This window comes from Myxocyprinus asiaticus, chromosome 21 (assembly GCF_019703515.2).
Source record: "Myxocyprinus asiaticus isolate MX2 ecotype Aquarium Trade chromosome 21, UBuf_Myxa_2, whole genome shotgun sequence".
In the NCBI taxonomy this organism is placed as follows: domain Eukaryota; kingdom Metazoa; phylum Chordata; class Actinopteri; order Cypriniformes; family Catostomidae; genus Myxocyprinus; species Myxocyprinus asiaticus.
The window spans coordinates 6,351,281-6,495,459 of record NC_059364.1 but is presented as its reverse complement, the minus strand read 5'-3'; the positions used below and the strand labels follow the sequence as shown (position 1 = coordinate 6,495,459).

At 38.8% G+C, this 144,179-nt stretch overlaps 4 protein-coding genes across 6 annotated transcripts in view; all 4 read right to left on the bottom strand.

Annotated features, from left to right (window-relative positions):
* The window catches only part of LOC127411924 (MAM domain-containing glycosylphosphatidylinositol anchor protein 1-like), a 288,415-nt gene extending 262,128 nt beyond the window's left edge, over window positions 1–26,287 (bottom strand). Inside the window, exons 1-2 of the mRNA XM_051647835.1 lie at window positions 25,555–26,287; window positions 22,663–22,752 (exon numbers count right to left, since the gene is read on the bottom strand). Of these exons, the coding sequence (XP_051503795.1) occupies window positions 22,663–22,729 (67 nt within the window). The 5' untranslated portion in view covers window positions 22,730–22,752; window positions 25,555–26,287. The remainder of the gene's footprint in view (window positions 1–22,662; window positions 22,753–25,554) is intronic.
* A 41,868-nt stretch (window positions 26,288–68,155) lies between these two features.
* Window positions 68,156–98,695, bottom strand: LOC127411988 (AN1-type zinc finger protein 3-like). 2 transcript variants are annotated; one of them, XM_051647993.1, is made up of 7 exons: window positions 98,342–98,695; window positions 88,710–89,000; window positions 77,470–77,510; window positions 76,974–77,153; window positions 76,368–76,433; window positions 72,723–72,890; window positions 68,156–69,647 (listed from the first exon to the last, which is right to left on the bottom strand). In XM_051647993.1, exons 3-7 carry the CDS (start codon window positions 77,495–77,497, stop codon window positions 69,493–69,495), a joined length of 597 nt encoding a protein of 198 aa, XP_051503953.1. In that variant the 5' UTR covers window positions 77,498–77,510; window positions 88,710–89,000; window positions 98,342–98,695; the 3' UTR covers window positions 68,156–69,492. The 2 variants fall into 2 exon arrangements, with proteins under 2 accessions (XP_051503953.1, XP_051503952.1); XM_051647992.1 differs by lacking the exon at window positions 88,710–89,000 and having other exon boundaries at window positions 68,157–69,647.
* Window positions 98,696–115,500: 16,805 nt separating this feature from the next.
* On the bottom strand, window positions 115,501–135,779 carry LOC127411937 (BTB/POZ domain-containing protein 9-like). Of its 2 annotated transcripts, none has more exons than XM_051647869.1 (11): window positions 135,334–135,384; window positions 134,375–134,586; window positions 131,378–131,741; window positions 130,194–130,461; window positions 129,594–129,816; window positions 129,024–129,143; window positions 128,068–128,177; window positions 123,527–123,716; window positions 121,704–121,811; window positions 118,107–118,185; window positions 115,501–116,065 (listed from the first exon to the last, which is right to left on the bottom strand). In XM_051647869.1, exons 2-11 carry the CDS (start codon window positions 134,557–134,559, stop codon window positions 115,892–115,894), a joined length of 1,821 nt encoding a protein of 606 aa, XP_051503829.1. In that variant the 5' UTR covers window positions 134,560–134,586; window positions 135,334–135,384; the 3' UTR covers window positions 115,501–115,891. The 2 variants fall into 2 exon arrangements, with proteins under 2 accessions (XP_051503829.1, XP_051503828.1); XM_051647868.1 differs by having other exon boundaries at window positions 115,502–116,065; window positions 135,117–135,779.
* A 2,381-nt stretch (window positions 135,780–138,160) lies between these two features.
* The window catches only part of LOC127411989 (lactoylglutathione lyase-like), a 6,142-nt gene continuing 123 nt past the window's right edge, over window positions 138,161–144,179 (bottom strand). The window contains exons 1-6 of the mRNA XM_051647995.1: window positions 143,953–144,179; window positions 143,207–143,289; window positions 141,264–141,404; window positions 140,992–141,059; window positions 140,780–140,869; window positions 138,161–138,529 (exon numbers count right to left, since the gene is read on the bottom strand). The exon at window positions 143,953–144,179 is cut by the window's right edge and continues 123 nt beyond it. Of these exons, the coding sequence (XP_051503955.1) occupies window positions 138,438–138,529; window positions 140,780–140,869; window positions 140,992–141,059; window positions 141,264–141,404; window positions 143,207–143,289; window positions 143,953–144,147 (669 nt within the window). The 5' untranslated portion in view covers window positions 144,148–144,179 and the 3' untranslated portion in view covers window positions 138,161–138,437. The remainder of the gene's footprint in view (window positions 138,530–140,779; window positions 140,870–140,991; window positions 141,060–141,263; window positions 141,405–143,206; window positions 143,290–143,952) is intronic.

The window sequence follows — 144,179 nt, the reverse complement described above, 5'->3', positions numbered from 1 at the left end:
GCAAATGCTGCCGATTGAGCTTTACTTGAGCATGTAACATTCCTTTAAGTAGGCTTAATAATCACGATCACAATCACAAACAAACAAAAACACACACAATCTGGCAACTAAAAATTCTCACAAACCTCTGACTAAATGAGACAATATACGTCTAACCTAGCTCTAATTTTCACAGAAAGATACAAGCCCTTTTACACACACACATGTGTGTGCTCTCAGCATTACCTCTCATAATACTGCTTTTAAACCCTTACAAGACACCCAACTGCATTTAAGCCTAATCTTTAGAGTAAGCGAGGCCACCTTAAAAAGGCTTTAAAGTGCATTCTGACTGCAGGGCATCAGCACGTAGGTTTGCATGCGAGAGCAGCGTTCAAATCCTTCGTTAATAAGAATTAGCTGAAACTCCTGAAAGTTTGTCAAAAGTACACTGGATGTCCTGCTCAAGGCAATTTCCTTCTTGTACAGAAGTACAGAACACTTTGTGAAATAGATGGATTAGCAGTTACAGCTGTAAAAATAAACTTTAGTCATCTGTCTGTTATGAACAGGGTTGGGAGGGTTACTTTTGAAATGTATTCTACTACAGATTACAGAGTACATGCTGTAAAATGTAATTTGTAATGTATTCCGTTAGATTACTCAAGGTCAGTAACGCATTCTAAATACTTTGGATTACTTCTTCAGCACTGGTAGATTTTTTCACTTGTTTTGACTATAAAAACTTTAGGATTTTTAGATATTTTTACATGAAAACAAAACAAAAATTATTAAGAATATGATTTTTGCCCTAATATCAAAGGTCTTACTAGAAAAAATAAATAATGATCCAACGTGAATTTTCTTGATAAAAAAAAATATGATCGTGCCTGGTAACATGTGCATGTAAAATGGCTAGAAATAGCATTTTAGCTTAGCGTAAAGCTGACAATTTACACAAGGTTTATTTATATTTCTTCTGCTCCAAACTTACTTCAAACTTACTTCTCTGTCTGCTCGTATGAATGTAACACATCATAAGAATGATGTGAAAATAAATGTTTTCCATCTGAAAGGACTAAATATTAAATGAAACAAATGACAATAAAATGTAAAGTACACTTCAGTAATCTAAATACTTTTTGAATGTAACTGTATTCTAATTACCAATGATTTAAATTGTAACTGTAGTGGAATACAGTTACTTATATTTTGTATTTTAATACGTAATCCCGTTACATGTATTCCGTTACTCCACAACCCTGGTTATGAATGTGTGATTTTGCAGTAAATGTGTTTGCTGAGAATAACAGGCCTTTCTGTCTCCAGTATTAACCACTGAAATGAGCAAATACAGTAAAATGTGTTGTATTTCTCATCACCAGATCCAGATGGATTCTACAGACTTCTTGCACATTTTCTGTGCTGATTTCTGGGGGAAATCTGCAGAATTATGTGGAATGGATTAAAATTGTATAAAATGTGTCAAACTGAGCTGAGAGAACAAAATTAGCAAGAAATAGGCATAATGTATCTGTTCACTAAGGGAAAGAGGTTGTAACGTGTATAAAGACAGACAAACAGGTTGTTCACCACATCAAAGTCATGTGGTGTAACCACATGGTTGCAATTTTGTTGTTTATGACCCTCAAGAGGTTTTGAAACAAAATATCTGATATTTTGAATTTTTTTTGAAAAGGCACATTTTGTTCAGGTCATGTGGTGTAACCCTGAAAAAAACGACTTGTTACCTTAAAAAAAAATTTTTTTTAAATGAATGAATAAGTTGCATACACTCACTTATTCAAGGTGCAAGGAAAGTACTTTAATTCCTTTTACTTGATGGTTACCTCACATGACAAATTAAAGTCATTATATATATATATATATATATATATATATATATATATATATTATTTATTTTTTTGCAGGAAATGCTATAAATGTTTTTCAAAATAGTATGAAACCACATAAATGTATGAAAGACAAAGACTACATTTCTACGACCTTGACACATGTGTTTTAAACTAGATTATTTTAAAGATTTCTCATTTGATCACCTTTAGGTTTATTAATAAGGTTTATAAACCTTATTTGTCAGTGACCAATAAATGTGCTTAAATGTCACAATGCAAAGAAAAAATCATATTGGTAGAAAAGTATGCTTCATTGTGATTCATTTCTAATCCCAACGGTCAATTATTGTAGTATCAACTATTTCAAATAAACTCGACCCTGCATGCCTCCTAAAAACAAAACAAACTGCGGTTGGTTGCTGTACATAGGCTGTCTCTCCCTGTCTAAGCAGGTGGTTCTTGGCCACATTAAGCTGCAAAGTGGACTTTCTGCTGTTTAGACAAAGGTCTGGCTACGTGAGACTTGGTAGAGCATGACTAGCGTTATTCACAGCAAAAATGATTTGTGCCATCCAGACATACTTTGTTCTCTTGTGTAATGGCATGAAGTGTTAATCTCTTACCGGTCTCTCTGCTTCAGAACAGTTTTTGCACTCTATGAGATAATAAGAGAGTTTACTGTGATTTACACTGCGGAGCTGTGGCTTTCTCAGAAGATTGCTCTGTGTTTTGTTGTATCTCTTGAGCATAAAGCAGGTGCAGGATCCTGTCTTATACACACACTTACACAGGCACAATCTTGGAACGCTGGCAGGCATTAATTTCCTCTTGTTCATCATGCACAAATCACAGCAAACAATGACTAATCAATGAGCAGACCTTATTGACAAAGGTCTGCAGGAAGACACGAGTGAACGAAGAGCTCTAAAAGAGGAGGTGAAACAAGCATTAAAGGAGTGAAATCGTGAACACCTGTGTACTTCTCTGAGGATAAACACATACACAACATACCCAGAGGTGGAAAGTAACGAATTACAACTACTCTCCTTACAGTACTTGATACATTTTTCATAAATAAATAAATCATAGTACTTTTACTTGAGTTGATTAAAAATGAAGTATTCAACTTCGCTACAGTTATTTTTCACCACAATTGCAAAGTACAAAAAAATACATAATATTTCAGAATTTTTGGGAAGAAGAAAGTTATAAGTGCTAAATCTGTTTATAAACTAAAACGTGCTGTGTGCGGCACGATGGAAGCCCGCAGGGCACAGCATCATGAGCACAGCAGCTTGCATAAACTGCCGCCGGTGTCCTCTCTTCTCTAGCTTCTCCAAGACTTTCTGCCCTGTCACTATACAGGAACTGTAATACTGTGATGTTCTGCATATTTAATTTTATTCTGGAAAGGAGCCATTCATTCAGGTACGAGGGAACCATCTGAACACATTTAACCATTGATCAAACTTCACTTGTTTTTAAGGTAGGCTTTAACTGTGTCAAACATCAACACAATGTAGTTTGACATATATGTGGGGATATCTATTCAAACTTTTTAAATACCTTAGAAAGATACAATGCCAATAGTGTCAGAAATTAACAGGGAATCGGGGCAAAAATGCCACCAAAATTAACAAAAATATCCCCGAAATTCAATATATGAAGGCAAAAAATGCCCACGCAACGAGTTCCCGTGTTTTATTAATAATATCAGATATCGTTATAATTACATACATTGTGATCTTCTTTTGACTTTTCACTGAAAACATTTTTTTTTCCCGCCGTCCGGTTCCTCGCACCATCACGTGCACAGACAGGCTCTCACTTCTATCAATCCGCATCAGTTCGGTATTGTACTCTCGCGTTAAATTTTGTAACCGCTCGCCACTTTTGTTCAAAATAAACTGTCCTAGCGGGTAACACTCTCACTCTCGGTGCTGTACTGTTCTTCCCTGCCTTGTGCTGCTGTTTATCTGCCTAAAAAGCCTCACCCGCTAGAGGCCAAAAGTGCGCAAGGGATGGATGTTACAGTTGAAGTCAGAAGTTTACATACACCTTAGCCAAATACATTTAAACTCAGCTTTTCACAATTCCTGACATTTAATCGTGGAAAACATTCCCTGTCTTAGGTCAGTTAGGATCACTATTTTAAGAATGTGAAATGTCAGAATAATAGTAGAGATAATTATTTATTTTAGCTTTTATTTCTTTCATCACATTCCCAGTGGGTCAGAAGTTTACCTACACTTTGTTAGTATTTGGTAGCATTGCCTTTAATTTGTTTAACTTGGGTCAAACATTTTGGGTAGCCTTCCACAAGCTTCTCACAATAAGTTGCTGGAATTTTGGCCCATTTCTCCAGACAGAACTAGTGTAACTGAGTCAGGTTTGTGGGCCTCCTTGCTCACACATGCTTTTTCAGTTCTGCCCACAAATCGAATTGAGGTCAAAGCTTTGTGATGACCACTCCAATACCTTGACTTTGTTGTCCTTAAGCCATTTTGCAACAACTTTTGAGGTATGCTTGGGGTCATTTGGAAGACCCATTTGCGACTGAGCTTTAACGTCTTGGCTGATGTCTTGAGATGTTGCCTTAATATATCCACATAAATTTCCTTCCTCATGATGCCAAATATTTTGTGAAGTGCACAGAATTATATTATAACTGTGTAGTAAAATGTAATCCTCACTGTAGGAATAATACTAATTATAATAATAATAATAAATAATGATTAATGAATAATGATTGTAATAATATTGGACTCAAGATGGCGCCGAGTATGGCTGCTGCGTTGCAAGCTCCGACAGACAAACACTTTTGGACATTGGTTCTGCAATTACACACCATAAACCGGACTTCAATTTCCTCAATGTTCACTCGCTGTTTACAAACATGCCAGCGGAGCCCTTTGTCTGCGCTGCACGGCCGCGGAAATGCAGAAGGAAAAGGGGAAACAGAGCCGGCGTTCTCATCAGAGTAAGACGTCGCACAAATCTACCCCCACTACCCAGTATTCTACTGGCAAATGTTCAGTCTCTGGACAACAAGCTCTGCGAGCTGAGAGCGCGGATCTGTTTCCAACGAGAGACGAGGGACTGCTGCATTATCTGCCTTACAGAAACTTGGATGTCTGTGGAGATTCCAGACTCACCCATCGAACCCACGGGGTTCTCCGTGTGCTGAGCGGACAGAGCGAAGGACCTCTCAGGTAAAAGCAGAGGTGGTGGTGTATGTTTTATGATCAACAAATCCTGGTGTAATCAGAGGAACGTACATTCTATCAAGTCTTTCTGCTTTCCTGATCTGGAATTTCTCATGCTTCTGTGTCGCCCATTCTGGCTGCTGAGGGAATTCACAGTGGTCATTATCACAGCTGTGTACATTCCCCCACAAGCCGACACAGACCGGGCACTCAAGGAACTGTATGGGATTATAAGCAAGCAGGAAACCGCGCACCCTGAGGCCGCGTTCATTGTGACCGGGGACTTTAACAAAGCCAATTTTAAATCAATTGCACCAAAATACCACCAACACATCAGTTTTAACACACGAGGGGACCAGGTTTTGGACCATTGCTACTCTCTCTTCCAGGATGGCTTCAAATCCCTCCCGCCCACCATTTGTCAAATCAGACCACTCTTCCATTCTGCTTCTGCCCACTTACAGGCAGAAACTGAAACAGGAAGCACCCACCCTCAGAATGATCCAGTGTTGGTCAGACCAATCAGACTCTATGCTACAAGACTGTTTTGATCACGCGGACTGGGAGATGTTCCGGTCTGCCCCTGATGACGACATCGAGGTTTACGTTGATAGCGTAACGTATTTCATCAGAAAGTGCATAGAGGATGTTGTTCTGTCCAAAACAATACGGATTTACCCGAACCAGAAACCTTGGATTAATAGCGATGTTCGCACGGCACTTAATGCGCGGACCTCCACTTTTAATTCCGGGAACGTGAAGGAGCATAAACAAGCCAGTTATGCCCTCCGAAAACTATCAGAGCAGCAAAACGGAGTACAGGAACAAGACTGAAGGACAGTTTAACACCACCAAATCTAGAAGCATGTGGCAGGGAATTAATATCATCACGGACTTTAAAGGAAATAAAAACTCCGCCGTGAACACTGCTGCCTCTCTCCCGGATGAGCTAAATACTTTTTATGCACGGTTCGAGGGAAATAACACAGCCCTCGCAGAGAGAGCTCTCGCGGCCGAAGCTACAGAGGTTAGTTCACTTTCCGTCTCTGTAGCGGATGTAACACGATCCTTCCAACGGTTGAATATCCGTAAAGCCACGGGTCCAGACAGCATTTCGGGCCGCGTCATCAGAGCGTGCATGAACCAACTGGCTGGTGAACCTTTCCCTCTCCTTGTCTGTAGTCCCCACATGCTTTAAAACGTCCACCATTGTGCCTGTTCCAAAGCAATCCAAAATCACTTGCTTAAATGACTGGCGTCCTGTTGCTCTGACCCCCATCATCAGCAAATGCTTTGAGAGACTAATCAGAGATTACATCTGCTCTGTGCTGCCTCCATCACTGGACCCATTGCAGTTTGCTTACCGCAACAACCGCTCCACTGATGATGCCATTGCATCTATAATACACACTGCTCTCTCCCACCTGGAAAAAAGGAACACTTATGTGAGAATGCTGTTTGTAGACTACAGCTCAGCATTCAACACCATAGTTCCCTCCAAGTTTGATGAGAAACTCCGGGCTCTGGGCTTAAACAGCTCGCTGTGCAGCTGGATCCTGGACTTCATGTCAAGCAGACGCCAGGTGGTTAGAATGGGCAGTAACATCTCCTCATCACTGACCCTCAACACTGGAGTCCCGCAGGGCTGTGTTCTTAGCCCACTCTTGTATTCCCTGCACACACATGACTGTGAAGCAACATATAGCTCCAATGCCATCATTAAGTTTGCTGATGATACGACGGTGGTAGGTCTGATCACTGACAATGATGAAACAGCCTACAGAGAGGAGGTGCACACTCTGACACGCTGGTGTCAAGAGCACAACCTCTCCCTCAACGTCAGTAAGACAAAGGAGCTTATGGTGGACTTCAGGAGAAGAGAAAGAGAACACAGTCCCATCACCATCAATGGAGCACCAGTGGAGAGAGTCAGCAGCTTCAAGTTCCTGGGTGTCCACATTACTGAGGAACTCACATGGTCTGCCATAATGAGGCCGTTGTGAAGAAGGCTCATCAGCGCATCTTCTTTCTGAGATGCCTGAGGAAGTTTGGAATGAACCGCCACATCCTCACATGGTTCTACACCAGCACTGTAGTGAGCATCCTGACTGGCTGCATCTCCACCTGGTACGGCAATAGCACCGCCCACAACTGCAAAGCCCTGCAAAGGGTGGTGCGAACTGCCAGACACATCAGCGGAGGTGAGCTTCCCTCCCTCCAGGACATATATACCAGGCGGTGTGTGAAAAAAGCTCGGAGGATCATCAGAGACTCCAGCCACCCGAGTCATGGGCTGCTCTCACTGCTACCATCAGGCAGGTGGTATCGCAGCATCAGGACATGCACCAGCCGACTTCATGACAGCTTCTTCCCCCGAGCAATCAGACTTCTGAACTCTTGATCTCTCACGATCAATATACATCAGCACTGCACTTTATTAATCTTATTATCTTACACTGGACTGTCATAAATTATATTCTCTCATAACAACACACTGGCAACTGACTATCAACCGCCAGCCTGAATGTCAGTACAGTACAATATAACCTACTGTACATTTTACTTGAACCCCCGACCTTCGGCTCTGGGTTACTGATCAGAAGGTCGGGGGTTCAAGCCCCAGCACCGCCAAGATGCCACTGTTGGGCCCTTGAGCAAGGCCCTTGACCCTATCTGCTCCAGGGGCGCCGTATCATGGCTGACCCTGCACTCTGACCCCAGCCTAGCTGGGATATGTGAAAAAGAAGAATTTCACTGTATATGTGCAAATGTATAATGTGTGATAAATAAAGAACATTATTATTATTAATTATTATTAAATTATTATTATAATTACTATATATACTATTTTTTTTTTATTGTATAATGTGTATTCTATATTGTGTGTATTGTATAATGTACATTGTATGTTATTATTTGTATACTGTGTTGTGTGTAATTATATGTATATTAGATTTTAAATTGTGTTGTGTAAATTTGTTTTTTATTATAGATTGGTATATGTCTCATCACTGTCACGACTGCTATGTTGTTCGGAACTGCACCCAAGAATTTCACACACTATTGCACTTGTGTATATGGTTGTGTGATAATAAAAGTGATTTGATTTGATTTGATTAATAAAAATTAAGCAATATATCACAAGCAAGAGTGCTTTTGTGCTGAATAAAAGTTTGTTAAAAAATGCAATGGTATGTTGATAAGAAATTGTTATATTTTTCTTGTTAAATTTTTTTAAAAGTTTAAGGAAAATTTTTGGATTAAACACCATTTTGATAATTCAATTAAATTAAACTTTAAAACATAGAATTCTGGAAAATTAATTAAAAAAAAGAAAAAAGAAAATAAAAAAGGTAAAAATAAAATTGATTTCATTAGGGCCCTGCTTAAAAACAAACAAGTGTTAGAAACACGAAGGAAACATGTATATCTTCTAATTTATTATTTACATTGAAACTTAACTTTAAATAGACTAAAGGAGTGTGTTCAATAGCATATTATCATATTAGCACATTTTTTCTGTGGTATCGAAATTGGAATAGAGAACAGTGACATTTTTACTGGTATCGGTACTGAATACTGAAATTGTGGTACCGTGACAACACTATGTGGAACATCAAATTATGTCCATGACTATCACTGTTGTAGCTGTTGTATGAATCAAATATTAATGATCTTTAGGTCATGGTTTATTATCATTATGTTTATATTTACAATTGTATTTATGATCTAATTTATATTGTTATTTTTCCACCTGTTGTTCTAGAGTGATTTGAATTTAGAAATATTTTTGGTTTCAATAAATGAATTACATTTTTCTGAATGAAAATCGACAGGTAGAAGTGAAGTGCGTTCTGATACATTCACTGTTAATACTAGTCATGATTTGTTTCAGTAGCTGAAAATGATTAATAATACTTACATTCTCTATTCTCTAATTGAACGGAGTGTAAATCCAGATCCTGACGAGAAACACATTTTCCATGCGTATAAAAGGAGTGTGTCACTGTCATAGAAATCTACCTGGCATTCATCAAGGATGCAACTAATGCACAAATGTACATAAGGCCATATTTCTATTCATTGCATACATTGCATACAATCCATTTTCACTAACAACTTCTTATGAATGTGCTGTCAACAGAAGAACCGACTTATGGCATAGTGCTGTGCTTAGCTCTAGCGCTCTTAAAATAGGCCCCTTTGTGTTCTTATGCCAGTTATGGCACAAACATAAAAGTCATGAACACAAAATGCTTGCGTTCTTGTATTTTGCATGTTTACACATTTTGTGCAGTGAAAATACATAAAAGTTTGTTTTTACATTTCACAAAACTTAGCTCCACATTATGCTCGTTGGTCGCCGCCATCTTGAAAATGATGTCAAATGATGCTTCTCACACAGAACAGGGTTAATCGATCTACCCCGACTTCACAAATTCAAGTAAGAGGTGAGAAAATTCAGTTACATTACACTCTTTCAAGAGTTAACAAATGTTGTCTGTCACATCGATGCCCTGATAACCCAGCTCCAGCATTTCTCAGATATCCTGACAAAAATAGATATATACCGATTTCATTTTTCATTTTCAATCCTAAGGATATGTGTGAGTCACACCATGGAGACCATAATCCTACTGCAATGACAGAAAACACTGAGCGAGTGTGATGTGGTCTGTCCTGCATTCCTGTTGTTCATGTTCTGATCAGATATGTATTAATCAGAAGAGGAGAATTAAAAATCAGACTGAGTCAGAGAAAAGTGAGGAATCACACACACTCACACACACACAACTAAAGCAGAGAGGGGGGTCGCACACAAAATAAACACAATACAAACTTGTCCAGAAAAAGCACAAACACCTCCAGTGATTTGGGCAGGTGGTGAATACTTGAGCAAAGAATGAAACTCTCTAAGTGTAGAACAGGAGAGTTATTTGTTAAGATTTTAAAATTTGGATTTCCGTACTCACATACATACACCCAGCCTGATCTCATGAAAATGCCGTGACTGTAGTGACATTTTTGCAAACTGATATTACGTGATTCCTTACACTTACACTTAAGTTCCGAGGTGAAATGTCCACTGTGTGGCGCTAAAAGCGAGTTAAATGTTTTCCCAAACAGATGAGGTTTTATATCAACAAAACCAACCTACCTACCCGAAACCTTATACCTAACCGATAGTGTCATCGAAAGCAAATTGTGAGATGAAAAACACAATTGCTAAAGCAACCATGTTTTTTGTTTTGTTTTTTGTGGTGCAATGACACTTTCAGCTCTCATGTCAAATCGCATTCCCTTCAGGACTCGTAACCCTGTCCTTTGCATTGCAAGTACAACACTTTATCAGTTGAGCTATCACACAATTTAATTGCACTTAAACAAGCTTTAATTTTAGTTGGTTATGTAATGCAAATGTTAAAATATATCGCCTTACAAGTCGTGCGCTTTTGTAAGTGTTTAGATGTCATAAGACTGCATTGTGTGAACAGGGTGAAAAGTACGTTTTTGAACTGATAATCTGCCATTTTACTTGTAATTTAAGAACACAAAAAACCTTAACGGTCCTAAAACATTTATTTTCATTATGCAAAATATAATTTCTTATTTTTCCTATTTATTTTGGAGTAAAATTTCTCATGGACATCTTTTTTGTGATATTTTAATTTTGCACAAACAGTCATTTTGACACCTTTTACAATATGGTCTCTAATCACAAACATACACGCCCCAGTTTTGCTATGTAGTGCTGCTAAAGCATTAATAATGCAAGGCTGTTTGGAGGAGGTTTGTGTTTATTCTGTGCAGAGAAGAGTAGGATGCAGAGAGAAGTTTGGATAGAGAATCACTGATCGGGGTGATGCACGAGTGAGCTGAAGGCAAGATCCGTGTGGGACAGAAGCACTGACAGATACTAGCAAGAACAAACAGATTATAGAAGAATGAAGCTCCTCTGAAGGATTGAAAGAGGAAACAGGGACACACAGACAGAAAGACAGGAAGAGGAGAAGGAGAAATCCATGTGTTCAAGTCGACATCTCTCTTTCTTTCCTAAACCAGGCAATGCACACAATTCCAGAAAGTTACTCTGCTTCCGTTTGGCAAAGCGAGCTATTCACATGAAAATCTCTGGGCAGGTTTACACCTTGTATTAAGATGTTTTATGGTGATCTGATCAAAAGAGGAAATGCATCTCAATATCATGTGTAAGCGGGGCTTCTGTCCCCTGTACATATGTTAGTCCTGTGGGCCGTCGTCATGTACTCATCATGGCCTCGATTGACTGTTTGATAACCGTCAGGTGACTGGCATTGCTAAAAGTATAAGACCATACAGTATCTCACACAGTCATGGAGCAGAAGATAATGGATGACAGAATAAACAGAAAGGCATTGACAGTTATAAATGACAGACTCCAGTCTCTCTGTCTGGAGTTTGTTGATAGACGAGGATTATAGTGGACAGTGTTTGACAGACAGAAAGCAGGTATCTTCAGAGACTCACATACATCATTAACTTCATCTCAAACTGGCTCTTCCTGTGAACCAACTGAAGGGTAAAGCTATGAAGTCTAGAAGGTGGAGATGTGTCCCCCTTCTATACAGACTGTTTTCCAATTAAAAACACATTTCAAATAGATTTAGTGCCACCGAGAGCCATTCGTTTCATACAAAAGATCTTTAAGTTACAGGTCATGCTACCAATTAACGTTCATAACCCATTCAAACTCATGTGTTTGTTGTTTACACAGGATCACATACTCACATCATTTTTATTGTATTTCCAGGAAAAGTTCACCCAAAAAATAAAATTCTGTCATCATTTGTTCACCCTCATGTTGTTCCAAACCCGTATGACTTTCTGTCTTATTACACAAAAGGAGATGTTCCATGAGTATCTCGGTCTGTCTTTTCAATTCAATGGCATACTGCCTCAAACTTTTAAACCTAATACACAAGTTTAAACAGAAGAATGAATGTAAGTGCTTTTATAAATGTATATGCTTTACATTTTTGCCTTTAAACCCTCCAAAAATGTGGCCCCATTCACTTGTATTTTAAGTGACTCACTGTAACCTCAGTTTTTGCTTTATTTATTTATTTTTTTAGAAAAGGAGAGATGAGTGGAAATTATTTTTGTGGTAATCAACATTATGCCACAAATGCTGTTGATTAAGCTTAGCGTGTGTTGAACCCAGAATATTCCTTTAAAAGGAACACAGAAGTATCATGAAATTAGTCCATGTGACTCCTGGGTCATATTCCAAGTTTTCTGAAGCCATATGATAGGTTTTAGTAAGAAAAAAAAAACAAAAGAAAACTTGAACTATAAACACGAGTCGCGTGGACTACTTTTATTATACTTTTGAGTCTTTTTTTAGATTTAAAGTGAGGTGCTATTCACTGCCATTGTACTGAAAAGATAGAAAGTCATACAGGTTTGGAACAACATGAGGGGGAGTAAATTATGACAGAATTTTCATTTTTGGGTAAAATATTCATTTATAGTCACAGTTAAAGGCCATCTAACAATTTAAGCCATGGCTGTGTTCACAATATAGCACAACATCAAGTAGTCTAAACGTGACTATCAAAGATTAAATCTATGTAAGGAAGACAAGACCAATCACATTTCGGTTTGCAAATATACGTATGTTAAAAAAATATATTCATATTATGATGCTGTTATCGCGGTCTGTAATATTTTCAATGATGAATATATGTCATTAGGAGATTTTCAAACTTTTTAGAAATTTAATATTAAAGTATTAAGTGCAATGCTGAAGTTTAATACTTACAGTATGGCTTTAGAGCAAACTTACCAAAATGTTTGAGAAATATCAATACAGTTGCCATGTAAGCACTTAAATGAAATAATTTCATTTAAGGTAGATGTGTTAACTGTGTTAAAAAATCATGAGGTTAAACATGTTTAATTAATCTCACTTTGACAGCCCTAATTTATATATAGGCTACATTATATCTGTGGCAAGGAAGGCTTTCACCAGCCTTCCACATACACCGTTTGTCAATGTTCCTGTCCCTCTCTATGACCTTGTCCTTTTCACTAAAACATTTCCTGACAAAAGCTTGCCAGATTCTCACAGCCTGCAACTGATTTTTTCCCTACAAAAAATACAACTGAACCAGACTGATCTCACAGTAAAAGCAGAAACAGTAGGTTGACTTTTCTTTAGCTAAAATCGGTCAAAGCTTACCAAAATGCAAAACACTGCCCCCAGTGGCCAAAGTGTTAAACGTTGTTGGGCGTATGGGCACGTATGAGCTCCATTTTCTGGGTGAAATGTCCACAGAGTGGCACCAAATGCGAGTTGGGAATAAGTTGTTTTCAGCTGTACAGGCTGTAATACAGTGAAGGAATGGATATGTATAAACTGTACCCCCAACCCAAACTCCAAATCTAAACCTAACAATCAGTGGAGTAAAAATGTAATGTTAGAGGAAAAAATTCAACCTCCTAATCGTGCTCGTAGCTGATTATGCAAATGCGATTAATTCTTGGTTTCAACGGAGGATCCGAACCCTGGTCTCCCATGCTGTCGACCAGGTACCAGAACTCCCGACTTCCCATGTGATCATGTTGACTTAAACCCCTCAAACATGTGTACAAGAGGAGTGAAGGGAGCTATGTTGAATCATTGAACACAAGAGCTGGCGTGAGAGAGAGAGAGAGAGAGAGAGAGATAGAGAGAGAGAGAGAGATGGGGGGAGGAAGGAATGAAGGAAGGAAGGCATTTCCTTACTTTTGGTGAACTATAAAAAGTCTGCACGATTCAGTTTGATTAAGTTACTGAATCAAATCTCTATTCAGTGTATCGAATTGAATTATACTTGAATTATTACTTCGCTATTGGATTTTGAACATTGTGAAATGCTATTATTGTGCTTTCACCAACCTGATCTCGAAACAGAATCACATTACTATACCAACATTTTTGGAAAATTATTTCTACGTTATTCGTATCTTTGCACTTTCCTGGTGAAATGAACACTAGAGGTCCTAAAACAAAGACTTTTATTAACTTTCACACAAATCATGAGCAAAAATGCAGATTATCATTTCATAAGCACTTTCTTTTCACCCTGCTCGTTACACAATGCTATCTTACAGTATAACATCTAAACACTTTTACTATAGTGCATGACTTGTAAGGGGATACATTTTGACCTTTGCATAAATAATTAACAACAATTACAAGCTTCTTCAAATGCAATCAAACGGCATTTCAGTGTACACCGATACTCTGATTATTGTAATTCGATTAAGATGTTTACATGATTTGAGCCAACCACTTCAATTCCGTTTACATGCTACTTGCCATTACTCTGATTATTTGCTGAGAAATGTGATGTTTTAATGCTTTTTTATAAATAAATATTTATTACAAAAAAGAACTTGTTGCAAATATGTCTCTTTAAATACAGCTTGGCATAAGAAAATTTAATCAGTCAGTTTGTGAGTCTTTTTGAACAGTTTATTAAAAGAACCACTTCATGAGAGTCATTTTCGACTACACTGGTTGCTCTGTCTCTTTTGATTCACTAAAAAAAAATCAGTTGATAAGAGTCATTTGTGTGTGAATCGAAATACACATGATGGATGTTGTTGTGTTTCGCCCGCAAGCACAAACTCATTTCAAAAACGTGTTTCCTTCCCATTATTTTGTGTCATATGATCTTTTTATCTCCCCAACATTCAATTCAGACTGCAAACAGACATTTACAACTCAGGAAAGTATGTTTTCTTTTGCCGTGGGGCTGTAGATGAGGGAGCACCACTGCTGGAAAATGGTGCATGGAACTGCCGTTTAACATGAAGTGAAAAGTAAGTGCAGCTTCTTCTTTGTCGCAATGTTTTTGAACCTGTGCTTGTGTGCAGTCTGGTGCAGTTACAGAGTTGAAGAAATGCGATTCAAGCGTTTACATACCAGAATAAAGCGATTAAAATAGGAGTACTCCACATAAGCTTAATCGCAATATCATAATCGCAATATTCTGTTTACATGAGCTACAGTTTAATCGCAGTATTGCCTTAATCTCATTATAATCGCATTATGAGGGTGCATGTAAATGTTTACAAAAATCACTTTAAAAGGAACCAAAGACTCGTGATGTGAATCAACTTGCTGTCAACCTCAAAGTTCACAACCACACTATCGCAGTTAATCACATGGTTTTATTTTGCAGCTAAGGCATTAATGCATTCAGTTTTTCCTCACGTACTGGATTTTGATTATTGTGAGATCTATCATCGCTGTCATTTCCAAGTACTCCAGTATTTGGGTACTTGTGCCCATCCCTAATTGTTTCACAATGTATAACTTTGGAATGACAAAAGTTATGGAGCAAGGCTTTATTACTAAGGGTTAAAGCGGTGCCGACTCAAAATTACATGGGCAAAATTTTGCTTAAAATTGGCAAGGGTTATGCATAGGATGAAAATCCCAACAACATATCTTTGTTTAATATAGTCTTCATTACCCAGATCCTCTCATGCATTCATCAAAGTGTGCCAACTGTTCATTCTCACTTCCTTGTCATCACCTGGTGTCCACTCACACTTCATACAGCCATTAACCCACGCCTCTGTGTGTCTAAGTCAACATTCACCACTGACATACATCCAGAGGTTAACCAAAAGAAAATCCACTCTGAGTTCTTTTCCGTGTAATAAAATTCTGCTTCAGGGAGGATCTCTGGCGATCCCCGAGAAAAACTTTAAGGACACACACACAGACAGTACGCCATGGGACACTAACACTAAAATAAAACTACACTCACCATAGGGCATACATGCTGACCTGCAGGTTAAAAGAATTTTAACAGAGTGACAAACACACACATGCATCAAAAACTAAACAGTGTCCATGAGTAAGCAGAATGAGAGACGGTGACAGAGGCAAAAAGCAGAGAAAAATATAGTGAGAAAGAAAAGAGGGAGATGAAAGGAGTGAGACGCATGGCAGACCTTGAGAAAAAAAGTATAGTAAATGAAATAGTAATGAGATCATTGAACTGTGTGGAGAAACATAGACTCTATTCAAAGTGAAGAAAGAGAGTTGGAAGGAGGGACACAAGAATATTTGGGCAGGATAGAGACAGTAAGACTGAAAATAAGGAAGTAATGAGAGAGAGCTACAGAAGAAGGGTGATTATTTTGAAGAGCAGAGGACAGTGGAACGGTGAATCTCACAAAACCTGTCAAGAACCAAATTTAGGGTGAAATAAATTCAAAAGAAAGTAATAAGAAATTATATTTTGCTTAAAGAAAGAGAAACCATGTGAAAGAGCAACCTCAGAGACAATTTCTGGTCCCATGGGAACCAGGAATCAATCACATTCATAAACAAAGCTGAGCGCTTTTCAGAGGATGCATTTTCTGTCTTAATTAAAATTTTTACTCCACTGACGGTTAGGTTTAGGGTTGGGGTTTGGGTTAGGGGTAGAGTTAATAAAATATTCATTCCTGTTGACTGAACTGCAGCTCGCTTTAGGCGCCACTATGTGTGAGACTTTTGCCCTAGTGGCCACCAGAGGTCGCTAGAAGTTTTAGAGACTCTTAGTTTGAAGTTTGGTGTATTTCTTGTCTTGTCATGTGATATCCTGTTTCCCTCATGTTCATGTGTCTTGTTCTCATTGGTTTATTGTCTTGTTAACTTGTTATCAGTTCTGTTCTGTTATTGGTTCCTGTTTAGTAGTCTTGTTATCTTGTTATTAGTTTAGTGTTGTCATTGGTTGTCTTTTTCATGTGTTTCCCTTGTCAGTGTATTTTAGCCCTCTTGTTTGCATTAGTTCCTTATTGAGTATTGTTGGTTGTAACTCTGTTTCCGTGTCCTGTCTCTCTAGTTCCTAGTTAAGTCTAGTCATTTATGTTTGTATTGTTCTGTTACCAGCACTGTAAATAAACTGCACTTGGGTTCACATTTCAGTTACTTTGTCTCTGTCTGTTCCTGTCTTCAGCCTGCCAGAATGTTACACTGGACAGTTCACCATAAACTGGAGTGCACGCTTGCCTATACGTTCAACAACACTTCCAGCTTCGGCCACTGGCACTCATTCAAATTTAAGTAAGCACAGACCAATATTAGCTGAAGAACTTTCAACTTACAGACCTTTTTCACACTCCGGGTTTTGGAATGCAGAAGTGAAGGTTTGTAGGGTAAACTGAATGGGAGTAATTGGGAGATCACAGCAAATATTTTCTCTTACACATTTGCTCCAAGACCAAAAGGAAAAAATCCACTATTACATTTGAATGACTTTCCAGAAGTGGATTAAGACAGTAAAACTGGAGGAGATGCCAAATTTACTGTCACTTTCTCAGCAGCTGTAATAGAAACCCCCTCGCAGCTGTGGTAATTCGTTTTTTAAAACTAATTCCAGGGTAATATAACACAAAGCATAATGTTATAAATTCACACACATTATTTTAGAACATTTATAATATAAAATTTTTTGCAAGATTTACGCTGCTTCAAAAGGTCTATAGAATCTGAATTCACAGTGAGATCAGTCTGAAAGAAAACCAATTTTAGTTCACTCTAATTTTAAATGAGAATCATTAAATCCTGGACATTTATTAAGAAGCTATAGGCCTATTCTCTCCCTTTATTCTTACTAAAATAGGAAGGTTAGGTAAGGTTAAATCACCACACACATTAAAAAGCAGTCCCTAAATTCACTTACGCACTCATTACGCAAGTTGATTATTTGCTGGTCCTTAAAATATGTTTAATTTTCTTCAAGCAAAATATAATTTTCTGAAATGTGACCTGGATATGTTTCATGAGATTCACCCAGTACATGTAAAACATCTTAACACTCAAAGTCACGATCACAGAGATTTAACAGCCCCTATAGCAGAGAAAGCAAGTGGGAAGAGGAGAGAAAGTGAAGTCTCTCTCACTCTGGGGTTTTGCTGCCCTTAATTAACTGAGCTGGCATTCTCTCTCGCACCATGAAGGTGGGTTTTTACTCTGCTGCCAGCGATGAGGGCCTCACAACAATATTAAACTCAATGCACCCGCATGACTTAAAGTAATAAAGACTTAAAAGGTCAGTCAACATTGTCTAACAGAGACTGCAGTGGAAACGTGTGGCATGACATTAATTTTCAAAGTCAGACATGTCCGTGATGAGATAAAAAGAGGGACAGAGAGGAAGATGTAGAGTATGCTTTAGGGCAGTGGTGGCTCAGCGGTTAAGGCTCTGGGTTACTGATCAGAAGGTTGGGAGTTCAAGCCCCAGCACTGCCAAGATGCCACTGTTGGGCCCTTGAGCAAGGCCCTTGACCCTATCTGCTCCAGGGGCACTGTATCATGGCTGACCCTGCACTCTGACCCCAGCTTAGCTGGGATATGTGAAAAAAAAAAAGAATTTCACTGTATATGAGCAAATGTATAACATGTGATAAATAAATACAATTATTATTATAATGGACATAAAGAAATGTTCCAGGTGAATTAGTGTTCACACTTAATTCACATGTATTAAACAACAATCTGAGAATTAACAGACTAACATTTTAGAAAAGAGCAAAATGGGGGGCCTGGGTAGCTCAGCAAGTGAAGACGCTGACTACCACCCCAGGAGTTGCGAGTTCAAATCCAGGGCATGCTGAGTGACTCCAGTCAGGCTTCCTAAGCAACCAAATTGGCCCGGTTACTAGGGAGGGTAGAGTCACATGGGGTAACCTCCTCGTGGTCACTATAATGTGGCTCTCGCTCTCGGTGGGGCACCTGGTGAGTTGTGCATGGATGCCGCGGAGAATAGCGTGAATGTAACGCGCTCAACGAGCCACGTGATAAGATGCGCAGGTTGATGGTCTCAGACATGGACTGAGGTGAGTCACTATACCACCACAAGGACTTAGAGCACATTGGGAATTGGCCATACCAAACTGGGGAGAAAAGGAAAAAAAAAAAAAAAGAAAAGCGCAAAATGTCCCAGTAGCTCAAAACTAATGAGTGCTAAATTGTGTCACTAGGAAATTGTTTCCTGTCATGCTTTAACCCTAATATTTTGACACATCAGCATCCCTGTTTGTGTCAATTTGCGCCTGTGTCTCGTGTTGTAATAACAGCCAGCGATCTTTCTTCTGTCTGTCGGTCACCTCACATATTTACATTTCTCTCCCTTAATGTCCTGAGACCCGGGCATGACTGCTGTGTGCATTTTCCATTTCCCTTTTTGATTTGTAACTAGTAGCACCTAATAAGCGTGAAAAAAGAAAAAAAAAACTAGATTGAATAGTTTTCCTAAAAATATTTGTCCTCAAATGTGAACAGCGGGACTAAGTTGTGAAATCTGTAATAATACCAAGCTATAGAAAGTTTTTTTATCAAATTGTTTATTATGCTTCCAGGAGTGTTGGTTATTCATGTTTTTGAGATGTTACAGACATTACAGCTGATGATACAGTCCAATCACTGCCAGCCATGTTAAAATAAAATAAAATGATACATTATAAATTCTGAATCTAAATACTGATTACCATTGTCCCATATTTGCCAAACATGTTGAGTGGTCCAAACATCATCTGCAGCCTGAAACTGAACTTTTGATCGAAAGTTTGGATTGAATGCACTTGGCATACAGTGGTGGCCAAAAATATTGGCACCCTTGGTAAATATGAGTAAAGAAGGCTGTGAAAAAAAATCTGCATTGTTTATCCTTTTGATCTTTCATTCAAAATATTTACAAAACCCTAACCTTTAATTGAAGTAAAACAATTGAAAGAGGGGAAATATCTCATTATTAAATAAATATTTTTCTCCAAAACACATTGGCCTCAATTATTGGCACCCCTAGAAATTCTTATGAGTAAAATATATCTGAAGTATATTCCCATTCATATTTAACTTTTTTTTAGTGTACCTGGGTGACTAGGAACATGAAATTGTTCAGCCATGACTTCCTGTTTCACAGGGGTATAAATATGAGGTAACACACAGGCCAAATTCCCTTAATCATCTATCACAGTGGGTTAGACTAAAGAATATAGTTCTGATGTGTGGCAAAAGGTTGTTGAGCTTCACAAAATGGGAAGTGGCTATAAGAAAATAGCCATTTCCACCATCAGGGCAATAATTACAAGTTCCAATCAATTGGAGATCTTAAGAATCAGCCTTGAAAAGGACATGTGTCTATATTGTCTCTAAGCACAGTGAGGAGGATGGTTCAAGTAGCCAAAGATCTCCAAGGATCACAGCTGGAGAATTGCAGAAATTAGTTGAGTCTTGGGGTCAGAAAGTCTCAAAAATACATTGGCTACATCACCACAAGTTGTTTGGGAGGGCTTCAAGGAAAAAACGCCTCTGCTCTCATCCAACAACAAACTCAAGCGTCTTCAGTTTGCCAGACACTTCTGGAACTTCAAATGTGACTGGGTTCTATGGTCAGATGAAACAAAATTTGGCAGCAAACACCAGAGATGGGTTTGGCATGCACAGAGATGAAGTACCCAATGCCCACGGTTAAATGTGGTGCTGGATCTTTAATGTTGTGGGGCTGTTTTTATGCCAGAGGTCCTGGACATCTTGTTCGGATACATGGCATCACGGACTCTATCAAATACCAATAGATAAAAAAAATAAAAACCTGACTGCCTCTGCCAAAAAGCTTACAATGGGCCCTGGTTGGATCTTCCAGCAGGACAATGATCCAAAACAAACATCAAAATCAACACAAAAATGGTTCACTGACCACAAAATCAAGGTTCTGCCATGGCCATCCCAGACCCCTGACCTGAACCCCATAGAAAATTTGTGGGGTGAACTGAAGAGGAGAGTCCACCAACATGGACCTCTGAATTTGAAGGATCTGTAGAGATTCTGTATGGAGGAATGGTCTCAAATCCCTTGCCAGGTGTTCTCTAACCTCATTAGGAATTATAAGAGAAGACTCAGAGCTGTTATCTTGGGAGGGAGGTTGCAAAATTATTGAATAAAAGGGTGCCAATAATTATGGCAAATGTGTTTTGGAGAAAAATATTTATTTAATAATGAGATATTTCCCCTGTTTCAATTGTTAAAGGTTTTAATTAAAAAAAAAAAAAAAAAACTTCAATTAAAAGTTTTTTTTTTTTTTAATGAAAGATCAAAAGGATAAACAAAATAAACAATTTTTTTTCACAGACTTCTTTGCTCACATTTACCAAGGGTGCCAGTATTTTTGGCCTCCACTGTAGGAAAGCTATAGGATCCTCTCTTGATACTTATTTAGTGAATGACTTAACCTCCAGTGTGCTGTCTGTCTGCACTGGTCTCAGAACATGCAGCTTATTTTCATCCTAACTCCATATAAAGCCTTTGAAAGCAAAAAAATAAATAACAAATGTCTCAGTGTGAAAATGCACAGTAAATATAGTATTTTTAATAAAAACCTAGTGCTATTGTCCATTATAGTGTACATTGTGTTTAGCAGCATGGCTTTCATGATAAATCGCTCAAATAAGAAAATTAAAAAATGACATATCGGATGAAACTACAGACTCTGATCTTTTGACTCAAACAGGTTTCAATGTAAAAACTTATTTCAATCTTAAAAACTTGAGGTTATGAGATTTCTAACCAGATGTAGTTTTGTTGCCATTTCTCCCAAAGACAAACTCTGCTGGCATGATCAGTGGCATGTTGTTTTGTCACATGACTCCAGACGTCGAAAGTTTAACCCTTTACTGACAACACAGTGTGTTCTGAATTGAGATCAGTCGGTTTAAATGAAATGAAATGATGTGTTGTGTATAGCGCAGCCAAAATACACGTGGACACGTGGTCGCATGAGGTTAATGTTGTTGGCACATTACTAAGTTGCTAGGATGTTCTGGTTTGTATTAGCACAACTCTTCTAAACAAGATCTCTTCATAACTTGAGGCGGCATTATTGTCGTAGAACAAATGTGCAGGACAGATGACATGACAAAGTTTAATACTTTGGGTTAGGGACTCTGAAAAACACCTATCGCTATACATGTGAAATAGTGAATTAGGTGCTGCTTGCCTTAAAATAACTTGTCAAAAATCTGAAAAGCGAGAATCTTCAGAGTTAATCTCAACACAAACTTTGTATTCCCAGAAGCAACTGTTATCACTTTAAAATGCAAATAATACACCAGATCAAAAAGCAGGAATTCCTTTTTCCTGCTTTTTGCGTGTCATAATGTTCTAGAGGCTCAATATGTTCTCTCAGTGTGACAAACCGAGACAAACGTTTCTCCCTCACGTCACATTTAATTGAGCTCATAAGTCCTTTTCACAAACTGACAGTAAGTGCAGTAAATGTGGCTGATACAACGACATAAAAAGATCAATTATGCAAAGAAGAAATTATTTTGGCACACGCCGAGGTGACGTAATAAGAGTCAAACTAGAGAGAAATTACTGCACATTGATGCAAACACGACCTCACGGCAAATACTGTAAATGTAGAAAAATCAAGATAGACCAATTCAGCGTAAATAACACAAGCATGTGATGTAAGACTCCTTGATGAATGTTATTAGAGATTTTGTTTCTGGTAGCATTTATCCTGCTTGATATAATTTAATAGAGTGGTTGAATTTGTGTTCATTGCTTCCACCCATCTTGAAGTTCTTACCATAAACCCCTTGTGCTCGTGCGTACTGGTGGAGGACCGAAAATAATAAAATCCAGAAAAGCTCCATCTTCAGGTGCGATCCCTCATTACCTGTGGGAAAACCACAAAGTGCATAATGACAACCAGCTTTGAGACACCACAGCATGAGGTCAGCATTGAAATGAGTGCCCCTAGCAGGAAATCATGCCATTATCATCATGAAAATCATCATAATAAGAGATTAAAGTAGCATAACAAAATTGTGTTCACCGATTCAAGCATTTTTATCCCTGCATTGTTTAAGCGCATGCATTTATGAGGGTTATAAAAACAATTCATTTCCAAAACCATGGATTATCTGCAGATTACAGGAGCTGTGTTGTTGTTTGATGGGATTGAATGCAGAGGTTATTTCTGAAATTGCTGGGCAGTTAAGGACGATCAGATACATGATTTATTAAACCTGGCCCGAGTTGGTCATGAAAACAGAAATGCACAAGTATTCAACCAACCAGGCTAGCACTTTTATAGCTATTTACACTCATTTGTCCAACAAATATCGCTGAATTAATTCGCTTTTTAATAACTTCGTGCACCGACTGGTTTTGATATGCTGGATTTCCCGATAAACATAGTAGAACCCCATACAGAAATCTGATATGGCCATATATGAATATCTTCACAAATGTAAAGTTCATATATTTAAACATATTATTCCAATAGTATTTCAGTTTTGTAGTATTTTGAAATATGTGTTCCATATACGTTCACTGAGCAATTTATTAGGTACACTATGGTCCTAATTAAGTGCCCCGACATGGTCTTCTGCTGTTGTAGCCCATTCACCTCAAGGTTCAACGTGTTGTGCATTCTGAGATGCTATTCTGCTCACTACAATTGTACAAAGTGGTAACTGGATTACTGTAGCCTTTCTGTCATCTCAAACCAGTCTGGCAATTCACTGTTGAACTCTCTCATCAACAAGACCTTTCCATCTGCAGAACTGCCGTTCACTGGATGTTTTTGTTTTTGGCACCATTCTGAGTAAATTCTAGAGACTGTTGTGTGTGAAAATCCCAGGAGATCAGCAGTTACAGAAATACTCAAACCAGCCTGTCTGGCACCAACAATCATGCTATGGTCGAAATTACTGAGATCACATTTTTTCCCCATTCTGACGGTTGATGTGATCATTAACTGAAGCTCCTGACCTGTATCTGCATGATTGTATGCATTGCAATGCTGCCACACCATTGGCTGATAAGATAATCGCATGAATAAGTAGGTGTACAGGTGTTCCTAATAAAGTGCTCAGTGAGTGTATGTACAAGTAGTATGTTTAAATCAGTGAAAAACAAATATAAATATGAACATACTATATTTCATGTATGTGTTTTATAGCTAAATATGAGATTTCAATGTAAATTGTGCATAAGCATTTTCCTAAGAGCCTGGGATTACTCGTAAATTCATGAAATGCAACTTCAACAGACTGTTTTGGTCCCCATTGATCAGAAACAAAGAGACACAAAAATCATGGATATTGATGCATTTTTATTATTTCAAAGCCACCTCACATTATATCCAAAGTAAAAAAGAAGTGTTAAGGTAAAACTTCAACAATATTCCTCAGGCTTTGCATAGCCTATATTCTTAATTACCATATTAATTTCACAAGATATGCATGACCTGCAATAGTTTTCATGCTTAAATAAAAAAACAAACAAAGGATTGCATTGGCAAGTTTAAAGCTGCTCCAATAGTCTGTATTGCATGTAATAATTGCTGTAACTGCACAGTCCCCTATAATGATCCACATTGCGTGTATTCACTTAACCTATGTTTATCTTGGGACACTTTTGTTTATAACTATGTAGTTAAGCATTAGCATGTGTTATCAAAGCCTTAATAAATTATTTTACTGAACAATATAACATGCAACATTTCTATGCTTGGCAGTTCGCACATATTTTTATGCTAGGGAGACCATGTTTTGGGAGGTTTAAGCCCTAATGCAGCACCTTTGAACGTGACAGCACCTGTAATGATACATACTCTTCAGTTCTACTTGACAACGAGCGATTAACATGCTGGTTTGGGAAAAAGGCGTTGTTACTCCATCGTAAAATAACGCACGACGCAAGTTTAGACGATCGTAAGAGCGAGATTTGCAACGTTATCAGCACACTCGGGCTGGATTTGTTTCATTTGTACTGTTTATTAACTAATAGGCTACACTAATACTACGACATGCGTTGCAGAAGTATTAACGAAAACACTTTTGCGCGCAATCCCAAATATTGCATTTGTTAACATGCCATTAGTGTTAGTGTAACTGGAGTTGGAGAAGGGGGTTTGCATTGCTCTATACCCTGATATCACACAATTGCTTAAATTTGTGGGTGGTGTAGCGTAGTGGTTCAAGATCTGTGCTGGTTACCAAAAGGTTCAAACTCTGCACTGGACAATGAATTACCACTATTGCCTTCTTGATTAAAACACTTAATCTCAGAATACTCCAGGACTGAACCTGTCATCGTAAATGCACTGGAAATTGTTTTGGATGAAGGCATCAGCAGAATAGCACATTGGTGAAATAATGTAAGTTATAACACTCGCACAAGATTTGAGAAAACTGTTGGGGGGAAACAGCTTTTACGCAAAGTTTAAACTCATGAATAGACGCTCTTGGCTCATTTGGAATGTTTACCTATGAATGTGTTTGGATTAAAAGCACACACATTTGAACTCATTTGATCACGAGAGAAAAAGTTCTTTCCCGCGTCTATGTAGCCTAAATGGATCTTTGGGTGTGGACATTTTGCGGATCCTTCGAGTAAAAGAGCGTTCAGATTTACGCACTTTCCAACTCAAAACCTCTATCATAAATAGCAGATATAAAGTACAGCCTACCTTTATCTATGCGAGCTCAGTCTCCCCGCAGTTAGTTCGACGAAACGCTGGACAAAATCCTTTATTCCCTTTCAAAAGAACGTCCAGATTTGACTTTCACAAGAGGGACGAAGTTCCTGGTGTTTAGTTTGTTCCTATGCGCGTTTAGCAGGAGCGCACTGGTGTCTCTCCATCCAGAAAATAAACAAGATATTCCAACACATTCCTCCAGGTAACATTAACTGATGTTAAACTCTTGCGAAAGCCAGCACACATCCACGCAAAGGCGTATTTGTGGAAAACCAACAGTCCGCGATTGGATATGATATCTAAGGTCAGTGTGACTGATTTAAACTCTTCTCCTCTGATGTTCTCCGATCAGATGCGCGTTCATCGAGAGCGCTCTCCAGAGTGACAGACGGATGGAGAGGTTGCGCGTCTTTGTGCGCATCAGTGTGGAGATGCGCGCAGCGATGTTCCTGCCCTTCTAGTGATGGTCGGATATCTAGAGTCTAGAGTCCGTACCAAGGGGCGAATGGAAGGCAGATATACGCGTCTGATCTCTGGACAGCTTTTTGGAGAGTAATAGCGTAATAGCTTCACCAGGTCTGGTCTCAGTAATGAGTGGTTTATAAAAGGGACCGGGCGTAAACTGTCTCAACTCTCCGCATTTTCCAACATTATTTTGGTGGACTCTCTAGCCAATTAAAGCTCTGCTGCTGAAAACGGAGGACTCGCCCAGGATCCCGGTGGACCAATTAAATAAGTAAGAAAAAAAAATCACAATGACTCTGCCACCCCTCCTCTCTATTCCTCTATCTCTCCTCCTCCTCTCTCTTTCTACTTCATCTCCCCTTCCATCAGTTTCTCACACTGTCTGTCGTCACTGATGGTGCGGACGCTTTTGCGAACTTAAGTGCGCTGCTCCTGGTGGCCGATAAGCGGCGTGTTTGAGCTTATTATAATTCTAGAGAGCGCTCACTACCACCCTTGCCCTTATTGACAAATCTTGCATGAGGTCATAAATCCAAGGGATGAGTAATAGATAAATATACTATTTCAAAACATCAACTATCCAATATCAAGTGGGGATATTTGTGTTATGTCAAGTTTACATGTTTCACTACATGTTCAGGTCACATTTAATCCCAAATAAATAAATAAATAAAATACTGCATAGAGAAAACGAAGCCTATTTTAGGTCCAAAAAGTGTTTGTTCATTATGACATAATTTCCATGACAATTACCCCACCCCCTAAATTTCCATTTACTGTAAAGAATTCTTAAATTTTACTTTTACGTTTTCTTGTAATTTCAGTAATTATAAATGGTGATTTTCAGTACAGTAATGTGTATTTTTTTTTAATTTTTTTTTTTACTGTATATAAAATACTATAGTATAATGACTTTTATTTAAATAAGCATAAAGGCAGTGCATGATGCATAAATATTCTCATTATAGCAATAAAATATATATGGGGAAAATGTACTGAAAGATATATTCAATACAAGTTAAGTTCAATCGTCAGCATTTGTGGCATAATGTTGATTACCATAAATATTAATTTTGACAGCAAAAATCTGAGTTCCAGTGAGGCACTTACAATGGATGCGAATGGGGCCAATTTGTAGATGTTAAAATACTCACTATTTCAAAAGTATAGTCACTATACATAAACCATATGCGTGTTAACATAATTTTAGTGTGATCAAATTGCTTACCATCCTTTTCTGTGTAAAGTTATAGCCAATTGTACAACTTCGTTGCCATGACAATGTAATTTCAACAAACCATAAACCCCTAAAATGACTGTAAAAATGACGATTTAAACAACTTAACAGCTCAAATAATACATGAGGTTTAACATAAGAATTAATTTAAGTGCTTTTATAAAACTATAACCTTCACATTTCTGCTTCTGAAACTTCCAGAAATTGGCCTCATTCCCTTTCATTGTAAGTGCCTCACTGTAACCTCGATTTCTGGCTTTTTTTTAAAGAAAAGGACGAACAAGGCAAAATAATTGTTGTGGCAATCAACATTATGCCACAAATGCTGTCGATTGAGCTTAACTTGTATGGAACCCGGAATATTCCTTTAATTGTCCTGAAAATAATGTCACAAATTCAAAAATATTTAACCCTCCTATTACGTTCAGAATTTGCATACATCTTATGCATTTGCTGGTCAATTTTGTCCCGGTGGAATTCAAGCTTATAAATCATTCATAACCCAATGTTCATACATGTAAAAAGATTTATATTTTTGGCATGTTAACTGACAAATTTAAAAGTTATTAATTAATATGCATTTTTTTCTTTTTTTTTTTTTTAAATAATAAAATAGAAATTCTTTCATTTCAAAATATACATTAACTACAGCAAAACAGGTGTGTTACATGTGAAGACAAATTTTATCTGAATATAACATAACATACTATTTATATTAACATCTAATGTGAGAATTATTTGTAAATTGAATTAATTTCCTATTACTCATAACTGCTCAATACAACTTGGTGGTCAAAAGTTATGAAACCAACGTAATATTTTTCAACTAAACTTCATCAAAACAACTGTACAACTCAAGTATACAACATTAATACTTCTTTATTATGTTTTTAAGCTAAATCTATTCTATTAACTTGCATGAACTGTTGAATGTTGGTGAGTATGCTGTAAGCTGGTTCTGCATCAGATGGCTGCAGAGTAAAATGTGGACAACTTCCTCTTTCAAGCCCAGTTTAGACTGACATGTGCATGAACTTTTGCTGTCGTCATACCCCCTTTAGACAGGAGTACCTTTGGTTTAGTTTATTTGTTATGTTTTTTACATCTGTAATGTCTATTTTATACAGGAATATGTGTGTGCCTGTGACTGTATGTGTATGTGCATGTTTTTAAACAAGATGCAGTCCCAGTGAGAGACAAAGTGTGTGAGAGAATATGGAAAAGAGGATAAATTGAAGTGAAATGTTTATAAGTAAAAATCTAATCCATAGATGTACAAAAAAAATCTTCATAATATCATGTGTAAAGCCAAAATTTATGCCCCAGTCAAAATTGACCTGCGAACGCTTAAGATGTAATTTTTTTTTTTAAATGGTTATATCTCATAAACTATTTTATTAAAGAATCTGAACAAAAAACTACCACCCCTGGAGTCACAAGGTCGAATCCAGGGTGTGCTGAGTGATTCCAACCAGGTCTTCCAAGCAACCAAATTGGCCCGGTTGCTAGGGAGGGTAGAGTCACATGGGATAACCTCCTCGTGGTCGCTATAATATGGTTCTCGCTCTCGGTGGGGCACGTGGTGAGTTGTGCGTGGATGCGGAGAATAGCGTGAAGCCTCCACATGCGCTATGTCTCTGCGGTAACGCACTCAACAAGCCATGTGATAAGATGCGCGGATTGACGGTATCAGATGCAGAGGCAATTAAGATTTGTCCTCCGGATTGAGGCGAGTCACTACGCCACCACGAGGACTTAGAGCACACTGGGAAATGGACATTCCAAATTGGGGAGAAAAGGGGAGAAAAAAATAAAGAATCTGAAAAAAAAAAATATGATGTGTGTATTTTGATATTGGTATTTCAATATTATTATCTACCTCTCCAGGGTTAAAAATGACCTGAACACAATATCAGGGATAAGCTATTTAAAAAAAATAATTGGAATAAACTACACAGTTGACACTGTTTAAAAAAAATAAAAACATAAGGTAAAATCTTAATTAATTTGTTTTAATCAAATGCCATTAGATAAGAATAAAACAACCTGACTACATTAAGTTACATCAACAAAAGGTTATTATCAAGTAGAAATTGTGCCTTAAAGAGATTTTTCACCCAAAAATGATAATTCTCTCATCATTTACCCACCCTCATTCCATGTCAAACTTGCATGAATTTCTTACTTTTGCAGAACACAAATGAAGATATTTTGTAGTATGACATGTTTTTGTCCATACAGTGTACGTCAAAGGGGTACATTTTAAAACTATCCCAAAAAAACGTAACCTGCCACTCCATTATTTTAATCCATGACTGCATTTTTAAAATAGCTCAACTGGTTGTAAAAACCACAAACCTGGCAACACTATGTCTGGTTTGTGTACAGTGCTCTACGTATGCGTCAAGAGCAAGAAAGTGTTTAAATGAGCTTCTCTCATGAACGTACCGAGGAGAATGCAGATGTCAAGATTTATACTGAATAAGGACTTGGCCTGTTTCTGACCCAAAGTGATCATATCACTTCAGAAGACATCGATTAAACCAGTTGAGTCGTATGGATTACTTTTATACTGACGAAGTCATTTTTGGAGCTTGAAAATTTTGGACCTCTTTGACTTATATTGCATGAACAAAAAGACATCACACATCATTCTAAATATCTTCGTTTAAGATGGCATGAGGGTGAGTAAATGATGAGAGAATCATCATCTTTAGGTGAACTATTCCTAAACAGAACAATGAAAAAATCATTGTAGAAGAAAACGGCAGCCAGGTAAATCCTCCCTTTCTCTGTCCCTGTCTCCCATCCCAATTTGGGAGACAGCCAGCAGCCTTGGCACAGATTGTGAAGAGGACATCATAGTTTTAGTTCATCACAGTAAATGTGTATGAGAGGCTGGCAGGGCCGGACTGGTGGCTGAGATACCTGCTGTTCCCCTCATGTGCGTATTCCCTTGCCTAGGGCCAGTGTGTGGAACATGAAAAAAGTATGAGAGCTCACTGGATCGCAGTGTAATACTCTGGCCAAATGAGAGTGTGATTCAGGGGAATGCTGTCAGCAAGCATGTGTTAGTGTGGGAGTATGTCAGCTCTCCCAAAATGAGGTAGTCACAAATGAGTGTGCTTCTCTTAGTGCATATTGAAAAACAAATCCTTAATGGGATGGTTTCCATACTATTTGTAGCACCATAAATAATCAATTCAATCAATGTCACGGGGTGTGAGAGGTAGGACTCAAACGCAGAGAAATCAAATTAACAGTCTTATTGGAAACAAAGTAAAGAGATGCAGTAATGAGAAAATAATCCAGCACAGGCTGCAGCAGGGAGAGCATACGGAGATGACTGACTGAAGAAAGGCGTGAGATGATGGTGTGGAGGAGTGACGGCGTGGACATGGAGACACCCGGGCGGAGAATGGCAGCGATGAGACAAACAGGTGAAATGGTGAATATAATCCACAGGGTAGAGAATAACAGCCCAGAAAGAAATTTAATCCACCAACTGATAAATCCACACTGGGCGAGAGAACACTAACAAGACCGACAGAGTGGCGAAACAAATATGATAAACTCACAAAACAATCTGGCAACCAACACACAGGAGGGAGAATATATAGGCAGCGGTAATGGGAAACAGGTGGGAGTATTTACCTTGTGAGTGGCGGGAATGAGCATTGCCAAGGGAATGCTAATCACGCTGGCCACACGGCGAGGCAAACACACATGTGGAGAACGAAAACACACAGACACACACACAAAAAAACAAACAGATAGACCCACTGAGGCCGTGACATTTAAGGAATGCTCACCGAGGTACTTTGGCTTGTGCTCCTTGAAACCTTTTTTTAAAGGAATAAGTCACACACAAAACAAAATCTGTCACCCTCATGTTGTTACAAAGCTTTATGACTGACTTTCTTCCATGGAACACAAAAGGAGATGTTTTGCAGAATATCCAAGCTGCTCTTTTCTATACAACATAAAGTAGACAGTGTTCAAGTTCCAAAAAGTACAAAAAAAGCACTATAAAAAGTAGTCCATAATAGTACATTTGCTAGTCACTATACACTCACTGAGCACTTTATTAGAAACACTATGGTCCAAATAAAGTGCCCGAGATGGTCTTCTGCTTTTGTAGGTCATCCGCCTCAAGTTTTGACGTGTTGTGCATTATAAGATGCCATTCTGCTCACTACAATTGTACAGAGTGGTTAACTGAGTTACCGGGTTACGCCTTTCTGTCAGCTTGAACCAATCTGGCCATTCTCCACTGACCTCTCTCATCAACAAGGCGTTTCCTTCCACAGAACTTCCACTCACTGGATGTTATTTGTTTTTGGTACCATTCTGCGTAATTTCTGTGACTGTTGTGTGTGAAAATCCTAGGAGATCAGCAGTTACAGAAATACTCAAACCAGCCCGTCTGGCACCAACAATCATGCCACGTTTGAAATCACTGAGGTCACATGTTTTCCCCATTCTGATGGTTGATGTGATCATTAACTGAAGCTCCTGTCCCATATCTGAATGATTGTATGCACTGCACTGCTACCACACGATTGGCTGATTAGATAATCGCATGAATATGTAGGTGTACAGGTGTTCTTAATAAAGTGCTCAGTGAGTGTATATTCACTATATTCAACGGCTTCTGAAGCCATACAATACCTTTGTGTAAGGAACAGCACCAAATTTAAGTTATTCACTAAAAATATTTCCCTCCGCCATAGTTCTCAAATGTTATTCAGACACTTTCCATGTCATAATTGGTTATGAGACACATGACAACCAATCACATTTGGTGTCATAAACAACAAGGAAGGCATGATGTGTGTTGACACGCCATATTTGATCATACGCAAATGTCTAATTTCAGGTTTGGTCAGAGTTCTGGTTAGGTCTGGTCCTCCTCTCTCATATATATGTATAAGACTCCAACTGAGGCGTGTCAGCCGACTCCACGGGGGCCATTATTCAGAGGGGTAATTGGCAGAACGGAGCACGGAGATGCCCTTGGGAGCCAACAATTCATAACCCCCCTCAAAGCCAATATCCGATACCAGAAAATACGCTGAGACAAGAGACGGTTTGTGAGAAGAGAGAGAGAGATGGACTGCTTCATCACAGAGCGAAGTAATGGGTGAGTATTGATTGCTCTCAGCCGAGACTCCAATTTCATGTTTAAAACAACACTGATCCTCATTAGGCGGGGAGAGAGGGGGTACGGAGACACAAACACTTAGCTATCAGTTCCAAGGACACACAAGTGCAGGGAGAAAGAAGAAAAATGAGTGGGTAAAAAAAGAAGAGAGAAGCAAATGAGGACAGGAATGGACAGGAGTTTCATTCCTTAAAGAGGTCTTATCATGAAGAACCAAATTTTGCTTGATCTTTTGAGATAATTGAGTTAATTACATTATAAAAACATACTGTAACATTTAGACTTCAAAACTTCCTTCCTGTGACAAAGGAATATTTATTATGTTGGCTTGACAAAGTCAACATACTGTTATTCTACAGACTTGGTTTAGTGCAGGCCAATTACTCTGGCAACATTTTGGTGTCCACCAAACTTGGCACAGACCTTCAGACAGTTCTGACATGGGTTGCTATGTCTTTTCTAACTGAACAAACTTACGGTTTCCTGTAATGGAAAATCTCAAAAATTCATTATGATGCATCCCAAACTGCATACTTCTGCACTATTCTACGCTATTTTGTATGGAAGTAGTGTGAGTATAATGTTTACACAAAGAATGCAAAAAAAAAAAAAAAAAAAAGGAAGTACCTAGATGAACTTTGGAGGTATGTAGCGATTGACTCTGCAGAAAGTTGGCGACCTCTGCACACTATGCGCCTCAGTATCCGCTGACCCCGCTCTGTCATTTTACATGGCATACCACTTCGTGGCTGAGTTGCTGTCATTCCCAATCGCTTCCACTTTGTTATAATACCACTGACAGTTGACTGTGGAATATTTAGTAGCGAGGAAATTTCACGACTGGACTTGTTGCACAGGTGGCATCCTATCACAGTACCACGCTGGAATTCACTGAGCTCCTGAGAGCGACCCATTCTTTCACAAATGTTTGTAGAAGCAGTCTGCATGCCTAGGTGCTTCATTTTATACACCTGTGGCCATGGAAGTGATTGGAACACCTGAATTCAATTATTTGATTGGGTGAGCGAATACTTTTGGCAATATAGTGTATATATATATATATATATATATATATATATATATATATATATATATATATATATATTAATTGAGATATAAGTGTTGAACTGAGTTTGGCTAACACTCTAAAGCTAGCAACAAGTCATTGAGTGTGTCAATGTCACTTCCGTCTGCTAAAAAAAAGTGCTTCCGTGTAGTAACAAATCATTATGCGTTCCATTTGGGATGTTACTACACTTTGAAAAATCATACACTACATGGCCAGTGCATAGTGTATAGAGCATCATTTGGGACATGGCTTTACACCTTGAGGCTGTCTACACTGGACACATTGAAGCGATCATTCTAAAACCGTTTATTTGTCTTGTTGGCAGGAGTAGCGCAAGATCAAAATTATAATGGGAGTGATTTGCTTTTGTAGCGCAAAATCAAAAGCAAATTACTCCCATTATAATCAATGATGCTGTCTACACGAGATGTGAAAGTCACGTCACACCGACGGTAAACGGATGTCCCATTCGATTTTGCTCTACAAAAGCAAATCACTCCCATCTGGTGTGGACAGGGTGATAGACTTGCATTGATGGAATGTTCAAACGGACCAAGACTTTGTCATATAATGTTTGTGATTTCAAAAGACTAACATGTCATTTACATGTCTTCAACGCCCATTCAGTATTCAGAAACTTGGCCAACCCAGACACGGTGAGGTAATATGAAGAAAACAAGAATTTATAGTTCCCTATCTGTCACTCACTCGACGTTGTGTCGATGTCGTGACACTAGGGGTTACCCTTGGGAGCCCCAAACACCTCTGATCTTTGAGAAAAGGCCAATGGGAATTGGCGAGATCCCAGACATACAGGTATAAAAGAAGCTGTTGTGGAGCCGAGCGGTTGTGTTCAGCGAGCTGAATCCTCTACCGTTCCATTCACCTTGAAAAGCTGTTGGATTTACGGAGCATTACAGCGGCTTCTCCCCCTCTTGCACCGGTGGAGTGCAGAGAACGCCCCTGGGTGTTTCAGCAGCTAAAAGAGTATATTCTTCCTACTGAAAGAGTATATTTTTCCTTCTAAAAGAGTGGCATTAATGGAGAGTGTCTTTTTAAAGATGCCTTTCCATTTGTGTGTATTTCCTGGTTGCAGTCGTTACCTCTCCGTTTCCGATGGCCATGATCGTGGTCTTACGTACTTGGGTGCTGCTCACACTGAGACAGCGTTCATGGATGGGTCAAGTTCTCAGTACGAGAGTGTGACCATGGCAACGTTGCCGTCATGGTTTTTTCCTTCCTTAGAGGAAAAAGCCACCCCAGCGGCTCCCCACCTCGGTCCTTCTACCTGCGGGTTTGAGGCAGCGTCGGTTAGCACTGGGGGCGATTTGTGGACCCCAATGGGAGCCACTCCGCCAGGTAACTCCCCAAGGACCTCCCATTCCCCAGTACGCTCCTTTGCCCCGCTGGGATGAGACTGCCAGCTCGTCTCAGGGTGAGTTCGCGATCTCATTTTGGCACTCGGCGAAGTGGATGAGCTCTTGATTGAAGCATTGGAGAGCGGGCTGATGCTGAGGACTCGACTGGGCTCCCACCTTTTGGTGCGGTCGCCCACTCACAGGCTGACGCACAGCTGGCAGCCATGCTTGCCCGGGCAGCTGCGTGTGTCGGGCTGGAGTGGAACCCTCCACCCCCATCTGAACCCTCACAGCTTGACAATTGTTTCCTGGGCCCGGAGCGCTGCTCATGGCCGCACCCCGCCCCGGTCCCTTTCTTCCCGGAGGTGCATGAGGAGTTCACGAGGTCGCGGCGGGCACCTTTCACTGCCCGGACCCGGTCTCTTAGCTCCTCCGCTCTCACTACCCTTGATGGTGGGGCTGCCAGGGAGAACTCGGTGATTCCCCAGGTGGATACGGCGGTTGTGGTGCACCTGTGCCCGCAAAACACCACCACCTGGCGGGGCCGCACGAGACTCCCATCCAGTGCCTGTAGGTTTACGTCATCTCTTGCGACTAAGGCCTGCGGTGCTACTGGACAGGACACCTACGCCCTGCACACAATGGCTCTCCTGCAAGTGCACCAAGCCAAGGCGCTAAGAGAACTGCACGAGGGAAGTTCTGACACAGGATTGATGCAGGAGCTGCACTTGGCAACCAACCTCACCCTCCGAGCGATGAAGGTCACACCGTGGACTCTCGGGCAGGCGATGCCTGCCCTGGTGGTCCAGGAGCGCCACCTATGGCTCGACTTGTTTGAGATGTGGGAAGCTGACAAGGTACAGTTCCTTGACGCCCCCCATCTCCCAGGTCAGCCTGTTCGGCGACTTCGCCCAGCGAAGGTGGTCCAGCTGATTTGGAGTCGATTCGGTCAAGCGCAGGTAGAACTATTCACTTTCTGGGAATCCTCCCACTGCCCGCTCTGGTATTCTCTGACCGAGGCTCCCCTCGGCACAGATGCGCTGGCACACAGCTAGCCCCTGGGGCTGCGCAAGTTTGCGTTCCCCCCAGTGAGCCTACTTGCACAGACGTTGTGCAAGGTCAGGGAGGACAAGGAGCAGGTAGTCATAGCAGCACCCTACTGGCCCACCCAGACTTGGTTCTCGGACCTCACGCTCCTCGCGAAAGCCCCTCCCTGCAGAATTCCTCTGAGGAAGAACCTTCTTTCTCAGGAACGGGGCACCATCTGGCACCCGCAACCAGTCCTCTGGAACCTCCATGTCTGGCCCTTGGATGGGACGTGGAAGACCTATGTGCCTACCACTTGCAGTGTTAGACACAATCACTCAGGCCCCTCTACGAGATGCCTGTATGCCTTGAAGTGGCATCTGTTCGCTAAGTGGTGTTCTTCCCGGCGCGAAGACCCCCAGAAATGCGCAGTCAGATCGGTGCTTCCTTCCTGCAGGAGAGGCTGGAGGGGCGGCTGTCCCCCTCCACCTTGAAGGTGTATGTAGCCGCTATATCGGCACATCACGATGCAGTAGACGGTAAGTATTTGGGGAAGCATGACTTGATCATCAGGTTCCTGAGAGGCGCTAGGAGATTGAATCCCCCAGATCGCACCTCATCCCCTCGTGGGACCTCTCTGTGGTCCTTCGGGGCATACGGGGAGCTCCTTTCAAGCCCCTGGAGTCAGTTGAGCTAAAGGCACTCTCTTTGAAGACGGCCCTCCGGACTGCGCTCACTTCCATCAAGAAGGTAGGGGACCTGCAGGCATTCTCTGTCAGCGAAATGCGCCTAGAATTCGGTCTGGTCTACTCTCACGTGATCCTGAGACCCCGACCGGGCTATGTGCCCAAGGTTCCCACGACCCCGTTTAGGGATCAGGTGGTGAACCTGCAAGCACTGCCCCAGGAGGAGGCAGACCCAGCCTTGGCATTGCTGTGTCCGATGCTTTACGCATCTACTTGGATTGCACGCAGAGCTTTAGAAGCTCCAAGCAGCTCTTTGTCTGCTTTGGCGGACAGCGGACAGGGAGTGTTGTCTCCGAACAGAGGATCACCCACTAGGTCATTAACGGCATCATGATGGCATATCACGCCCAGGACATGCTGCCCCCTTGGGGCTATGAGCCCACTCTACTAGGAGTGTGGCAGCCCCCTGGGCCCTGAACAATGGCGCCTCTTTAGCAGACATCTGCAGAGCAGCGGGCTGGGCAACACCCAACACCTTTGCGAGGTTTTACAATCTCCGGGTTGAGCCGGTCTCGTTCCGTGTGTAGGTTTTGTATAGGGACCCCTAGTGTCACTACATCAACACAACGTCGAGTGAGTGACAGATAGGGAACGTCCTGGTTATTTTCGTAACCTCCATTCCCTGATGGAGGGAACGAGACATTGTGTCCCTCTTGCCACAACACTGAACTACCCGCTGAAATGGCCGGGACCTTGTCTCGGCTCCTCAGCACAAAACCTGAATGATTGGTTGCGAGCCAGCTCCTTTTATACCCGTATGTCCAGGGGAGTGGCATGCAAATTCCACTTGCCAATTCCCATTGGCCTTTTCTCAAAGATCAGGGGTGTTTGGGGCTCCCAAGGGCGACCCCTAGTGTCACTACATCGGCACAACGTCTCGTTCCCTCCATCAGTGAACGGAGGTTACGAAAGTAACCAGGACGATACTATTATTCCTAAAATCTAAACGCACTAATGATAAGAGTAAAATGCGGGAAAGTCCACCAAACCTTGTGCTGTTTCTGGATGTGTGTAGCACCTGCATATCCTTCTGAAAGATCATAATGATCCCAAACAGCTGAGGTTTTGACAAGATTTCAGACATGTGTATATGTCACAATGTAATTCCAGATATGCAAGGAGGCTATTATTAAACCATGAGGCAGTTAAAAATTAAACTCACTGAGCACTTTATTAGGAACACTATGGTCCTAATAAAGTGACAGATGTGGTCTTCTGCTGTTGTAGCCCATCCACCTCAAGGTTCGACATGTTGTGCATTCTGAGATGCTATTCTGCTCACTACAATTGTACAGAGTGGTTATCTGAGTTACTGTAGCCTTTCTGTCAGCTTGAACCAGCCACCAAAGTCTATAGAATAACTAGTTTCCATACAGTTAGAGAATGAGAGAGTCTGCCTAAAAATCCCTCAGATTTGGAAACCCATAGGTACCACTGCAGACACTGACTAATTAATTATTTTTTTTTCCTCAGTAAGAAGTGTTCATTGTGTAGCTAGGCTGAGTATCGATTCACAGGTCCTTGAAAGATCAAGGAAGAGAACTCAACAGCAATGGTCAGATACTTCAGTACACCCAGATAAGAATAAACACATTAAAACTGTATACATACAGAAAAAACACAGAAATTTAGCTTTAGAGGGGTCATTTTGCTAATTCAACCACACACAATCTCAACCAAAACCCTGCCCACAAAAGACATGTCAACCTGATGTCAGCAAACTCAAATGCACAAAATGACCGACATGCTGGGAGTGTTGCCGATTGGCTTCACTGCAACAAATCATTTTTTTTTCTGAGTATGTTTGTCTTACTTTCTGGTAGAAATGTCTAAACATCCTTTAAACAAGAAAAAATTACTTGAGAAGCAGAATGACATAAGATATTAAATCTTGTTTTCAAACAAAATCAGAACTCCAACTAAATTTAGTGAGGTTTATGCTTAAATGAAAAAACTATTTGCCAGTGGGGTAAGAATAATGAACTTGTTTTCCCTTTGAATCAAGTATTTTCTTACCCCATTGGTAAATAGTTTGTTGTTGTTGTTGTTGTTGTTGTAAGCATAAATGTTACAAACTTTTGTTAGATTTCTCTGAAAAAAATATCTTATTTTCTTCTCAAATAAATGAATCAAATATGCTATGAAAATTTTAGAATTTGACACAATTTTGCTTCTCAAGAAAATGTATCTTGTTTTAGATATATTACTTACAAGACAAAAATACTGATTAAGAAAATTATCTTTTGCTGTGAAATCCCACACAGTGCCCCACACACATTTCATACATTATCCATATTTTGCATCCGTATTTTGAGCCCAGTTTATGTGAAATCGCATCACTTTCCCCTCTTCAAAAATACACAAACATGTTGCACAGTCTTCCTGTCTTTCTCCATACAAGCTCTTATGCGTGCACTCTGTGTACCTGAACACACATCTCTTTGTGTGGATCTCTGATAAGAGTCGGTCACTCTTCACCTTCAAAATTACAGAGATAGCGTCACATCACAGCACACACCCTCCTGCCAGCAGACGCCTATCTGACTGATCTGAGCAGTGTCATGCACAGACCTTAGCAGGGACAGGGCGGAATTATAAAAAACAGGGCACTGATTTATTTTTTTTATTTTTTTTGCTTGTTTTTTGAATCAGTAGTTTCTTTGCTTTTTGAGTATTTAACCATTTTCTTGTATATACTGTACATATTTTTTTTTTTTTTCAATTTTTCCTTTATCACAATTAATAGCATATTCTGTTATAATAAAACCATGGTATTTTTGGTAAGTACCTTGGAGTACCATGACAGTATCATGAAATATGAGCATGATCAATCATTCAGTACCATGGCATTACCCTGGTAACATGGTGCACGGTGCGAAGGCGCAATGAGAAAGTGCGAGCGCGAGGCGATCGACTGTGTTCCACAAATGCTACAGGGTCCTTGAATACCGCATAACATGCAAGTAAGGTCAGCTGGTGGAGTTTTTGGTCCCCCCTAGGGTATGATGGTGCCCCCGATCTTCTGTAGCATGCGCTATTAAAAGCACCTCCGCATAATTGTCTTTAATACACCCACGATTTACAAAGAAATCTCTTTGTACGTTACACGTTACTACTGTTATTGTGAGATTATGATGAGATTTTAATTTAGTTTTAACTATTTTAATTTAATTATTAAAATTTCTCCCCTTTTCTGGATGACAAAAAGGGCACCTTTAGATTTGTGAACGAAAGGGGCTTGCGCCCCTGCTGACCCCGTTCTGTGCACGCCAATGGATCTGAGAGCAGCTGGCGGTGGAGAACAAGGATGACTAAACTTGAGGTCTTGTTAAGATGCTCAGAGTGGATAGATACACCTGTTTGGAAGAGTTGAGCTTTTGAATATCACATCACACAAACTAAGATCAGAAATTGCTGTTCGTTGGGATTAATCATATCTCAGTGTGGCCTGTTTTGCGATAAGGCTCTCACACTGTGGTTTTACCATATCAGAGGGTTTAACCTGACACATCTCTTGCAGAGTAAAATCGGGCCGTGAGGATTACACTCATCTCACACTTTTTCTCTTTCTCTGTATTCCTTTGAAAAACATGATGCACCTGTGCCTTTAGCGAATCCTACATTTGTATATGCATGTGCACACTACGTATAGACTCTAATCTCTTTATGTGCAGTTGACAAATGGACATGGACTTTTTCAACATCCACATTTTATGTTAAATTTAGATATTTACAGTTTTTATCTATTTGTATAAGGAAAGTGTATATTTTTGATACTATAACTGATTAGCAAAAACAAGACTGCCAATTTAGAAATGGATTTTGTGAGTCACTCCACAGGAGTCATGTCGGAATTACAGTAATTACCGTAAAAACTCTACGTCTTCGTAGAACTCGCAATTCAAATTCTATGAAAGCTCAGACCTGACCATTGTGACGTAATGTAAAGATAGGTAAAGATAGTTTACATTTACAGTATTTCTGTTTGATATGCCATTTTATTGTAGCCATTTTATTTTATTTTTTGTTCTTAACTAAACTCTATGGGCCCGCCAGCAGGTAATATAATTACTTAGAAACTAATATAAATCTGCTTAACTCTCCAAAAATTGGCCCCATTCTCCTCCATTGGAAGTGCCTCAATGTAACCCTGATTTTTGCTTTTTTGAAAGAAAAAGAAAGGCAAGTCTAAATGTATATTTGTGGTAATTAACATTATGCCACAAATGCTTGAGCTTTCGATTGACCTTAACTTGTATTAGACACAGAATTTTTCTTTAACACAACCAACTCAGTATTCTACAAGGAAAACAAGGATCTAAGCTCATGTAGACATACACAACTCCTAACAACATAAACATCGTACAAGCAGAAACGCACATGCTTGACACAGTTCCTGTGGTTCTTCCCTTTGAACTTATATCAGAAGCCTATAGGCCCTGTGATGCAACCTAAAGAGTAAAGAGTAAATTAGGGAGCATAACCTCTGAGAATAACAGGAGTGTGTGGTGTGTGTGTATGTGTGTGGAAAGAAAGGGTCACTACACAGCATGTTAATGAAGAACCCATCAAAGTGTCAAAGGGATTATTCATGTAAGCATATGGTCAAACATTTAAACAGAGAGGATGAAGGCCAATTAAGCTTAAGTTTGTAGAGCATCCTTAAAATGTCATACAATAATCTTTCTTTCCACAACAAACTGGGATTAGTGGATAATTATCCCAGTTTTCAAACAGACACAACTGACTGCTAGTTAGCTGCATACAGTATGTAGCAGCATTTTAAGGCATTAAAGGCATGCTCCTGCAAATGCTGTTTAAAAAAAACAGCATAATTATACCTTAATATACCTCAAATTCTAAATCAGCATCACATTCTTTGTGGTGGGGGCAATCATACAATGCATTGCAATTAACTTAAAGGTGCACTCAATAACTTTTATCTTTGTGTCATCTTGGACTTACACTGACACCTAGTGGCTTGGATGCAGCATCACTTAAAATCAATAGTTTTCAGTTTCGGATGCCATTGTAGAAATGTAGTATTCACAGTCATCCATGATTACTTTAATCAATGAGTGAAAGTGTCAAATAAAAGGACAGTTACTGAAATTAAGCAAGAAGTATTCGGCTGGTCATATGATTATAACATGGCAGCCCCCATGTGTGGACCCTCTCCATGTAGAATAAAACAGCTTTTATAAGGTTACATATATGACTGGAGTCTTCATATCATGTGAGTGGTCATGATTTCCTACATATATTGCAAAATTACAGTTCATGTCTTTAGGAGTTAAACTTTTTAAATGAGGAAATAATTACTGAGTGCCTTTAAAACCTTTAAAACCTTTAGAACCTTTAAAATTCATCCAAGATGGTGGGCAAGGGGAGAGAAATCTTGATTAAAATTGGTTCAATCTTATGTTGACTTGACTTGTTATTCTACAGATATTGTTTAGGTTTTTCCAAAATCCCTTTGTATCTTTAAAAATCACATAAAAGAAACATAAAATAAATTCATATGACTCCAGTGGTTAAATCTATATCTTCAGAAGCTATATGATGTGGGTGAGAAACATATCAAAATTAAAAAATGTTTTACTCTAAATCTCCACTTTCACTTTTTCATCTGAAATCCACATGTGGTGCTTAGTTTCAGGTTCACATCTGAAAGTAAAAGTGAATGTGTTTCAGGTTCACATCTGAAAGTAAAAGTGAATGTGGAGATTTACAGTTTAAAAAAGGACTTACATTTTGATCTTTTTCTCACCCACATCTATCATATTGCTTCAGAAGATATAGATTTAACGACTGGTGCCATATCGATTACTTTTATTTTCCCTTTATGTAATTTTTTTGGCTAAAAATGTCTGATCACCATTCACTTGCATTGTAAGGACCTACAGAGCAGAAATATTCTTTTAAAAATCTTGATTTGTGTTCTGCTGAAGAAAGAAAGTTATACACATCTGGGATTTCATGAAGGTGAGTAAATAATAAGATAATTTTCATTTTTGGGTGAACTATCCAGTTAAGCTTTCAAGTTACAACCACCATGTTACAGGCCTTTCAGGCTGTTCTTAATTCTCTCTTCTCTCTTTCTTGCTGTTCTGTCTTTCTTTTTCTATCTATCTATCTATCTAGCTAGCTAGCTAGCTAGCTAAACTTTCAGGCCAGGCTTTGTCAGGCCAACTTCAAAGATTCTTTTAACCATTATTTGATTGAGCTATGTAAATGTTTTTATGCTAAATAATGCATTGTAAGCTTAGCAACATGCTAACTTCAAATTCTTTTGAGTGTTGACCCGTGACTGGAATATATGACGTAATAACAACAGCCTTGAAAATAATCTACTCTGGTTTTGTTAAACAAGCAGCATTTAACCACAAGAAACAACTTTCTTGGTATATAACTTACAGTTGAAATTGATTCTTCTAAATCTAGTGTTTTGAACATGACGTCTCCTCAGCTCCTGAGGGATTATGGTATCTTAAAGTGTCCAGTTGATCAGCACATCAGAATCTCATCAGAAATAGGTCATCCAGGTATTTCTCGGTTACTGTTTTATGAAAACTAAGGATTCGGACAGACCACTCCATTGACATACTGTTTTTGGCATACTATATATCAAATCAAAATCAAATCAAATCACTTTATTGTCACACAGCCATATACACAAGTGCAATGGTGTGTGAAATTCTTGGGTGCAGTTCCGATCAACATAGCAGTCGTGACAGTGATGAGACATATACCAATTTACAATATCATCAAATTAACACAACACAATTTAAACATCTGTTATACACATAATTACACTCAACAATATACAAATAATAACATACACTGTACAGTATACAATACACTGTTTTTTTTTTTGTTTGTTTGTTTTTTTTTTTTATAGATACACACTATTCAATAAAAATTAAAAATTAAAATATATATATAAAAAAAAAAGTATATATATATATATATATATATATATATATATATATATATATATAGAATGTACAGTATTGTACTGTAATGACATTCAGGCTGTCGGTTGATAGTCTGTTGTTAAGAGAGACATAATATAATAATAATATAATTTATGACAGTCCGGTGTGAGATATAAGAGTAAGAGTAATAAAGTGCAGTGCTGATGTATATTGATCATGAGAGATCAAGAGTTCAGAAGTCTGATTGTTTGGGGGAAGAAGCTATCATGGAGTCGGCTAGTGCGGGTCCTGATGCTGCGATACCGCCTACCTGATGGTAGCAGTGAGAACAGCCCATGGCTCGGGTGGCTGGAGTCTCTGATGATCCTCCGAGCTTTTTTCACACACCGCCTTGTATATATAGTAGGGAAGCATGGATATTTGGATGCAGCGCTGATCTGGCCTAGGGGTGGGCAGTATGACTAAAACCTTGACGGTGAGCAGTTTTACATCACAGTAATGGCAAGCATCACTAAATAGTTATTTTTGCTAAAGATTCAACATAAAAATTGTTTATATTAAAAGAATAGTTCATCCAAAAATTCAAATTCTGCAATCATTTTCTCACCCTCATGTTGTTCCAAACCCTATGACTTTCTTAACTTGACCTTTCTTGGGGGCCTGGGTAGCTCAGTGGCAAAGACACTGGCAACCACCCCTGGAGTTCACTAGCTCGAATCCCAGGGCGTGCTGAGTGACTCCAGCCAGGTCTCCTTAGCAACCAAATTGGCCTGGTTGCTAGGGAGGGTAGAGTCACATGGGGTAACCTCCTCGTGATCGCTATAATGTGGTTCGTTCTCGGTGGGGTGCGTGGTGAGTTGAGCGTGGTTGCCGCGGTGAAGTTTTCACGGCATGCTATGTCTCCGTGGCAACGTGCTCAACAAGCCACGTGATTAGATGCACGGGTTGACGGTCTCAAATGCGGAGGCGACTGGGATTCGTCCTCCGCCACCCGGACTGAGGCGAATCACCACACGACCACGAGGACTTGAAAGCACATTGGGAATTCCAAATTGAGAAAAAAAAAAAAAAAACCTTGACCTTTCTTAACACAAAAGGACATATTTAAATCAATGTCTTGACTGTTGATTTCCATTCAATAGCAGTTGATAGTGACTCAAAGCTAAAGCTTAAAAAACTTTGTCATAACCAAATTGTCATAAAAGTAGTCCATGCGACGTGTCATATTCCAAGTCTTCTGAAGACATACGAGAGGTGTGATGATTATGACAGAATTGTCATTTTTGGGAAAACTATTCTTTTAAAAAAATGATGTGGTGATGCGTATTTATGGATAAACCTGTGAATTAAATACTGTACAAATTAAAGGTGCTTCATTTCATTTGATTTTCTTCTCATTTTAATTTGGAACTTGGAGGCAAACCAAAAGATAAGATAATGTATAACAAATGAAGGATAAGTGTGATATTAGTGCAATAACAGCTTTGCATTAACATACTGAATTAAAAACAAATACTCAAAAAAATAAAATAAAATAAAAACTAATAATAAAAAAATAACTAATACAAGATAGAATCTAAATTCTGGTCAGATGAGCCATATGTTTTGTAAAACAACCCATATATACACACACGTGTGACTAATTTGAATTCTATTTTAAAGAAATATTCCAGGCTAAAATTAAGCTCAATCGACAGCATTTGTGGCATAGTTTTGATGAACACAAAATATAATTTCTTCCCTCATTTATTTATAAAAAAATCACAAATTGCGGTAAAAATTGCTGTAACGTACTTGCAATGGAAGTAAATGGGGAGCCAGTTTATAAACATTAAAATACACACTGTTTCCACGAGACGTAAACATACGTGTTACAACTTCAGTGTGATGAAATCGCTTACATTATCTATGTAAAGTTAAATCTAATATTAAACATTTTTGTCATGAGGAAAGCGGTAAACCTTGTAATCTGTTAAATGCCATAACGTTATGCCAGTAAATCCCAGATTTTATTACACTAAAATCATGTTAACACATATAATGTTAATTTTAATGTGTTGTGGTAATACTGTGTATTTAACGTTTCTGGACAGGCCCCATTCACTTCCATTGTAAGTGCTTCACTGTAACCGTGATTTTTTTTTTCTTTCTTTCTTTATAAATGAGGGATGGGTCTGAATAATTTTTGTGGCATATGCCACAAATGCTGTCAATTGAGGTTAACTTGTATTGAACCCGGGACATTACATTAATGCGGAAAATTGCAGCATAAGTAACTGTTAATAAGCAAACTCGAAGCTTCGCACTTTGCCCAACAACACTCCTTGATAAGAAGACCTTCCTCATCTTCACTTGTTTGGTGCCAATATATCCTCCTCAGTATATACATGGGTATAGCAAAAACTCTACCGGTTGACACATTTCCATCTCTCTTTATTCTTTCATGCCCTCAGCCAAGCCAGCAAGGTTGCTTGTAATATTTGAATAGCGACTATATAATTGATGACTTTATATTGAAGAACTGACTGTGCAAATGTTGTGAAGTTAATGGCATTTTCTCACCAGCAGACAGTCAATTAGCCCGCAGATGGTCTTAAAGACCAATTAACAGAGCGGACCACAATGAACATGAGTCATTCAGATTAGAATCTCGTATATGCTGGCACAGAGAACAGCTGTGTGCTGCGTAAACCCAATCTCTCTCAAATCTACAAGACAGCAAATAAAACCCTTGAGCACCTCTTCCCATCTGCAAGGTTACAATGGCGGCAAGGGTTACACCTCAAACCTCACACTGACCACGAGATAAAATCACTCACAGGGCATATTGTATGACAGGCATTAATAATTAATGCAAAAAGATCTTTAAGAGGCCTGAAGGAGGGAAATCATGGATTGCACAGCATTTCTGAAGTCCACTTCTGACATGAGTGTAACCGGCTCAGCAAACCAGCTCTCCAGGTGAAAGATTTAAGCACTTTACAAGATTTAATCACAGTTTTATAGATATATAGTATCTAAAAAAGCGGCTTTTATGCAGAGGGCTCAGCAGTAGGTTAGATAATAGCAAGGAGTTGTTTGTTAATCACAAAAGGCCCCATGGATGCTGCATTTTGATGTTTGCCGTGGATACGGTAAATCGGAGACCAGGCTTACACAATGAGCCTATGAAATAATACACGTATACTGTAGAATGTGGAGTGATTTTGGAATATAATTTGCATTAATTAACAACAACACTCACCTATGCTTAGTATGTGAGCTCTACATTACACCTGTGTCGCTGGCTTCTGTAACTGCTGGGTAAAGAGTTAACAATGAATTTATAAATTCACAGAGTTGGTGTCAAAAAATAATAAACAGCATCATCACATGATGTAAAGTTGAAGTCAGAAGTTTACATACACCTTAGCCAAATATATTTAAACTCAGTTTTTCACAATTACTGACATTTAATCATAGAAAACCCTGTCTTAGGTCAGTTAGGATCACTACTTTATTTTAAGAATGTGAAATGTCATAATAGTAGTAGATATAATTATTTATTTCAGCTTTTATTTCTTTCATCACATTCCCAGTGGGTCAGAAGTTTACATACACTTTGTTAGTATTTAACTTGGGTCAAACGTTCTGGGTAGCCTTCCACAAGCTTCTCACAATAAGTTGCTGGAATTTTGGCCCATTCCTCCAGACAGAACTAGTGTAACTGAGTCAGGTTTGTAGGCCTCCTTGCTCACACATGCTTTTTCAGTTCTGAATTGAGGTCATGGCTTTGTGATGACCACTCCAATACCTTGACTTTGTTGTCCTTAAGCCATTTTGCCCCAACTTTGGAGGTATGCTTGGGGTTATTGTTCATTTGGAAGACTCATTTGTGACCGAGCTTTAACTTCATGGCTGATGTCTTGAGATGTTGCTTCAATATATCCACATAATTTTCCTTCCTCATGATGACATTTATTTTGTGAAGTGCACCAGTCCCTCCTGCAGCAAAGCACCCCCACAACATGATGCTGCCACCCCCATGCTTCACTGTTGGGATGGTGTTCTTTGGCTTGCAAGCCTCACCCTTTTTCCTCTAAACATAACAATGGTCATTAAGGCCAAAAAGTAAGATCTTTGTCCCAATGTGCACTTGCAAACTGTAGTTTTACTGTGGATATAGATACTTGTCTACCTGTTTCCTCCAGCATCTTCACAAGGTCCTTTGCTGTTGTTCTGAGATTGATTTGCACTGTTCGCACCAAACTACGTTCATCTCTAGGAGACAGAATGCGTCTCCTTCCTGAGCGGTATGATGGCTGCGTGGTCCCATGATGTTTACACTTGCATACTATTGTTTGTACAGATGAACTTGTTACCTTAACGTGTATGGACATTGCTCCCAAGGATGAACCAGACTTGTGGAGGTCCACAATTCTTTTTTTCTGAGGCCTTGGCTGATTTCTTTTGATTTTCCCATGATGTCAAGCAAAGAGGCACTGAGTTTGAAGGTAGGCCTTAAAATACATCCACATGTACACCTCTAATTCAGTACACATTCTGTCAGAAGCTAATTGGCTAATTGTCTAAAGGCTTGACATAATTTTCTGGAATTTTCCAAGTTGCTTAAAGGCACAGTTAACTTAGTGTTTGTAAACTTCTGACCCACTGGAATTATGATATAGTCAATTAAATGTGAAACAATCTGTCTGTAAACAATTGTTAGAAAAATTACTCATGTCATGCACAAAGTAGATGTTCTAAACGACTTGCCAAAACTAAAGGTTGCTAATATTAAATCTGTGGAGTGGTTAAAAAAAATGAGTTTTATTGACTTCAACCTAAGTGTATGTAAACTTCTGACTTCAACTGTATATACTATACAAAAATGATTAATAAAATAATTTAATTATTATTAGTATCATTCACAAAAAGAAAATCCCCTTGGTTTGACTATAGCTGGAAAGTAGAACTGGGTATCGACATGCATCAATATATTTTGCGATACCATAACATGGTATTGGTAACTGCCACCCCAGCAAACACAGAACGTTCCCCAAATGTTAGTGTATGTTTCTCATGTTTTTTTTGTTTTTTTTGTGTGTGTTTTTTTTTTTTTTGTGAACCAACTCCTAATGTTCTAGGAACGTCCTTTTTTTTATTATATATTTTGTAACCATAAACTAACTTTCACAGAATGTTGCAGTGAGTTTATTTTGTGTGCGTGTGTGTGTGTGTGTACATGTTTAACCTACATTGTGGGGACCAAAAGGTTTCTGTGAGGGTTAGGTTTAGGGGATAGAAATTATCATTAGATCTGTATAAAATCCATAAAATGCATGGAAGTCTATGGAGAGTCCCCACAATGATTAAAAAAACGTGTGTGTGTGACAACCTGATTAGAATGTAAAATAGATCAAACCAAGACTTGGCTTGTACACTGATTGTTTATGTAATGTTGCAGTTTGGTTGCAGAAAGGTTTCAGGAATTTAGAGGGTAAATAAAAATAAATAAATAAATAAATAAATAAAAGCTCTGTTCTGAGAACCAGAAACGATCTGCCCCAGAACGTTATGGGAATCAAAAATTGTTAGATGGAACTGCACCAAACTTTATTTAGTTTTGCTTCTTCATTATTCACGATATAAAAACACAAATAGATTAATAAAAACATCAGTGCAGTAATCTAAAGTATCATACAATAATGTGAAAAACAATTGTTCGATATACACTCACTGAGCACTTTATTAGGAAGACCTGTACATCTACTTAAATAGTACACTCACTCAGTCACTCGTGTGGCAGCAGTGCATAAAATCATGCAGATACTGGTCAGGAGCTTCAGTTAATGTTCACATCAATCATCTCAATGATTTAGACTGTGGCATGATTGTTGGTGCCAGATGGGCTGGTTTGTGTATTTCTGTAACTGCTGATCTCCTGGGATTTTCACGCACAACAGTCTCTAGAGTTTACTCAGAATGGTGCCAAAAACAATAAACATCCAGTGAGCGGCAGTTCTGTGGACAGAAATGACTTGTTGATGAGAGAGGTCAATGGAGAATGGCCAGACTGGTTCGAACTGACAGAAAGGCTATAGTAACTCAGATAACCACTCTGTACAATTGTAGTGAGCAGAATAGCATCTCAGAATGCACAACAAGTCAAACCTTGAGGCGGATAGGCTACAACAGCAGAAGACCATGCCGTGCACTTCATTAGGATCACAGAGTTCCTAATAAAGTGCTCAGTGAGTGTATCATTGTATCGACACAACATTACTGGAAATACACTGGTCTGTGGCCAAGACCCAGATCCAGACCAAGAAGCCTAATGACACCCAGACCAAGGCTACGTTTATGCGGTCTCAAGGCCGCAAGATCAAGAGTCAAACTCTGATATAAACGTATACATATTAAACATTGCGTTTTCAGACTCACATTTATAAAGCTTCCCATTTGGCCGAGGCATTTGACAGATGTGGGAGAGATAACTCATCTCTGAATCTGGAAACAGTTGCATTACATAACCGACAATGTTTACAAGCTTATTTATTCACAATCAAATTGCATCATAGCTCAACTGATAGAGCATTGCCCTTGTGATGCAAAGGACAGGGATATGAGTCCTGAAGAGCATGCAAGTTGATACATGTGCCAAAAGTATCATAGAAGCACCACAAAAGGACATTGTTGCTTCAATAATTGCATTTTATCTCACATTTACTTTTTGTGACACTATCGGTTAGGTTTAGGTTAAAGGTTTAGCAAACTCCATACAGCATTAAGCTTAAATAAATCTATTTGGGAGAACATATAATTCGCTTTTAACGCTGCACAGTGGAATTGCCGTGATACATGTAAGGAAACAAGTAATATTTTGCAAAAATGTTGCTACAGTCACTTCGTTTTAATGAGATCAGACTGTAATAAGTCTTTAGATCAAAAGGTTTTTAAGTGCATGAGAGATATAAATTCAGTCAAGTGTGTTTAAACTTTTTGACTCGAAGTTTAAATGTGAAAAACAAAATATATATATATATATATGTGCTGAAGCAAAGGCTTTTGAAATCTCTTCATGTACTCACCAGATAAATATTATACATACAGCATTGGTTTGATACCTCGAAACATGATCTGAATGTGTTTCCTGTGATCTACCCAAACCCAGAGGCATGTGAGATAGGTGAGTCATGCTCAGACCGCCTCAGCTGCTCTTTTTCATTTCCTCCCCTCACTGTCCCTTTCCCCCTGCATCTCTTCATCTCTTGCATGCCGCTGACATGCCTGAAACGAGAGCTGAAATCAATTCAAATGAAGGTTTAAACCAAAGCTGAAAATGTAACCACCATGCTATTATCTCACTGCCGCATCCTAAACACTAGAGATGATTTCCCAGACACACACTGAACCAATCATCCAATTACTGACATAATGTGACTCAAGATGTGTTCAATACAGCATATTGTATACCACAATCATTCCTAACAAAATGGTTGTTTACATGAAAATGAATAAACTGCACTTGCGGGAAACAAATCAGTCTCTTCCAGTCTCATCCTCATCTTTTTAAAATGTTATTTTTTGCAGGCAGACAGGAAATGATGTGGAAAAAAGGGAGGAAACAGGATCCAGAAGTGACGTGTGCCAGACTCAAACTCATGTCATCCAAACGCGCACCACAGCTAAACCCGAAAGTATGTACATTAATGTGGCAGTCCATTCAACTCGGAAAGTTAGAAAGATACATTTTAATTTTCTGTGGGCACATAACTTCGTGATCATATAGAATGAACTTAACTTATTAAGCTAAGGAAATTAGATGCAAGTAGGCTTAACTCTTAAAGGAGAAGTACACCCATAATTTAAATTCTCTCATCATTTACTCATGGAGTTTCTTCTGCAGAACACAAATTTAGATTTTTATAAGAATATTTCAGCTCTGTAGGTCCTCACAATGCAAGTGAATGGGTGCCAAAATCTTTATGCTCCAAAAAGCACAAAAAGGCAGCATAAAAGTAATCCATATTACTCCAGTGGTTATATCCATATTTTCAGAAGTGTTATGAAAGGTGTGGGTGAGAAATAGATCAATGTTTAAGTAAATTTTAGCTAGTTTTAGAATCTGAATCACCAAAAACACAAGAAGAAGAATGTGAAAATTAGGAGTATTTACAGTAAAAATTGACTTAAATATTGATCTGTTTCTCACCCACACCTATCAAATCGCTTCTGAAGACACTTATTTAACCACTGGAGTATTATGGATTACTTTTATGCTGACTTATGGGATTTTTGGACCTTCAAAATGTTGGTACCCATTCACTTGCATTGTATGGACCAAAAGAGCTGAAATATTCTTTTAAAAATCTTCATTTGTGTTCTGCATACACACCTGGGATGGCATAAGGGTGATTAAATGATGAGAGAATTTTCATTTTTGGGTGAACTATTCCTTAAAGACTTAATTTTCTATTTAAATGTTGTTGTTTCTACCTAATAATTTTAATTGAAAAGACTCAAATTTAATAACACAGCTTGAATAAAGAAGATTGTAACTGATTCTTGGTCAATCATTAAATAAACTTATTTCTCCACAGAAATGCACAAACACCAGTACTTCAGTTTCACACGCACAAGGAGAACTGAGATGTTAACAGGGTCCAGCCTGACCAAAGTTGACACAGATCACCCTAATGGTGACATCACAGGAAACAACTATTTGCAACCAAACAACATAAATAATATTACAAAAGAGCTAAAAACCTCTATGAATTCTTAATAGCAGCTGTTTAAATGCCCCCATATGTTCCCTTTGACCAATAAAACAATGGCTATTTCCCATGGCCTAAATTTTGTACTCAATCGTTTGAGTTATAAACACTTAAAATCTTAAGTCTATGGATTTTAAAGAAAAATAAGTTCAAGGAACATAGATATTTGAGTTATGAGCCCAAAACTTGATATTTCAAGTAATATTTAATTAAGACAATTACATTTTTATAATAATGACAACATTAGGGTTTACAGTCTAGCCTCAAAACATCAATATTTTTACTTTAATAAAATGTTCCACAAAAGTCTGGTCTTGTTTTGTTTTTAAAGTAAGTGGATTTAAATTAAACACAAGACATGAAGGCACGGCAAAACTAGTCTATAATGACTAGTGACGCAGTCTTTAGGGAACGTAATCACAAAATAAAAAGCACATTAAAATGACTGCAGTATTAATTAAATCATTAATTTTATACCGCCAGCAAAATCACTGCGAATATAGTCCTGGCTAATACCCCTCATTGTAATGCGAGATTTCAGCAATTAGCTATTTCTGTGTGTGTGAAAGAGAGAGAGAGAAAGAGAGAATTTATGTGTCTGTGATGGGATGTGATGTCATAGTGTGTCATTAGGATATTTTATCTGTTTGCTGGTAATGGAATTCCAGGGAACGGCAGAGAGATTGTGCTGTCAACCCGATCTGACACTCCAACACACTCTCACACACACATATAGAGGCAGGTACATGTCCACACAGCAGGATGAGGTGACTGGTAATGGAGCAATGGCAGATGGGAGGGGAAGCTTTAGGGGTTTTGTTGGGATATTTCCAGCAGATAACTATCCATTTGCAAAGATTCAGCAAAAAACTGAGAGTACAGAGATATCATGTGTAAATCTGCAGAGATGCATACACACTTTCTCAAAGATGGGTCAATAATGATCCAATAGAGGACTAATGGATGAGATGTATATGCATAAATCAATTTACAGGCCTCATTTTTGCAGACATTTACAGCATGGCATCAAATATTTCAGTAAATAACTAACCCTTTGTTTTCAATTCGGCCTATCTTAATTTGTTTGGCTATGGACATCATATCATGTGGCTTATTGAGGAGAGATGTGCTGTTACTTTTCTAAGTTACAATTTTCGTTTCGAAGACAATAAAATGGGTGAAAAATTCCATACATTTGCTACAGCACCCTAGCATTGTGCCAGCAACTTTAGCATAGACAAGCATCACTCAAACTTTCTGCAGAAGAACCTAAATTGTGTTATTGTAACACTTTTGATTCATAAAAATGTTTAACGCTTAAGGTATAATGAACACAATGATCAATATGTTTTACAGCATTCTTGGTTAGTGTTAATTTATACATTGTTTATTGTTTGTTCATGTTATTTCATAATGCATTAAATAATGTTAACAAATACAACTTTTAATGTAAAAAAAAAAAAAATCCTTGACCAATGGCGGGAGTGGGGGCGGGACATTCTGTTTGATCAATGGCAGTCTGTTCGAAATAGCTATTTGAAAACAATGTTTATTTTCGCAGTTCAATTTGGTGACGCCAATGGCGCCAGTATTGCACACTTCAGCTTTAACTATTGCAGTTAACTAACGTTAAGAATACAACCTCATTGTAAAGTGCTCTTATAATTTTTACTATAATTTTTATTGTCAGCAGTTAGGCTGCAAACAAATATGACTGCACAATGGCAATAAAAAAAACTGAAAACTGAAGTTGAATTGAGAGAGAGAGATTAAAGAAAAAATGTTTTAGAGTGTTCACAGATATTTAAGCACAGCTGTGTGGTTGTAGGTGGGCAGAGAAGCACCTTTAACTCTCCACCAATCAGACATGAGCATGTTGAGGCAGAGCTGGTGTCCCTCTGTGCCGAGGGCTCTCAGTCTCTCCATCAGTCCAGAATCTGATGAGAGTTTGTACGTTTTCTGCTAGTTCACGTGGAGCAAATGATTGATATTCCAAAGTCATTCCCTCCAATCACACCAAACACTAAAGCTCTCCATGACACCACTGCCCTCTCAGCTCACAGACAACAGCAAGCAGATAGACACCGGAAAAGACCCCGTCAGAGAGAGAGAGAGAGAGAGAGAGAGAGAGAGAGAGAGGACCCTTCCACAGAAAACAATCTCCTCCACTTTGGTTTAAGAATGCAGGGGACATAAAAATCAATAGCAGAAGCACCCCAGACATGAAGAGAGAGAGGAAGAAGGAAGGAAATGAGAAAGAGAGGGAAAGAAAAGATGAAGAAAGGGAGGAAAATAGGAAGTAAAAAAAGAAGAGGGGAGGACAAGAGGGAGAAATGGAGAGTGTGCAAGAGGAAGAGAGGGAATAAAAGAGGAAGACAGGGAGGGAAAGAGGAAGAATGGGAGGGAAAAGGGAAGCGAAAGAGGGAAAGAGGAAGAGGAAGAAAATAGGGAGACAGGGAGGGAAATAGGAAGAGAGGGATAGCAAGAGGAAGAGGGGAAGGAAAAGAGAAGGAGAAGGAGAGGGAGGAAGGGGGTGGGAGAGGAGGTGGAGGGAGAGGAAGAGGAGAGCAAATAGGAAAAGATAACAAGAGGAAGAGAGGGAGGAAAGAGGAAGATAGGAAGAAATAGGGAAAACAGATAGGAAAAAGGAAGATGATGGAGAAAAAATGAAGAGAGGGAGGAAAAGGGAAAGAGGAAGAGAAGAGGAAAAGGGAAGAGAGAACAAGAGAAAGAAAGGTAGAAAAAGAGGAAGAGGAGGGCAAAAGAGAAAGACAGGGGGAAAGAGGAAGAGAGTTAGGGAAAGAGGAAGAGAGGAAGTAAAAGAAAGATATAGAGAGAGTGGAAGAGGGAGAGGAAAAATGAAGTGAAAGAGGAAGGAAAATGAGGGAAAGATTAAGAGGGAGGAAGAGAGATAGAGAAGAGGAAGAGAGGGAAGAAAAGAGGGAGACAGGGAGGAAGAGAGGGAGAGAAAGAGGAAGAGGGGGAGAAAAGAGCAGGAGAGGGAGAAAGGGGGAGAGGAGGTGGAGGGAAAGAGGAAGAGGAGAGAAAAGAGGAAAAGATAACAAGAGGAAGAGAGGGTGGGAAAGACGAAGAGGGGGAGAAGAAGAGGAGGAAAGAGGAAATGAGGGAAGGAAAAAGGAAGAAATAGAGGAAAAAAGAAAGGAAAAATTAAGATGGTGTAGCAAGTAGCAAGGCGAAATGGGGGAGGGAAAGAGGAAGAGCAAAGAGAAAACAAGAGGAATAGAGGGAGGGAAATAGAAAGAGACTAATAGGAAGAGGAAGACAGGTAGAAAAAAGAGGAGGAGAAAAGAGGAAGTGAAAGAGGGAAAGAGGAAGAGAGGGAGGAAAGAGGAAGGAGAAAAAGATGAATAGGAATGGAAAGAAGATAGGAAAAGAGAAAGAAGAAAAACAAAAGAGAGAGATGGAAAGAGGAAGTGAGAGGGAAGAAGAAGAGAAGGAAAAGAGACGGAGAGGGGGGATAGTAAGAGGGGAAAAGGAAAGCAGGAAGAGAAGAGGAAGGAAAAGAGGAAGAGAGAGTGAGAAAAAGGAAGAAGAAGAGGAAGGGGAGAGAGAAGGAAGAAGAAGAGAGGGTGGAAAGAGGAAGTGAAATAGGAAGAAAGGAAGAAAAAAATGATGAGAGAAAGGGAGAGGGTGGGGATCAAATATATATTTTTTCATTATAAAAAAATACGGTTTTCCAATCAGAGAGGAAAGAGGAAGAGGTGCTGAAAAAGAGCAAGAGCCGAGGAGAAAGAGGAAGAAAAGGAGAAAAAGAGGAAAGAGAAAGAGGTGGAGGAAGAGGGGGAGGAAAAGGGAGGAGAGAGAGGGAGAGGAAGAGATGTAGGGAAAGAGAAAGAGACGGGGGACAAAGGAAAGAGAGGGAAGAAAAGAGGAAGAGAATGAGGAAAGAGGAAGACAGGGATGAAAATGGGAATAGAAAGGGGAAAGAGAAAAGAGAGGGATGAAGAGGATGCAAAGAGGAAGAGAGGGAGGGAAAGACAGGTGAAATTAAAATGTTGAAATTCAGATGGTGTGACATGATTGCACTGACCAAATTTAGACATATAAATGCAATTTTTTTTTTCTTTTTTTTTTTACCAACACAAATCTTGCAACTTTATCAAAGCAACATTTTTTTGAAGTTGCAAAATCCTCTTGGCTCTAAAATCTGAAGGTGCATCATATGCCCTCTAGTGTGCTGCCTACTTTTAAGGCTTCAAAGGTGTGCTCCTGATGTGAAAGCTGTTCTACGAGATAAGATGCCTTCTAAGATGTTTGATGTTGACAAAACAATCAAAAGGTCACTATTGATTCTATGCTGTTGATGTGCAGAAAATTAGCAAACAAAGAGTTATATACCTTCTGTTAAACATATTGACCACATGCAAGGCATTTAATACTGCTGAAACAACGTGGTTTGCCTTGTTGGATTACAGCATTTCACTGCATTCAATACGCAGATATCTGTGTTAATGAAGAGCAAATGTCGCACTGAATCAGTACCTCTATTGCTGAGCAAAACTACCCATCACACATCAACATATAGCATATTAGCATATAAGAAAAGGATCTAATATAAAAAATAATTAGTATCACTTTGGATAGTCTAGGTCTTCACTGTGAACTCGGCAATTAAATCAGTACTATAGATATCAGCAGTCAGGCCACCACATCTCACATACTGACAAAACTCTCTGCACTTGTAAATCATTCCTAATCCAGTTTAACATCCCTCTTACTATAATTGTTCTTCTGAGAGTGAATTCCTCGCTTATCTTACTTGTTCACCAAGTATCCCCTTCCAACACTGATGTGTCATTAAATATATATCCATTTTATTGGTTTATCTCTGAGCTGTCCATGGACAATCCAACTCTGCTGTCAGCAGCTTGTAGATAGGTCAAGAGAGAGAGAGAAAGACAAAGAGAGAAAGAGAGAGCTCAGTGATAATAGGTAGAGGAACAGACTGACTCTTTGTTCAAAGTAGGCCGCTCAGCTCTACTCCCTCTGTAAAGTGGCTGTTTTTGAACTGCAGTTACTACACTGACTGTGAGACTCTTCATGGTGCCACTTCATCACCTGCTCAATCTACTATCACCAACAATGAGGATAAAGTGGGAAAATGCCAGTTGGTTAAAGGTATAGTCCACCTAAAAGGGATGAACAAATGTCAATATTTACTCACCCCCATGACATTAGAAAGCTCTATGTTGTTAATCTGTATGTTATCTGCGGGAAACAAAAGAAGAATTTATGCAGCACTTTGTCAATATGGCAGCAAAAATTAGACAGATTAAGGGGCAGGAACAAAAGTAAGTGGACAAATGCGAAAAGAGGAAGAAAGAAAGATCTGAAAAGTCATTGTCAACACTTAAAGGCTAGCCCATTACTGTATGTTCAGTTTAAGACTCTGAGCGGACAAAGTGTGTTTTAGCAAGAGATGTAATTTCAGATCGACTCTCAGATTATTAATGCAAATTACATCAGTCGCCCTGAAATCTCTCCTCTCATCCTCCACACAGATATCTGACTATACATAACTGTATATGAGAATGTCCACTGCTGCATCTTCATTTGATTAGAAAAAAATCCTTATACACACAACAGACAATACGAGCAAGATGCGTGCACACACACACACACACACACACACACACACACACGCTCCATTAATCCAGTGGTAATTTGCTTTCACTTGCTATCACCCAGAACAAATCGTTCTGTCTCAGGAAAACATTTGCGAGATGTGTTCGAGAAACATTAAGCTAATTGGGGAGAACCGCATTATGAGGCAACAGGAAGACTGTTACTGGACACTAGAAAGTAATCTGCGTGGATTACACTCGCATGGATAGCCATCCGCTGCCCGAGAGGATCATCAGGGTTTGAGAGGATTACAGTTGGACACACACGCCCTGAAATCCCTTCTTATGGATAGCACTACAATAGACCTTATTCACAGCCAGCTTTGATTTTTTACAGGAATGACAACAAGGCTATAAGAGATAGACGTACAGTACTTTCAATGGGTTGTACAGTTGTTTAAAGTGTTTTTGGATCGTTCCACAGCACTGAAAAAAAACATTGGAGTGAGGTTTACTTAAAAAAGCAAAAGCCTAGGAAACAATTTCCACACAGAAATTGCTAGTAAATCTAGCAGACCACATTTTCAAGTAAAGGTTACCCATAATTCTTGGTGGCTTTAATTAGAACTTCTCAAGTAGTTTACTTTGCAATACTCTGTTTCAAGTAAATTTTACTTACTTTTTGTATGTAAATTTTACTCAATGTAGCACTGAATTAAGCCATGCTTTCAAAAGTGTACTGGCATTTTAATGTTTTTTTTTTTTTAACATACTTAATCATGTATCACATGACCCACGGAAGCCTTCTGCAGAAAAGCTTATCGTCTGCTTTCATCATTAATGGTGAGAAAATCAAGTTCCAGACCTTAACCCTTAGTGCATAAAACACGATGACGGTAATAATCAACAGATATAATTTTGAGAATTAACTTCAGACTTCACAAAACAAGAAGTTGCCAAACGTAGCAACAAAATCAATAATAGAATTTGTGTAAATAAACTTGCAAACAGTGAAACTATGCAAGCTCATTAATTATTCAAGCCGGGTGCATGCTGGGAACACCAGCTTGGAAATGTTAAGTAAAATGTACTTTTAAAATGTATTTTATTTACCTGTGAAATATACTAAAATTTGAACAAAATAAATATGATAAGGATTAAGTCATACATGATGATGCATTGTAAAGATAACCCACAATGGTAACACTTTATTTTAGGGATCAGAAATTAGAGAGTAATTAATGAATAATAACTGGACTTGTAAGGGACTAGTTACAGACTTGTTTAGAATTATAAGGTATTTATTAATCTTTTGTTCGCTGATTTCTTACCCTTGCCTAACAGCCTCTTTACATTTTTTTTTTTTTTAACAATGCACTTATTAGGTAAAAACAAAAGATATCAATAGCATGTAAGGTGCAAAATACATCCTTTATAGGTTTTCATTACACTGTGTGAATGTGCAGCTTGTAAGTATAAAATAAATATAGAATGCAGAGACTGTTCTTGCTTAGTGTAAATAGCAACAAAAAGCATCTTCTTTGCATTAAGTGCAAATAGTGTTAGATGCTATTCTCAACCCTAATTAAATACTACCACACAGTATAGAGGCATCAACATGTTTATTGTGTTTATTTAGAGTCCCAAAGACCCTCTAAACCTAACTTTCCCTGCTTTGTTGAAATAATACATGCATTCTACATGTATTTTATACTTAAAAGCGGCACATTTACATAGAGCTGAGAACCTTTAAAGGACGTCATTTGCTTCATACTAGCTACTGATATGTTTTAGCTAATAAATTACGACAAAATAGCAAGAATAAGAAATCAGCCAATAAAAGCCTAATACATAATTTATAATGTCAAACATGTTAATAACTAATCACTTACAAGTGTAATTATTAGTCAAGAATTACTCATTTATTATCCCTAAAATAAAGTGTTACCCAAATATCATAAATAACATTTACTTATAGGCTAGCGCATTATTTTTTACATGTTTGAATAGAGTAAAAATGTAGAATTTACTTAATATTTTCAAGTTCACACTTTGAATAAAGTTGAAGTACTTAATCTTTTCTGCTATATTTATTTCACTCACTTTTTTCAGTGAGACGAAACATTGAAAAAGCATTTTCAAGAAATATCTTCAGATAAAAAACTCCGGACGACATGAGTTGTGGAAAATTTTAAGTCACACAATCACACAATCTGCTAAAACCATCTCAACATTCAACAATCAGCTGAAAACTCATCTATTCTGCAAACACTTAAACAATCCACAAAAAATGCACTTAATTTTTTATTTAATAAATAAACAAACTTTCCTTTTCTGTCTCTTTCCTCTGTACCACCTTCTATACTACTCCAGCTATTCTAAGAACTTGGCAGTGCGATACTGCAGATATTGTTGACTTTTGCATGACATTATTAAGCCGCTTTGGATAAGAGCATCTGCAAAATGACAAAATATTAATGTAAATGTATGTGATCTAGGAGCTTTTTGAAACAGGGCATGACATTTAAGAGATGGTAAGTCTTTCCCTCACAGCCTCGTTTTTATTCCCATTAAAAAACCAAAGATGGCTCTACTGTGAATAAGGTCTATACCTCATCAAGAGTACAAAAGGGACTTTGAAGGGAATTGTGTGGCACTCAGGGTGCCCATATACAGTGCATCCGGAAAGTATTCACAGCGCTTCACTTTTTCCACATTTTGTTATGTTACAGCCTTATTCCAAAATGGATTAAATTCATTATTTTCCTCAAAATTCTACAAACAATACCCCATAATGACAACGTGAATGGAGTTTGTTTGAAATCTTTGCAAATTTATTAAAGATAAAAAAAACGAAAAAAATCACATGTACATAAGTATTCACAGCCTTTTCCATGACACTCAAAATTGAGCTCAGGTGCATCCTGTTTCCACTGATCATCCTTGAGATGTTTCTACAACTTGATTGGAGTCCACCTGTGGTAAATTCAGTTGATTGGACATGATTTGGAAAGGCACACACCTGTCTGTATAAGGTCCCACAGTTAACAGTGCATGTCAGAGCACAAACCAAGCCATGAAGTCCAAGGAATTGTCTGTAGACCTCCGAGACAGGATTGTATCGAGGCACAGATCTGGGGAAGGGTACAGAAAAATTTCTGCAGCATTGAAGGTCCCAATGAGCACAGTGGCCTCCATTATCCGTAAATGGAAGAAGTTTGGAACCACCAGGACTCTTCCTAGAGCTGGCTGCCCGGCCAAACTGAGCGATCGGGGGAGAAGGGCCTTAATCAGGGAGGTGACCAAGAACCCGATGGTCACTCTGACAGAGCTCCAATATTTCTCTGTGGAGAGAGGAGAACCTTCCAGAAGAACAAGCATCTCTGAAGCACTCCACCAATCAGGCCTGTATGGTAGAGTGGCCAGACGGAAGCCACTCCTCAGTAAAAGGCACATGACAGCCTGCCTGCAGTTTGCCAAAAGGCACCTGAAGGACTCTCAGACCATGAGAAACAAAGATTGAACTCTTTGGCCTGAATAGCAAGCGTCATGCCTGGAGGAAACCAGGCACCGCTCATCACCTGGCCAATACCATCCCTACAGTGAAGCAAGGTGGTGGCAGCATCATGCTGTGGGGATGTTTTTCAGCAGCAGGAACTGAGAGACTAGTCAGGATCGAGGGAAAGATGAATGCAGCAATGTACAGAGACATCCTTGATGAAAACCTGCTCCAGAGCGCTCTGGACCTCAGACTGGGGCGAAGGTTCATCTTCCAACAGGACAACGACCCTAAGCACACAGCCAAGATAACAAAGGAGTGGCTACGGGATCTGTGAATGTCCTTGAGTGGCCCAGCCAGAGCCCAGACTTGAACCCGATTGAACATCTCTGGAGAGATCTGAAAATGGCTGTGCATCTGAAAAACGCTCCCCATCCAACCTGATGGAGCTTGAGAGGTCCTGCAAAGAAGAATGGGAGAAACTGCCCAAAAATAGGTGTGCCAAGCTTGTAGAATCATACTCAAAAAGACTTGAGGCTGTAATTGGTGCCAAAGGTGCTTCAACAAAGTATTGAGCAAAGGCTGTGAATACTTATGTAAATGTGATTTTTTTTTTTCATTTTTTTTTTTTAATAAATTTGCAAAGATTTCAAACAAACTTCTTTCACATTGTCATTATGGGGTATTGTTTGTAGAATTTTGAGGAAAAGAATGAATTTAATCCATTTTGGAATAAGGCTGTAACATAACAAAATTTGGAAAAAGTGAAGCGCTGCGAATACTCTCCGGATGCACTGTACAGTATGGTTGCTGCTTCAACTATGGGCACTTTAAGGAATTATTAGAACACTTTTCACACTCTCAGTAGTTTATGAAATGTATCTACTAAAGCCCAACAGTGGATATACATGCATCACAGATTTCTTTCTAAATTGTCAGTAGCAAATGTTATGTCCACTAAATCACCTCATAATCACCATTCAGACTTGGTGAAAATGACATGACAGACTTATTTGTTTTGTTATGGGTCATTACAAGGCTAGAATTGTATGTACCAGTATCTTTATTTATTTATTTATTTATTTTTAAAAAAAATTTTTTTTTTGCACATTTTGATAAAATTACAGCTTTATTGACAATGACACAGAAATATTTTATTCACAAGTTATATATTTACCTTGAGTTTTCTTTGTTTTAATATCAGGTCTTTTTCATCATTCTCTTCACTGACACTGTTGTCTCCTTAGTAAACACGTACACTGACTTTAGAAGAAACACTTTATTACAAGCAAAATTATTATAATGAAAATGATGCCACAACTGAGAACAGTCGTAATTTGTGTAAAAATCCAACTCATTTTCACACAAAAAATATTGAAATAGTTTGTTACTATTATCATAGTTTTAAAAAATGTAATAATATATATAAAAAAAAATGCTGGATTTTTATATATATGTATATAAGATTGAAAGTCTGGTGCAAGGGTCAAACAATAAAATCCAAACATGAAAGGCATTTGAAAATTAGCAAACATACACAATGAAAGTATGGTAACAAGTTTCAAATACAGTTTTAATGTGACCCTCATATAACAAAAATAAAGTTGAAATCGTTTGGTTTTAATAAAAATCATACTCTGGGACATATAAGTGCCTGTTGTTGATGAAACACTTATATATCTTGATCCTGAGAAAAGGGAGTACCTACTAAGCAAGCGGCAATTTCTTAGATTTTTTTCAATCAATTCTGAACCAGTCTGCACAGAATGTAATGCCTTCATTTGAACGTTTCAGCACTATAACCCCTAAAATTTATCAAAGAAATGTCTGTTTATGAGGAATATTTTGTCTCCATTCATTTGATTGATCAGCCCATCTGCCTTTAGAATCATTGCCAGTACCGCAGTGGCCATGTTTGCATCTCTGGCAAGCACTGCACTATCTGCTGGTGCTATTTGATTACAGATTTTTCTCTTTAATGACAGAGAGCTGCGAGACTGATGTCTAAGAGCACTCGTCATCCACTTACCTCACACTCATCACATCTACACCAAAAACACACACAGTACCAATTATTAATATGATAAGTGTACTTATATGACCATGCAGATGATGAACTAGACCTCAGGACTGCTTAGAAACATAGCAAACCCTTTTAGACCAAAAACATTCTCCACAAATATGTAAACAAAACTCTTCTAGCTAATTAAGCTCTATTTCATGTTGGTTGACAGAATAAAAATTAAAGATTTTTTCAATGTTTAGGCTTAAAGTAACAATTTCAAGTCATTTTATTAAGGAAAATGTAGAAAATGTTGCCAAACAACTTCAAGTAGGTACAGCTGCAGGCTGGAGACCTCCAAATGGGGGCGGAGTTACTCCAAAAGGGGGTTGCACCAACTTCAAAAGGGGGCGTCACTTCCAGTTATGGTTAGGGAAAGGGTTAGGTTAAGCTGGCTCTACACTAACAGACTCTAAACAACTCGTTTTGGCGAAGAGTGTCACACATGCAGACTGTTTTGCTGAGATCTCGCTCTCTTCAGTCAGAGACGTGACCAACACACTCTCACAGCGAAATCGTCAGGATCCATACGACTTTTCTAAATTTGGCTAATTTGTATGATATCATGTGACTGCACTCGTTTGAATTCCTACAACTTTCACTACAGCCCATGACGTTGCTGGACATCGTTTCCATCTAATACACGACAATTACTTGCTTCTGGCACACACAACAGCTTCCCATCATGTTTACACACTCTATTGATTGGTTAAGTTTAGATAAGAGGTTTGGGTAAGGGCATAATATTAATAGCCATGTCCTTAATGCCTCACGCTTCCGCATTAGACATCCGGGAATTTGCACGTGATTAAGTCGTACGAGTTTACACGAACAAAATCGTGCGGCATCACACAAAAACTTTTCATGAGATTGGGTGGATGTGGCACACTTGCCGATTAAAAATGGTGGAGGGGTGACACACATAACGACTCACTGCAACTATCTCCCTCTGATCCCTGTCACGTGGAGCTCGCCAAAATAACAACATGAGTAAAAATGCAATTACAATAGAGTGATTTGGGGTGTTTTCAGACCTGTAGCTTGCTTGATTGTTCTGAAACAGGGGCTAAAATGTTGCATTTTCTTCATGGTTCGGTTGGCTTTCACAAGGTTATATTTTAAAATGCACCAAAACTGTAAAATGTCCGTCAAGGTTATTTTTATCCGTCATTAGTAGCTTTTGCATTATTTCTGCAGAATGACAGAATCACAATGGATTTTAATAAGCGTCTGTGATATGCAGCCAAAAAATTAATCAATAAAAAAAAAAAAGTCAACTTGTCAGTTCGTCTCAGCGACAGAATGATTTTTTCAAACAGAACAGATGTGTTTTTTCAGTGCTTGAAGCCATTAACTCAGTAGGGAGTCCCGACGGTCACGTGATTAACACCTCCCGCTGAGAGGTGCCAATGGGCGCTCTGTCTCCCTCTGCCTGGCCGGTGAATACGTTAATGAAGCAAACACCAGAAAATCACTGGAACAATCAGCTAGTGTAGAGCCAGCTTTAGGGGCTCCCTATATCTTTAATGGCAATTTGGAGCTCACACCCCTTTTTGGAGCTATACCTGCAGCTATACCCTTCTCAACAACTTGGGCAAATTAGCTTCAGAAAAGGTGACTTTAGTTGAAAGGCAAGTATATTGCATCCCTGTAAAATGAACTTAAGCAACACAATTCTAGGACATGTAGAGCACCACCTTTTTTAACTTTTTAAAACGCGTCTTCGAGACACCTGCATTCAGTTCCATTCTCACGCCTTTTTTATTTTATTTGTTGATGCTAGAGACCGAATGCCTTTTTTCCTCCATCTGCACTGTTTTCTATTCTGTTTTTCTATGTAAACATGCACTAGATGGACATTTTTGACCATTGCGCCATGTCTCACGTCTAGTTAGAAAGAACTTCTACTGTTAAAAATGTGTTTTGAGATATTTGTGTTATATTCCAATAGTTGTGTTGCATCTTGCTTTTTTAAAGCAATAACGTGCTCAGTCTAAAGACCCCTTGGGTTTCGGAGACAGACGTATGTGGTAATATCTGGACTTAACTGTCCAGACCACCGTACTCTTTGTCGTGCTCATGGGATCCAGGTTTACAGCTTTTCAGCCGCAGGTTACACACTGCTGTCCGGAAACACAAGTGGTTTATGAATAGCTGCCATCAGACACAAATTTGTGGGGCTCATGATGCAGGTTCTGTTGAAACTGGGTCACAGGTGTTGATTCCATTCAGTGAAATTTATGAAGCCATAACTCTAGCCTGCTAATTTCCGTCCTGTGGTAGTGCTTCAAGCTTTTATGAGTAACCTATTTGTCAAAAAAAATTAACGTTTGGCTTACACTTTTATCCCAATTATTGTCACCAATGCTCCAATTCAAGCACAGTTCACTCTCTGGAACTTTTTTTTTTTAAATGATTCAAGTCAAATTTGTATGATAAATTGGCCATAATTTTGTAGACAACATAAAGACTAATTTTACAATCCTTCCACATCTCGCGACAAGTGTGAAAGCACAAGCTAGAGATGTTTTAATCCTGTCTCATGACAAGTTGCAAATAACAGTACGAGACAGCAAAATCTTAAGAAATCATGCAAGTTGGCTCATACAAAAGCGGCACTTTTACAACAACTTTTACTCCCACAGAGAAAAATTTATGAATCAACTAACAATGTTATTATGATGTTTAACCGCAAACCCAAATATAAACCCAACCATAAAGTGTAACCCTTCATCCAAATCCTAAACCTATTGATTGTAATAAGTAACTTATGTGTAGCACAGAAGAAAACACTGGGGTTTAGAACGGTATGAGGGAAGCATATTACAGGTTAGTGACATATATCAGTCATTTGTATAGCATAAACAAATATGGAATGAGTAACCACATTTGTTCACATATGTTTCTTAAAATAAAGTGTTGGATGCTAGCTAAAATATGATGCATCTGTTTGTTGATTGGTTGGTCTCTATGGGAATAAAAGGTGTACCTTTTCGTACAAGTCATACGATATACAGAGCGCATTCATAAAGTATCAGACCCCTTCGTTTTTTTCACATTTTGTTGCAGCCTTGTGCTAAAATGCTTTTAATTACTTATTTTTTTCATCTCAATCTACACTCCATACCCCATAATGACAAAGCAAAAACCAGATTTTTGAAAACTTTGCAAATTTATAGAAAAGAAAAAAACTGAAATATCACACTGACATAAGAATTCAGACACTTTGCTATGACAATTGAAACTGACCTCAGGTGTATCCCATTTCTCTGGATCATCTTTGAGATGTTCTACACTTTGACTGGAGTCCACCTGTAGCAAATGCAATTGATTGGACATGATTTGGAAAGACACACCTGTCTTTATAAGGTCTCACAGCTGAAAATGCATATCAGAGCAAAAACCAAGCCACGAGGTCAAAGGAACTGGCTGCAGAGCTCAGAGACAGGATTGCGTCGAGGCACAGATCGGGGAAAGGCTACAAAAAAATTTCAGCTGCACTGAAGGTTCCCAAGAGCACAGTGGCCTCCATAATTATTAAATGGAAGTTTGGAACAACACAAACTGAGCAATCGGGGAAGAAGGGCCTTGGTAAGAGAGGTTACAAAGAACCCGATGGTCACTTTGGTTGAGTCCCAGAGATCATGTGGAGATGGGAGAAACTTGCAACACTCCACTGATCTGGGCTTCATGTGGGCTGTGCGTCCAGACAGATGCCTCTCCTCAGTGCAAGACACATAATAAAGCACCTGAAGGACTCTCCGACTGTGAGAAACAAGATTCTCTAGTCTGATGAAACGAAGACTGTATTGTTTGCCCTCAATTCCAAGTGTCATGTCTGGAGGAAACCCGGCACCACTAATCACCTCTGCAATACCATCCCAACGGTGAAGCACGGTGGTGGTAGAATCATGCTGTGGCGGTGTTTTTCAGCAACAGAGACTGGGGGATTGTTCAGGGTTGAAGGAAAGCTGAACGCAGCAAAATACAGAGATATCTTAATGAAAACCTGGTCCAGAGCACTCAGGACCTCAGACTGGGGTGAAGGTTCATCTTCCAACAGGACAATGACCCTAAGCACACAGCCAACACAGTGCAAGAGTGGCTTAGGGACAACTCTGTGAATGTCCTAGAGTGGCCCAGCCAGAGCCCGGACTGGAACCCAATTGAACATCGCTGGAGAGACCTGAAAATGGCTGTCCACTGACAGTCCCCATCCAACCGGACAGAGCTTGAGAGGATCTGCAGAGAAGAATGGCAGAAAATCCCCAAATCCAGGTGTGCAAAGCTTGTCGCATCATACCCAAAAAGACTTGAGACTGTAATCGCTGCCAATGTTAAGGGTCTGAATACTTATGTCGATTTGATATCAGTTTTTTCTTTTTAATAAATTTGCAAAGTTATCAAAAATCTGGTTTTTGCTTTGTCATTATGGGGTATGGAGTGTAGATTGATGTGAAAAACAAATTATAATATAAAGCATTTCAGCATAAGGCTGCAACATAACAGAATTTGAGAAAAATGAAGGGGTCTGAATACTTCCTGAATGAACTGTATAATGATTGGCATCTCGTACAAATTATTCTCCCACGAGTTGTCATGAGACTATCATATGTCGCTTATCTTTTGTCCAACCTTTGTGTGCATGTATAGGAATAGAATTTTTCTTTAATTCATACATGTTTAAAAAATCATACCACACATCCTCTAATCCAGTTTATTCTTTTTCAGCAAAAGAGAAGGAAATAAAGGAAAATAAGAAAAAAAAAGAAAGGCTACAGAATCTTTATCTCATCCATATCTTCATAATTATTGTATGTTTTTTATCTTAACCTAAAAAGGGCAAAGTAATACAGCTCTATGCTAGAGTGAGAGTTAACCAGAAACACAAAGGAGGTTAAATAAGGATTTTTCTTAAGATACACAATATTCATCTCTTTTCTTCAGTTCTGTCCTTGTCAACATCTTAACAGAAAACCAGTTGAAAGTAAAAAATAAAATAAAGCACAGGTGAATGGAGACTCTCCTTTCTCCGTTCCCACCTGTGGTGAACACATCGCTCCATAATGCCATGGAAGTAAAGGAGAGGAAGAAAAAGAGAAAGAATATAGAGAATACAGAAAGACAGCTTAGCAAGAAAAAAGTAGCATGAGCAGGCAAGGGACAGTACAGAAACTAGTGAGAAAAAGGGGGAAGAATGAACAGATTTTCAGCTGTTTTAAAAAGAGGCAGAGCATATCTTGCAGGGGCTGATGGGAGTTTTACGAGGTTACAGAGTGTTTAATCAGACCTGAATGAATTACAGTTCCCAGATGAGCTGTGGGCGGCCCTTTCCCAACAGCACCCAAAAAGGGTACCGTTTTGATTTGCCTTGGCCCTTATGTTGGACCAAGCATTGTAGGACAACACGGCTGTAAGTGCATATGTGATTGCGAGTGTATGAGAGTAAAACAGGCACGGCTCTCTCACAGCTCGGCCGAGGAAATCACTCAAAGAGCCGCGAAAGAGCCACTGTGTGCGGAAAAAGCAAAGTCGGGCTTTTCCCAGGGTCATCATGGGACAGTGGGATCCAGGTCCTGTAAACGTCCGTGTGATGGAGGAGACTTTTGGATGTTGAACAGAAATTCCCAGAGGACTTGATCGACTGATGTGTTCCCCTGGAGTCGATCGCAGCCAATGAGAAAGAGCAGTTCTCCAAAGTACAGACCGTTCGGAAGCGTGACCTTGAGGGACATTAATCTGACCTACTGACCTGTATTTGTACTGTATGAGGGGCTGTGTGGGGGGGTGACAACAGAAAGTTAAGGCTGTGAAGGTTCCTGTGTGTGTGTGTATGTGATGAGCCTGAGGCTAATTAAGCGGTGTTGAGTCCTCTGAGATGTAACAGAGGAATAAAGATGCCACTAACGGGTGATTGAGGTGTATGTGTGTGTGCGCGTGTGTGTATGAATGCACCACAGATAGGTGGATAAGTGGACTGCAGTGTGTGTGTGTGTGTGTGTGTGTGTAGGGGCTGGGGGGTGTTCAAGAGCACTCCTCGCCGATGCGCTGGCAGGTTCGTCCCACCTTGCGGTCCAGTTTAACCATCTTCAGCACAGCTTCCTCTCGGCCACGGCCCAAATGGTCAAACATACAGTTGTGTTGCTCCGGCAACCGGTGCAACATGCAGAACACATAACCTGAGAATGATAAAGAGTTATCATGATGAAATGAGAAGTGTTTTATAAACTGTTCAAGGTTGATCTTAAAAAGCATTCTAATAGCAATAACAGCGTGTAAAACTCGATTTAACAAATTTTAACAGCATGAATGAGAGCACATCTTATTCCCCACACACTGCCACTTTTAGATACAATACAAATAGCTGTGAAAATTCAGCAATCACATCACGGTTAATCCTGGTGAGATGTCGACTTTAAAATGAATGTCAAACAGGGACGAGAGATTATAATGGTCTGAGATAATAGTAAATGAAAACTAGATTTTTATATTTTCTGAAGAAAATGTGAGTGGTCCTGTCCTTTGTCAAAAGAGTCCACCCCTGGGATTCTACATTTACATGAATGCATTTGGCAGACACTTTAATCCAAAGTAGGGATGGGTATAAGGAATTTAACGATTCATGTTCCGATTTCAGTTCTGATTCCTTTAGTACTTTTGAGGAAGATTTAGCTATTTGGAAATAAGACGTGCAATTCTTATTGCATTTAGTGCCCTCAGCAGCCCGTTGCCAAATTATGAGATATTTATAGATTAACAAAGCAGATGTAACAAATCAGAAACGACTTGAATCGTTTACAGCTCGAGCTACAGATTTTATCAGTACTTTATTCCCCTGGGAATCAAACTCCAAGTTTGGGTTGGGACAACCTGTTTGTGAGAACAATAGCTGGAGGAGAGAGCGACTGATTTCAATGAGAATAGTGCAGAGAGAATGTAATGATCTGAGATATTTGAAACTAAACTAGCTCTGCACATGGAGGAACCATTCAGTCTTAAGAGCCTCATTACGAAGAGAGTGTCATTAAGGGTTTAATGTATCCATTAATACACATGGTGTTTTTAATAAGTCACAGAAGATTAAAAGCTTTCAATGCTTCAATTACAACAACCACAGAAGAGCTGCAGTGCACTACACAGAATTTTTTTTTTTTTGTGGTGCTGGTTCCTAATAGTCATTCCTATTAGGAACCAGCATCACAAATTATTATTATTATTTTTTTAATCTGTTTTTTTTTTTTTTTTTTTTTGTGAATTGTGAGAGCGAAAGTCTGGGTTCCACAAAATAATACATTTAAAATGACTTCTGCTCTACAAAGCCAAAACACAGTAACTGCAGCAACAATAAAAATGCCATTAAAAGTTGTTCGATCCAGGAAAAAGTGGATTATAAAATATTCACATTCTGTTTTCTCTGAATCTGTCCATAGCTGAGCCAAATCCCCCTCTTACAGGACACAGTCTTATAACACCCGATTTTGGTCACAACTGACAAAATGTGTAGTTACTTTGCTTTGGCTTTGCAGGGCAAAATAGTCAGTGACTTTTTGTCTTCGTCTATTTCAATCACAAAAAAACATTGCTGTCTAATTTGTGAACAAATCACTCAAATGGGGCGGTTCCTTTAAAAGAATCAATTGAAATGACTGGAGAATCAGTCCGAGTCAACTACAGGAGGCCTGAATCAGTCAGGATTATTCACTCAATGGACCACCGGTTATCTTGTTTGATTCAAATTGAGCTGAGAACTGTTACTGTGTGTAGCAATGTGGAAACAGATTTTACAACAGAAGATAAAGTGGTGTAGTTTTGAGTGCTGAATAACTGCAGGAGTCCTGTTTCAGACAGACCCCAGTGAGATCATTATTCAGATGCGAGCTGTCACAGGAACAGTGCGATCCATAAGTGTATTAGCAAAGCTGTTGGAACTGCCATCAGACTGATGAGTGCCACTGCTGCCTTACAATTCCACCTTCAGTTTAACAAACAAGTCACAAAATCACTGGCGCAGCCAGAACAAGCGATATTAACTGCGCAATTACATCTAAATGCTCACTTTATTTCATTACCTACAGTTAACATTTAAGAGTTAAATGGCCGAGGGGGGTTAAATATACTCCTTTAGTTCTGTACGGATCTAAAAGTTCTAGCTGAAATTGCAAACACTAACCACACTAACAAACAGACAGGTGAGGAGCTGGCTCACATCGAATCTATGCATACAGAACTTACCAGAAAGCTCAGGAGATTCCCAAAGAACTGGAACAACCGTCTTTCACAATGTTCTACACTTCTGCCCCTTGAGTGTGTTTTTAAAATATTTATTTTATTGATTCTGCTGTCAGCTAACAATAGGAGTGTATTAGTCTCTGCTCCGTTTAATACATTTTTGCATTCTAAATCAATGCCACATAATTATGCATATTTTGCACCAAAATCATCAAATTAATGTGAAAAAAGTACGAATACTCAGGCAGGACCTAGAGATGAACAAAGCAGGAAAGGGTTTTTATATATGTACACCTGTCTATACTCGGAGCAAGTGACTTATTCTCACAAAACCTGTCAAGGAAATCTCCTGTTCCCATTTTACAACAATATCAGAAGAAACAATTAACAAATAATATTTTGCAAATAGACAATTAAGCCTACATTTAGGGTCATTACGTTTTTTTACATTGTGAAATTAATGTAATGACAGTAACACACATTTGACACCCCAATTCCCATTACCGCGATGCAAAAAGGATGGACATAATGATATATGTGAAAAAAAAGTTATATTATTTCCATCATAGTAGTAATCCCTTGGTACTTTATTTCATTTTTGCTGATTTTAGTTTTTAAAAAATCATTGTACAACAGGCATCTTTAATACGGTAATGTGTTAAAGTAATGAGAATCATCTTTGAAAGCAATTGGAATAATAAAGAACAACATGAAGACGGGTTCTGGTAAATGTAGGTGTAATTTTCTTTATGGAATATACTGTATAATTTCATGTTTTTTTAACTGATTTTCTTGACAGGTTTCATGAGAATCACCCGAGTGTCTCGATATGAGAGTGGTTTGATAGTGTGCGTGAACGAGTGTCTGAGAAAATATGATGTTGTAAGTAGTTTGGTGGTGTAAGTGAGTGGTTTGATTGTGTGTGATAGATAGTATGATGGTGCATGAGAAAGTAAAGTTTGATATAGGCCTTAAATGGCCTCTCATTACGCGATGTGACAGAGACAGACGACGGTCATACTGACCACAGCGACAGGACCCCAGCTCCTGTTGTACGAGCTCCAGTTTGGTTTGGCAGCGATGGCACCGCCGACGGTTCTTCTGCTTGGGAACTCTTGGAGAATCTTCAGAACATGAGGCCTCGCCCAATCGAACACGCTTCTCCGGGGACGACTCGCTCTCTGAACCTGAGGCTGAACACAAACACATACACACTTTTAAACACTTAACAGTTGAAAGTGCATCATTGCTGCAGCAGTACCTGGTGTACTGCACAAATCAAATGAACCACACTGACACACTAGATAGCACAGAGCAGTTTGGTTGGGTAGCACAGTTTCATCCAACTTTGAGATTTTCAAGACATCTCATAAATAAACTAGAAAAGGATAGTTTGTCAAGACAAACTTTGAATGTTAGCTTGACAAAGGCTTGCCAGGAAACTTAAAGGTTATTTAGGCCTTTCATAGTTTAAATACTTGGGCAGCTTGAAGACAGATTTAAAGTTTGGCTGTAGACCTTGCTAGATGGTTGCTAGAGTGTTCTCGCTGGTTGCTAAGATATTGCCACTCTATGACCTGTGTGAACGGGGCATAATTTGGTGCAACTGCAGAGGGACTTCAGAGAAAACAGACTGTTTGTATGGCTTGACCAGAGCTTCCACTCTATTGATTTAACCCTCACTGACTTTGGTTAGACTGTCGAAACAAGAGTTCCAGAGAATGTGTTTTTTAAACTTTAAAACTTTTCTTTAAAATGGATGTTTGTAATAAATGCATTGACGTAATGTGTATCTTGTAAAGTATTACAAGAACAATGAAATGCTGTACTAAAGATTGGGCTGGGCAATGAAGCTTTCAATTATTATTATTAAAAAATATAATTTTTTTTTTGAGAGGAACCATCACTTTATCTAAACAGCCACTGTAGCCAAGTGGATTCAATATTTTAAATGAATTTTTAAAAATCTATTGAAAAAAATTAAGGCATGTTTCCCCAGTTTTTCACTAAATGAATAATTGTGATTGATAAAAATTTTTATTGATATGCACTTTTATATTCATATTTTAAGTATATTCCATTTACAATGATTAACAGTATCTTAAAGTGCTAAACTATTAATGTGGGACCCAGTTAAGTTTATTATTATTATATAATACTGAACTTTCATTATTATTTTGAGGATTAGGTTTTTGTTTTTTAACACAAATGTAATATATTTCTGTCCTATTTACTTCACCTGGAGCTTTTAATTTGACACTGAAAGTGCTGTGTGTATTAACAGCAGTGCCGACTCTGCCTATTAAGCGGCATATGTGGCTACATAGGGCCTCCGTGGCCACCAGGGGCCCCCCTACCAGGGGTTCAGTATGCCAAATAATTATTTGCAATTCGTGTAAACAGCACTGGGCACACAGCCCAGCTATATGCACGCCAATAATCCAATGTAACCTATCAAAACTATTTAAAATATTGCATATGCTTATAAGAAAAGACATGGAGAGATAAGTATGTGAATTTGAACTTCCTCAGCTTAAGATTTGATGTGGCGACATTAAGACAGTTGGCTAGTTGCTTGTATGATACGGGTTCATGTCCACCTTTTGCCAAATTCACTTTTCTCTGCTTATCGTTCCATGTAAGCAAAGACAGTGGCTGTACATGCCATCGGAAAGTCATTTATTTTAAATCAAAATTACACAAAAGGTGTAAATAAAGCATTTAAGGGGAGTGCGATTTAACTGAAAGTAGCCTATGTTCTTGTCATGATCGGGGGCTCACTAAACTTTGGACAGTGCAGAAAAGGGGGTCGGATGGGCGCACACATGACTTTCCCGGTCTGAAATGCGAGGGTCATGGCAGCGACCCAGTTACCCATTTCCTGAACCTGAAGAAACCGCTCTAATGTTATATTCTTTCTTTTTGAAGTAGACATACCTGTGCTGATAAACTACAGTTGATAGTTATGCATTTTTAAGATTTATGCTTTTGAATAAATAGACCTGTTTATTTGCACAATTTAAACTTGATTAGTTATTGGTGTTGGATGTGTTTGGATAAGTGTACTTGTAGGTAGAGGGGCCCCATTTTGAAAATCTGCTTAGGGCCCCCAAAATCCTAGGGCCGGCCCTGATTAACAGTTTCCGCATCTGGTGAAATGCTGTCACCTTCTCCCTTTCTGTAATACTGTGCATTTATTGGGGGGGATTTTTCCCCTTTTTCTCCCAGTTTGGAATGCCCAATTCCCAATATGCTTTTAAGTCCTCATGGTCACGTAGTGATTCGCCTCAGTCCGGGTGGCAGAGGACGAATCCCAGTTGCCTCGGCATCTGAGACCGTCAACCCACGCATCTTATCACGTGGCTTGTTCACGCCATCCACCGCGGCAACCACGCTCAACTCACCACGCACCCCACCGAGAACGAACCACATTATATTGACCACGAGGAGGTTACCCCATGTGACTCTACCCTCCCTAGCAACCGGGCCAATTTGATTGCTTAGGAGACCTGCCCTGGGATTCGAACTAGTGAACTCCAGGGGTGATAGCCAGCGTCTTTACCGCTGAGCTACCCAGGCCCCCTCTGTGCAGACATTGTAGATTTGTATAATAACTAGTGATTACTAATGTTTGGAATTAAATGAATGCTTGAACCTCCAGTACTTTGATTTCACAATGCATTTGAACTGCTCTGAGAGCACTGAAAACATCAATAGCTTTGTGCATGCACAAAGATCAGCACAAAACAGTTTTTTTTCTAAACCGCACACAGACCATGTTTATCTGTCTTTAATCTCAGCCTTTAGCGGTTTAATAATCACATATGACCATATCAACATTTTGATGATATTTTGATTAATTGTGAAGCCCTTAAGAATCGTGAAATTAGTCTACTGATGCGCTCTTTATGAAATTTAACAGACAAATAAAAAGTAAATAAAAATCATCTGGATTTTCACAATATTGCTTACATTTTATATAGTCAGCAAAATCATCGTGATTATATTGTGGATATTCAATATATTGCCCAGCCCGACAGGAGATCAGGCAGAAAAACAAATAAACACAATCATAAAAGTCAGTCGAATTTCATTCTTTTTCCCCACTTGAAGAATTTGTAAGTGTAAAACTTTGGCAAGCTAATCAGTTTTTCAAAAACGAAACCCCAGGTAAAAAGCATACATTTTTCTTTACTATTCTTATCTGATAAACATGTGACCTACTTCACCATTTTGAGTCACTTTGACCCAGAAACATATTGAGTAATGCACTTTAGTAAGAAGGAAAGTCCAATCTTACTAACAATATAATTATTATATTTCTACTCCAAACATTTGTTTTGAGAAATTATCATTTGAAAATTGGCTGTTATAAATATTTATATATTTTCCTTTTCAATTTAGTGCATAAAATGTGTCTCTGGGACAAAGTGACTCAAAATGAAAGTGAAAAAAATGAAAATAATTTCATCAAAATGATGAAACAGGTTACATATAGTGTTTTCAAGTAGTTGCTGTTGAACCTTTCTAAACAAATGGAACCACTGATGTACATTTACAGCTCAGTTCCTCTGTGGTGTGATGTGCTAGCTAGACTATTAAAAGCTGTAAGGTCTCTCACACACACACACACACACACACACACACACACGGATAGTGGTGATGTGTACCTGAGTCACAGGGTCGTTTTGTAGGAGCGGATAGCGTGCCACGAGCTGTGTCTGTACTGAAGACTTCTGGAAGAAGAAAGAGAGAGTTAACGTCATTGCAAAAAATGTTCTCCAATTTTTGATCAGATAGTTTTGTTCTTTAAATCCAAAACAGACAACACAGTACCAAAACTGATCATTGTACACGTTTAAAAAAAAAAAAAAAAAAACCTCCTTTAAATCAAAAACTGCAATGTATTCTTATTAACATGACCTGCAAAGGCCCAAACAATATTCAAATCTATTTTGCATAAACAGCAGCAGAAATGTGATTTAAAAGAAATGTGACAGAAAAAGATTCAAATATTCAGGTTATCAGATTCGGACTTTCATCACGTTCCCAAAAGCTAATAAATAAATGTAAATTTCAACTGTGTACGTGGATCTTTTTCATCTGCAATATTCTCTTTTCAGCAGTCTATCATTCTTTCTGACTGTTGTGCAAAATTAAAATGATTAGCGCCTATCAGAGGTTACTAGATGCCATGTGAACTGATAAATCATCTCAGATATGACAGGTAAGATAGTAATGACACAAACACAGTGCAGGATGTTGTGTGCTCTCACCTTCCTGTGCAGAAAGAGGCGTGGCTTCTGATGAGGGCTCCTCAGAGCTGGCTGGCTTGGAGGACAGGGTTTGGCTACTGCTGCTGCTCGTCTCGTTACAGAAGACTGCTGATTGGCTACTGCTGGAGCTGGGGGCGGGCTCTGGAGTGCAGTCCTCATCTGGCTGTTTCTTCTGTATGTCTGTATGTATGGAGAAGACAGAACACACACGCAGTTCAGACACAGCGATGTAGGCATTATATAGGAGTGGTGGTGGCGTAGTGGGCTGAAGCATATAACTGGTAATCAGGTTGCTGGTTTGATCCCAAAAGCCACCACCACTGTGTCCTTGAGCAAGGCACTTAACTCCAGGTTGCTCCTGGGGGATTGTCCCTGTAATAATTGCACTGTAAGTCGCTTTGGATAAAAGCGTCTGCCAAATGCATAAATGTAAATGTAAATATAGCCAAAGTGATTCAAATGGCAGTCAAATCCTTAAAACCAAGTATACACTTACCAGCAAAGCATTTAGAGCAGAGGTTCATGGTTTTGCTAGACCTGAAGAGAAGAGACAAAAATGCTTTAGTTATTTTTCCTAAATATCTGTATAAATATTTAAATACATATGTTTTTTTTCACAGTTTCTTGTTTTAGTCAGTTTGTCTTTTGACGAAAATGTCCTTTAAAATTAGTCAATATTTTGTCATGTCATGTTCATTAATTTTAGTCCGTTTTACTCTGACGAAAATGACATACTATGACATTTTAGTCAACTAAAAAAATATATTTTATTTGATGATGATGTGCAAAATGGACAAAAAGTGTCAAAACTGTAACAGACCAAACTTTATTCAAATATTCAAACATTTAGGGAAAAAAATGATAAACATTTTCTAATTTAAGCATGTATCAAACATATAAATATGCATACCTTGTCCTCCTTATGAAAAACCTGAGCTTCTGAAATAATAATGAATAGACTGAAGTGTTAGCTACTTTTTAGAAGTTAGCCTACTGTACTCTGAATTCTTCATGCTTTAGAGCCTTATTCATTTTCAGTGAAAGAATATTACATTGCGTGTAGCATGTTGCAATTGTAAGTTGTTCCATAAATGTTGTGGATATATTGATGAATCTCATGTATAAATAGGATGTGTTTTAATGATGCGTTTACCCCGTTTTAAAGCAGTTTATTTTGCTGGTGTTAGCGCGTTCAACTCACGCAGCTCAAGCGGAGAAATCCCCAACATACTGGATTAAAGTATTAGATGAATCCATATCTAATATCTTCTATATACAGATTCTCTAGATGTTTCTTCTTCTGTTTATATCTTGCAGTAGAGTTTTAATCTCATCATATTTTCGTCAACAGTATGCGTTAATAAAATCATTCATTATCATCATGATGCGCCTTTTTCATCTGGTTTTCATTGACGAAATAAAAAAAACTTTTGTCAACTAACGTTTTCGTCAGTGATTTCGTTGATTTGATTAACACTGAACAAATCTCTCATGTGTACCAAGTAGGACTGTCACAATACAAAAAAAGTAGTGAGACAGTTTCTTGATACCAATTTCAATACCAACACAAAAACTAATATGCTATTAAACAAGCTCCATTATTTAAAAGGTTAAATAATATACATTACAACAAATTAAAACAATGGCATAGCCAGTTATGTTACCATTACAGCTTCAAGTTTTCCAAATAATTACTCAAGTAAACAGTCAGAACTAAAAAAATAAAAATAATAGCAGTGAGTGGTTTCTTTTCAATCTTCTTGTCAGCATTGTTGTTTAACAACAAAGACAGCGGCAGTCTTTTACTCTGCATTTCCACTGTATGTCCAAATTCACAGATCCTATATTTATAAAAAAAAAAAAAATAAAAAAAATTATTCACATTTTGTTTTTACTATAAAAAACATAAATTCTCTTCCCTGCCCAGTAGGTGGCGATATGCATAAAGCAAATCACCAAAAACAAAAGAATGTGAAATTGAAAGTGGAGAATTATAGTAAAAAGGACTTAAATATTGATCTGATTCAGATCATATCGCTTCTGAAGATATACATTTAACCACTGTGGCCCTATGAAATCAGTTTTATTTTATTTTTTTCAAAATTCCGTTGTTGCATTGTAATTATATTTAAAGTACTTGCATTTAATTACATTTGTAGTTACAGTGTTAACTTTACCCCTAACCCAACCCTTACCCCAAAACCTAATTCTAACCCCTAATCCTAACCCAACCCTTACTCCTAAACCTACCCGTACCTCAACCTCAGTAACAGCAAATGAGGGAATTTTGCAGAACAACATGTAGTTACACAGTAAATACATAGTCTTGCATGTATTTAATGTTAGTACATAGTAGTTAAGGCTACCTAATATAAAGTGTGACCTACAGAAGTAATATATTTGTCACATTTTCTCAATTTCACATCTATTTAAATGGGGCTTTTATTTTGACATTTTACCGCAAAACTGGATGTTTTTCGACAACTTTACATTTAGCTGTTCGCTACAACGGCTAATGTGCTTATTAAATAGCTAAAGGCTATTATTTACTTATATAAATATGTAGTATGCATAGGCCTGTCACGATAACTACTTTTGTTGGACGATATATTGTCCCAGAAATAATTGCGATAAATGATATTATTGTCATTTTAAGATTAAATTTTAGATATGCCACTGACATAATGATAATATAATAGCATAATAATGCAAATGCACCCTTTCAAAGAACAATGCACTTTTAATTCTTAAGAATATTCAAAAAAATTTAAGTAGGGAAGGCCCCTCTCCATCTCCAACTGCGGTTTTGTTCCCAGCTCAGAAAACTGGATGAGATGGTTATGTTTAAGATGAGCTTTTAGGTTGTATTGCCACATCTCCTGACAGTTTAAACGTCCTGGATCGCCTGCTTGGATTGTTACGGACTGACCATCATGATTTGTGAATCAGAGGAACTTTTGATCCTGAAGTTTTGATTTTGGATGATAGAATACGTGCTTCAGAGGAAGATATTAGATGAGCGCTCAACGGGAAGAAAACGCTGTCTGTTCGTGAGGTACGTAAATTACATCTGTTTAAATTAGATACAGTATCTGCATATTTGCAGACGGTATATAATAGAAGTTTTATTGATATATGCCTTTTATCATTAGAAAAGACAGTTAAAAGTGACAGGGAACTGCTTAGGCTGATAGAATACGTGCTTTAGAGGTAAATAAATGAGAGCTCCACAGGATGCTGGATATGCTCAAGTTTTGTGAGGTTTGTTTATTACATCTGTTTAAGCACATATTTGCAGACGGTATATGATATTATTTTATTGATATTTGCCTTTTTATCATTAGACAAAACAGTTAAAAGTTACGGGGAACTGTTGAGGAGAGAGAGGGTGAATGAAACAGGTGAGCACTTTAACATTATGAGCTCAAACATGTCTGACACTCTGATATGCAGACCGTTTAAATGACACTGTGTTGCACACCGGTCTATAATTGTAGTAACAGTAACACGATGGCACGTAACAACAAAACAAACCGATAATTTAAAAAAAGTCCGAATATCGGCCGATTCATCGGCCTCTGCTATATAGACAAGCCATTCTCTGCTGACCTCTCTCATCAACAAGGCATTTCCATCCACAGAACTGCCCCTCACTGTTTTTTATTTTTTTGGTTTCTGGCACCATTCTAAGTAAATTCCAGAGACTGTTGTGTGTGTGAAAATCCAAGGAGATCAGCTGTTACAGAAATACTCAAACCAGCCCATCTGGCACCAACAATCATGTCACTGTCCAAATCACTGAGATCAAATTTTTTCCCCATTCTGATGGTTGATGTGAGCATTAACTGAAGCTCCTGACCCATATCTGAATGATTTTATGCACTGCTGCCATACGATTGGCTGATTAGGTAATCGCATGTATGATTATTGGTGCCAGGCGGGCTGGTTTGAGTGTTTCTGTAGCTGCTGATCTCCTGGGATTTTCACACACACAACAGTCTCTAGAATTTACTCCGAATGGTGCCAAAAACAAAAAACATCCAGTGAGGGACAGTTCTGTGGATGGAAATGCCTTGTTGATGAGAGAGGTCAACAGAGAATGGCCAGACTGGTTGGAAATGACAAAGACTACAGTAACTCAGATAACCGCTCTGTACAATTGTGGTGAGAAGAATATCATCTCAGAATGCTATTCTGAGATGCAGATTGGCGCTGTTTTGGCGGCACGAGGGGGACCTACACAATATTAGGCAAGTAATTTTAATGTTGTGACTGATCGGTGTAGCTTTAGAAGCCACAGGCTAATGGTGGTCACATCAAACGCACTTTATTTACACGGACGCAAACAGCCTCTGCATTTCCTGCACTCAAAACTCTCTCTCTCTCTCTCAGGACGACATAGGTTAGCAATGAAAACGTCAACAGACATTCTTCAGCACAATCAAGCACAATCATAATCAGCGCCCAATCAAGGAGGTGGAAGGATGCATGGGGAGAAAGAGCAGGGCATTGTGGGTAGGAATAATGCATATTAAGAAGATAAGCACATCTCCACATGAACACACAAAGTAGATGTTTTTCTGTGTGTGTGTGTCAGTAAAAAGGTTGCGTGCTATTGAGAGTGCTAATTTGGTAAGACTGTCTGTTTGATGGTTGTCATGGAGATGAGCTGGATTAGGTGTTTAATAACAGATGATCCTGACTAGGGATATGCAAAATAACATCATCAAAAACAACCAATTGGTGGGGTGTATGACTGAAAAGTCGTCTTAAAGGGATAGTTCACCCAAAAATTAAAATTCTGTAATCGTTTACACACCCTCATGATGTTCAAACATGTTTGACTATCTTCCGTGGAACAGAAAAGATGACGTTAGACAGTTTAGAACAACATGTGGGTGAGTAAATGACAGAATTTTTATTTTTGGATGAACAATCCCTTTAAAGAAGCTCTGTAGGCAGGTTTAGGGTCATATGTCATGCTCACTAGACCCCTATCAGGTTTCTTAGGGGGTGTTCACATAAGACGCAGACAGAGAGCAACAGTTCAAGATGTGTTTAAACTTAACATCACAATGCTCATTAAAACAAAGATGTGATGCAATGGCCAAAAACATTCATTTGAATGTGTAAACAGAGCAACAACTAAAAAAAGATATTCAACAAATTCTCCATTTTTTTTCTCATTACGATAACGTGCACTGATGAATTGTGCATAATAATAAGGGCTGTTCATGCAGGATGTAGCATATTCTGGCATTTGTCTTGCTGTGTTTTCAGTGTCTCACTCCATGAGTGCTGCATTTTTAAAACATGATCCCTAAACATAAGATCTAGAATGCATCCTGTGTGAACATAATTGTGATTATGACAATTCATTGTCTGTTTTAGGGCTATGATGATTAATTGTTTCTTTTAGGGCTTTCATGATTAAAAACTGTCATATTTCTTAAGGTGTATGAAGCACAAATTAAGTCATGTTTACATATTTAACTTCAAATATATAAAATCAAATAACAAAATAGGGATATATGTTAAGGCTTTAAAACTATATGAATGACATGAAAAGAAAAGTTTTAAATTTCTTTAGGTTAACTTTAGTTTTGGTCAAATTTACATTTACAGTGTTGCTTTTGCAACTCACTTTAAAAAAAATATATTTTATGTTTATATTTTATTATATTTATATAATATTATGTTTTATAAAACTGACAGTTCTGGACCTGGATGCTGATTGGTTAACAGCCGTGCTTTATTCATGATAAAGCACGGCTCTGACCTCTTCACAGAACTTCTATTTGTATCTCTCCACAGCACCCATAGCTGACAGTTATTCTTGTTGCCTACCAACGTTATGTTCACTGCCAGGGTCTATATTTTCTAACAGAAGGATGGCATTTGAAGGATTAGTTCACCAAAAAATGAAAATTCAGTCATTGTTTACTCACCCCTGTGTTGTTATAACCCTATATGACTTTCTTTCTTTTTTTTTTAACACAAAGGGAGAAATTGTGAAAAACAATTGTGCTCATTGATGTCATACAATGGCAGTTTATGGTGACCACCTCTTCACGCTTCACAAGGACACAAAAGTATAATTCAGAGGTTGAATAAATTATTCCATGAGTCTCATGATTGTCATGAAAGCATATGATAAGGTTTGGTGAGAAACAATGCGAAATCTAATGTATTATTTAATAAAAATGTTCACTGACCGTTGATCTCCTGTGCACGTTCATGATAGGGCATAAGAGCAACTGTTCATGCAGAGTTTGCAGTCATAGAACTGATGCATATTTTCAATGCCCAGCCTTTTGCCATTACACAATCGTTAAATTAAAGTGAAACATGAGCGCGTTGCGGTCACTATCAAAGGTTATAGGCTATTTGTATGTTTATATTTTTTGCGGGAGTTTGGCACGAGCCACTGCTGATGGCGCTAGCATCAGAGCACTTGAGACGCGCTTCATGCATTATTCCGGACCGAAACTGGTCTGGTTAACGTGACGCTCGGAGTTCAACTGAATGACACAAAAACGCGCCCTTCATGGCATTTATATATTCTCTTAAAACTCCCTTATTTGGGCATTTAAATGTAATAGTAATTTGAAGTGAACAATAATCACAGTTATCTCTAAATAACCACGAACAGACGATTATTTAATAATCGTGACAGGTCTAATGGCCCCAAAGACCAGGTACATTTATTAAGAAAGTAAACTAAGTCAATTTTGAATTAAAGATGAGAGTTGCTTAAAAGTCTGAGGATCTGCAACTCTAATGAAAAAAACAGAAACATCTACACAGCAATTCGCACAAAGTGTGTGTGTGTGTGTGTGATCTTCCTCGGTCACATCACTCCAACCAATCAAGCCATCCTCTCTCTGGATTAATCTGACATCTCCTGTTAAATGTCATCTGCAATTACAGCTTATGAAAGGAAGCAAGATTCCAATCAAGACACCGGCACACACACCTCAACCCACCTACTGTTAAGGAGTCACTGTGTGTGTGTCACATTCAACAACTTAATCAGAAATCACATCACACCATTAATCATGTCATTTTATCAAATAACCGCAACAACACTGAATCGAGATCAGTTAGGCCTATGTGATCGGCGTATGTTTCAGAACTTTCCACATCCCAATAATTGGTCCCAACTACATACTAAACACAACAATTTCAATAAAACATTTTAATGGGTTCTTTATCACAATAGCATTGTATATAATTTCTGCGCCTCAAACAGCCACAAACAGGAAGTGATGTTTGAAAAGCAGGTGCTGCACAAGGTTTCCTACACTACAGATTGATTTTACTGTGCTTACCCTCAAAGGGAATCAATCAACATTCAAATTGTAAAGGTCTTCTTTTGCAATCGAATTCAATGCAATAATGAGTATTCTGTGGGAATCACAAGGGACACATGTTGTCACTATCTACATGCATTCCCTGTCTGCACCAGCTCCCAAAAGATATGCATGTTTGAAAATGAGAAGACTGACGTGCTAATAGGTGTTAAAATGGAAGATACCAGATGGAGGTGTGAAAATAAAATTTTAAATGAAATGCCACAGGGCTTCACATTTCAACTCTGAACTCTGGCATCCTCTATCTACACATGCAGAGAAATGTCTTTGGTATGGGGCAAAGCTCGCTCAATTGAAAAATCAGACCTTAAAGCGAAGTGTGTAATTTCTGCGCCACTAGTGCCACCAAACGAAATTGCAAAACTAAACGTTTGTTTTAAAACAGCTATCTGAACATGCCCCCCATTTGCTGTTGTTCGAATATACAAATTGTCCCACCCTCGACTCACACCACTGGTTAAGTCAATGTTATTGTGTTTGTAGGGAAGGGTTGGTTAAAACAGAGGAATTTTTATACTGCCACAGAGACTTTTTACAGTTTTTGAGAAAATTAACCTACAAATGGCTTACTTACAGTTGTCTTTGCATATTAACCTGGGATAAGAGAAAGTATTTTTTTAAAAAGCTACACACGTCGGCTTCAATGGTGCATGCAGTCATTTTTATTTATTTACATTGCACTGACCAATATCGCAGTCGTCACTGGATGCCTAGTGGACACCTAGCAGTCAAACCACTCAAAGAGATTGCAGTTCTATTTGCTGATGCTAGTGGCAAAGAAATGATAGACTTCATATTCAACCGTTGTCCTGTTGTTGACTCTGTCTAATAGTTAACCACATTTTCAGATAACTTACAGCACCAAACACTGACTGTGTTTACTCGTGTGGCTTATTGGAAACGTCATAGCTGTTGGTCTAATCTTGTCATGCTGTTGTGATTTAGAGAGGAGCAGGTACATAACTGATGAGATGTCACCATTCTCAACATTTCAACTGCAATTGTTTGGTATGATGTATGCTGATGTTCTACAATTCAAACTAGGTTTGCACAATTTTTCTTGACACTGGTTATCAAAACAGAGTAGCATTTGCTACTCAGCATTTGAGTCATTCAACACCAGTGTTGGGTAAGTCAGCACATGCTAGGGAGGTATGTGGCTAGTGACGGAGCCATTCATTTGGTTCCTTGTATTGAAACAAGGAACAGGTTAACCAAAACCATTTCTACTAGTGGTTCAGGGAATTTTCAAAAACGTTCAAAACTATGGTTGGCCGATACCAATTTTTTCTTAAGGTGTCCTTTGCCACACTTTTGCAAGTTATATGCTGCAGTTATATGTTTATGCCCCACACAGTAAAATTACGGTAACACATTACAAAAAGGTTCCATTAGTTAACAACATTACTGTAGTTAACATGAACTAATGAACTTAATGTTAGTTACAACATACACTAATACATTTTTAAAATCAAAAGTGATATTAATGCACTATGAACTAACAATGAACAATTGTATTTTTATTAACTAACATTGATTCATAAATGCTGTAAAAACATAAATTTTTTGACCATGATACCTAATGCATTAAATAATGTTAAAGAAATGAAAACTTTTTATTAAGTATTACCAAAATTACATTAATTGTGAATTGCTAACATTTATTTGTATTGAAATCAGTTATTAATAGTTCTGTTGCCAATATCAAAAGGTCATTGTGACATACTGGCAACCAAAAACCATGAGAGCATCACACACAGCAGAGATACTTTCAAATATAAGATAAATATATCCATTACAAGCTCTAAAACTGCTCCAGTGAGAAATCATTAATATCTATGATTTGTTTCCAGACTTTGGCGTATGGTTGCAATACAAATTACTAATTATTAAGCAAATGTGTGAAGACGCGGTGCCATTATTTAAGGTTAAACAGTTATATCTGTTATTAGTGGCACTGCGACCAACATCAGTCTGATTTAAATTGGGAATAGTGCTGAGATGAGTGACTGAGATATTGAGAGCACCTGGAGAGCACGCATGTTTGGTTGACATTGCGAGTGAGCATATTGAAGGGAGTGAAGCTGAAAGTGCTCGTGAAGGCTCAAACAGTCTCTATCGCACCACACAACGTCTGATTGTCACGACTCACTTTACATCACGCGTACTCAGATTTGCATTTGCATGTTTATTTGCTGTTTAATTCGTTTTTATACCCATTAGCAGTCTCTTTATCCTCTTCTTGCTCACTGTGCTACTAGTCAGAATAACTACCGTAATGACTCTAGAAAATGCGCAACTTAATATTCATACACGTGTCATTCTTACACATTTTTTAAAATAAAACTGCATATTCACTTGAATTACACCATGTCTGAAAGTTTACATTTGTGAATGCTTAGAACTGCCAACAACTCACCCTCCCAAGGCCAATTTGTCTTGCTTCAAGGGCTGAGAAAGTTCTCATTTATTAGAGGAGCAGTGTGTATGTGTGATTCCCTGCGTGCTGCAAAAAAGATCAGCCCTGATTCTAGGCACGATCGGCGATCACAGATTTAAGACGAATATTGGATGATTTCGATCGGTGGCCGATCGATCGATGTACCCCTAATTTCCACATGCTGGTTGACTAGATTGGGCAGAATGTAAAACTACCTTTCAATTAGGAAAGTCAAAAGTCAAGTTGATATTAAAATAAAATAAAAAAAGAGGGGGCCTGGGTAGCTCAGTGGTAAAAGACGCTGGCTACCACCCCTGGAGTTCGCTAGTTCGAATCCCAGGGCGTGCTGAGCGACTCTAGCCAGGTCTCCTAAGCAACCAAATTGGCCCGGTTGCTAGGGAGGGTAGAGTCACATGGGGTAACCTCCTCATGGTCACTATAATGTGGTTCGTTCTCGGTGGGGCGTGTGGTGAGTTGAGCGCGGATGCCGCAGTGGATGGCGTGAAACCTCCACACGCACTATGTCTCCGTGGCAACCCGCTAAACAAGCCACGTGATAAGATGTGCGGGTTGATGGTCTCAGACGTGGAGGCAACTGGGATTCATCCTCCGCCACCCGGATTGAGGCGAATCACTTCGCGACCACGAGGACTTAAAAGCGCACTGGGAATTGGGCATTCCAAATTGGGTGAAAAAGGGGAAAAATCCAAAAAAAAAAATATATAAAAATACAAAAAAAAGTTAAATACTAGTCTTTTTACAGTATTGGTAGTACACAGTACAGACTCACTTTGGTACCTCAGTGCGGTTACCGTGGTCTAAATTTGCACAGTCTAACCAGCCACAAAGAAAAAAGTAAAAAAGAAAAATGTATTTTATATATATATATATGTGTGTGTGTGTGTGTGTGTGTGTGTGTGTGTGTGTGTGTGTGTGAGCAGCTATTACTTCATAAAAGTACCATAGAAGTAGTTCATATGACTTCTGAAGCCATATAAAGTAGTTATTCACTAAAATCTCTCAAAAAAAGCAGCTCTCAAAATCGCATTCACACTAGTGTAATATGCCACATGAATACATATCACGCCAGGTTTGACGTCAATGATACGGAGCATCATGGTTCTCATGAATCACCAATTTTGTTGCAGAAAAGTTTGAAAACGCGTAAGTGCTAATGAGATTTTCAGCAAATGAAAACTTTTTGATCTGGTCCTCACACCACGCAATCGTATGGCTTCAGAAGACTTGGAATGCAGCGCACAAGTAATATGAATTACTTTTATGGTAAATTGTTTTTAAGTTGGCAGGAAAAATCATGGTCCATTTTCATTGCATAAATACAGCGGCTCGACATTCTGCAAAATGTCTTCAACATTCTTTTCATTTCTAGGTGATTCAAAGCTTTAAGTGAACACAGAGTCAGACTATCCTTCAAACATACATTATAAGCATCACATCATTACATGCTAGGGCTGTGTTCAAAATAACAATATGATACATCGTCATGTTCCTCTTGCCGCTGCACGTATTGCTATTATCCAGGTCATTGAAAGTTTGAGCGTAGCCTATCACATCTATCACACAATGCAAGTTGGCTGTTTCAATCACCTGAGCAGTAGTAGACCACCACATTTAAATTGTATGAGACTCTTGCTACTGCAGCATAACTAAAATATATGTGCATCTGACTTTTCGACTAAACCCTGCAGTTGGGAGTAAGATGTGACTCACGCAATATCCAAATACTACAAAACTAAAGTACTGCATAACCCGACGAACCTCCATCTACCATTACTTACATCAAAATAAAGCCAGCGATACGCGCATCTTTTACTCTCAACAAGGGTATGACATTTTTTGAACAGTGGCATGTAACTTAGCTCATATTTCTTCTGACCTGTACGTTTCAGACACCCTTTGTACCTGTATTTAGCGCTGTCTGCTTGTGATCAGATCTCCCGAGACGGATGTTAATACCAGGTCTGAAGAGGGCAAGAGTGACATTTGACAAGAGATTTCGTTGCTTAGATACAAAGTGCACTTAAAGAACACACAAGACAATATTTTAAAGAACAGACAAAAGCGGCCGGTGCGCGTGTCTGATTCGCTGTTTGTTGAGATCTTCAGTGGTGCTTTGCCACTCATGAGCGCAGCCAGAGTGCTTCTCAAAGAAAGCGCATATGAAGAGTTTTCTTTCTTCTCTATGTCAGTGGCCTGCAAACAGTTTTCAAAGCAAAATGAAGAAAGGGTCAAAAAAAAAGTAATTTGCTTTTTGGTAACAGAATTATTTATTTTTGCTTTTCTTATCTTTATGGAACTTATTGTGTTTTAAATGCTGCAAAATGATCATACAGTTTACTCTAAACAACTCTTATTGTAAATTACACTATGTATCGTGATGCGTATCGTATTGTGACGTTTATGATGCCCAGTCCTATTACACACTCAACATAAACCACTTTGCCGATCACAGTGCCACCACAAGTTATTTTCGGTAAAATGGTTTGAACAGCTGATTTAGAAGCAAATGGAGCAGCATGTACACAATTTTACCAGTATTTTCAATTTTGATACAACACTCTAAATTCAATCGAAGAGAATGACTGGTTTCTAATGAATTTTGAGTCTGAATGAGGAAAACAGTGAAGGAGACAGAACAGAGATGGGCTGTGGTTTGAATCTGTGGGATACAAGACTATAAAATGTGTCTCTCATATTTTTGGAAAAAGTTGCATCAGACCTCAGAGCTCTTTTAAAGGCCAGATATGATGTGTGCAATGTTAACTTCCATGAGTTCATGTATGAGAATGAATATCCACAATGATCTTGCTGACAAAAATAGTCTTTTTATTTACCATTACGTTTCCAAAACAATATAATTTGACTAGTTATGACAGTGTTGATATGTTTTAATAGCATCTCTGATTTAATCTTCAAAAAAGCTGTTCTGTGTTTCAGTGAATTGATTCATGACTGATTCATTTGCGTCTTCACTCAAAAATGTTTACGAATTTGGACAAAAATATCAATCTTTATATTGAATATCAACCAAAGGCTGAAAACTTTGAGATATAATTTCTAAGCTATATCACTGTGCCGTAGTGTCATGTGCATCTTTAATGACACCAACTGAGTCACTAGCATAGTGTCCAAAATAAACCACAGCTACGATCTATTTATGAATTTTCCAGCTATGACGCAGCTTAAAAGTAGCTTTCTGAAAATGACTTCAGTGATCCTGGTGCTGAAAGCTATCAAACCCAATGTTTTTATTGACACTGTCTGCAGAAGACAAATTTATTCCCTTATTCACAATGTGTCAGCGTGTTTATCAACCCCAACATACTCACACACCTATGTACACACACACACACACATACCTTAAAGCACACTTCATTCCGGAATTTGATTCTGAATAACTACCATTTCACTCAGTTGTCCATTCATTACTGTTGCTCACTCAGAGAGGCCTTACAGAATGCCCCAAAATGATGCATTCCATCAATGATGGAACGAAGTGTGACGCTGCAAAGACATAACATTTCAAGCAACTTGCGAATTAACATTTTACACAAGTTGCGTTTCGGCGTTGCTCTCCTGTATGGATCAATCTTATGGTTTGAGGTTACCAGCAGATCCGGAGACATAACGTGCTATTTTAATGTTAATATGTTGTTCGTTCAAACATTTGTAATTTAAATACAACTTGCTTTCAGGAAGATAAACAACACTCATTTACATATTTTAATATGATTATTCAGGTGTTTTATCCACTACACATTCATGTATGTATTGTACAACACATATCAATTTAAACAGTGAAAATTGTGATATGGCTGATGAGCTCAACTGAAGACACTTTAATTTTATATTACAATCTACAGCTTAAGTGGACAATGCAAGTGAACCTAGTAACTCTAATCACTGCAAACAATAAGACTCTAAAACACAAAATGAGGATTCAGTAATGATGAGGGTGAAATATACTCTATTAAACATGAAAATAATATGCAGAAATATGCAATGGCAATTACAATAATAAACAGCTTCCTAGTACACGCTAAACTAATTAAAACATATACTACTGTGCTATTATAAACAACTTGAGATGAGCATACACTGTCGTTCAAAGGTTTGGGGTCACTTGACTGAAATGTTTCTCCAACATATTAATTTGTTTCATTATAAAACTAAAAGGTTATTTAAAAAAAATAAATAAATAAAAAAAATTTTTTGAAATTGATGACTTGGACCAAATAATAAAGAAAAGCAGCCAATAAGTGCCCAACATAGATGGGAACTCCTTCAATACTGTTTAAAAAGCATCCCAGGGTGATACCTCAAGAAGTTGGTTGAGTACATGTCTGCAAATTCTAGGCAAAGTGTGACTACTTTGAAGATGCAAAATAATTCCCATAGTTCCATTTCTATTATTCCATAGTTTTGATGACTTTACTATTATTCTAAAGTAAGTTACTTTTAGATGCGATTTTAAATTGTCCACTCCATTTAAACACACTACCTGCTAAAAGGGCAATGGAAAGTAAAACAACTTGTGCATTTCTGTGACTGGGGTAAAAGAAATAAGAAAACAGCTGCACACACACACTTAGGGAATCTCAAAATTGCAGCAATGTTATAAAATCAAAAACACACAGAAACGTCAAGTGCTTCACTCTAAAATAAAAGCTCAATTAAAATGGAAAAAAGACAAAAACATATCACTACTGTATAGTTATGTAATATTCCCTGTAATACTACTACTAATACTAATAATAAATAAATAGTAATTGTATTATATTTAAGCAATATCGCACATCTGTGATGCTCTGTTATGCAGGGGTGTAAAGTAACCAAATTACAAATACTGCTGTAATTAAGTAGTTTTTCCTAGGAATTGCACTTAAAGTAGTTTAAAAATGGTATACTTTAACTTGTACTTGAGTACATCTTTATCTTACTGCTACAATGATTAATAGATATAGGAAGCTATATTTGTGCAAAGTTCCACATTAACAGGTTTTCTCTCTGAGAAGTTTTGTCTCTTTAATTCTTTATGTTTAGTCCTTTAATGCACCACTGCAGCAGCCATCAAGCGCCATTTGTTCACTGTCAGACGTCAAAATCCTCTGCTGTAATCAATGTTCCTGTTATTATGCATAATCCAAAAGTTAATTTGAGAGGTGTTGTGGAGAGTATTTGTCAGAAGTCATTCAGCAGATTCTGTCTGACACTGCTTTAATAAATAGTTCAGCTGTAAAAAGGCTTATCAAATTGTTGGATGCTGTAAACTACATGTTTTTGCACCCCCGGCGGAATTTATAATCTAACAGCCAGGGTATTCATGCGCAGTGGCGGGTAAGTTTGCACATAGACCCGCCACTGTCGACAAGAAATGCCGTTAGACACAAAGACGCGTGCTTGAGGAAACACACCTGATTGTATTTTGAAAAACAGACGAAAGACATGCCAGCAAAGCACATTTGATTTGCTTTTTTGTTCAGAAGTTCATTTGTGCTTTGGCGCCAACGAGCGCAAGCTCGATCGCGTCTCGCGGAACACATGCAAATAGTGAGTTCTCTGTCAATCTTCTTGGAGCAGTTTATATAGCAGCGAAATGTGTTTCTGATGTATTTTGCTCAACAGCAGAAAGTATAACAAATAAAACATACTGGAAATGTTTATGAATTGACTATTACCGTTTTATCAACGTATGATGATGATCCGGTCGCAACAGTTCTCAACGGTACACTGATCTGGGGACAGCAGCTCGAGCACACTGTATAACAGTACACTGAACTGAGAATCACCTCTTTCGATTCGAAATACTGAGAACTGACGAGTGAGCAGCTGATGAGCATGCGTGAACCGAGGACTTGAATGAGGGGGCGAAACGTTTCAATTGAGAGATGTAAATTAATTTTACTACTGATTACTGTGCAGGCAGATTATATTTTAAGCTGTTATGAGCTGGATCATGGTTTCTGTAAAAAGCGTGAGTTGATTAAGGGTGTGTTCACACTTGTAGTTTGGTTCTCTTGGTCCGGACCAAAAAAGAAAATGTTACATTTAGTCCTGGTTCGCTTAGCATTCACACTGGCTTTTTTAACACCGAACCTAACGATACAAAAGGCATCAGGAAAAAGTCACAACCTGACTGGACAGCTTTTATGACGTATATTTTTTGACGGAACTTAACGATCATCCAAAACAATGCTGACTGTTGGGCGAAATGCGCTCGTTGTATTTATATATGTATATATGGTGGTATTTTTACCAGTTGAGAACAAACGAAGAGCTAATAAAATGTGTAAAGGAGTCAAAACAGTGCCAGGAATTCCTCCATTGCACACACAAACGAAGATATGCTGCAAGGACGGCTGACGGCGGTTCCGACGCTTGTACCGCACAACATAGCTCCTATGATGAGAAGAACCAGGTATGCTTGAGGTCAGTATTAGGCAAATGACTTCCTGTTTTTGGTCCGTTTAGACATCTTTGGTCCAGGTTGCTTTCTTATATCAGTTGAACCGCACCAGAGTTCGTTTGGAAGCGGACTAAGACCCACTATTCAGGCGGTCTCGGTCCGCTTGTTTGGTGCGCACCAAATGAACCGCACTAACAGAGCAATCGCACCAGAGTTCGCTTTAATCGAACCAAACCTGCGAAGTGTGAACACACCCTAAGACTAGTTTATTCACTTTATCATGCTTTAGACATGTAGAACATCAGCATTTGTATATCGTTAGTATTGCGCGCTTTAGGTGCACACTTTAATGTAGAAAACGTATCCAAGATGTAAGATCACTTAATGAAACCCTGATGACAATAAATATCCTTATTATTATTATTGTAACTTCATTGAATAAAATTTAATAATCAGCAATATGCACTTACATATGGCTTTATTGAATGTGTTTGAGCTTATATGTCACGACGCCAGGGTATTATCATTATGTACAGTGATGTCATTACACGATGATGTAAAAGAACTGGTGAATCATTTTTTTGAACGGTTCATTGAAACAAACCGTCCGAAAGAAGAGGTTCGGTGGCTGCCGTGGCTTATGCATTTGTGCATTACATGCGTGTGCTCGAGCTAAAGCGCATACGCACCTAAACGGTCAAATACACTTCATAATTTCGCCAAAATGCCAGTTTTGTAAACACAGTCAGTTATGTCTAAAGTGAATGTAAACAGTGAGACCAAAGCGGATTTGCATCCAAATGCTGGACAAATGTAAGTAATAGATCTGGCGTTGTCTATTATGTCATTAAAAGGCTATTAATCAAACAAAAATAACAAGAAAAAGAGAAAACCACTCACTGCTTTTGACGGAATAACTTAAGTAGCTTTAAAAGTATTAATATAATAAAACATTTTAATAATTTGTTTTAATAATATTGATGTAAAGTGTGCTAAATTGAATAAAAAATTACCAGGAAAGAAGAGATGATAAAATAATTTATAATTATGCTCAGCCTTTATCAAGTGTTTCTAATGACTTTTAGAAAAGAATCTACCTTTGAAGAGCAATACTTCAGGCAGAATTTTCCCATCAGTCACAAATACACTTCAGAAAATAGTGCATCATGCATTAGATGGAGAACACAAATATTTCTGGGCTTAAAAGATAGAAGAACTAAATCAATGTGGAACATTGTATCTCAAAAGGAATACAATGTGATCCCCCATGCACTACTTAAAGCCTGATGTGGCCCCTGTAGCAAAAAACTTTGCCCACCCATGCCCTATACCCCCTCTATGGTGTGGGATGTGACATGCCAAGTGACCAACTTTTTTTTTTTTTAGCATTTTTTGCACTGTTTTGAACAGTGTTTTATCCACAACATTAATTCGCTCTGTCGGCATTAAGGGCATTTTAGACCCTACACATAAACTGATTTGAATGTATTGGTTTCAGAAATTATGATTTAAAATGGTGATCAGTGTTCTGAAAATAAATTTTTCATCTCTGTAATCATATCTCCCTGTTTTTTGTTTTTTTTTTTGGAATCAGATACATGTAGATAATAACGTATTTTAAAAGTTGGCAGAGAAAAAGAAAATTGTTGGAGGATACCTATATTTTTCATTCTTTCTGACAAACAGCCATAAAAGAGAATGAGACTTACAGTATGTACAGTATGCAACATTTTGAAATTGCAGCATACAGTGTGTATAAAGGGGCATATACTGTCGTTTTCGCAAATCAATTTTCAGTACTCACTTCTCATGAATACTTTGAAATAAGCTACTCTTTTACTCTTACTTGAGTAGTTTTTAGGACAGGTACTTTTACTCTACACACACTAAAAATTTTTTTTTTTACATTTTTAAAAAAAAGTAACAGTACTTTTTTCAGTACTCTTTCCACCCCTGCTGTTATGCAGCACATTTTGACAAAAATAACTCCAATGTTGTATTTTTGATTTGTGCTGAGAGGTTCTGTATAAAATCACTTAATTCGATAAAAATAATACAATATTATGTTGAAAAATATTTGTTCTATTAATTTATTATTATTATTATTATAAAACATTTAAATAAACTGTTGATACGGAATTCAGAAATAAATTAAAAATAAACAGGTATTGGAGAGTACCGAAAAGGAAGTATCGGTACTTATACACTTTCCCAAAAAAAAATTGGGACACTCCTAAATATTATTAAACTTGTTACAGTAACTTCACAGGAAAACGTAGCCTACTAAACACATCGCAATATGTAAACCCAATATCCCCCGAGTAATGTTACATTTTTATAGCAAGTAAACAACTTAGCAAAACAGTTAACAGATAAACATCCATCCAGAGACTGATGTCCTGCTGCTGCTGTCCTGAACAGCGATTGACTCAACCGCTATCCCCAGCCGACACTCATGCAAATACAATATTTACTGAGCTTACGGACATGGTGTAAACATGCAAGGATGTTGACCAGTGATTTTGCACCAAATCCCACCCTATTTAAGCCTAAACGAACAGTAGGGGGTTACACAAGACTAATTACGATATTCACAAAAAAAATAAAATAATAATAATTACCATTAGGGCTGCCCCCTAATAGTCAACCAAACGTTAGTCGATGAGAAGAGTCTTGGTCGACCAAGTTTCTTGAGCTGAGATGTCTGACATCATTTACAGCACTCATAGACAATACTGTTCTTGCAACAAACAAAAAAACTCAGAAGACAGAAACAAAGAAAGCGTGAGAAACTTTTACTGCACGCTTGTACAAACAGCATGTCATACATGCGCATAGATGGCTTTTCTGTCATCTGTTCATAAAAATACAATAAAGTGTGTTTGTTCAAGTGCATGTCTGTGTCTCCACAGGCAAATTATTTGTAATATTAATTTGATAATAACAATAGCCTAATAATAATAATTATTATTATTATTATTATTAATACATTAATGGGAAAACGAGCCAAATATCGTCTTGACATCGTCAAAGGCATCAGCTATTGGCGACCACTCTGACCATCGCCAATCCCCGAAATCACGACGGATGTGCACTACGACTGCTTTGTGTCGAAAAATGTGGGCCGCACGCATACTGTGCGTGGATCGATCAGCAACGCGGACAACTGAAGTATACTCAGGCCTTTAGTCTCACAAGCCTTAAGTACACTTGGAGTTCTTGGTTCTCTTAGAGCAGAACATGACGAAATGAATGACTTGCAGTTCCGTATGATTTACTAAAAAGATGCAGCTAGTAAGAGTCATTAATTTGTGAGTTAGCACCGTATTTTTAGCGGTGCAAATTCAAAAGAAGCAACTCGAGTCACTAGCTGCACTCATAGTTTGTTTTACCGTATTGTGGGATAATTTATCTAAAATTCAAGTTCAAACCTATCTAAACACACCGGACTTCCGTAGACTTGCATTAGAAAAGAACAAAAGCTTATCTGAAGATTATATGGCCGGTGACAAAAGTTCCTATGATCAGAATGGTTACGTTTTAAAGGTTGGGCTTAGTGAAGGGAAGTCAATTCCATAAACTTATATTGGAAGATCTTACTAAAACAAGACTTTGAACACACTTCTGCTCTGTAAAGCATCACTGCAGCTTAAAGTCATGAGAAATGAGCCCATTTCTACACTACTGAAAATCATTTGGATCTCTATAGCACACTCAATATGGAGATCCACTACAATCCGGCAGGAATTTAATTCTGTTGAATTTAATTTAGTTGGTCATAAACATTTTCCACCATCTCTCTGAGCCTTTCTATTAAATGAGTCTTCTATGTAAACTAAAAAATGAGCAGTGTTTACCCACAAGCTGCTGGTTTGCAGTCTGGTCTAATAAAGTTTGCAATATGACATCCTTTAAAAACAGCCTTTTTGCACTTCCTAAAATGTGCTTCTGAAACTGGAAGATCAGACTGAATTGATTGGGAACATTTTATAAAATAAACAGATGCTCATTTCTAACATTGAGATCCTTTGGAGGGCTATGCAGAGTGGCACATCATCCCAACAAATCAATGATACCATCAACGGATTTATAGTCTAACATCAACAAAAACACTAGAGTCCATTAAGTGTATTTTATAATAGCTTAGTTACGGAGTAATTATGAGGGAGGCTTCATGAGATTAAATCACCTGATACATTAGCCATCAAACATGTCATTACTGGTGCCCATTCAGCACTGGATCATATCCTCGCTTTATTGTTTGGATCTTTTTATTACAGCAAGTAGGCAAATGGCTAATACAAAAACACTGAATGATCACCTGCCTCTCCTTGTCTTGGACAAGAAGTGCTCAGTTGTTGCACATTTGTCTGAGGAACAGACAGCACACAGTGTCAAATAACTGCACCTGTGAGCCAGAAAAATGCTTCACTTGCCTATGATGCCCAAAAACTGTCTAGCTCACTAGGTTAAGATCCAGTCAAGCATGATGCCTCTTATGATGCCCTAAAATGCTGTAAATGTCAATTAGCCTAAAAATGCTCTCTATGTAGGCAGCTCACTATGTTTTGATATACAGCACAATATGATGACCCTATTGTGATGCCAAAAATGCTGTCTAGATAGCCAACTTACAACCAAAAATAGTGCCAAAAAAAATTTTCACTATCAACGACGACTTAAAAATGCTGTCTATATAGGCAGCTCACTGTGTTTTGATAAATAGTTCAAAAGTATCCCCCCTATTATGAAGCCAAAAATACTGTCTAGGTAGGCAGCTCAGCAGGTTTTGCCCACAGCTAATGACTGTGGATAGAGGACAGAAACATATGTCAAGACCAGCTCTCAGGGCTTATTAAAAGCATTAGTTCGCCCAAATCTACATTAGTCGAGCCCTACTGTTTAAATACGACGTATGTTTGACGGAAGTGTGTGTTTTGTATGTGTGTCAGTCTGAGAGAGAACAGCAGCTGTGGATGTGAAAAACAGGAGTGGTTGTTCCCCACCCCCATCCATCGGCCTACAACAATGAACAACAAACACGACACGTTTCATTAACATTTATCACCTTTATATGCATTAGATCCGCAGCACATACATACAGACGTGTAAAAATTAATAATCTTACCCCCAAAATCCGCATGGGCAGCGGGGAGGTATACTGGGCGGCTTGCTGCGTTCGCTCCCTGTGTCCCCCATGGCGGCGACAAGAAGGCGGCGTGCTGCTGAAAGAAAAACCGGGGATCCGCTCGCGGCCTAATGCTTGTGCGGGAATTCCTCGGCTCGACGTTTGCCCCAAAACGCTTTACAGCTCAATCCCCGATGTAAAAATACAGCGTAAGAAGTGAAATATGCGAACACGAGCGGCCGTTACTGTATATTTCACTTAATTTAAACACAAATCAACAAATCAACGGCCGCGTACAGTCCGACGGACCGCACCGGGAGTCGAGGCCGATCAGCTGGCGAGTGGAAGATACCAACTGCCTTACAGGGGTTGTTGATTATCATCGAAAATAACATGAAACCCTGAAATTATAATTTTGCTCGTATATACATAAAAAATATTTTAAATACAGAAATAAATAGTATTGTATTCACAACTTTGTCCAGATGTATTAACATCATGTTTTAATAACGATTTAGGGACTCACTGTTCCCCAAAAGAAAGTGGAACGTTCCAAGCTGTGTTCTTGTTTGTAACGAGGATTTGTGCTTTAAAGCTGTTTACTGTAAGTACAAGACCTGCTGCAGACCCTACATGAGATGAAGTGCACATAGTGGCCTTGACTACGTCACACAGTTCAGCAAAACACAAAAAATGACATTAGAAATACGAAATAAACCCGAAATATACATGACATTTAATTTAGCTTTGACAACACACTTGCTCAAAGAATGTCTCTTTCTCTCCATTAGGAAGGGGTGGTGTTCAATGACTGAACTCTGTACAAATTCTATTAAAAAAATAGCTGTTTTCAGAAGGCTTAACAAAATGGCAGATTCGTTATGTTGCAAATATTCAGGATAGAACTTCAAATTTTGCTGACATGTTTTAAACTAAATCAGCCTAGAAAATGTAGTAAAGAGATACATTTAAAGTTGGCTTTAAAGTTTGAAGGTTGTATTGGGATTATGAACTGAATATCTGTCAATGCAAGGGCTCAATAAGAAACTGTTGAAGAAATTGAAGGAGAAAGAAACTGATTATGACATTGCATTGTGTGTGTGTGTGTACATGTTTATACTATATTGTGGGGACCAAATGTCCCCACAAGGATAGTAAAACCTGAGATCACCTACATTGTGGTGCCCGGCCAGCAGTCCCCTCAAGGGAAATGGCTTAGTAAACATACTAAACGATGTTTTTTGAAAATGTAAAAATGCAAAAATGTTTCTGTGAGGGTTAGGTTTAGGGGAAGGGTTAGGGGATAGAAATTATCGTTAGATCTGTATAAAATCCATAAAATGCATGGAAGACTATGGGGAGTCCCCACAATTATATAAAAACAAGTTTGTGTGTGTGCTTGTGAGACAGAATAGTGTATCACTCTGTACAGCAGTTTTATGAAGCATTCCTCATAAGCAGTCTTGACAGTTGTAAGTGGTATAATTGTAATTTCTGAGTCATTCTGCAAATCATTGCCTTTTCCATTTCAAAAAAGTGATTTTTAAAGGAAATTGGTGTAAGATTTTAAACATTCTGTCAAACAAAGAATGTCTTTAATTGTTAATAAATTGCATATCTCAAGCTAAGTTATTTTTTATATAGATGTTGGAACATACAGTAGCTGTGCCTTTAAAAAGTAACAGGGTTGACACAGTTCATTTAGCCATTACTAGATTTATACTCAAGGTCATGATACTACAATGTGCTTATTAGAAAGATGATTTAATGCTGATATTTCAACAAATATCCACTTTTCAATGATTAGTTGTTTAACAACTGTGCAAAATCATGGTAACATGGTTGACAATTTAAGATCGTCCCTTACTGACAAACCTAAAAAATATAAGATAAAGTGATCAATTGAAAGGAGACACTTACTGGTACTTGTAAAGTTCACATGCTTAGATGATGATGATCTCATTATGACAGTCTTTTAAGGAATTGTACATTATTTTAATAAGGGAGAGTGATGGTAACAGTGTTAACACAAAACTTGTGGACACAACTTTTAGTTTTTAAAAAAATATACGTTGTCCACTAAAATGTAAAAAATTTAAAGAGAGAATGAATACTAGCTTTTATTTCCATATTTATTATATATATATATATATATATATATATATATATATATATATATATATATATATATATATATATATATATATATATATATATATATATTTTTTTTTTTTTATCAAAATGTGAATATTTGCTAATACCCAAGGAGAAGTTGGAAACACAGGACTTGGGACAGGCCAAAAGACATCCTCATTAAGAAAAACGATGATAAAACACTTAAAAATAAAGTGAAGTTACTGGGTTTTTGCTGATACAGTATGTTAAGAAATTTGCAGATAATAACACAACGTAAAAGTTGACATCAGCTTTTAATTGTCTAAGCCATTGTTTTCACATATGTTAATGAGGAACACAAAAGGCTCAGATTAAAATCAGTTGACATGACATCAGCCAGTTGCAAATATTCAGGATACACATCTATACTTTGTCTACACAATTTGTAAAGCAAATCAAATTACTGTATCATGGCCTACCAAACACTGTAGCAAGTGTTCCTCTATATCAACGTGTACTGTGTTACTGTAATAGTTGAATGTAAGGTGGATAGCCAAATTATTCCCTTTCAAAGCAACATCTTCCTCATCACTCCCTCAAGTTCAGCCTGAGGTCTCCTGAGACTCTGCTCCACACATCTTCAGAAACAGATTTACCCTCATTTCTGCACACAGACACACACAGTGCAAAGAACACAAGAACTTTAGAAATTAACGAGGAACTGTGTTAAAGATGACAACTATCTATCTATCTATCTATATCTTTGTCTGTCTGTCTGTCTGTCTATCTATCTTTGTCTGTCTATCTGTCTATCTACTTAAACACTGAACAGGAAAATAACTTTCTAATTGGTACACATATTCATAATGGTTTATAAGAGTTCTTGTCAACTTTTTAAGGAGTTACAAATCCCCTTGTATCCACCCTGTTGTTTGCTGCCAGAAGAAAGATTTCAAAGAAAGACAGCACATTCTCAGAGGAGCTTTGATTATTTAATGGGGAATATCAGGAGGTACACTTCAGCGGGACCTTGCAGATGCAGTGATGTGCAAAAAAAAAAGTAAAAAATACAGAATCGCAAGATGCCTAGAAGAGGAGAAAAACAACTGTGATAATTCTGCAGTTAATTGATGAACACAGCTGAACTTTAATCAAGGGCAGAATATGATCTGATTCAACTTGGATATCAAGATAGAAACATTCAAAACCTGTCTGTTTGAAGAGTTACATAGAAAAATAATGTTTACCATTTAGTATAAGTGCATACAGTTGATCCGGAGCACGGACAAACACACTGGAAGCAACCTGGTATGAAGTTCCTTTGTTATGGATACTGGCTCACATACCTTTGGGTTTTTAGAAACAAAAATACATTAAAGGGATAGCTCACCCAAAAATGAATATTCTCTCATCATTCACCCTCATGCCATCCCAGATGTGTATGACTTTCTTCTGCTGAACACAAACAAAGATTTTTAGAAAAATATTTCAGCTCTGAAGGTCCATGCAATGCAAGTGAATGGGTACCAAAATTTTGAAGCTCCAAATAGCACATAAAGGCAGCGTAAAAGTAATCCATATAACTCCAGTGGTTTAATCCATGTCTTCAGAAGCAATATGATAGGTGTGGGTAAGAAACAAATACATTTTAAATCCTTTTTTACTATAAGTTCACAGTAGGCAACGAAATGCACAAAGAATGCGAATCACCAAAACTAAAGAAGAAGAATGTGGAAATGAAAGTGAAAGTGGAGACTTCAGCAGTGTCCAAAATTGCATACTGTGTCCTTCATTTGATGAAGGACACACTTATCTGCTGGCAAAACAGTACATTTTTAAAGGTACACATGCGAGTAGTATGAATAGGTTTTGGACATACTTCATCCGGGGACGCTGACATTGTCTCATGACCCGAATATATGACGTAAAAACAACAACCGAAAAAATGATCTGCTTTAGTTTTGTTAAACAAGCACCATTTAACCACAAGGAACAATTATCTTGGTATATATACAGTAACACTTACAGTTGAGAAGAGCCGTTCGCCTCACCGGGGTTCCTTTAAGTCCAGTGTTTTGAATGTGACGTCGCCTCAGCTCCAGAAGGATTATGGGATTGTTAAGTGTCCAGCCGATCCACACTTCAAAATCTTGCTGGAAATAGTAGGTCATTCGGGTGTTTCTCGCTTACTGCTTCATGAATACTGTGGATTCGGATATACTACTCCATTGGCATACTGTTTTTGGCATACTGAATAGCAGGGAAGTGTGGACATTCTGACGCAGCGTTATGGTAAAAAAAGAACTTAAATATTGATCTGTTTTTTGCCCACACCTATCATGTTTCTTCTGAAGACATGGATTTAACCACTGTAGTTATATGGATTAGGGTACAGCGGGGCTAAAGGCACACCTTAAGAAAACATTTTCTGGTCGCAAAATGTAACAAGAAACAAATATGTATTTTTATTGAAAATTGACGGAGAAACATAATTTGAGTGAAAAGAAATAATGACGGAAGGTTTTTTCATAAAGGCGGTGAGGGAGCCTTTTACCCCACACTTTATAGTGATATCGTGTAGATATAGGGGATATTGTTAAAGTGCACAATTTGCCAACTAATGCGGATAATTTTGAGACAGCAAGATGCTTTTTCGAGTAACAAATTAAAATTGTTTACCCATTGATTACTCAAAATAACTACTTCAGAAAAGGGTGCACGATTTCCTGTTAATTTCAACCACATTTGGCATTTTATAACATCTCAAGTATTCTTTAAAAAACTAATCTCCATTGTGATTGGATCAGTCAATGTGAGCCCACTTTAAACATTTTTCAGGACAAATCTATTTTTATAGGGGCCTTTAGCCCCTGCAGCGGGGGGCTTTTTACCTCAAATACTATCCTTTCACTTATTGGACAACTATTTAAAAACTTTTGATTTAATGACCTTAAATGTCTCAAAATAAATGTGTTAATTTCAGGGATTCTCATTATCTAAATAAATTTGCAACATTTTAAACAATATAAAAAATTAGATCAAACTGCCTCAAAATCAACCTCCATCAAGACTCCACACGCAAAGGTCTCCTGGATCATGAAAATGTTGCAGTAGCGACAAACAGGTGTTTAGGAAAGTGCTTTGGTAGTTTTTGTTGCTATTAAGTGTTTTGGGAGAAAATCAAATCAAAGGAGCCTTCCACCCCGTTGGGCCTTTAGCCCTGTAGTACACTTCTTTTATGCTGCCTTTATGTGCAATTTGAACCTTCAGAGTTCAAGCCACCATTCACTTGCATTAAATGGACAAACAGAACTGAGATATTCTTCTAAAAATCATCGTTTGTGTTCTTCAGAAAAATTAAAGTCATACACATCTGAGATGTCATGAGGGTGAGCTGTGATGTGCACAGAACGGGGGCAGCAGAGGTGTGTGCCCCTTTCATTCACAAATCTAAAGGTGCCCTTTTGGTTGTCCAGAAAAAGGGGAGACATTTTAATAATTAAATTAAAATAGTTAAATAAAACAAAATTAAAATCTCGTAATAATCTCACAATAACAGTAATTATGTGTTATTATGAGATTTCTTTGTAAATCATGGGCGTTTTAAAGAAAATTAAGCGAAGGTGCCTTTAAGAGCGTGCGCTACAGCAGATCGGGTGCGGATTCCAATAGCAAGTGATCCTCCCTATGCCCTATACTCACTCTGAAGTGCAGAGCCCTTGAAGTGGGTAATCTGAAGGAAACATGGCATTACTGTATGAATGTACCCTTCGCTAACAGTTTTGTGGAAGGGCCTCTGAGAAAAGATTCATTTTCTCATTTTCGTTTTGAACGAGCTTCCCTTCCCACAGCAGTGTCCTTCAAGAGAGCACAAAATGCTGTTTTGAATTCGCCCCGGAACATTGAAGTGTCATTACCTCAGATGAGTAACAGGTCAGATAAAAAGTCCACTCCATGTTCATCAAAAGAATAGTACTAGATTGCAACTGCATTTCCGACATTGCGCACCTGCAGTGTAGACAGATTTATTAATTATAATAGGATTCTAAATGGTCACTTTCAGTGACAGACATTCAATTCGTGTTTTATAGAATATTGACATAAACTGAAGGAGCTGTCAGGTTCAGCCAAAGCCAGTTTGGTTTTGTTAAAATTAATACACCATTAGACGAATCACTTTCAGAAAAATACCATAAGTCTACCACAGTACCGCCGCTCCCTATATGCATATTACGCAGTCTGCGTAGGGCACCAACTCCCTAGGGGGGCCACCAGAACTCCACCGGCTGCCCTTTCTTGCATGTTATACGTTATTCAAGGACCCTGTAGCATTCGCGTAACACAGTCGATCGCCTCACACTCGCACTTTCTCACCACGTCCCGCGCCTTTGCACTGTGCACCACGTTACCAGGGTAATGCCATGGTACTGAATGATTGATCATGTTCATATTTCATGATACTGACATGGTACTCCAAGTTACTTTAAAAAATACCATGGTTTTACTATGACACATGTCAAAAACATGGGGTTATCACAGACCATGTGTGAAAATAAAGTATAAATATATAACAGAATAGGCTATTATTTGTGATAAAGGAAAAATGGGGGGGAAAATATGTATAGTATACTGTATATATATATATATATATATATATAAAAGAAAATGGTTAAATACTCAAAAAGCAAAGAAATTAGTTATGTATAATTACTACTCATTCAAAAAAAGAAAAGAAAAAAGTACCCTTTTTTATTCTTCTGCCCCGTCCCTGCTAAGGTCTGTGCACATCTGACAATGAGAATGCAATGAGGAAAGTTTTATTTTTGAGTGAACTTTCCCTTTAAGAATCAAAACGAGCAATGTTTGATTCACGAATTAATCTAGTTTTTAGTCTGTTCTTTTCAGTGAGTTGGCCAAACGTGTAAAAAAGGAGTGAATTAATTCGCGATTCAATCCAATTCATTCGGACAGTTCACTCACACACTACTGAATCATTTAGCGCGATATCTCACATCGTAAAACAGTTACGGGATACTTCAGAACACAGACAATAAATAAATCGCGCTAGACGAGGTAGATATTTACCTACAATAATTCGAAACAAAAGTCTACTTTTTTGAGAGGTAACTTTGAGAAACGTCAACTAGTGCTGTGTCATGTCTTTTAAAAATGCTTTGTAGCCAATGAAATCCTGCAGGCGCCCAAGCAGATTTGTCTTCAAATTGTGACAAATAATTAAAATGGTGTATTGGTCTATTATGTATTTATGCCTCATAAAACACTTTGTTAGTGCTATTATTATAATAATAAAAATGCATATTAGCATATTAGCTAGGTGTAGCTGCCCTAGAAACTCCTTATTGATTCATCAGGGCCAAGGACAATTTTAGAAGAGGGATGTTTGAGACACAAACAGCCATGGATTTCATGGGAAATCTTTATGTATGCATGTCTCTCCATAAACTAGTGCTTTTCTTATCCTTTAATTCCTTCCCGAGACAGAGCGAGGGCTTTATTGACAGTGTGGGCCCGCAGCTCTAGTGTTTATAGGGTTGTGGATAGGATAACAGAAAGCATCCCTCTTATCACCAACATTAATCATGTTATAACTGGACTGGACTAAGGAGAATAATAGAATGTCTACAGTAATGTGTAGCGGGATGTGGTGTGTGGTGTTTAGCCATGTTTATTTTGGCGGAACACTGAAAGTGCAGCATGTATTTGACAGTTTATGTTCCTCATTACAAGTCTGGTGAAACACTGTCATCTCCTCTTCTGTGATACTGTGTAGAATATTTAGGTTTGTATAATAACCTGTAACGGTTACACATGTTTGGAAAATGGCGCGTTTCCGCCTTTACGTGTTTAGTAGAGTAAATCTAGCAAACATTTTAATATAATTATTTTAAATATTGAGTGTAAGTTTATAACATTATGCTTTGTGTTATATTACCCTGGAATTAGTTTTTAAAAATGAATTACCACAGCTGCAAGGGGGTTTCTATTACAGCTGCAGAGAGAGTGACAATAAATTAGGCATCTTCTCCCAACTGACTTGCTTAATCCACCGCTCTCTATTTTATTTTATTTATGCTGGAAAGTCATTCAAACGTAAGTGTTTTATTTGTATTTATTTATTTTTTGCTCTTGGAGCAAATGGGTAAGGGAAAATAATATTTGCAACGGTCTCCCATTCACCTCTGGCGAAGTTTACCCTGCAATCGTTTACTTCCGCGTTCCAAAATCCAGAGTGTGAAAAAGGCCTATTGCTCAAATGTGTGAACCAGCTGCACTTTTGCTTTCATGCCCAGGAACCGCTGCAAAGTACTTACCAAGGCAAGTCAGTCCACTTTGGAACGCACCCGGGCAGCTATTTTCTAATTAAACAAGCGGCATTAAAGTACAGCTCCTATCTGCTTAAATGGGGAAAGACTGAAATCTCCAAAATGGTTGGTAAAGATTACGATCAAAAACAGCAGTAAAATTTGACAACACTGGAATCATAAATTGAGCTTCTTTACCATATATTACGCACAAAAAAACAAAACAAAAAACGCAATTTTCCCAGCTTGTGTAGCTAATACGCATGCGCATTCTCAAATTGGTTGACAGGCGATGTCTGTATTTAAAAGGTGATTGGCTCTTTTATCTGCAAGGAGGGAATTCCTTTCTTCATCCATTGACCGCTGGTCATTCCAGTTTCTCCCATTCATGTTAATACCAGTGCTCCGTCTCGGGCTAATTAAAGAGTGCATTAAAAACACTGCGATATTCACGATATTCCCTAATGTTAAACCGGCAACAAAATCATCACAATTATACCGTGAATATTCGATATATCACCCAGCCCTACATTCATATAACTTAATTAGAATTTTTGAGTTTTTTTTTTATTGATTTAGGTCTACTGTAGCAAATAGTTGCCTGTGTATTCAAAGGTCTTAGTACAAAACTTAAAACTGAACATCATAGGCTACTTGTAACACAGTAATTTATTCAAAACCTGCTATTGTGCTTTCATTAGGGTTGTAAACGTTTCCTTTCACACAATTGTTTATGGGTTTTCATGACAAGTAATAAAAGTATTTTTTTGTTAGCCCCCCATCCCCCCTGGAATCTACGCCACTGCCTATGCCCTATTCCCTTCGAAGACCATCCACTGTGAAAGCTTTGTAGGGCTGAAAGGTGTGGGGTTCAAAAATAATGTTCATTTGTATCATTCACCTTTCAAGTAATTTACAGCATGGCTATCATGATTGTTCTCCCTCTGAAGTGCCCTCCGGTGGCTGATTTATCCCAATTGGAATGCAGGGTAAGTCACCATTCACTTGCCATACAATGAAAGAGAATTGTGACTTATGCGGTCATTCTGCACAACATCTCCTTTTGTGTTCCATGGATGAAAGAAAGTAATAAATGATTACATAATTGTAATTTTTAGGGGAACTATCCCTTTAAGCTGACTTGTGTTGAAATTATGTGTTGTTTTATGAATGCAATTATTTAAAAACAATGAATAGATTGTTTTATTTCATATTTCTCTAATGTTTACTACTCACACGTATCAAGTAGCCTAAATATCACTTGCACTTATAAAGCAAATGAGATACTTTACATTGGGTTGGGTGACTTTATAAATAGACTTGACAAGTTTCACTGGCACTCTGTTCCACTGGTTAAAATAAACTAGTTATACAGCTTTTTTGGCACAGTGTAAGGGACAGCTCTACCATCCCTCAATCCATTAATTAAAGCCACTCTAAACTGCCAAAAACTACAGAAAGCAAACAAGACTGCTGTAGCAGCAACGGCAGCGATGGTTTCTCTCAGCGTGTGAACTCTTCTGTGCCTGAGAAAAGAGAAAAGAACAAATGTAAATGGACAGAACACATTCACATCTGATCATGTGAATATGACTGTGGTTAAGTTAATGGGTCATCCAGTGCCAGGATCCTTATTAGAGTTTCTAAAGGGTCAATACATAAGGCATGAGAAGAGGGACAGGACAGCAAAGAGAGAAGATCAAAGGGAATACTGAAACAAAATCTTTAGCAAATGCAATGGAAAAATGGGAGAGATGTTGAAAAGGTTCATAGATAATACTGAATAATAGATAGCAGTGAGAGAGCAAGATAGAGGTTAGGAGGGTCAAGTCAACTATGTACTCATGTTTTAGAAACATCAACCGTCAGGCTACACAATTGCTTATTCTAGTGCGCCATCTTGTGGAGGATTAGTTTGGTTTTATAGTCATTCCAAAAATGGTTTGCATCATCGTTTAAATTGGTGTGCAGGCATGACATAATAAAAGTGTGTTCCACCAGAATGATAGTATAGAGAGGACAGTATAATTTAGGGTTCAAGTCAGGGGCGTAGTTTCCAGGGGGGATGGGTGGGAGGTCCCCGGGAGAGTCAAAGTGTCCTTCAGGAGAGGCCCATCAGGCCATTTACGACAGGACCCATCTGAAGAGGCAAGAAGAATGAAAAATAATTTTGCAGGACAAGTCAACACCTCAAAGAGAAGAACGAGGAGTTTGGCGAATACATTCTTCAAGTACAAAGGCAAGTCCTTCCGGTGGTTATGATGTTGGCAACACTTTGTACCTGTCCAGTACGTTTGAAGAGGAAGAACAGGCTGGGCAGTTGAACCCAGAGGGTCCTTGCAAGGAAATTGAGGATCTTCAGTGATATCTGTCAGAAAGGCCAGATCCAGTACCAGTTTTTTCAGAGGATGACAGTACAGTTGGATTTGGAGCATGAGCAAAAGACAGTTGGAGGAAGATTAGGAATACCAGGGCTGATGGGTATGCTGCCTTTATAATGGGGAAGAACTGCATTCCTTGAAGTAAAATGTACCGCTTGCAGCATTATTTTTTGAAGCAGCAAAGCCATCTGACTGCAGAAGCCCCTATACCCTCAACTCTCTCTGCAAAGCCACTAGCTCTTTCAAGCCCTGCCTCTGATAACCAGGTCAGTAAACTTTAAGAAATGTATTTAATATTGATTATTACAGCCTACTGATGTATTTGTTTAATTTCATAGAAATGGAGGATGAAGAACTGGAGAGGATGATGCTGAGTTTGTCTCCACAAAAATGTCTGCCGAGTAAGAGAACCAAGAGGTTGTGATTTTTAAAATTGTTTGCCAATAATTATCTAGTTCATCCTGTTTATGACACAGGATGAACTAGAAATTGCACATACTACAGTGATACTATTCAAATTATAATGCATGTGTTTCAAGGATCACCTGCGGCTCCTGGATGTGGAGTCTTGTCCGCAGCAAGAGGTTATTTTCCACATCAGTTTTAGAGGCGTATACTGTTACCCACAGAATAATTCTCCATATCTGATGTGTAATAATTTGTTTATTGTTTTGGCAATGTTCTTACCTGTTCTAAACATGTGTTCTTTTGTTCTACTAACCAGTGTTAAGGGTTGAACATTTTGGTGATGAGGGTGAGTGCACTCCATGAATTGTATGTAAAAAAAAATGATTTGCCTTTTTTTTTTCTTTACCTGTTTTTTTAACTGAACAAAAGTATTAAAAGTTATGTTAATAATAATAATAATAATTTGTACATCCTAACATAAATGATATTTTAACTCATCTAACTGATGTCAAAAAAAGACAAATCATACAATTAAAATATATTTTTTTAACTTGATTTTCTTTGTTCCATACAGCTGGCCACAGCATCCACCAACATCACATGAAATCTTCTGTCCTTGCATTCCACCAGCTCCTGTGTGTAGGCCTTCTTCACAGGGTAAAGCCTCTGTACCACTGTGCCCACAGTACCACCAGCAGCTACCCAGTCAGTACCTACTGCACCTGCTCCAGTACCTTCCACACATGCAGAGGCCCCCGTACCCAGCTACATTCAAAATACTACTCGCTGGAACCGCTCCCTCCATTTATTTTTATGAAAACAGAGCTGTAATCTATGGAGCTCTGGCAAGGATCATGACCAGTTAGACACCTGTAAGGGGGTTCAGAGGAAAGGAGGAGGCGAGAACCGGCTTGACAACTTAAATAATAATTTAATGAACAACTTAAACAAAAACACACAACCATAAACACACACAGTACAGCTGCCTGTAATTCTCTCTCTCTCGAACTGTCGTCCCCGGCCGCCTTTATCCCTCGCGTGCCCCATCAGGCTGATTGGGGACCGGGCATGCGTCATTCCAGCCCGGCCCCACCCTCCTCGGCTCTACACTCCTCCCGCCGTTGCCTCAGACCGGGGAGCCCCCGGCATGACGTACATTCCCCCTTCCTCTCCGAGGGGCGTGCCTTGCGCCCTGACTGCCGGCGGGTCATCCCCACCTTCCTCGACTTGGGAGGAGACAGAAGGGGAAAATACAACAACAACAAAACAAAATAGGCGAGGGAAAGGCCAACACGGAGCGACAGATAGAGAGAGAGGAGAGAGAGAAAAAGAAACTCACCGGTTCTCTGATGCGCCGTCGCGTGGTCCTCGAACACTCCTCCACCCTCTCAGGCGGACGGCAGCCGCTCCTCCCCAGGCGGACCGGAGTCAGACCTCCGACCCCCAGCGGACAGAACGCCCCTCCACGTTCCGTGGGGACACTCCTCCGCCCCTGGCAGCGGCCCTACCACTCCAGGCGGTCGGGGAGTCACTTCCCTCCTCCCCCCGTGGACGGCGGTCTTCTCTCAACCCCTCCGCGTTCCCGGGGGACGGCAGGGCACTCCTCCGCCCCCGGCAGCGGCTCCCTCACTCCAGGGGGTCGGGGAGTCCAGTCCCCACTCGCCTCGCAGACAGCGGCCGTTCCCCACGTCCGGGTGGTCGGCTACTCCGTCCCCCATCGGATGGCAGCAGCACTCCCCTGGGTGGAGGCAGTGTTGAGGACTCTGCGACGGGAATCCCTCCTCCTTCCTGGGTTTCGGCACCAGTGTAAGGGGGTTCAGAGGAAAGGAGGAGGCGAGAACCGGCTTGACAACTTAAATAATAATTTAATGAACAACTTAAACAAAAACACACAACCATAAACACACACACAGTATAGCTGCCTGTAATTCTCTCTCTCTCGAACTGTCGTCCCCGGCCGCCTTTATCCCTTGCGCACCCCATCAGGCTGATTGGGGACCGGGCGTGCGTCATTCCAGCCCGGCCCCGCCCTCCTCGGCTCTACAACACCTTATGAATATGGTCTCTTTGTGGCGTTATTCACCTCATCCTAAGCTTATAGAAACAAACACAGGCCTGCCATCACCAAAGTACTTCCAGCTCCATCCCTTTTTCAACTGGAAACCAGAGCATAGTATAATGGAAAGGCTTAGAAATAATTACATCCTGCCTTGTCTTTATAGCTGTACAAAACCTCATGTTGTGTCTTCTGGTGTGGATAGACCCAGAGTAATTCTTGGTACTAGTGGGCAATATTACATCCTTGCTTCTTGTCTATGCTGTAAGGCTTGCAAACAATACTGGTTCACAGATAAACCCCAGTGGCTGGACATGCTACCACAGCATTTCAGCAACATCTTGCCAGCCTTCCTCGCCCAAAAAAAGGCAATCTGTAAAACGGTGATGGATGAACTTAGGCACTCTGGAAAATCACCTAAAGATATGGAAAACCAGCTTTCTGAGGAGCTTCACCTTAAATATGAAAGAGCCCACCTTGCCTACCTGCTCAGCGAACAGAACACCAAAGATGCTGAAGCAGAGCTGTATGGGCAGAGGACCACCATGGGATCCCTAAGGAAGGATGACACACCAGCACTGTTTGGGGGTTACGAGGACACTGATGGGTGGTTTGGGGTGTCTGTGACAGCACATTATCTGGTAGAATGCCTTCTTCAAGAATATCAGCGGCAGGAGGTTGCTCTCACACAGATCCTACAAGGCACTTTTGACACCACCACTGCCCATTGCTGCTTCTCCCCCGTGCAGCTCACAGTGGACCCATCAAAACAGGTGGACGAGTCTTTGTGTTGGATTACAGATGGACAGATCCCATAAGAAATGCCACTGATGGTCTCTTGGTGAAGCACCATGGAAGCAAGGACCTCCTTAAAAGAGTAGAAGCTGATTATGTTGCTATGGTACAGACTTGTTTGCACTGACCCCAACAGCCTTCTGTACTCAACAGCACTTAAGCAGGTACATAAAACACCTTGCTAAAAAAAAAAAAAAGTACACAAATGCTTTCTCAACATCAGCCTAGAAAAGCTCCAGAAAACACAACACTTATGGCAGCATCTTAACTCAGGAAGTGAAACCATCAGTTTCCCAGTGAAAACACTCCCACCTGCTCCTATCAATCCACCTGCAAAGAATGTCCCCCCGAGGATGTCCCTTTGGAAGTCCACCACAAGCTCCTTGGTCTTGCTGACATTGAGGGAGAGGTTGTGCTCCTGGCACCATGTCAGAGTGTGCACCTCCTCTCTGAAGGCTGTTTCATCAGTCAGTGATCAGGCCTACCACCGTCGTATCATCAGCAAACTTGATGATGGCATTGGAGCTGTGTGTTGCCACACAGTCATGTGTGTAGAGGGAGTACAGGAGTGGGCTGAGAACACAGCCTTGCGGGGCTTCAGTGTTGAGGAGATGTTACCTCCCATTCTGACCACCTGACGTCTGCCTGACAGGAAGTCCAGGATCCAGCTGCACAGCGAGCTGTTCAAAATCATGTCTTTCTTTTTTCCAAATGGGAAAGAGCAGTGTGTAGTGTAAATGCAATGACATTATCAGTGGAGCAATTGCCTCTGTGAGCAAACTGTAGTGGGTCCAGGGAGGCAGGCAACACAGAGTAGATGTTGTCTCTGATAAGCTTCTCAAAGCACTTGGACATCTTGAAGCATGTGGGAACCACAGACAGTAAGAGGGAGAGATTAAATATACATAAAAACACCCGCTAATTGATCCGCTACAGAGACAGTAAGTGAACTAACCTCTGCTGCATCTGGCGTGGGAGTTCTCTCCTTGGAGGCGATGTTGTCTTCCTCAAAACGAGAATAGAAAGTGTTTAGCTCGTCTGGAAGAGATGCGGTGGTGTTCACAGTGGAGTGTTTAGTCACTCTTAAGTGATTATGTTGATTCCCTGCCGAATACTCCTTGCATCGGTGGTGTTGAACTGTTGAACTGTGCTTCCACTTTGTTCTTGTATTGCTTTTTGGCTGATTTGATGGTTTTGCGTAGAGTATAACTGGCATGTTTATACTCCTCCGTGTTCCCTGAATTAAAAGCAGAGGTACGCACATTAAGTGCTGCATGAACATTGCCGTTAATCCACAGATTCTGCTGGGGGTAGAACCGTATTGTTTTGGTCAGCACGTTTTCTATGCACTTCCTTGTGAAACACGTTACGGTATCCGCGTAGACCTTGATGTCGTCATCAGAAAATCTCCCAGTCCACGTGACCAAAACAGTACTGTAGCATAGAGTCTGATCGGTCCGACCAGCACTGGACCGTTCTGAGGGTGGGAGCTTCCCGTTTCAGTTTCTGTCTGTAAGCAGGCAGAAGCAGAACGGAAGAGTGGTCCGATTTTCCAAATGGTGGGTGGGGGAGGGATTTGTAAGCATCCCAGTAGGGAGAGTAGCAGTGATCCAAAACCCATTCCCCCTGTGTGCTGCATGTGATATGTTGGTAGTATTTAGGCATGATTGTCCTGAGGTTGGCTTTGTTAAAGTCCCCTGTAACAATGAACATGGCCTCAGGGTGTGCGGTCTCCTGCTCACTTATACTCCCATACAGCTCCCTTAGTGCTTGCTCTGTGTTGGCTTGTGGAGGAATGTACACGGCTGTGATGATGACCACCGTGAATTTTCTTGGTAGCCAGAATGGTTGGCACAGTAGCATTAGGTATTCCAGATCAAGGGAGTTAAGAGACTTGATAGAGTGTACGTTCCTTCGATCACACCATGAATTGTTGATCATAAAACATACGCCCCCTCCTCTGCTTTTCCCCAAGAGATCATTAGTTCTGTCCACATGATGCACGGAGAACCCCATAGGCTCGATTGCCAAGTCTGGAACCTCAGTAGACATCCAAGTTTCTGTAAGGCAGATAATGCAGCAGTCTCACATCTCTTGTTGGTAGGAGATTAGTGCCTTAACTTTGCAGAGATTGTCATCCAGAGACTGAACATTACCCAGAAGAATGCTGGGTAGTGGAGGTAATCTGGTGCGTTGTCTGACCTTGACGAGGACGCCGGCTCTCTTTCCACTTTTCCACCTACGTTTCCGCGGTCGCAGCCGCATGTTCCAAACAAAGGGCTCTGTTGCTGTGTTTGTAAACAGAGCATCATCAGCATTGTGGAACTCAAAGCTTGGTTTGCGATGTGAGACTGAAAAGCCAATGTCCAGAATAGTTTGTCTGTCATATACAATAACACTGATGACATCTAACACAAAAATAACATGAATTAAGAATATTAAAAACAAAAAACTGCTAAATTGTGTCGGAGCTCGCAACATGGCTGCCATCCTCGGCGCCACTTATAAATATCTTCCTGGATTTCCTCTCCAGACCATAATGCCGGTCGCACACTAGGTAGACCAGCACCAAAACCAACATAAAACCAGCCTAGAAATTCATGCTGGTCTTTTCTAGCAGGGTACTAGGGTCCTAGTTTTTGTTACCACTCACACACTCTCCATCTGCCGGTCTCCATCACTCTCCAGCCCTTGGGGAAGTCTCTTGATTGCGATGAGGAAGTTTGGTAGGATGCATCTGTTCCTGCTTGCTTAATAAAGGCAGTATTATGGTGTCACTCACCCGTCTGTACCTGATTGAAACTCAGGATTTATTATATACCCTTAGAGATAGAGGCATGTTAATATGTGCTCTGACTCAAGAGGCTCTCTGGTGCTCGCCATCTGTTTAATTGTCTCTATCTTTATCTCCATCACCTGCGAAAAAATCAGCCCTGATTCTGGATGTAAAGCTTATGTTGCAAATGCAACTCATCTTGATATTCATTAATATTTGTGAGCACCATGAAAATATGAGTTAAACAAACTAAAAAGACAAAGAAGTTTGGAACATTGCAAACAGAGGCAAAAACCAGTCTGTGATCCTTAATTTTTTTATTTAGCAATTATCTGAACATAATAAAATAAGTGCGTATGACTGACAGTCAATGGCCAAAACCCAGTGAACTGCCTAGCTGTCTATTGCCTACACAGGAAGCTACCTTCTAAGGCAGCATTTTTTTGCATTGTGAGCATATCTATGATACTCTAAAATGCTGCCTACATAGGCAGCTCACTAGGTTTTGGAACAGAGCCTTTATTATTATCATCAATACGTTATATCAATCAGCTCGAGTATTTCCTTATAAATATAAAGAGTTCTTTATTTAGCAGCACATAACCTTCAGAACAAACACAAGCCCATGAGATGAGCATGTGTGTTTTGTCATACTTATGCAAGTGTGCAGCATTGAGAATAGGCTACATCCACAGTCTATGTGTGCGAGGAGGATAAGGAGGATGATGTGGAGGGTTTCTGGGACATCAGGCTTTGAGAATGGGAGTTCTGGGTACTGCAGTCCGGTTTGGGCTGATCTGGACCAGGACTTCCTTCTTTAACAACTCTGTCCACCTGTGCTGGACACTCAAAGTGAACACAGTGGAACACCTAGTAGAGACAAGGTGAGAAATGTTGTGTATTAGGGCTTCAAAACTTTGTAAAAAAAAAAAAAAAAAATGTTTATTTTGAAAATATTGTAATTGCAATACGATCTGCAACATGATTGTGGTGATGGAGGCGTGAGCGAGCACTGATTTGTGAATGGAGAGTGAGGCCAGGAGGAATGAATGGGAAGGACTCGCACCCGTGTATAATTTCTCTAACAGCTGTTCTGTGTTTCAGTGAGCGGCGTTGGGGAGATAAAGGGGAGACGAGAACCCAGAGGAGAGAGAGAACTGAACCTGTGTGTGTGCTATGGCTGAAAAGTCCAAACAGAGTATAATTGTTCAGAGTGAATAAAGTTTTTGTTAGTGTTTAAGCCAGCTCCCACTTCCTCCTTTCTACACCTGTAAAGGGCTGTGTTACAGTGGTGCTAAAACCTGGGAATTGTGAGCAAAATTCACCGTCATGGAGTCCTCGCCCTTCGCCGAACTTATCAAGACCCTAACATCCACCAAAATAAACATCAGACTCTGCTTGAGCTGCTTTAGGAACAGGAGCAGTGCTTCCAGGCCCTCCTGCAAGCTCAAGCAGATGACTGACAGGTGCTACGGAGCTTGATAACCCAGACGGATTCTACTGCCGCAACCCTGACTGCCGCCCCCGCCATTTCCCACTTCACACTCATGAAGAAGATGACTCGGAGGCATTCATAGAGTTGTTTGAGAGGGCGGCGGAAGCATCGGGATGCATTCGCCCAGCAGCTCCGTGAAGCCTGTCACAGGTGGCTGCTGGCAGAGGAGCATGATGCCAACGAAGTGGTAGATCTTGTGGTGCTGGAACAATTAATCGCCTGGTTGTCGAGAAGAACCGCCGAATGGGTCCAGTGCCACCGTCCGGCGTCACTAGACCAGGCTGTCCAACTGGTGGAGGACCATCTGGCGGCGTATCTGGGGGCTGGCGAGCGCTCTTTTCTCACTCTCTCACCATTCCGCCTCTCCATCCTCCCTTCTTCCCGTTCCTGCTCCCCGGAACCGTGGGTCCCAGCCCCTGAAACCTGCTTCCCGGACCCTGGGCTTCCCCAACCCTCCTGTTCCCCCTGTGGCTGTCTCCTCTCACTCACAGGTTGGCGACTCCGCAGCCACTGGTGCGGGCGTAAAACCTGGGCCAGTCTGCTGGTGCTGTGGGAAGCCCGGGCATTTCCAGGACCAATACCAGCTGATGGAGTTGGGGGCGTTGGTTCGAATTCCCCGATGCGCCACAGGCTGCCCCCGATCGAGCTGGGATGTACCGGATACCGGTGAGTATCCAATGGGTTACATATCAAGCCTTGATGGATTCAGGCTGTAATCAAACCTCAATTCATCAATGCTTGGTTCAAGGAGAGGCATGGGGATATTCACGAATGCCCGTCATTATTCAATTCAAAGGGCAAAAGCATAGAATAGAGGTGGCGGTTAGTCCCCGCCTCACCCATCCACTGATTTTGGGTACGAATTGGCTGGCCTTTCAAACGTTATTACGGGGAATATAAGTGGATGGGTCCTGCATTCGGGCTTCCCGGTGAAAAGTCCAAACAGAGCATAATTGTTCAGAGTGAATAAAGTTTTTAAGCTGGCTCCTGCTTTCTCCTTAATACACCTAAAAAGGGCTGTGTTACAATGATAAACATTTATCTCATATTGCTGGCACATCAAGACTATAACAAGAAAGGCATAAAATCACACTAAAACAGCAATTCTCATTCTGAACATGGTGTGAAAAGTTACAAACTACAGTAGCAAGCAATGCCTTTTGTCTCCAAATCAAGTAATATGTTGCACACTCTCTAATGCCAAGTTAATCTTGAAGGGTGTTCACACTTGTTCTCCTTTAAAGAATTAAACTCAAACCACTTTTAATTGATTCAGAAGTGAACTTAGCCTGAAAGCATTTTTTGGGACCCATTATAAATTATATTATTGTAATATAATACTGAATTATTATTCAGTAATAGACTTACATGTTCTCATGATCTTAAATAGGATTGTACATGATCTCATTGTCTTACCTCGTTTGCAGTGTTATGAGTTCCCACGATACGTATGAAGGATGCAGGTTGTCTATCAAAAACCAGAGTCTGCCAGGACCTGTCAAAATCATGTAAGAACTAACTACACATTATAACTATTTCAGTTTTATGTAAATACTGGGAGAAAATAAGATGTAAAAATTAGAGGTCGACTGATAGTGGATTTTGCCGTTACCGATAACCAATGTGTTGGAAATGGCCAATAACCAATTAATTGGCCAATAGTTAAAAAAAAATAAAAATCATTTATAGAATGATTAAACATTCCTTAGTCTTTTTTACTATGAAGGGCACAGACTTGGAACAGTGCCCTCTATGTAAGTATTTATCAAATTAAGCTTTTTATAGCTTATATATTTAACCAAATTAAGTGTTTATATATATATATATATATATATATATATATATATATATATATATATATATATAGTTGAAGTCAGAAGTTTACATACACCTTAGTTTGTGATTAAAGTTTAAATGTATTTGGCTAAGTTTTTCACAAGTCCTGACATTTAATCATAGAAAACATTGCCTGTATTAGGTCAGTTAGGATCACTATGTGAATGTGAAATGTCAGGACAATAGTAGAGAGAATGATTTATTTCAGCTTTTATTTCGTTCACCACATTTCCAGTGGGTAATATGTTTACATACACTTTGTTAGTATTTTGTTTAACTTAGGTCAAGCATTTTGGGTAGCCTTCCACAAGCTTCTCATTTCAAGTTGCTTGAATTTTGGCCCATTCCTCCAGAGAGAACTGGTGTAACTGAATCAGGTGTGTAGGCCTCCTTGCTCGCACATGCTTTTTCAGTTCTGCCCACAAATTTTGTGATGGCCACTCCGATACCTTGACTTTGTTGTCCATAAGCCATTTTGCCACAACTTTGGAGGTATGCTTGGGGTCATTGCCCATTTGGAAGACCCATTTGCAACCGAGCTTTAACTTCCTGGCTGATGTCTTGAGATGTTGCTTCAATATATCCACATAATTTTCCTTCCTCATGATGCCATCTATTTTGTGAAGTGCACCTGTCCCTCCTGCAGCAAAGCACCCCACAACATGATGCTGCCACCCCCTTGCTCCACATTTGGGATGGTGTTCTTCAGCTTGCAAGCCTCACCCTTTTTCCTCCAAACATAACAATGGTCATTATGGCCAAACAGTTAAATTTTTATTAGACCAGAGGACATTTCTCCAAAAAGAAAGTTCTTTGTCCCCGTGTGCACTTGCAAACTGTAGTCTGGCTTTTTTATGGCAGTTTTGGAGCAGTGGCTTCTTCCTTGCTGCGCAGCCTTTCAGGTTGTCGATATAGGACTTGTTTTACTGTGGATATAGATATTTGTCTACATGTTTCCTCCAGCATCTTCACAAGGTCCTTTGCTGTTGTTCTGGGATTGATTTGCACTTTTTGCACCAAACTATGTTCATCTCTAGGAGACAGAATTTGTCTCCTTCCTGAGCGGTATGATGGCTGCGTGGTCCCATGATGTTTATACTTGCATACTATTGTTTGTACAGATGAACGTGGTACCTTCAGGCATTTGGAAATTGCTCCCAAGGATGAACCAGACTTGTGGAGAGCCACAATTGTTTTTCTGAAGTCTCGGCTGATTTCTTTTGATTTTCCCATGATGTCAAGTAAAGAGGCACTGAGTTTGAAGGTAGGCCTTAAAATACATCCACAGGTACACCTCCTATCAGAAGCTAATTGGCTAATTGTCTAAAAGCTTGACATCATTTTCTGGAATTTTCAAAGTTGCTTAAAGGCACCGTAACTCTGTGTATGTAAACATCTGACCCACTGGAATTGTAATATAGTCAATTAAAACTGAAACAATCTGTCTGTAAACAATTTTTGGAAAAATTACTTGTGTCATGCACTAAGTAGATGTCCTAAACAACTTGCCAAAACTATAGTTTGCTAATATTAAATCTGTGGAGTGGTTATTTTTTTTTTTAAAGACTTCAACTTACGTGTATGTAAACTTCTGACTTCAACTGTGTATATCAGAATGAGCTTTATTGCCAAGTATGCTTACACATACAAGGAATTTGTCTTGGTGACAGGAACTTCCAGTACACAACAATACAAAAACAGCAACAAGACTTTTAAAAAATAATTAAAATTGAATAAAAAATAGATAAATATTGAAAAGAAAATAGTATATATAGAATATACAATAAACAACTAATATATATATATATATACACACACACACACACACACACACACAGGTGCATCTCAATAAATTAGAATTAGTTCATTTATTTCAGTAATTCAACTCAAATTGTGAAACTCGTGTATTAAATAAATTCAATGCACACAGACTGAAGTAGTTTAAGTCTTTGGTTCTTTTAATTGTGATGATTTTGGCTCACATTTAACAAAAACCCACCAATTCACTATCTCAACAAATTAGAATATGGTGACATGCCAATCAGCTAATCAACTCAAAACACCTCTAAAGGTTTCCTGAGCCTTCAAAATGGTCTCTCAGTTTGGTTCACTAGGCTACACAATCATGGGGAAGACTGCTGATCTGACAGTTGTCCAGAAGACAATCACTGACACCCTTCACAAGCCACAAACATTCATTGCCAAAGAAGCTGGCTGTTCACAGAGTGCTGTATCCAAGTATGTTAACAGAAAGTTGAGTGGAAGGAAAAAGTGTGGAAGAAAAAGATGCATAACCAACCGAGAGAACCGCATCCTTATGATTGTCAAGCAAAATCGATTCAAGAATTTGGGTGAACTTCACAAGGAGACATTTTGGAGCACTTCATGCTTCCTTCTGCTGACCAGCTTTTTAAAGATGCTGATTTCATTTTCCAGCAGGATTTGGCACCTGCCCACACTGCCAAAAGCACCAAAAGTTGGTTAAATGACCATGGTGTTGGTGTGCTTGACTGGCCAGCAAACTCACCAGACCTGAACTCCATAGAGAATCTATGGGGTATTGTCAAGAGGAAAATGAGAAACAAGAGACCAAAAAATGCAGATGAGCTGAAGGCCACTGTCAAAGAAACCTGGGCTTCCATACCACCTCAGCAGTGCCACAAACTGATCACCTCCATGCCACGCCGAATTGAGGCAGTAATTAAAGCAAAAGGAGCCCCTACCAAGTATTGAGTACATATACAGTAAATGAACATACTTTCCAGAAGGCCAACAATTCACTAAAAATGTTTTTTTTATTGGTCTTATGATGTATTCTAATTTGTTGAGATAGTGAATTGGTGGGTTTTTGTTAAATGTGAGCCAAAATCATCACAATTAAAAGAACCAAACACTTAAACTACTTCAGTCTGTGTGCATTGAATTTATTTAATACACAAGTTTCACAATTTGAGTTGAATTACTGAAATAAATGAACTTTTCCACGACATTCTAATTTATTGAGATGCACCTGTATGTATATATATATATATATATATATATACACACATATACATATACAGGTGCATCTCAGTAAATTATAAAAAAAATTCGGCACAGATTAATCGGTAAAACCGATGTATCAGTCTACCTCTGGTAAAAATGAGTAAAATAGAAAATGAAGCCATATGCACTGACCTGCATGCCACTTTAGTTTGGTCTACGACCCTCACCCAGTGTTGCTGATTTGTGGACAGCTCCACATAATAGCTATAGCTTCTATCATCACAGTCCCACAGTAGCAACCTACACACAAAGAGAGTCCACAAGCAAAACTGCATTAATATGTCTCAGATTAAACACATTGAATTCAAGGACTTAATGGCTTAGACGAGGTTAGTGCATGACTCGTCACCCTAAGCCCGTGTTAACACATGAACTATGCGTTTAATGGCCACTAAATTAGACCACTCCCATTCCTTAAAGGAATATTCTGGGTTTAATACAAGTTAAGCTCAGTCGACAGCATTTGTGGCATAATGTTGATTTCCACAGAAAACATTTTGACTTCTCTCCTTTTCTTCACAAAAAGCAAAAATCGAGATGAGGCACTTACAATGGAAAAGAATGGGACCAATCCATAAATTTTAAAATACACACTGTTTCAATATTATAGCCACAAGATGTAAACAATAAAAGCTTTTCTGTGCAATTTTACTGCCAATTTTGTAACTTAAGGCTGTAAACCCTAAAACGACCCTAAAAACAACGATTTAAAAAAACTTTACAGATCAAATAATACACAAGATTAAAAGAAGAATTAATGTAAATGCTTTTATAAAATTATAAGCTTTACGTTTCTGCCTTTAAACCCTCCAAACATTTGTCCCATTGACTTCCACTGTAAGTGCCTCACTGTAACATCGTTTACTGCTTTTTTTTTTTTTTTTTTTTTTAAATAAAAGGAGGGACAACTTGAAATTATTTTTGTGGTAATCAACATTATGCCACAAATAAGAGGTAAACCGATATATCTGTTTTACAGATTAATCGGTGCCAATAGTTGCTTTTTGGAACTATCGGTTATCAGCAAAAATCTATTCCGATTGTTGCAGATATATATATATATATATATATATATATATATATATATATATATATATATTTTATAATTTTGTCATTTGAAAATAGAGTCCCTGGTGTGTTTCGGGCTTGTTTGGTGCATTATGCACCAAATCTTAATTTTATCTGGTTATTATTGTGATGTTCTGGGATTTAATTCATGTTGGACTCTTTGTCTTTGTCATAGCAAAGAAAGAATTTGAATTTTTTTTGACATTCTATAAATTGATTTAAAAAAAAAAAAATCAGCCAATTAACCGGTTATCGGCCTTTCACACCATCTTAATTATAGATATTGGCAAAATCCACTATCAGCCGACCTCTACTACAAATGCTGCTGATTGAGCTTAACTTGTATTGAACCCGGAATATTCATTTAATTAGACCCCTCCCATCCCTCTCTCCAAAACCCCACCCTCCAAAGACATGTCAGCCAAACCAATGTAAACAAATCTGCAAACATAAAAGGCAGAAAGCACAGTACATGACTCTTTGTACTGTTTACAGAGCCTAGGGCTGTCAAAGAGAAAAGTGTGATTTCACAGGACACCTATTGTAGCGACAACTGTCAGTGGTTTAGTAAATAATGGATTAGACTTCAGTTTCACAGCTACCACAAAGCATATGTCTTCAAAAGACTTATAAAGAAATGTAGTGTTGGGTTTGTATGGACTACTTTTATGATACGGTTATGTTGTTTTTGGAGCTTGACAGCATCTGTCACTATTCACTTTCGGTGAAAACACTTTGTGAACACTCTGCTACACTCCTTTTGTGTTCCAGAGAAAAAAGGGTTTGGAACAACATGATGGTGAGTAAATGGCAACAGAATTTTCATTTTTAGGCAAACAACTCCTTTAACTTGTATAGAATCCAAAACATTCTTTTCAGTTTCGTACCGCATTGAACCCAGCATGTAAGGTTGAGCGAGCTGGACAACGATGGCTCCAGATCCCAGCTGATGGCAAGTGTATCCAGAGTCCCAGTCATAGTGGCTGGTGTCCCCGTTCAGCAAGGCATTCCTACTGCGACTTACTCCCTCTATTACACTAGCACACGCCTGCACGGTTGCCACATTCTCTGTGGGAACTGCAGGGAGACACGGAGGAGGTGGCGTGTTACAGTAGCAAGAGTATCCACACATTTTGACCAAAGGATTTCCATGACTTCTACAATCATTCTATATATATATATATATATATATATATATATATATATATATATATATATATATATATATATAAATAAAATAAAAACATTTCATGGAGACTGTATTTACAAAAAGCAAGTAAGTAAACAAATTAATATTCACTACAGAAATTTCCGTGACTTTTCCAGGCCTGGAAATCACAAATTAAAGGTGCACTCAGAAATTTTTTCCTCATTAAAAAGTTTAACTTCTAAAGAAATTAATAGTAAGTTTAAAACATACACTGGTGGCCCAAAGTTTGGAATAATGTACAGATTTTGCTCTTATGGAAAGAAATAGGTACTTTTATTCATCAAAGTGGCATTCAGCTGATCACAATGTATAGTCAGGACATTAATAACGTGAAAAATTACTATTACAATTTGAAAACAAAGGTTCAGAACTTCTTAAACTACTTCAAAGAGTTCTCATCAAAAAAAATCCTCCATGTGCAGCAATGACAACTTTGTAGATCCTTGGCATTCTAGCTGTCAGTTTGTCCAGATACTCAGGTGACATTTCACCCCACGGTGTGGCTGTCTTGTTCTCACACACCTTACAGTCTAGCTGATCCCACAAAAGCTCAATGGGGTTAAGATCCATAACACTCTTTTCCAATTATCTGTTGTCCAATGTCTGTGTTTATTTGCCCACTCTAACCTTTTCTTTTTGTTTTTCTGTTTCAAAAGTGGCTTTTTCTTTGCAATTCTTCCCATAAGGCCTGCACCCCTGAGTCTTCTCTTTACTGTTGTACATGAAACTGGTGTTGAGCGGGTAGAATTCAATGAAGCTGTCAGCTGAGGACATGTGTGGCGTCTATTTCTCAAACTAGAGACTCTGATGTACTTATCCTCTTGTTTAGTTGTACATCTGACCTTCCACATCTCTTTCTGTTCTTGTTAGAGTCAGTTGTCCTTTGTCTTTGAAGACTGTAGTGTACACCTTTGTATGAAATCTTCAGTTTTTTGGCAATTTCAAGCATTGTATAGCCTTCATTCCTCAAAACAATGATTGACTGACGAGTTTCTAGAGAAAGCAGTTTCTTTTTTTGCCATTTTTGACCTAATATTGACCTTAAGACATGCCAGTCTATTGCATACTGTGACAACTCAAAAACAAACACAAAGACAATGTTAAGCTTCATTTAACAAACCAAATAGCTTTCAACTGTGTTTGATATAATGGCAAGTGATTTTCTAGTACCAAATTAGCAATTTAGCATGATTACTCAAGAATAAGGTGTTGGATTGATGGCTGCTGGAAATGGGGCCTTTCTAGATTTGATCAAAAATGACTTTTTTCAAATAGTGATGGTGCTGTTTTTTTACATCAGTAATGTCCTGACTATACTTTGTGATCAGTTGAATGCCACTTTGGAGAATTAAAGAACCAATTTCCTTCCGAAACAGCAAAATATGTACATTATTCCAAACTTTTGGCCACCAGTGTATGTATAAAAACATGAGCACTCACATAAGATGAAGACTCATCAGTACCCTTATTAAAGCTGTTTTATTCTACAGGTGCATCTCAATAAATTAGAATGTTGTGGAAAAGTTCATTTATTTCAGTAATTCAACTCAAATTGTGAAACTCGTGTATTAAATAAATTCAATGCACACAGACTGAAGTAGTTTAAGTCTTTGGTTCTTTTAATTGTGATGATTTTGGCTCACATTTAACAAAAACCCACCAATTCACCATCTCAAAAAATTAGAATACATCATAAGACCAATAAAAAAAACATTTTTAGTGAATTGTTGGCCTTCTGGAAAGTATGTTCATTTACTGTATATGTACTCAATACTTGGTAGGGGCTCCTTTTGCTTTAATTACTGCCTCAATTCGGCGTGGCATGGAGGTGATCAGTTTGTGGCACTGCTGAGGTGGTATGGAAGCCCAGGTTTCTTTGACAGTGGCCTTCAGCTCATCTGCATTTTTTGGTCTCTTGTTTCTCATTTTCCTCTTGACAATACCCCATAGATTCTCTATGGGGTTCAGGTCTGGTGAGTTTGCTGGCCAGTCAAGCACACCAACACCATGGTCATTTAACCAACTTTTGGTGCTTTTGGCAGTGTGGGCAGGTGCCAAATCCTGCTGGAAAATGAAATCAGCATCTTTAAAAAGCTGGTCAGCAGAAGGAAGCATGAAGTGCTCCAAAATTTCTTGGTAAATGGGTGCAGTGACTTTGATTTTCAAAAAACACAATGGACCAACACCAGCAGATGACATTGCACCCCAAATCATCACAGACTGTGGAAACTTAACACTGGACTTCAAGCAACTTGGGCTATGAGCTTCTCCACCCTTCCTCCAGACTCTAGGACCTTGGTTTCCAAATGAAATACAAAACTTGCTCTCATCTGAAAAGAGGACTTTGGACCACTGGGCAACAGTCCAGTTCTTCTTCTCCTTAGCCCAGGTAAGACGCCTCTGATGTTGTCTGTGGTTCAGGAGTGGCTTAACAAGAGGAATACAACAACTGTAGCTAAATTCCTTGACACGTCTGTGTGTGGTGGCTCTTGATGCCTTGACCCCAGCCTCAGTCCATTCCTTGTGAAGTTCACCCAAATTCTTGAATCGATTTTGCTTGACAATCATAAGGCTGCAGTTCTCTCGGTTGGTTGTGCATCTTTTTCTTCCACACTTTTTCCTTCCACTCAACTTCCTGTTAACATGCTTGGATACAGCACTCTGTGAACAGCCAGCTTCTTTGGCAATGAATGTTTGTGGCTTACCCTCCTTGTGAAGGGTGTCAATGATTGTCTTCTGGACAACTGTCAGATCAGCAGTCTTCCCCATGATTGTGTAGCCTAGTGAACCAAACTGAGAGACCATTTTGAAGGCTCAGGAAACCTTTGCAGGTGTTTTGAGTTGATTAGCTGATTGGCATGTCACAATATTCTAATTTTTTGAGATAGTGAATTGGTGGGTTTTCGTTAAATATGAGCCAAAATCATCACAATTAAAAGAACCAAAGACTTAAACTACTTCAGTCTGTGTGCATTGAATTTATTTAATACACGTGTTTCACAATTTGAGTTGAATTACTGAAATAAATGAACTTTTCCACGACATTCTAATTTATTGAGATGCACCTGTACATGGAGAGGGTGCCCTCAGGGGGGCTGCCATGTTGGAATCAGATGACCAGCCAAATATTAGGGATGGGCATTTCAACAAAAAATTTGCAATTGTTTACTCGTAAATTAAAAAGGTCAGTTAAAAAATATCTAGTATGACCCGTACGTAAAATTTATATTTTATTTTATTCACAAACATTACCAAGAACAAAATAACCTTACTTCAACAAACTCTACTTTTCTTTTGGGAAAAAAAATAATAACTAATAAAAAATAAATAAATAAAAAAAACTGTAAAAAAACAATTGCACTCACCAGGACCTTACATAGAAACCAAACCAAACCAACCCTGACGGCATTAGGGTAATGCACATATATAAAATGAGTCTACATAAAGGCCATCATATTTTTATCATTTCACATTTTATTATTCTGAAAAACAAGTGGTGAAAGTTGGCTTTTTATAAAATACACTCTGTCTGTGTTCAGTGATTTAACACACTTACAGGTCTGATAAGCTTCAGAGTTTCTTGTACCGCTTCACATTTCCTTTCCACCATAAAAGCAGATCCTCTTCCGTTGGTTTGCATGACTCCAACAAGAACCGAATACCAATACAGCGGAATTCAATATGAATCAAAAGTATTGCCACACTTGGCTTTGCTTAAAAAAAAACAACCAAAAATAATTCCTTCTCAAGCAACACCTCGACAACACATATTTTCACAGCACCCCCAGTGCACTCACCTGTAACTGCGAGATTTGGTGAGAGATCCAGAGGGAAAGTACAGGATAATTAAGCACTGCCCACAGCAGACAAATGAATTTGAAATTTTCAAGGAATATACAATACTAATGGATTAAATTAATCATGGCTGACTGTGAATAGTGACTTTCTACAATGGCACTGGTAACAGAACACTATTGCGTTTGAATGGTGCTGGATCCACACCCCTAGGTGTCAGTGTAAGCCAAAGACAACATTTTAAAAAAATTAATGAGTGCCCCTTTAAATAGTCTGATATTTTCAGTTTTCCCTGACTGTGGGAACCCTGTGTAGCAGAGCTGAAATATGTGTAACTTATTTATTAACTTCCTGAATAATATTCTAATTTCAGCGGTTTGATATTTAAATAAAACAAAACATAGACTAGAAAAACTACATTACCTAGTAGGCCTTTCTCCAGGGTGAAAGGTCGCTGTGTGAACATGCATTCTAAAGCCACCAAATGAAAAACTTTGTTTACAGTGTTATGTGTTCCCACAACACGAATAAACCTGTATTCAGACAAAACACAAACAGAAAAAAAGTGTTCACATGCCAACCAGACTTCAATTTGGATGGCCTTTAAACTAAAAATTAGGGTTACGAAATTCAATGCATTATTTTCTGCTATTAATAGTTGACTGTTTAAAGCATAAAAAAAAAAATGAATGCAATTAATGCAGTATACGTTTTTTTAACTTTCTGAAACTTCACTAATGTTTTTCCCTACTTCCTGTGGCTAAAACTGACATATATACATTTTCAGTACACATTCGAATCGACCGCACAATGCATGCTTATTCATTGCGCCAGTGCATGTCACGTGCATAGTAAACACAAGAGCGGATTTACTGTATGGAGAATGGAGACTTCTAGCGGTGAGCCAGGTGTGGAAGAGATACGGGCAAGCTGCCGTATGTCTTCGCGTCGCCCAAAAATGCTCACTCACTATCATCTGAACCAGTGTCAAAAGCAAAACTGTCCAAAACAGACCCAGCGTGTGCACGACAGAGATTGAATGGCAGCCAGAGAAAAATTTTTTTTTTTCGATTTTAAACTTCAGCAAATGAAACTTCAGCATTCAATTTGTTATATATCTTTATGTAGTGTCTAATAATGTATTGACAATGTACACTTATGTTTATCTTGCCAATAAAGCTTGATATGAATTGAATCAGCCCATTTGATTTTATTATTAAAAAAAGTCCAATGGAAAACGGCAGAGATTTTGCACAAATGTCCACTGATTTTATGGCATTTATGCATATACTTGTATCAAAGATTTATGTTTGTAAAAATGTGTATAATTAACTCCGCGAAAAAACTGAATATTTTAACGTTTATATTTAAAAATTCACCTGCAGACTCGTGCTGGGAAATAAAGGTGTTGCCAGGAGCGACACAGAAACTTTGAGTGATCCACCACTCGTACCCAGTCCAGCTCATCCATAGACACTTCGATATAATAAGAGTATGACCTGCAGAAATGAGAGAGAAATACTACAGCTCATGATACATGTTTTACGAAGATAGCTCTCAAATCTCATTCACATTTGCACATTTTCAAATCAGAGTGTAAATCATTCATGAATACGTTCTTACATTAATTGTACCACTGAATTCAAAGAATGGTCTATATAACAATTTACATTCAAGTTTGTATTTGAATCTCTTCAATTTTGGTCTGTTCGTCACACAAAGATATCGTTGGCCATTAGAAATCTTGGAATATAGCGTGAACCACGTTTGGACTACTTTGGAGCTTTTAGCCATTTTTTTCACTGTTTGGAAAAGAGCAGCATGAACATACTGTCTAACTTCTTATTTGTTCCACAGATAAAAGGAAGTCATACAAGTTTGGAACAACATTAGTAAATGATGACATAATTTTCATTTTTGGGTGAACAATTCTTTTAATTAAGCGTTACCTGCTGTCCTTGTCCCAAAGAAGTAGACGCATGTGGTTGATGATAAACGGTTGACCCAAGCGCACCTGGATGCCTGAGGCTCGACCCTCATCTTCTATAGGGTGTCTGGTGAAGCCATGGTCCAGATCATAATTCTGTGTGTCTCCATCCAGGAGAGCAGACTTCAGTTCACCCTTTGTCACCACAGCGCCATGCTTCATAGTGGCAATGTTCTCCTCTGGGACTACAAGACACACAAAAGACCATTGGATACATTATAAATAAAACAAAAACACTGAAAAATAATAAACAAGCCTGCAAGATTGATTAACAGACGTGCTACTTCTCCCTCATTGCAGTTCCAATGATTGTTTGTTTTTTCCAGTGAACAGCACTTTGCTGTGCTCACACACAGATGGCAGATTTGCTGTCATGTCTAATGTAGTTTTTAACTGCTCAGCCTTTTTGTAAAGCCTACATTACATTATGACAGATTCAAAAAATCAAAGAAATTTACATTTGTGATGATATAACCCCCTTTAAAAAGTGATTTCTCTCATTAGTGGGTATAGTGTAAGCTGTGTGTGTATCTACAGAATGATAGAGAGAGGATAAACTGACTGAGCATGCCGCGGTAGTTGAGGTCCATGTCTCTGCTCTCCGAGCGGGTCTGTATGGCATCTAGCAGGTCATCTGGGCTGAGAAGGCCCGAGGGACGAACCACGTTCAGCATTTCAGAGAGAGTCATTAGAGGCAGTCGCACTGCTGACATCACTTTCTTTGAGTCCGGGCCCTCACCATAGTGGTGACACCAGCGACTGAGAGCCAGAAAGATCTCCTTCTCACTAGTAGCAAATGAATCTCTGCTCACAACTGTCAACAGGGCAGACTACAGAGAGGGGGGAAAAGTGAATTAGACAGTAAACAATTATAAAACTGACAGTTCAGCCTCTAAAATCCGACTGTATGAGCTATATTCAAAGCCATTGTAAAATAGCGAATATAAACACACCTGTGAGAGCACATTCTATATTAAAGGGATAGTTCACCTATAAATGAAAATTCTCTCATCATTTACTCACCCTCATGCCATCCCAGATGTGTATGACTTTCTTTCTTCTTCAGAACACAAACAAAGATTTTTAGAAGAATATCTCAGCTCTGTAGATCCATACAATGCAAGTGAAAGGGTACCACATTTTTGAAGCTCCAAAAAGCACATAAAGGCAGCATAAAAGTAATCCATACAACTCCAGTGGATTAATCCATGTCTTCTGAAGTGATCCAATTGACTTTTGGGTGAGAACAGACCAATATATAACTCCTAATTTCACTGTAAATCTTGCAATTGCAGTCTCTAGGCATGATCATGATTTCATGCTCGATTACACATTCAAGTGCTTAATGTATTCGCAGAGTGCTAGGAAGTGTAATCGAGCTTGAAATCACCATCACCAATGAGACTGCTGATGTCAAGCTTTATAGTGAAAAAGGTGTCTGTTCTCACCCAAAACCGATTGGATCGCTTCAGAAGACATGCATTAAAAAACTGGAGTCTTTTGAATAACTTTTGCTGCCTTTATGTGCTTTTTGGAGCTTTAAAGTTTTGGTCACCATTCACTTGCATTGTACAGAATGGATCTACAGAGCCGAGATATTGTTCTCAAAATCTTAATTTGTATTCAGCAGAAGAAAGAAAGTCATATACATCTGGGATGGCATGAGTGTGAGTAAATGATGAGGGAATTTTTATTTTTTGGTTGAACTATTCCTTTATAATGGTAACACAGGATGCTTAAACTCACCTTTGAAAGGGTGAGAAAGCCATCCGACTTTAACACTTCAGTGGCGTGCCGGTCCATGTAGGCACAGCATGCCTCGGCAAGCCCGCTCAGACAGTACAGACTAGCCATATCAAACACCAGACACACGTTCCGTGTGTTCAATAAAGTGCGGAGGAACTCGCAAATGGAGCCTTCTAGTGGTTGGAGGTCATAGCGATGCGCCAGCCCCAGAAAATCCAGCAAAGTCTCCTCTCTGGCTTCACTCAGTGTGGCTCGGCCCGTGTACAGGTACCGCAACAACATTGAAAAAGCCTCGGAACGTGTTTCCTCCAATCGGACCTCAGCCTGGGCCTGCGACTCCCTCAGTCCTCCGTATAGCAAAGCCCTGAAGAGGGGGAGTTGGAAAGAAAGAAACAAAGAAAAAACAGGTTGGGTTAAAAGCTGAGTTTCATTAAGATAAGGTTACAAAGCCTATTTTGTAAGTGAGAAACAACACCTTTACTAAGGTACAAAATCTATTTATTTTTTCCCCATCATAAAGGTTTTCACTGGAGAAAAGCCTCAATAGAGTGCAACAGTGATGCCCCCATTTTTCAGGGCGCTTTCACACTTGGTTCGATTGCTTGGACCGGACCTGAGTTTGTTTCCTCCACCTCCCGCTGCCCACACTGGTCTGTGTTCACATCATATTATTTGGGTCCGAACCACTGTCCGATTACGTCATCAACATGAATACAAGCGGTAACTAGGTAACAACTTGAGAAGACGTCACTGTGTTAAGTGAAGTATTAAAGTTTGTCTCTTTGGATTTACCACAAAAACTTGCCATGCACAGAACAAAACTTGTGTTTGTCTCCCGCGGATGCACTAACTGTGCCATGATGTGATGAATATTAGCGTTTGTCTACCGCTAGCCCGCGGATGCATTGCAAGAGATGTGAAGAATGTGAGCTGCTCTCTGAAGGGGATTTATTTTGACACAAGCAGGTTTGAGAAATGCATTATACAGCCTGCAAAGACGCAATTTATACATCATCACAAGCGGTTCACTTTTCAAGCAGACTCGTGTGCGGTTCATGGGTGCACATCCGAGTTTGGAAAACAGAGTTCACAGTATCCAAACGAACCAAATCGACCCCGACGTCATTTGACCCTGTGTGCGCACCTAAAGTTGAAAGCACCCTCAGTGGTCTTGGTTCCGGAAATATTGTTTCCATAGGCATTTAACAAAAGATGTCAATAAAGAGTTCTGAGCTTCAAACCAAATCAACCAGCTCTGAGATGAATCATAACATTAAAAACTTTAATATGCAGCTAAAAGACATTTTAATTTTAGAAAAAAGACAAAGGTACAATTAACTACTCATCCCGATTGCAAATGATGGAATGGAATCAGAAAGGACAGTACAATATAAACTATTGACTATAAGGCATCAGTTATAAGTATTAAATGCAACATATTTAAAGTTTAATGGAAAATGTCCATACATACACCTATTAGCCACAACATTAAATCCACCTGCCTAATATTGTAACGAGTATCCCCCTCGTGCCGCCAAAACTGCGCCAACCCGCATCTCAAAATAGCATTCTGAGATGATATTCTTCTCACCACAATTGTACAGAGTGGTTATCTGAGTTATCGTAGACTTTGTCAGTTCGAACCAGTCTGGCCATTCTCTGTTGACCTCTCTCATCAACAAGGCATTTCCATCCACAGATCTGCCGCTCACTGGATGTTTTTTTGTTTTTGGCACCATTAGGAGTAAATTCTAGAGACCGTTGTGTGTGAAAATCCCAGGAGATCAGCAGTTACAGATATACTCAAACCAGCCCGTCTGGTACCAATAATCATCCATGTGATTATCTAATCAGCCAGTCGTGTGGCAGCAGTGCAGTGCATAAAACCATGTAGATACGGGTCAGGAGCTTCAGTTAATGTTCACATAAACCATCAGAATGGGGAACAAATGTGATCTCAGTGGTTTAGACCGTGGCATGACTGGTTTTTTTTTGTTTTTTTATCCCCTTTTCTGCCAATTTGGAATGCCCAATTCCCACTTCTTAGTAGGTCCTCGTGGTGGCACGGTTACTCAATTCGGCTGGCGGATGACAAGTCTCAGTTGCCTCCACTTAGAAGACCGTCAATCCGCGCATCTTATCACGTGGCTCATTGTGCATGACACTGCGGAGACTCCGCATGTGGAGGCTCATGCTACTCTCTGCGATCCACACACAACTTACCAAATGCCCCATTGAGCGTGAGAACTACTAATCGTGACCACGTGGACGTTACCCCATGTGACGCTAACCTCCCTAGCAACTGGGCCAATCTGGAGTCACTCAGCACACCCTAGATTCGAACTCGCGACTCCAGGGGTGGTAGTCAGCGTCAATACTCACTGAGCTACCCAGGCCCCCCATAGCATGATTGTTGGTGCCAGACGGGCTCGTTTGAGTATTTCTGTAAATAGTGCCAAAAACAAAAAACATCCAGTTCTGCGGATGGAAACGCCTTGTTGATGAGAGAGGTCAACAGAGAATGGCCAGACTGGTTTGAACTGACAAAGCCTACGGTAACTCAGATTGTGGTGAGAAGAATATCATCTCAGAATGCTGTTCTGAGATGCAGGTTGGCGCTGTTTTGGCGGCACGAGGGGGGCCTACACAATATTAGGCAGGTGGTTTTAATGTTGTGGCTGATCGGTGTATATATGTTTAAGAGTTTAGGGAGATTGATTCAGTTAAGTCATTCTCAATGCTTCATGGGAATGAGCAATCACTGTGGAGCTCATTAACAAACACAGCTTCATCAAAAGCATATATTATCTCTAAACAACTTAAAAATCGTTTTGAAGTTCCTGTAGCTCAATTGGTAGAGAATGGTGTATGGCTTGAACACACTGCAAGTCACTTTGGATAAAAATATCTGCCAAATTCATGAGTATGCAAGGGATTTTAACTTCCAGAACCCTAATTTTGTATCCTATATATCTGCAACATCTCACAGCGAGTCACCTGAAATACTGGCAGCGGGCCGCTAGAATGACTCTGTGTGCGGGAAAGCACTTTTCCTCCACCAGGAAGGTGACATCACTGTATTCTTCACCAGGAACTAAAGCACCGAGCTGCTCTGAGAGGAGATGGAGGTGATCGATCTCAGCCGTAGAGCTCATCGACCGCAGAGGATGACTGTCACTCATGCCCACCGCTGGACAACACCTTCACATCTGAAACATGAAGAAGATGCACCTAGAATTTCATTCTGGCCAATGAAGAAGCTGGATCATTCTACCATGAAGTACCTTTTAGTGTCCCCATCATGTGTAATTTTAAAAAAAAAATATCTTCAATAATGTTAACCACCTTATAAGACTTTATTTTGCTCCATGTATCAAAAACATATACTCTAGAAAAGAAAACCTGTAAAAAGTCCAGAGGAAACAAAGGATGGAAAATGCAAATTATTTATATGGGTTTCAAGACAATGAAAATGATGTGTTGCAGGCACTTGGTTAACAGTAATACAAATAATGTTTAAATGGTTTGATCATTACAAAATTGTGCAGTAATATGTAACACAAAACAATAATAATATAGTAATATGTAGGCTAGTTAAAATTTTCCTACACTAATGATTGCTGTCACATATGTCTCAAGTCAATCAGATCATTCACTAACTGAAAAATGGCAGTGATAAACATGAATAGGCAGTGATAGATACATGATAAAAAATCAACAAAGAACGCTGCAAACTTACGCATGTGAAATTAAGATCTTGATATGATGAGAATATCTCTGACTTTTCAGCCTACATCGTCATTGACACTTACGACACTAATAAAGATTAATCTTCCCCTAAAGCAGGATGAGCCGACCACAAAGCTCTTTGATTCCAGTGAATAGCTGTATATGATCAACTACATTAGATACACATTTGCGAGCAATAAACCCACTTTTTCCAGTGATGAACCTACCGGATGTTTTTAAGTGCGCCCACAGGTAGTGTGTTAATGTTATAGCGCCTCTAGTGGATGCAACACATATTACTGTCTAGTAACTGTGACACAGCGCTGTCTTCCTCCAGGGGGCGCTTGGCGTGTCAGAATTACACTTCTTTCAAATCTCATGACCTTTTTCGCCTTATTGGAAACACTTGTACATTAAAAATGACATTTAAAAAAATATGTTACTTCCAAGTAACAAATGGCAATCTGCCCCAAAATCTCTATACAAAGATGTTTTTTTTTAAACGCTGAATTAGTAATCGAAAAACGACTGTGATTGGGCCCCTTTTGAAAATAACAAATACGTGCTGTTGCAGGAGCGGTCTGGACAATAATGTACACCTGAATTATGACACTGAAACACCTGAATAGCCATTGAGTTACACAGTGGTCACCACAGTGAACTGCTAAAATACGTCAATTATTATTGAAGACCAAAGTCACTTTTAAATGGAAGGTTACGCCATCCCAGATGTGTATGACTTTTTTTTTTTTTTTTAAATATCTCAGCTCTGTAGGTCCATACAATGCAAGTGAATGGTGGCCAGAACTTTGAGTCCCAAAAAGCTTATAAAGGCAGCAAAAATGTAATCCATGACCTCAGTGGTTAAATCTATATTTTAGGAAGCGATATGATATGAAACAAATCAATATTCAAGTCCTTTTTTTTAATATAAATCTTCTCTTTCATTTTAATTTTCATATTCTTCTTCGCATTATTAGCATTCTTTGTGCATATCGCCACCTACTGGGCAGGGAGGAGAATTATAGTTAAAAAGGACATAAATATTGATCTGTTTCTCACCCACACCTATCATATCTCTTCTGAAGACATGGATTTAACCACTGGAGACAAATGGATTACTTTTATGCTGCCTTTATGTGCTTTTTGGATATTCAAATTTCTGGCCACCATTCATTTGCAATGTATGGACCTATAGAGCTTAGATATTCCTCTACAAATCTTCGTTTGTGTTCAGCAGAAGAAAGTCACACATCTGGAATTGCTCGAAGGTGAGTAAATGATGAAAGAATTTTGATTTTGGGGGAACTATCCCTTTAAGGAAAGTCAGTCCACTTGGTAGCAATCTTAGGAATGCTCCGGGCAGCTATTTAGACACAAGCAGCATACAAGTACAGTTTCTATCTTCTTGAATGGGGAAAAAGTGAAATCTCCAAAACGGTTGGTCAAAGATTACGATCAAATAATGTATTTTAAATCAGCAGTAAAATCTGACAACAATGGTTTAATAAATTGCCTTTTTTTAGCACTAAGATCAAGCAAAAAAAAATAAATAAAAAAACCGCAACTGACCAATTAAAGATGATTTCCGGACATTTATAAATTTTAAGGGCAGTCTTCTACTACTAAAGACTACTACACTTCAGATAGATGGGCCTACGATAAAATATTATGTAATATATCAAATATTAGATAAAAAAGTGAATTACAGCAGCATTTTTGATGGCACATTTTAAACATGTTGGGCATTTAGGTCACTTTCGGTGGCATTTTTGCCCTGAGTCCTGCTGTTTAATTTTCTGAACCTCGCAGATTGAACTAAAGATTGATTTATTCTTACAGTGCCTCTAGTAGAAAAAAGCGTAACTGATTAAACTTAATTTACTATTACAGCGCCCCTAGTGGACAAAAGCGTAACTGATTAAACTTAATTTATTGTTACAGTGCCTTTAGTGGACAAAAGCGTAACTGATTAAACTTAATTTACTATTACAGCGCCCCTAGTGGACAAAAGCGTAACTGATTAAACTTAATTTATTGTTACAGTGCCTCTAGTGGACAAAAGCGGAACTGATTAAACTTAATTTACTGCTACAGTGCCTCTAGTGGACAAAAGCGGAACTGATTAAACTTAATTTACTGCTACAGTGCCTCTAGTGGACAAAAGCAGAACTGATTAAACTTAATTTACTATTACAGCGCCCCTAGTGGACAAAAGCGGAACTGATTAAACTTAATTTACTGCTACAGTGCCTCTAGTGGACAAAATAGGAACTGATTAAACTTAATTTACTGCTACAGTGCCTCTAGTGGACAAGAGGAACTGATTAAACTTAATTTACTGCTACAGTGCCTCTAGTGGACAAGAGGAACTGATTAAACTTACTGTTACAGTGCCTCTAGTGGACAAAAGCGGAACTGATTAAACGTAATTTACTGCTACAGTGCCTCTAGTGGACAAAAGAGGAACTGATTAAACTTACTGTTACAGTGCCTCTAGTGGACAAAAGCAGAACTGATTAAACGTAATTTACTATTACAGTGCCTCTAGTGGACAAAAGAGGAACTGATTAAACTTCTTTTACTATTACAAGGCCTCCAGTGGACAAAAGGTGAACTTACCAAGTGCCTCACATATTATTACACAACACTTAAAACAAAAGACTTGTTTCTTCCCCAGCAAGATTCCTCATTTTGGCCAACCCTGTTTTGCAAACATGCATGAGTGCTTTTGGATTTTTTTTCTTTCAAATAACCTTTTGTTTGGCAGCTAGCTCTGCTTGATGTCATGTTTTAATTACGGTACACTGTGCCAGAGTCTTTAGTCTTTTATCACCGACTGATTGTAAACCATTTGCTTGGCGCGTTCAAACATGAAAAGTATGTTCAAGCTGTCTGGATAGTACTGACTTTAAGAGAAGATACTGAAACACATAGGGTCACATTATAGGGTGCATCCCAAAAGCTATTGTTTGATCCTAAAAAAAAAAAAAATAAAACACCCTCATCTGCTCCTTTCAAGTAGTCAACAAAAGAGTCACTCAACAAAAACACTTCTTTGTCTTATTTAACAAATAAAGGCAGGATTTTAATGTTAGACTCAATGGAAGATTGCATTCAAAAAATATATAGACCTATTTTTATTGAACACTTTTTTATTTCAGCCACCAGATTTCCAGTGCACTGCCACGATCATTCATAAAGATTGTCTGTCTTCATTGTGCACACTTTTCTTTGCCATCCACAGAATAATAACTCTGTCTGATCACCCGACAGTCCTTGATTTTCATAACTAGCTTCTTCTGTTCAGGTCACAGCATAAGAGAAGCCTTTAAGAAGTGATGGACACCATGTTATTGGGGCTGAGGATCTCAATCCAATAACCATCAGGATCCTGAATAAAGGCCAGGCCCTTCATTTTACCTGCAGAACAGACACAGGGACAGAGATTAAGGTCTGAAATAAATTGAAGATTGCATTAAACATTGTATAACAGCAATGTGATAACTACAAATTATTAATTGACATCAGGGGCGTAACTACAGGGAGGGCAAGGTGGGCAGCTGCCCTAAGGCCTGGGGTGAGAGGGGCAGAGGTGGGTAGAGTAGCCAAAAACTGTACTCAAGTAAAAGTACAATTACTCAAGTAGAAGTAGTGATGTTAATAATTTCTTGAGTAGGAGTAAAAAAGTATCCAATTAAAAGAATACTCAAGCAGTGAGTAACTAGTTACTTTCATATGTTTGAAATTGATGTTTAATCTCCAATATTCCATTACATAATACACATTTAACATGTATTACAGAATAATAATAATTATTATTATAATTATTATTGGAAATTCTTTCATCATTCACCCTCATGTTGTTCCAAACCTGTATGACTTTCTTTCTTCAATGAAACACCCTGAGAGCACACATACATCTCCCAGATGTCTATTAGATGTGCGTGTTTAGATCTGAAAGATGTCTATTTTACATTGTTTGCTCATCTGCAATATATCTATTAGACGTATAGCAATATGTCTATCTGCTTCCTCTCAAATGTCTGCATTCACCAGATGTCTTTGAGACACTTATGATTTGGAATGTTCATAAATCTGATATTTAAAAGATGTTTAGCAGATGTTTATTAGATTGTGATGCTTTCCAGATCAAAAGATCTAAAACAGACATCTCGGGGATATATGTGTGCTATCTGGGCAGTTAAGGAGATGTCAGACAAAATGTTATCCTCAGTCACTATGTTTTATCCTCCATATTTTAAAAGGGAATGGTGACTAAGACTGTCAGTCTGACATCTTTTGGGTTCCACAAAATACAGCAAGTCACACAGATTTGGAACAACATGAGGGTGGGGAAATGAAGACAGATTATTAATTTATGGCTGAACTATCACTTCAAGGATGCTTGTCAGATTTGGCAATCTGACAAATCTGACAATTAGAAGAGAAGTTTGGAAACCAGTTTCTAGTAATTATTATGGTGAAAAATGTGAACAATATTCCACAGGCCCAATCATGTATAAGGCTGAATAAAAGCAAGCAAAATCATGCTTTATTAATGGCTACCTTCGCTATTTCACAGCGTTTTAAAGTCCTCAATGGATTCTTAGTTCAATGTTGTTACAGTATTTTCAGTGTAGAAAGAATTGAGATCATTAGTTCAGTACAGTAAGGGTACACTGCACCTTATCTCTGTATGTTAAAGTGTGTTAGGCTTATTTATGTGCCGCATCTGACAAACGCAAAGTTGCTGTGCAGTGTGCACGTGCAGAGATTAGTCACGCCAGTAGTCACGCATGTACGAGATCAGCATTGCAAAAGACATTTACACTTAATGTTTAAATGGATTTATACATTAGACGCTGATAGATTTCAGCACTGATATAAAAATGTATACTTATAAACTGAGGTCATAAGAGCCCATAGTTACAGAATCACCCTGAAAATGACCATCACCACAACACAGACGAGCTCACATTATCACAATCGCCAAACCGCAACAAGTTTTCTTAAGTTGGAGCTGCAATTCTAATCTTGAAATATCCGCTTGTCTTGGTGTAATAAATGAAGGCATTGTGTGATGAAAGAAAGTGTTTGTTTTGAGCGTTTGCTGCTGCTGCAGTGATGAACTGGACTCGAGTGACAAAACGCAACTGTAAAGTTCTGTTGTCGTAAAAGTCCCATTTAAAAATCTCTCAATAAATTATGAATTTATAAAAACGTATTTAATTAAAACTAGTAATGTAACGACAGGAACGTTGCCCATTGTAACGAAGTAAAAGTAAACAATCTTCATTGAGTAGGAGTAAAAAGTACCCACTATTAAACCTACTTTTAAAAGTACATTTTCTCCAAAAATGTACTCAAGTAAATGTAACGGAGTAAATGTAGCACATTTCTACCCACCTCTGGAGAGGGGGCCCACGAAGGTCAACCAAAAAGAACCATAAAAATGACTGCGGGCCTGATGGCAATTAAAAATTACAGAGGCCCCCCAAGGAGGGGGCCCAACAGGTTCTTTGCACTGGGGCCCATAAGATCTAAGTTATGCCACTGACTGACATACAGTAACTATACAAATACAAATATACCAAATTAGCATGTTCAGTGAAAGTATGTCTGACATGTAATAATAATGAAGAGAGCCATGTAGTAATAATAAAAAATTACCATCATCAGGTTTCTTTACAAAAGTCACTCCTTGCTCTTCAAATATCTTGCAGGCTGCATGGACATCTGGCACAGCGATTCCAATATGGCCTAAAATTACATGTCATTAATCTTCTCAATTTTCATTTTTTAGTTTAATAGTGCCATCTCCCTTTCACAGGAAATACTATGACAGAGAGGAATGGTATCCTGTATTGTCATCCTGTATTTACCAAAGCCTCGTGGGTCTGAGTTGCCATTGTGGTAAGACTGGCTGTCATCCCCCTCTGAGCCCCAGTTACTGTTGAAGTGAGAAAAGACAAATGAGAGATCCACAAAAGGAGATGCAAGACTGAATGTTATGGACTGAAAGCCTCGGTCACCGTTCACTTTCAATCATTATTCAATTTGACAGAAAATGAAATCATATGAAGCTGCATTTATCAAAAAACTAGCTGCTGTCCATCCCAACATGATCATTGGAGTTGCTCATGCATCAACTTACTGGGTGAGCTCTATAGTAGCTCGACGGGAGAACGTCCAAGCGGTCCTCTCCTTTACATCTGCAGGGATCTCTTTCTTATCCTCATAACCCAGGAAATACAGGGTAAATCGCATGGCGGGAAAATCAAACTTCTGTAACAGCCTACAATGAAATATATACAAACCAAACATACTTCATAGTAAAGATCAGGAAACTGAGGTACTTGACTGACAGGTTCATTCACATTCCCTGGTCTTAAAGGGATACAGTAGTTCATCCAAAAATGAAAATTCTCTCATCATTTACTCACCTTCATGCCCTCCCAGAGAATATTTCAGCTCTGTAGGTCCATACAATGCAAATGATAGGTGGTCAGAACTTTGAAGCTTAAAAAAACACATAAAAGGTAGCATAAAAGTAATCCATAAGACTCAAGTGGTTTAATTCATGTCTTCAAAAGCAATAAGATAGGTGTGGGTGAGAAATATATCAATATTTAAGTCCTTTTTCACTATAAATGTCCACTTTCACTTTTACTTCCACATTCTTATTTTGTTTTTTGCAATTTGCATTCTTTGTGCATATCGCCACCTACTGGGCAGGGAGGAGAATTTATAGACAAAAAAAATGGACTTAATGATCTTTTTCCTCACCCACACGCATATCGCTTCTAAAGACATGGATTTAACCACTGGAGTCATATGGATTAATTTTATGCTGCATTTATGTGCTTTTTGGAGTTTAAAGTTTGGACCACCATTCACTTGCTTTGTATGGACCTACAGAGCTGAAATATTCTTCATTTGTTTTCCTTTTTGGGAGAACTATTCCCTTAATACACAATTTCACAATACCTATTCTAGTGGTCGACTGATCTATTGCCTCAGCAATATATCGGACTGTATTAGGAATTTTTAATTTATCGACATTGGCCGATGAAGTTTCGCATTTGGCCAATTCGTTTCTCAAGCCGTGAGGGTGCAGAGAATCACCTGTTTCAAGAATTTCACACACCATTGCACTTGTGTATATGGCTGTGTGACAATAAAGTGATTTGATTTGCTTGCATGTTAAGCAGATGTCTGAGACATGTAAATGACTAATAACAGTTTGTTTTATTGTTACGTGCCATCGTGTTCCACAGAGTGGCATACAACGTCTCATTTAAACTGTCATGTGTATCAGAGCTGTGACAGACACGCTGGAGCTCAAGACGTTTAAAGTGCTCCCTTGTTTCATTCTCTCTCTCTCCTAAACAGTTCCCTGTACCTTTTTACTGTCTTATCTAATGATATAAAGGCAAATAATGATCAAACTTCTATCATACACCATCTGAAAATATGCAGATATCTCATATAAACAGATCTAATTTACAAACCTAACAAAACTTGAGCAAATCTAGCATTTCCTCAAGCAGAGCACTCATATATCTTCCTCTGAAGCGTGTATTCTATCAGCCTCGATCAAAACTCTGTTCCTCTGACTCACGATTCAAGCAGGCGATCAGGGCAGAGTTAACTGAAAGCTGTCAGTAAATTGCTGCTCTTGCTGGAGCCGCACTAGCACGTGAGAGCAACTTCAAATACTTTTATAATTATTATTATTACTTTAACGAAGTTAAAGTTTGATTTGTCATTTTGAGTAAATACAGTGCTAAATAAAAGTTAATTATTAATTTTATGCACTTGTTATTCACTACATTTACCTTTGTGATATATCGGCATTATATCGGCCACCATGTACTCTGGATATCGGCATCGGCCATTAAAAAACCCATATCGTTTGACCACTAATCTATTTATTATGCGACCGAAATGGAACTACATCAACATGTTGGTCTAAAAATATCTTTATGTAACACATTTTGATTTTTACACCATCATAAATGAGAAATAAATAAACAAATTACTTAAATAATGTGAAATGCTCATTTGTCGACAATCTATGAAACTATGAACACTCACGTCATTCCCAGGATGCGTGTATAAAAGTCCAGGGATTTCAAGGGATCCTTTACCCGCAACATTGTCTGCTGCATCATGAAGTCCTACAGCAGTGGGAAGAATGTGCAATTTCAAAGAGATGAGAAATAAGATTTACAAATAACTGTATAGATTATCAGGTACTTGAATCACTAAAACCAGCTGTCTACACTTCCCATAAAGTCTTATTGATGAAGGGCTTAATGATACAAGGTCTTTGCGAATGAATCAAATCTTTGGTCTGATGATGTGCTGGGAAAGAAGTTTAACTTTAGGTTTATTTCATACAGGACCTCTGTTATCTATGAACCAAAGTTTCTAAAATACAGTTTAACACACAGTATGTGCAGGTATCTGGTTCATACATGGCTACTGGTGATATTTGTTTAGGTGCACTGCTCTGTGACACTGGGGTCAACATTTCCACTCTGTCAAATGTCATTATAGTGACGTCACTCAATCTTTACATATCAATTCAACAGCATTACACGCAGAATAACATCTCAATATGACTCAGCAAAACCGCTTTAATTTACAAACAATCTTCAACTTCAGCAGAGTTACTAACAAAGAGGCAGGGAAATCACTATAACATAAAATCTATTTACGAGAACTTATATTACGTATTTCTTATTCATTAGTGAGTTAGAAAGGGGAAATGACGGACGGTTTGATTTACTGGCCCTCTCCCCTGTCCTGCAGTATTGGGCTCAAATTCGTAGTCTTACTTTAGTGATGGGGTCTCCCTCTTTACATGCAGAGGCAGCTGCTTCGTTGGTCAGCCCTTGGTCAGTCATTTCAGGTGTGTTTCGGCCAGGTGATCGCGGGAACAGCAGACAGCTGACAAACTGGCGGAAATACACAGCGGAGGGGGCGTGGCCATGGTCTGCGTCTGGTGCGTGACGTAAAGTGGGAGGGTCCATATAAATAACAGAGCTGGAGCAGTTCCACTTTA

Excerpts from the sequence above, each read along its gene's own strand:
- LOC127411988 (XM_051647992.1), bottom strand. The coding sequence starts at position 98,412 with ATGGGGGACACAGGGAGCGAACGCAGCAAGCCGCCCAGTATACCTCCC. Across the intron at positions 77,511-98,341 it reads TGCCCATGCGGATTTTGGGG|GTCTAGCAAAACCATGAACC; the intron begins GTAAGATTATTA and ends TCTTCTCTTCAG. Across the intron at positions 69,648-72,722 it reads GCTGGGGTCCTGTCGCTGTG|GTTATGTGTTCTGCATGTTG; the intron begins GTCAGTATGACC and ends TATCATTCTCAG.
- LOC127411937 (XM_051647868.1), bottom strand. The coding sequence starts at position 134,559 with ATGAGTGACAGTCATCCTCTGCGGTCGATGAGCTCTACGGCTGAGATC. Across the intron at positions 129,144-129,593 it reads CTTTGGGACAAGGACAGCAG|GTCATACTCTTATTATATCG; the intron begins GTAACGCTTAAT and ends TCATTTCTGCAG. Across the intron at positions 116,066-118,106 it reads CTCATAACACTGCAAACGAG|GTGTTCCACTGTGTTCACTT; the intron begins GTAAGACAATGA and ends TGTCTCTACTAG.